The sequence below is a fragment of the Myzus persicae genome, unplaced genomic scaffold (genome assembly GCF_001856785.1).
Source record: "Myzus persicae strain clone G006 unplaced genomic scaffold, MPER_G0061.0, whole genome shotgun sequence".
NCBI classification, from domain to species: domain Eukaryota; kingdom Metazoa; phylum Arthropoda; class Insecta; order Hemiptera; family Aphididae; genus Myzus; species Myzus persicae.
Window position 1 is genome coordinate 458,308 of NW_019100515.1, and position 133,517 is coordinate 591,824.

A 133,517-nucleotide genomic window follows, 5' to 3' on the forward strand; every position below is an offset into this window, starting at 1 on the left:
TAAGTCATCATAATATTAATAACTATGTATAATATTAAACAATTTAAAACCACGGGATCGATTTTAAAGAGTCTTACAGCTTTTTAATTCAGTGGTGCCATATTAGTTTTTTTTTGTTAGGGGAGCAAAAGTTTAATCAGGCCAATTTTGTTCATTATCAGATCTCTTTCTCTTAATTATAGTAAATATTCTATGTTGTATGCATGGAGTTGAGGGGTAATATTTTAATGAATTCAAAAAATTGGAAAGTTGTAAGTTTGAAAAAGTATTGTCACACATACCAATGATACCTATACATAAATATAAACCTACAATAAAAATATATAACCTCGATATACACATAATATTATATTATACTCATAAGTATTTTCAATTTTCCATAGTATATCAATGTTTATGCTTATGCCAACGACGAGCTTCTAAATCTTATAGGAGGTTTATTTATACTCAAAACCCCCCTAAATATTTTTCTGGCTACGGTCTTGGTAGTGTGTAATTCATCAGAAGCTTGTTTTGTACAATTAATGTAGGAAGAAGGAGGTGCTTTATATAAAATAAACTGTACAATACCACCTATTTTTCCATTTAAATCTATATCTACAGAAATAAAGTGTTACGTCATTATACGTCGATAACTGAAACCCTAAAAAATATTATTAAATAGGTACATGAAACTAAAATAAAAGCAATTAAATAAAAACCCTAAACCAAAACATAATTTCTGAATGCTGTCTTGTAACAGTTGTAACCGACACATTGAACTCTTAAAAATCGTTTTAATTACAAGTCCTAAATTATGCGTACCTATACATAATACTTTCATAATAGTTAAAAGATATTTGTATATGAATAAAATATTATTTAGACATTTGCGCTTAATAATAAAATTGTGTGTTGTCGATTAATACAATTTGTATCTATACTTATACTGGATAGATATACCGCTCACTAAATGTATTATTTATATATTTATATATTATTAATCAGTTGCTAAAAAATTGTCTTGTCAAAACAATAATTCTGGGATTGAGGGTTTGGAAAAATGTTTCTACTATTTTATATCCATATTGTCATTTCAAATTTAAATATTTATTGGTGCATATAAAATTGGGAATACACGATACAATTATACATTTGTAGGTACCTAATATGTTGGCTGTCAACATTTTACTATATTTTCTTTATCTTTTATGTTGTTTTTTAAATTACTGTGTATTATCTAATACTTTTGGGTCACATCATTGGTAATATGAGAAATAAATACCTAGACAAATAGTTATTCTTTGTGAAGATGGTTATGCAATTATTATTTATGTCATGTATTTGATGATTATTATAAAATGGAAAATATTGGAACTCTTTACCTAAACTCATTCTTTATTAACAATAAAAATGATCTCATATTTGTTCATTATTTAACAGTGTTAAATTAACACTCATCGTACAAAATCAATACAATTGTATTGTCATTCAAATACTAAAATATTTTTGTTTCTTTTACATATCATAATCTATATTTACTAACTAACACTCTCTAAACTTGTCTGATATCTCTAACCAAAATTTGAATTTACCGCCAAAATCGGTCATTTAGTTTTGGAGTATCTAAGCTACAAACTTACATTAATTTTTATATACATAACTATGAAACATTATATAGATTACATAAAAGTTTCTGCTACTTTTGAGACCATTGTCAACTTTATATATAAGCAAATAATTATTCGATTCGTAAGCAAAAAGAAATTCATGTGTGACTGTGTGAGCCACCCTATGACAAGATAAGGGTTAAAAAACGTATCTATGAAAACTCTTCTAATCTCTAGAAATACGAATGTAAAATTTTGTGCCAATTGGTTTAATAGATTTCGAGTCTATAAGCCTCATAGAGATGTATATTAATAATTTATATATACAGAGATTAAGAGATAGGTGGAAGAAATTAACTCGGTTGAGGTATTTTTGTTAATAAGCAAAATTGAATTACGTAATACTATAGACAGTGAATAGCTAAATAAGATATAATAATGTGTAATGTTTCTGCTACAAATATTTGAAACTAATAAACACCATCACTGTGTAATACTAAGCAATAAGGTCTGACCATAAAGCCGTGCGTTTGGTGTTTGTTACCATTGGAGCTGTTTTTTTTATTGAAAAATCTTAACAAACAGCTACCAAAACGAACAATTTAAATGGGTTTCAATATAATTTTAATCATTCCCAATAATAATTTATGACGTAATCAGCTTTTATTGATGTACAACAATTTTTTTTGTCTACAGTTTAATATTACACAAACTTTGTACCACAACAAGTTATGCTTTTGAGAGAACATTCTCAAAACACGAAACTATACATTTTTTTTTGTCAGACCTAAAACTTGTTTTCAATAAACTATTAACAACAATTATTATACTTCAATGATTATGCGTAAGGGTGAACGCAGATTATAAATCACAAACATATGTGTTGTGAGTAAAAAGAACTCAAGTTCATAGATAGTTATTCAATTTAAAAACTTATACGAATAATAACTTTTAAAATGATTTAAATAGAGGATAGAACACTAATATAGGACAAGTTAGCTCAAAAGAAAATAATTTTATTTTTAAAATGAAGTCACTGAATAGGGTAATGTAATTAACAATTAATCAATGTGATTAATGAGTGATGGTCACCAGATCTAGCTCCACAATTTTCTTTTTCTGTTTAACCGACAGCAGAGGAGGCACTGTTATAACAAGCTCCACAGTTGGAGAAGGTAGGTCATAAATCGTAGGTGCACGAGAGATTGTGATTGAGCCTTTACTTACAGACGCAGCTCCATTACAAATTATAATCTATCCGCAATATGGATCATAATACGATTACAGGTCGGTACTCAAAACTTAGTATCATGCAGACATTCAAAACTTAACTACTGAACAAAATAAGCATGGACTGCTGGGATAGACTTTTATCAATGTTTATTGAGCAATAATTAAGAAAGTGCAAAATATTAATACAAATCGTGACTCATCTGCAACTTCCACGAGAAAGAAGGATGGAATTACAAAACTATGCACTATAATCAAATATTATGAATGTATTACGTGTTTCTTTTACAAAATAAACTTTTTCCTTTCTTGTACCAATATTTTTAATTGCATGGGACTTCACACTCTATACGTACTACGTAGGTACATATATACCTACATTGTATGTAGTATAAATGATTTTGGCTTCACATTCAAAATAAGCGTGAGTTTAAAAATATCTTGTTAAAAATATTAAATACAAATTATAAAAAAGGTAGACACATGGGTACCACTCTCCTAACCATTGCGCACGAAAAACGATTTTGAACGGAGACGTTTTTTCATCCTAGCATAATTGTTGAATAATCAAATTCAATCATTAAAAAAATGTATACAAATTAAATACTTTCCATCCTTAATGTGTATTAATAATGATATTCATAATATTCTATATATGTTTAGCCATAAATTATATTGGCATTTCTGAACAGATTTAGATTTAAGTTTTGAATCAACTCACAAAGACGAATAATACAGTTTTAATGAATGCGTATAGTTCATATAGAATATAATTTATGTGTTTGGTAACGTGCAGAGAAGATAATTAACTATATACAACTTCTGAGCATATGTAAAGCAGATGGATTACAATAAACAAAGGAGAATTTACAAAATCAGTTCAAAGTGAAACCTACATATTATTTAGTAGCTGCTACTATAATTTTCATAGCACAAATATAGTGTGATAATATTACCCATATAATTAATTAGCATTGCCATTTACAGTAGAATTGAAATTAAATTGCAACTGAAATACTTTTTATAAATGTTATAGATTATACATCTAGTTTAATTATTTCTGACAGATTAAAGTAAACTTATTTTTAAGATAATAAGTAGGTATCGTTTTACTATTCATTTATTAAAAACCAAAGAATATTATTGAAACCATTATTTATTTAAGACCGTGGTATTAAAAATATAAAAAAAGATGTTTTAATTATAATTTAGAACAATGATATTTTTTAAACTATGTAGTGCTGTTATTATAATCTATATAAAAACTTAAAAACATTGTAAACTGGTGATAATTATATCCATAGATAGGTACTCTGAAACTCCTGTATTGTGCACTGGCTTTTGAACTTAAGGGTCAGTAACCTGTCACTAGAAAATGAAAAACTTTAATTAGAACAAATTTATATCAACTCGTACATAACAGTAAGAATTTTTAACTTGGCAGTTTATTTACTGTGATGAATTTGGAGAAAAGTAATACAATTTTTATGAAAAAAATCAATACTTCATAAAAAAACTAAAAATATTGAAACATTCTTTTATAATTTGATTTCTGATAAGGTACACTTATTTTTTTTTATAATTTGGTCTTGTTTATACGTCATTCGCTTTTTTTTATATTCTGAGAAAATACTGAAGCTTGAATGTAGCTTATTTGTATTTATTTATTAATCAATTTCCTTTTTATACATAAATATAAATTGAAAATAATATAAAAAATTTAAAACCTTATTAATGGTTTGCTTGTTGGTTTATCAATATATTTAAAATTAGTAGAAATTATAAGAATTCAAATTATTTTAAATGAAAACTTGTTAATGTAATGTTTGTAATCTAAATTTCTGTATAAAAATTAAAATTGAATAATTTGGATGGATTATGTTGTCTGCCTGCATTAAAAGAAATGTCTATCAGTAAATAACTAATGATAGATACCAATTTAATTTTTTGTTGGTTAATATACCAAGTAGAAAATTTGCACACATGTACATTAAGTATTTATATTTGCTGATATTTGATTTTTGTAAATGTATATTTAGAAAATTACACCATTCGGAATAATTTTCGAGATTATTTTGTCGCACTTTAAATATGAAATGGTAACTACTTAATATCCACCATTTAAATAATGAATTATTGAAAATAAACTTAAAGTAAATATTAGGTATTAATAAATACCATATTATAGTGATTGTTTTGTTACGTGTTTTGGGAAAAAAATGGCTTGATAATAATTTTATATTTTGGTTTAATATGCTATAGCCTATACTTACACTTAATACTTATAACATTATAACTGTTTGGTTTAATAAGTTGTATATTAAAATGCTATTTAATTTACCAGGTATAAATGGTTTAAATGGAACCATAAAAGAAAAAAACAAAAGCCTCTATATCAAATTAAATATTTTGAGATGATGATCTCTGACGACGCACTTTGTAGTGTTCGCACTCGAAAAAATGTCTAAACGTATGTAATAAATAATAATACTAATTTACTTTTTGGTGGTTAATATTACAATGATCATAAGTATATTAAAAACGCATGTATGATTATAATAATGTATCGTTATATACGTAATAATAAATTATATCATACTATACTATATATTAATATAGTTAGAAATACCAGCTTCATCTATTCAACAAAATACCACACTTTTGTACAAACGCAACATACAGTTAAATGAATTCAGAAAAAGGCGATAGCTCTATAGTGTATGTTATCCATTATCATTAATCGTATATATTCCGATAGTCGTACCTATATAATTATTGAGTGAGTTAATCTGGCGAGAATAATGTTAACAGCAATAACGTAGTGCAGTGAACATTGTTGTTTTAAAATGTAGTAAATACCTACGTGTAACGGATCTGTGTCAAACAATTTCAGGTAGAGTTCTCCCGCACACATAAGATATATTCGAAAGAAAATAGCTGCTGGAAACTAAATCCCTTCTATCCGTGTTCAACTATTGCTATAATGAAAAAGCTGTAGTGTTTGGAGATAAGTAAGAACAAGCGTTCATCGTGTTTTGGTTTGTATTTTTCGAACGTCATTCACTATTACCTTATACCTATCTATAACCTATATCAAACAGAACGTGAACAACAACGAAATTGGCTTTGATTTCAGTAAGCTTGATACTTCACTACTCTTGCACCGATTATATTGGATAATATAATATAGACAAGAAATGGCAGGTTTTTTTCAAATTAATTTTTGTTATAATACCTGTATAGATAATCCTGTTGGCTGTTGTATATTTGTATTGTTCTATAAGATTTAATTATTAAATACTCGAATGAACAACTTATTAAAATACATTTGAAGATCTATAAAATAATAATTTAATTGAACAATCAGATGAACGTGTTCTTCTAAAAAAATGAACTTTCCGAACAGGTTGAAAAAGTAATTATAAGTAATAATAATGTAAGAAATAATAATGGTTGATAGAGTCTAGAGATTTCTACGGTTATTATGAAGTACTAAGATTAATTATTATTCATTTTAATAATTAGAATAATAAAGTAACTATTAAAATTTTTTTTAAAAAAATCAACCACCATGGAAATAAATCATGCACATCATATAATATAACAGGTATAGAATGGTAAACTCGAAAAACTATTTTAATTTATAATATTAGATTTTTGGTTTTTGAGATTATTGAAATCATCAAATAGTAAACTTCAGACATTGTACAGTCTTATACTCTTAAATGTACATATTTTAAAGAAATTATTGTTATATATAAACCGTATAAACGTTTACAGCGTTCATACATCAAAATTTGATATTATTTAAGAGCTATAAGTAAACATAGCGTAATAGCTGGTTGATGTATCTAAATTCAATGAATTATGGATTCATTTTCAGACCCAAATAGCTATTATTCATAGGCCTCACTATTAGAAGGAGTAGCTAAATCATTAGGTAACCAAATATTGTTTTGTAAATATGAATAAAACATCTTATTTTGAATTTTTGTTCAAAAAAAGTTATTTATTTAGTTTTTAAAAAATACAAACAACTTTACCACATGTACTTAGTGTTGTTTTTTTGTAGTTCGTAGCTGTATTTTTTTAAACACTTTATGCCTATAAATGTTTTTATTTGTGTTTGCAAATTAAATTTGTTTAGAAAATTTTTTTTTGTATTTTCTTGGAATAGTGAAATGAAAATATCTCTTAGATCTGAGTCTTTTAATAGCATTTTATTAGTTTTATAATAATGTGTTTATTGTTTATCCTTAAATACATTCTCGGGAAGACGCAAAGTGCTTTAAAGTACCAAAAGCTTCATACAGAACTACAGAAGCCCTTTTATCCTTATGGTCTTTAGATATTAGATTGGAAATTCAATACACATAGGTACCTATAGACAATTCAAATTTTTTTAGAATTCATAATTTATGTAAAAAAAAACTGTAAACACACCGTTACATTTTAATAATATCAGTAATTTTGTCGAAATGTATTAAACATAATAACCCTAATATAGTTATATTCAGTTTTGTGGCGATTGAATTGTTCTGATCACGTTTATTATTTTGAATTCAAAAGATATTTGTTTAATTTTAAGCTATTCGAATAGACAATTTTGAAAGCTATAAAATGTAAAAACTATTTTTCATAACTATTAAATTATTTAATTTTTGTCATAGGCATTTATAAAGTCCAATAAATGTATTTATTAATTTATTAGATCGCATTCAACTTGCAGTCGTTTTTTTTACTGTAATAATTTACCATTGCGTTATGGTTTTCAATTTATAATAATAAGATAACAATAAGTTGATATCAAACGATGAAAATTTGGAGTGAATAAGTTGTAACGTATACCTCGATCGCTTCCGACGTACACTAATAAACACATCCATTTAAAATATTACAACACTTTATGTCTGGTTTTTTCTGTTCTGACCACATCAAGAAATCAATGCTGATTAACGAACTTTTGTCCACTCCTGTCTCTTATATATATAATAGCTTAGTCGCCTTAGCCTAGTTTATATTTTGTCACATCTTGTTTTTAGTATATTAGAACTTTAAGTCAGATTTAATGCTAAATTTTGTTTGGTTATTTACTTATGTCTTATGGAGTATATGAATGTTTTCTTAGCTTAGTTAAAAGTTTTAATTGTAATAATGTTTATGTATTGCAACAGGTAACAACATATATATACCCTCGAGGTAGTCACTTACGTCCCCTTCTCTTTAATGTTTTTTACAACATCGTTTGCGTTAAAATCTACTAAATGTCGCATTTTACATTTTGCTGATGATGCTGAAATTGCTAATGCTATTTCATTTCTTGATGACCGTTTAATTCTCCAGAAAGCTTTAATTACATTTTTTAAATGGTATAATGTGGCGGGGCTAGCCGTGAATACTAATAAATGTAAATTAATGAAGTTCCATCGCACCAGAGAATTTTTCAAGTTTGATTATTGTTTTGACTTTTTCCTCTTCTAGGTTTCTTCTCTCCTCTGTAGGCTTCCTTTATGTTAACTTCTATGTTCTCTCACTCTATTTCCGGCCTCATATTGATTTTATTGTTTGCAAAGCTCTCAGTATACTAGGTTTTATAAGGTGGCATTCATCGAACTTCGATATCCCCTAATGTTTTTCAACACTTTACAGCTCGCTTGTAAGGACGTTATTAGAATATACGGGGCCGTAGTTTGGTACCATTATGTCTTAAGGGACATACGGGATCTTGATAAAGTTCAGAACCATTTTCTGAGTTTTGCTAGTTACCACCTCAATACTTCCCACCCTCCTCACGACTATGGTCATGTCAGCGATGTTTTTGGTTTTAAATCGTTATCCGAAGGTTGTAATATATTGACAGTCATCGTTTTATCAATGGTCTTATTGAAGGAAATATTGATGCACTTAGTTTATTTGAACGACTTGATAATCGTGTTCCTAGTAGCACCAGGTTTAAGGGGTTATTTCATTTGCCAGTTAACCATACTGATTTTGTTAATAATTCTCCACTGATCACTGATCAGAATGATGTCGATAGCCAATAGCAATGTGTAACTTGTTCGTACCCAGCTCCAATATCTCACATTATACTTTTAATTATAGATAATTCTCTGTAAACTCATCATAAAATTAGTTGTATATGTTAATATGTTATTAAAATTAATTTTATTACATCTTATACTTTTGACCATCATAAGATTGTTCATTTTTATTACCTTGTTTATGTTGTTCCAAAAGCGGTTTGGCGTTTATTCTAATAAATAAATAAACATACACCCTGACTGCATGTGCACATTAATATAATATTATATGGTGTGCTTGAATGCATGATACAACAGTTGGTTGTTAATATAATACGTCATATAGTATACATTACACTCGTATACCTATTACTACATTAATGCTATTTGCGAATTCCCAGTATACGTTCTTAAACTTTCTGAACTCAATATTTAACCATGTTGTGACGTCCAACTCAAATAAAAGGACATACGCATATAATAAATATATAACAAGCAGGTACGAGTAGTGAGTACATTGCGAGCGCGACGTTCGATTAGGCAACTTATCACTTGGCCCTCAGGTCTCCGTCGATCGATGACCACATCGGCTGCAAGACAGTTGCCCACACTATCCACTCTTTGTACCAGTGCCCCCATCCCTATGTTTGCGCTATAAGAGTATCGGCCAGTAATAATAATCATATAAAAACCACGTCAGCTCATATCTGCAGACATTTGGTCACATTTGTTTTTGTCCGACAAACGCCAAGACGATGAACAGTGAGTAGGCGCCGTTTTTCGTCGGTGCACCTTTTGGAACGGCACGCAACAATCGTTTTTTGTTGTTAATGTTTTTATATATTATATATTTTATTGCTCACTGTGGTCGATACTTTTAATTAATGTTTTTTTAAAATTATTATTATTTCGTCCACCGGTAACTGCCTCGTCGGAGCCGTGCTGTACGTTCCTATGTAACCAGTATTATTATTATTATTACTATTATTATATTATTAATCATGGGGCACCGAAAACCAAGTTGTCCCTCAATTATTTGAGTATAAATGTAATTTTTAATTTGTTACATTTTTCCTTTCTGATCGATTTATACTCCAGGATGGCTTTCTCGGCACCAATTAAAGATTACCATAAATAAAAAACCAAACTCATTATTCTCCCGAACCGAGATTTTTATTTATTACCAACTGCTTAATATTACTGTTCCACTATGTTTCAACCTATTATAATTATTAGTATAAAAAAAGTCCACGGTACTCCGGCTTTGGGTTCCGATCCTTGGTTGGCGACCGTATTTTCATGTGTTAGGCGACCACATGACTTTCGGTTCATGAGCAATAAGACCAAACTGTCACAATGTAAAAAGTATAGTGCTGTGATCAATTAATAAATATATTTATTGCCCCCCTCCCCCTCCCCACACGAACATGTTCAGTGGGGCCCAGTATCTCCTTGAAGAATAAATAAATAAAATATATAGATCACAGTTCAAGAATAAGGCTATTTTTGGATACTATAATATCTATACTATAATATCTAGAGTTAAGTAGCTACATATAAAGAATTGAGAGTGAAGTTTTTCATTATTAATCAGGTACCTAAATAGTACCTAAGAAGAGAAAACTATAGAGAGAGAATTGGAGAAGTATACTATATATCCATCAAAAGAATACTTTAAAGTCTTTAATCGAAATTATGAGACAATGAGACATGCTATATAGTTATAGTGGAAACAAATAATAACACTCATACTAGTTTGTATGACAGTTACTCGCTATTAAAATACATACGGTATTGCACATTATACTGTTATTATACCTATATGTATAAAAAAACATATTCAAATTATTTTGCGAAAATGCATTGAGTCGTAATAAAGCGAATAAATATTAATTAAGACTAAATTATAATATTAATAACTTAAGTTTAGAAACAAAATTAGCAGGAATTAATAACATTATGCGTTAACCATTAAATATTCATTAATGTAGAACATGAGAGCCATTAGACAAAAGTTTTTTATGACTAAACAATTCCAGAACTTTATATGATGACAAATCTGTCGTCTGTATTTTCAAGTAGGTAATCGAGAGATTACATTTAATATTTAACATCGAATTCTTTATTGAATCCACTGGTTGAGCCCCTCGGGTGTACCACGTTTCTATAAAAATAATTAATTTGTGAACAAAAAGAAATATATTTTTTTTATTATGGTCATGCGTCGTTGTAGACCCTCGGGACCGAAGACGCCTTGAAACAAATTCATCACCGTAAGTGTTTGCGTGTATCGTATAAAAACAGTAAACCGAACGACGGTTACGCATAAGCCATATACATTTTCAGGTGAACATTTATAAGGGATAAAAAAGCAAGTACCTATATAGCTATATAATTGACAAACCAATCCCGATGCATACAGTTTTATATATGGCTACACATAATAGTTACACATTTAGCTGTAAACAAGTGCAGTGTTTCCTGTCAATAATAGTTATAGAAATAATTGAATGGTTTATCCGTGACGCTTCGAAATCTTGCACTTTATATAATACACCAATCGACCGCTATCCTTCTCCCTAGTGAGATGAGTCGTCACCGATTTAATATGTGACAAGTGTATCTTTGAACCGTACACGGAAGGTAATTTGCACGTTGTGCGATAATGACCTGGCCGTAGTCAGTGGTGTTATTTCATATTTGAGAGGGTAGGGTAGAAGGTGGACATTTGCCATTTACCCCTTTCTGATTAACCATCCCAATTGGCTGGCCGTTGGTTAAAAAACGTAAACATTTTTTATGAATTTGAGGAAATATTATTATTATTATTGTATACGTATCGCTACTAGGAAATTATTTTCACTATGTAATCTATATCTAAATCTATATATTATGTTGTATACCATTTTAGACCTGTATTTTATATTTGGTAAAAACCACCCAAATTACAGTGTTAAACATATACCTATGTGTATACTTTACATTTATGATAATAGGGTAGATCCTCTGACATTATTTAATTTTTTACGGGCAACGCCATGCAGGGACCAGCAGACAGCAATATTTACACTTGTGGCCATGTGTATAATAGCCATGCGATGTGGTGTAACATATAGTCAGGGGTATTCAACCTGAGGGCTCAGTCTTTATTGCGAACACATTTTAAGCATTGCAAATTGTATTTTTAACCCAATTTCGTTATAATTTAATATTTGTTTTTATTACAAATGTATGTTTCATGAGTTTTTAAATTTAATAAGTGACCCCAAAAGGTTGAAGACCTCTGGTGTAAGTGGTATGTGATGCTGTGTGAAGTAATTTAATATGGCACCTAATATTACACCTTCGACCTTCCTATATTACGTATATTTAAGTAAGAGCTATTAATTATTATTGTTTGTTCTTCTTTTGTTGAACAAAAATAAGACGTGGATTATATAGGTACACATTTCTAAAGCTTTCTATGCGGACATGACGACAAAAATAATATTATATAATCCCATTCAAATTTATTTCTAAAAAAAAAAAAAACACTTAAATGTATCACTGACTCCCGTTATTTCTAAAAAAAACTTCCAATATACCTAGTATTTAATATTTTTGAACTTTTGAATTTTTCAGTTACTTGCTGTTTAGCAGTCGTATTATTTGTATTATAGTTTATTTTATTCAACCATACTGGAAATATCTGAAATGACTCCACTAAGGTAGGTGATTCCGTACTTATTATGGTTCCTCAAATCTTTTTCGCCTAGGAATTACATGATATTGCTGCCTATAATAGTGTAAAGAAAGTTACAAAAGATTGTAATTGTTCTGAGTTAAAAGTAATTTGTGAGCTACGCGATCTTTTTTTCAGTTATATATCTTGTGCTATTGGGCTGGTTAAAAACTTTTGCTGCTTCTATTAAAAACTGAGATGACGTCACAAGCCGTACTTGGTACCGCCTATGTAATATTATTTTATTGGGATTAGGTAGTTTATTTTCTTCGACGTATATAAAAACATTTTATTGCGTTGCTTAATTCTGTGCCACATTAACCGTAAACATTCGGATATATGTTAGCTCACAATAACCTTATTTTTCTCCATTTTATATTAATCTGAGCTTATATTGTATTGTGAATAAATCCGAATTCCAAGTAGGTATTATTGTTGTTCATATACGACTACTTATGTATAGTATATCATACAATTTGTACTATTACCACAGTTAGATTTTAAATACGGTCAACAACAAGTCCACGGCTGTTGAAATATTAAAATGTAACATATTATTGTCCTGTCCGGACGAAACTCATGTCAACATATTTTACCGGTATCGGTACATCAGCCGGAGTTGATGAAACGTGGGCACTTCGCACCATTGTCGGTGCTGCAATTAAACGGAAAACTGCAGCTTTGAGTACGACCGCTGGCCAAACAATTTTTAGACCCGGCGAAAAACTTCAAGTACTGACGATGCATGCCCGAATTCAGACGTATAAGGTCTATAACTGATTAACATAATGATTCGCCAAGTTTATTCAAATTCCATTTTTCGGCATTTTTAAATATACTTACTTAGACCATGTTGTTACACATTTTTTAAGATTTTTTCAGTTTTGAGTGTCTTATATACAATTTTTTTTTTCAGATAAGAACCTCATTTTTTTTTACTGTAAATTATTTAGTTTTCTGTATACATAATTCAAAACTTGAGCGAATATAGATTTTAAGTTATTAAAATATTTATAATTAGGATAATAGTTCTCAAAAATGATTTTACAAAAATATAAGATTAATTTAATAATAGATATTAATTATACTTGGACTATTTTAACAAATTATAAATGTTGGTAAATTAATATAGATTAATAAAATGTTCAAATCAGTTATTACCATAGGTATCCTTCATATCTTGTGAACCTATACATTATTATTTATGGACCTACTATCCTTAGTATGGGTAAAAAGTTAAATAACTTAAAACTTTTTGATCGAATTTTGATTTTGATACACTACATTTTTCAAGAAAATTTTCTGCAAAATAATCTACATTAGAAAAAAGGGTTCATATTTAAAAAAGTTAAAAGTTTGCATTGTTACGTGGTAAATTATTGTCTACAGGGCCCTCATTAAGTAATACAACAAATCTTAGGAATTCTTAAAACAAAGTCTTCAAAGTTAAAATAGGTATACGTAGGTATTTAAAAACCAAGCAGATCAAGAAGATCTTCAAGTTGACTCGATCTATTTATAATAACATTACACTACAAATCCATGACGGCGATTCGGCAACTATTAAGTGAAACCTGTTGTGATATAAGTATTGGGAAATAATTAAATAAGTAGAATATTAATACATTTTTTTAAATTGCTTATCTAAAAACGACAAATTCAAATACAGTAAGAAAAGGCTTAGCCTATATGTATTAAGTTTATTCAGGTAGAAGTGGGTATGTAAAAAAAAACATTTAAATATTATATTTAAAAAAAAAATTATAATTGTATTCTTTGTTTTTTTTATAGAAAGCTTTTACTCTGTGTGTCCAGAAGTGTTGAGTACATTTATAGCGACCTAGTGTAAAGGTGTGAAAATAGCTATATTGATCCGTTGTGTGGAAGGAGGAAACATAATCCAACTAGCTAAAATATGTGACAAAGTTACTAATAAACTATTTAATTTCTGTAAAAAATACCATTCTCATGAAAATATAACGTAAAAATAATATTACATCTGCGTTATTGTAGTAATCGATTTACGACTGTGCATAATGTATATTACCTGTTATTATATGGGTAGCTTGTAACAATTGTAATATTCTGTATTTGTATTTTGTAGTAATTGCTGCTGATATTGACTAGAAAAAAATCGATTAAAGTTGATAAAATAAAATAAAAGATGGTGTCATTGATATTTATAACAATATATCAACGATTTTTTTTTACTAAATATAAAAACTTGAAGGTGGGAAGAAGATTAACACCAAAAATATTATTATGTCTACTTAAAAATCTGAGTAAAAACAAAATTTCTACATTATTCAGCTTAAATATAAATCAATATTTAACATTTTAAATGTCAATAGGTAGTGTACAAGTGTGTAAAGATTGACATCAAAAGACATGTGAAATCAAAGATCAAAGATGATAACATCAGTCATCAATATATAAACTGAATGGTAGTATATGTCCAGTCAAACAGAGTAAGTTATATTTTTTATTTTAAATGTATCAAATTATACATAAAATAAAAACATATCAGAAAAAATAAATTATTAACTATATAAGTATGAAACAGGACTTTATTAATTTAATATTGAACAATAAAGTGTAACCACTCGGTTACAACTTTTTATTTCATGTGTTTAGTCTCAGCACATATTTTTATTGTAAATAAAGTTTTATAGATTGTATAAAAATAAAAAAGGGGGACGAGGTGACCGAGTGGTCTGACTCTTCCACTGCGACGCAGCCGGTCGCGGTTCAATCCTCGGCCACCGGGCAGCATTTTTCTCCGGACAAGTCGCGGTGACCGGAGAACAAGTGCTGCCATCCCCCAACCCAGGGGCATGGCAGAAACCTACGGGTGCCCCATTCGAAATTCTGCCAAAACAAACACACACGTGTTCCCCCTACCGTACCAAAAAAAAAAAACCTACAAACCATCAATACAAACCTACAATACCTACTAATAGCTAATGGCCACAGTTGCCGGGCTCAGGATCAAAAAAATAAAAATAAAAATAAAAAATAAATATTTAACAAGAACAAGTTGTACGTATTATTATAATAACTAGGTATGTTTAAATTTATTGAACAATACTTGAACAGACGATATGTTTCAAAATATACATCAGCGTGGTTTAAAAAAGTGTGGCTTTATAAATTGCATAGTTATATGTATTTAATAAATTATTTTCTTTAGCGTTCTGCAGAAGTGAACGTGGAGGCAAAATTTCATACCGTAAATTTCCACCAAACATTTATTTATATTGTCGATCGTACATGCGGTGATTGTATTCGAGACACTTCACGGAGATTATGACACCACATTTAAAATATCACAAATGACATATTACCGAGAAAAAAATGTTCAACTACACGAAGCCACTTAACCACTCTACTACCCAACACTACGTCACCGCCTATACACTAATACACAGCTCAAGTGTTGGTTGATATTCCTACACTTCTTCAATTTTGCATGTCTTTAATCCAATTTTGTTGCCAATTCGTAAACACTTTAGAGTTTAGATGTTTAAAATATCAATTAATATTAAAGCATAAACATAACCTATAGTTCAAATTTTGCTTATTAATACCTAATTATTAACACTTACATCGTTATAGATTTTGTAGAAAACTGTTTCTTAATCTCGATAGTAGCCGCATAAACTGTTTACCACATTTGAAATTGTTGTGTTGGTTTTTCGGATTCGTCTTGATGAACACCGTGAGATTTCTCACCCTCCAATAGCGTTTTGAACTTTGTGTTTCTAAGCGAAGAGCTGGTTTCCAGGGTTTCCTATTTATTGTTTTTGAAAAATAAATATGTATTCAACGAAAATTGACATTGCTGTATATTTAAATTGTTATTCCTGAGAAGTCACGGGAGTGCCACTTTTAACGGGTTTCGTGGACTCACCGATCTTTGTTAAGCCAAATAATATTTCTAAAATTATATGCTTTATTCCCCGAGACGTGATCTAGTTGATTGAATATCACACGGGCCAATTATCACAAGCTTTTTTTCTTTTCTATCGTTACCTATAAGAATACAAATATGTATTCAACAGAAAATGCCATTTCTGTACAAATATTTACAGCCAATAAAATGTATATAAGCCAATTCCACACGCAGCTGACGTCATTGTTACTTAACGGCGGCTACTGGCCTGCACAATGAGAGGGAAAGGGTGGGAAAGACCCTACTAAGTGTCTCACAGTTTATATAGATACATATAAAATTTCTTGGATTTCCTCTTTCCAAACCAACCATAGCTACAGTCCGTCACGATGCCATCCTAGAGATTTCGTTCTGCAGAGTGTCATCATCGTGAGCCGGCTTCATCCGCAGCTTTTGAATCACCGTTCCGACCTTTTTTCTAGCCAATTAAAACCCGCGTGTGGTGCCAATGGAGGGGAATATAAGGGGGGCATCATTGACGTATTGCTCTTACCATGCGATATTCCCATCTTCCTTCTTGAGCCGGTTCACTTACCACAGACTGTCGTTGTTGAAGATCCTTATTTGACTTGCACAACATATAAACAACCCGACGCAGTGGCGTTCAAAAAAAAGAACTATATCATAGTCTGTTGACCATTTGTTCATCCTCGTCAGGTTCCTAATATTATGCCACTTGTAAATAACAACACATTGTTACTGAATTTAATTATATATTATAGAGTAATTAATTTGAGTACATCTACATTTTTTTTTTTTATTTGAATACAATAACATTTTTATGCTTAACATTTGTATTGCTAATTTCTATGTGATTTGGTGACTGGAAATCACATGATACTTTTTACATCCAGGTGGTATTACCAGACCTTTCAAAGTTCATTAAACCATGAATTGAGCTGTATGCATACAACTGAACTAGGTATTTTAGTATTTAGTATTTATCTATAACATATATTATAACAAAAACAAAATGAATTTTCCATTTATAGCTAATCACTTATATTACGTACACCATATTATTCATGTAGGAATACACACACTTTAGAGCAAAATAAACTTTAAAATTTAAATTCAAACTTATTAAAATATGAATTTAATTCAAAATAAGTAAATATTTTAAACTAAATATGAACTTATTATTACAATTATTAACATAATATGGTTATCATTAGCATATATTAAGACTATACAAATATACAATACAATTGTTATTATACGCAGTAGCTCCACCTTCAGATATTCCAGTGTTTCTAATTTATATTATATTATTAATTAGTATATTAATTATGATTTATGCCTTATGGTGAGATTTCGATGCTTTTTGTTAATATTATTAATGTATATTGTTATTAATATACTCCCAATACCTAAAAGTTTCATTCGTCCACCATACTATCATATTTTTTTATTATTACACTCACGAAAATGATGTACCTACGGTAATACGAGAAGTACGAAACCCTCGTAAAGCTCGTAAAATATAATACCATATATTATCATATCAATATATCACATATTATTATGGTTTAACAAGATGGAGCTCAGAGAGAACTCAGAGGGTGCATTTTAGCGATTGTCAAGAAGCGTACTACTGGGTCGTTTCTACAGCTGTTTTTTACTGTGGATTCGGCGCCCAAATCGCGAGTAGAAGGGGTGTGTCTCATTGAAAAAAATATACATTTCAGCGGACTTTTTCCCATTCCCCTATAATGGGTACAGCAATCCGCGATAGTGACTCTCAGCCCGTTTGCGGGTCAGTTGCGTACGTATTTAATTCATCTAACTATTGTGTCCGTCATTATTTGTGATCATAGAGTTTACATAATATGTGCACCCTTTTTTCCAATCCAAGCGTTGTAATATAGACATGACCACATAACGCCATGCAAGTCCGAGAAACCGAGGCCAACAAGTGGCCACCGACCGATCGATACGCGTTCGCGAGCTGTAGTGGTGGTGGGTGGCTAGGGAAGCGGACGTTCATTGATAATGAACCGGACACCCACGCACACGAAAGTTGCGCCAGCGCTCTTGCGTATTCCGAGAGCAAGTAAGTGCCTATATGTATGTAGTATATACTCCATGTACATAAACCTATATAATGCGAGTGTAAAGGTGAAAAAGGCGGCAGTGGCGGAGAAAGGATTACTCATTATACATATACATCGTACATATTATATACATTATACATATATATATATAGGGGGCGGAGCGGTATATAAAAAGGTAACTGCGCGCATCGTCGCCCGGCCGATGGTAAGTCGCGACTGCGGGTCGCCGACGCGGAGTGGTGGAAGAAGAGGAGCGCTACGGTGGACGGGGTTGAGGGAACACGGGAGGGGGGGAGGACGAAAGCTCTGCCACCTACGGCGCGGACGAAAACAAAACATTACATCCAGTCGAACGTCGTCGGGTCGCGGACGTGCAACACATTTCACTGCGGTCCGTCGTGCCGGCACACAATGTAAATTACCCACATAATATTATTATTTTAGCGTGCGCGTCGTCGAACATTATGTACCAGGTGAGTGACTGCATAATATTATAACGGTGATAATAACAATAATTGGTTGTATATTTCCAACGATATATTATATATTATAATGATTATCGTGTGTCGCGTCGCCCGTATACATAATATTATAATAATACTATAACAGGACATCCGTGTTTTGAGTTGTATTTGTATTGATGTAGTTGCAAATAATAATAATAATAATAATAATAATAATAATAATGATAATCGTTCTCGTGCCCGAACTACAGTCGCATCGATAGTGCACGTAATATTATGTGTAATAGAGCAATACAACCGTAATATTATTATATTTGAGATCACGCGCACACCAACGTCGAGTTCAAATGGACATCCTATATATACATGTATAGTGTTCCTACCATATGGCAACGGCGGCGGTCTGAGAAGGGCTACGAAATCGATTCCGATTCCGATTTATGCCATTGACAATTAATTATGCTGCACCTACAACAAAACCCGATAGCCTTCAGCGTTTTATTAATATATATATATATATATATTAAATATTTTTTTTTATGATGATCTGGTTTATTGGTTGGATTGGTCGTAGTTACTAATACTTAGTTTATTAGATCATAAATATTGTAGATACCTAGTTGTAATTTTTCTCATTTTTTCGAACTTTGTATTACTCAAAGCCGATGTTATATTTTAGGTACCGTACGGTATTTTCATACGTGTAGCTATGTAGGTTCCTATATAATATATTACAGGCACCAGACACGATTGATTACAATAAATTGATTATGATTGTGTGTATTGGTAGCTCAACTGCGCAGGATTATTTTCTCGGGGGCTAAATAAATGATATAATTTGAAGGGGGCTCCCAACCTTTATACGCTATTGTGTTTTAAAATGTAAGCACTGCTACTATCTTTCGGTCACACCTGTAGGTGCCGGCTGGTTATTGGTCTCGCACAACAGCAATGATAATTATAATGCCTGATGTTAACCTCGTCACGAGTTCGTTTTGCTCGACAGTTTTTGGTATATAGCTGTTATCGGCTGAACTACTTCTACGATAGACGGACGCGCACCACGGTCCGTGTGTCTGAGCTCCAAACGCTACTTGCGCGCATCCGGTAGAGATAGCCTCAACGTGGTTGTCGACAATTTAACTATTTTTTACGATAACACACACGCCGATCGGCTTCGCTACATCATAAGTTTTCGAGGCTCATTTTGTAACAATATGATACCTACATTGATACGATTATGATATTTGTCTAGTAGCATTTCGGCTGACGTCGATTTTGCAACAGTAGTTTATTTATTATTATGTATTCACTATAGTATTCAACCCTATTATAATAATAAGTCCACAGTGTACTCAACAAATTCGTAACCACAACTTAATCTGAAAGGTTAACACCATGATCGCGGCGTTAACTGAAGTACGTCAACAACGACCAACTGTTGATGTTCAACAGTACTGCGCAGGATTGGTGGTGTATTTTTGCATTTTGAAAACAAAACGAAAAACAGCTTTTTTTAAATAGTTTTACTTTCAATCTCTTTGAACCCAGTATATTATCACGATTTCCGAAGTAATTCACTTTTTAGCAGTGTCGGCGATACCACAAGGGAAAAAGAACATATTATCACAAATTACAAATTGTATATAATAGTTATGTTTGATTGTATATTGAGTGTTTCCATTCAATGGGAGGACCAAAACAGAGTGTTTTAAATAGAATATGATTCAAATGAACTTCATACTGTCTTTAAAAGTTCACAAACTTTTAAAACTAATGTTTCAAATATACACATGTTTAAAATATAACAACCCTGAATTACTGTTGCTCTTGTGTACCTATAAATTATAATTTATAAAATATACGTTTGAAAAAAAAATGTATATATTTTGCAAAACTAAAAGATCAATTTGTAGTATAAAATGGTATCGGTGGATACGTTTGCGGACTTCCAATAGTAACAAAAATAATAGTAACAGTCATAATAATTCGATTAACAGACACATTTACATTAACTTTAATATGTACATACGTACCTACATCATAACATATTATATTTATGTGTACAATGTACATTGTACCTATCATTCAATTCATATTATACCTACATATAATATTTATATACCTATATATTTTTGAGACCCCACACGAAGAATAAAAAAAAAATGATATGTGTACAATGTACATAATACATATATTACATAGGTATGCATATTATAGTAAACTCATAATTTCAAAGAAAATATTCTATTTAATTATTTAAAATGTGTAAGTACCACCAAAATATTAGTTAGAAGAGCACATTATATTTTTATTGTTTACTCAAATCGTTCTTTTTTAAGAATTTCGTGTCTATGTAGATCGTTGGTTTAGTTCAATCTCACAAATGTTATGATTAACGGTTATACTCGTATTTTGTTATTTCACTTTTAGTGATAAATGCTTAATAACTTAACTTTATTGTAGGTAAGTACTGAAAGAATCATTTTTTATGAAAGTAGATATAGATTATATTATTATTATTTATTTCAAATAGTATATTAGTTAGATGTAAGTATATTATATACTATTATTCAAGACTTATTTGGGTTGAACTAATTAACAATTTAGTAAATGTTTAAACAATATATGCTGTTAAAATAACTTTCATTTGTTGAAGTTCGATGAAATCGGATTCAATCCACATTTATAAATGATTTATTTGTGAGGTTTAGTAAAATAATTTAAAATCTACAGTTGTGTCAATACATTAAACTGATTTTTTAAAAAAAACTTTTCTTTCAAAAGTTAACTTAAATAAATCATAATATATAGTAACATTGTCGAAAAAAAGTATTCACAAGCAATTTGTTCATCGGAAATTCATGTAACTACTGATGTTATACTATTTTTTAAAGACTGATTTATCCAAAATGGTGTATTCGTTGAATTTTTAATTTTTAATTTTATAATGCTTTTATTTTTGTATCCATAATCCGTAAACTCTATTATAAAGTCTATCTATTCCGCTTTATATATTTATGTGCATTGTTCGGTTTTATTATAGAATACCGTTAATTAAGTAATATTTCAAGAATAACGAATTATACGAGTATCTACACTAAAAAAAAAAGATATCAGAGGTATTAGTGAATAATGTATTGTAATTTTTGTTTAGTTAAATTTATTCTATAATCTTATTGCCTATAATGTATACCATTATTATTTAGTTATTCAAAAAATAATAATTTATTTTTTATTTATTAACTCCAATCGGCTGTTCTATAAGTAAATAACATAATTACATAATACATGACAGAATTAGACTTAAATAATAACAATTTAATAATAATAAATTTGGATTAGATATAAATCTTTAAGACAACGACAAATTTGAGGACTCATTATTAATTTATCAAAACTTACAGCGTAGAGGACGATTATTGCATCATATGATTATAATTATAATAATAATAAATACTAATATGTGAGGTTGAATAAAAGGTTCGATAAAAGTATTGTAGGATTTAAGATAGAGGTAAATTATGGGCGTTGAATAAATTAGCAGATGAAGTTATTTGAAAGTACATGATCAAAAAAAACTGAAGAAGGAGTAGGAGGATTTTGAGAATTAGTCATTAAGAAAATACATTTTGAAAACTTAATTCAAATGTCATTAAAAAGTAAAGTTAGCTATGAAAACTTATGCATTATGTAATATGTATACTATACAAGACCTAATTATAGATAATTGAACAAACTCTTATCAATCTATCTCTATACTAATGTGAAAAAAATTGAGTTCAAGTTTTTAAGTGAATTTAAAGTTTCATGATACCTTTAATAACTCAGCATGAGTTGTGTTGACGTATATATAAATATTAATAAAAATGAAACTTAACACGACCATCAAATTAGTATCTGTAAAGTTCAGTGACTTATAGGTACTGAGTTGTATACTATTATGCAATTTATTTAAGTTTAAAGTAGTTTTATTTAGTGGATACTAGATACTTTAATAACGAAAGCATGTATTTAAAGTATAAATTAAAATGTGCGATATATTATATACCTAAGTGTACATCATATATAAGTTTATTTTTAATATTTAAAGTATACCGTATGCTTCATATTATAATATAATATTTATAGTATATGTATAGGTACCTACTACATTCTCAAATACTATGTGAGGTATTAAACCGTAATCGCTAATTATTAAGAAAAATATTAACGTTTTAAATTTTTTTTTTTTTTTTACACATATTTTTGAATTAATATTCACAGTGAAACAAATTTTTGTTAATGATATTTTTCAGTATATACAATATATTATATTAATAGGTTTCTTTTAAATATTTGTACGTTTTTTAATGATAGCATAATTACATTTTTTATTTCATATTCAGAATACAAATAATTTTCATAGAATTTTGATGCTTAAAAATTTAATTTTAGATAAGTAGTTCATTATAGTTATTAAAGTTTAGATGAGCTCAAATAATGCACTACATATATCATTCGTTAAAGCTTATATGATATGACGATTTCCTTTAAAAAAATACTATCAAGAACTTATTTAGATCAAGATACTTTTGGAGAAAGTGAGTGTTTATACTTAATTATTAAAAAAATTGCCTGTTTATTCAGAAGGATAGAAAGCTGATATTGTTTGTTTCATTCGAGTACTAATGTACTTATGAACTATCTGATTCACATTTGTTTTTCAACCTTAACGAGTTCAACGGCATCAATATACAGTATCTGTTATTTCAGATTTCTTATCCGTCTCTATTCTCTCTGTCTTCTAGCAAACAATCAATCTGTATTGTATTCGTATTGTTCTCAAAAGTTAACATATACCCCTTTATATACTATATATATTTTATACATCACTTCAACAAAATCAATCAATATTGCGACACACACACACACATATATATGTATACACAAAGAATATTATTGTCCTCTTTTTCTCATAATTGGGAAAATATATTGTTCGAATTTCCAACTGCTCGAAGCCATATTTCAGCATCGCTACAAATGCATTACTAAAATCACGTTGTATAATTTTGTTTATCATTTTATGTGTCTGTCGAACAGAATAAAATCGATTTCCATATGTAAGTTTATTATATCCTCATTTATCCTGAATTGGTTTTATCCTGTAGAAAAACCCAAGGGTGCTCAAGCGGAGGGTTTCTAGAAAATGTACAAATATGCTGATATTTCTTGCTCAGCTTTGGCTGCATATTATCACAGGTTATAATTTAAAATACACACAACATTAAATGCGTTGTATTTTATACTGACGGTGACCTACAGAACGAGAGCCGTTAGTTATGATGGCAATTTGTGTATTCACAACATTATCGCTAATTCTTTTCATAATTGTATTTAACTTGACTGTTTATTAACACTTACATTTAGTAAAAAGACCTTTAAATTAAACTATATGCATATTTTGTAATTGTTTTTTTTAAATATGTGTATATTTTTGATTTAATCCACATTTTTAAATTGAATTCTGACTTTTTATATCGAAGTTATTTGTTTATTGTTGACAGTAGATTTTAGAGGCATATTTATTTTATCTGAAGTGAAGTTTTTACAATATGCATATTGAATATTGAAAATCAGATATTACGAAACTCGTAAATCGTAAATCGAAAAAATTCAAAAAATGCTCTATACCTACATATTAATATTTTATGTATTATTATATTATTATTTTATCTACATATTATTCTTGCGTTCAAATGGGTTTTAGAAATCTTACTCACATCAAACTCAATTCTCTTGAATATGATTTTTAAAAATATATACATACATAATATATTGAAATAAAGTTACAACAATTATTTAAAACCAAAAAAACTCAAAAATTCAAATTTAAAATTAGTTATAAAGATGCTTAGGTATGTAATGAAACACGTCTTTAGCTCGGAAAGCATCATCTATTTATGATGTTTAAAAAAAAATACAACAATCATCAACATCTGAGCCCTAATAATAATAACAAATTGAAAATGGTAATTTTGTCAAAAGTTGACACTATAAATTACCTTTTTAATATTTTTGTAAACTTTGTAACTTTGTACGATTTGAAGCGGTTTATTAATATTTTGTTCTTCAAAAACAGTTTTGTTATTCACTCGATTTCTCATAACTTAAATGAATACGTATCCACTCAACTGCCACACACAATTTTAAAGATCTCGTGTATATATATTTTGTTAAATAGTATCACCGCATATAATTTTGTGTAGAACATTAATATAAATAACGGCCATACATAATCCGTATATTATATTAAGAGGACATAAAGACAATATTAATATTTAAGCTTTAGTTATTGTTCATTTCAAAAGTTAAATCCACATAAAAAAAACTCTATAGGGAAGTCAGTTTGCCGGATAAAAGGATCTGAGTGCATATCTTGACATTGAGTAGGTCACTGTAATAAATCTGTTAAAATTGAATTCAATGATAAATATTTGCATGTGACATATCGACTCTAAACACCGAGTAGAAAAGATCTGGCATTCTGGCTGCCTACATTTTTAAGAATATTATTATTTGGTAATTAATAATTAAATTTTTTTTTAGTAATTTATTTACTATTAGTAATAGCATCTACACGTCCTACAGGCAACGTCAGACACATATGAAAAAATATATCATTGTAAAACAAGTACCAACTTTCATAATTCTACTCAGAAAATATAAAATAGTGGTATAATGAATGATTAATAAGTCTGTATAGATTTCTGTGGTAACTATGGTATATTTTACTAATAAGTTTGTATAATTTTCCTTCCTTCAAAACTAAGTTTCGCCTATCATATAGTACACTGTTTGCCCTTTGATTGCTTTCCAAACTAAATACTCTGTTAAATAAATATGAGGAATTTAGGTATATAATATATGATGAAATAAATATTCATTAGTATTTCTACCTACCCAAAAAGTTAAAACAAAACAAACATTACAGATGTATAAATACAGGTTTTACTATTAATATGTGAATAAGTTTTAGTGCGAACATTCTATAATCGAGTACATTTCTGAAAATTGTGAGATACTTTCATATTTTAGTTTTATACTAATTATTTATCATTTAAAACAGTTGTATAAATTATAAAATTTTATGAAACAAAACTTTGGGAAATTAATTATGATTGATTTTGAATACATTTTAACGAAGGTTATTATACATTTTCAAACTTGAATTTAATTTTTCTTCTTAAAGTAATGCATTGATCTGTTGAAGGTACCTACCAAAATAGTTTTCAAAAAACTAATATACAAGAAGTTAAAGTAAATTTAAAATAACTGACTGTCCAGTCACTCCAGTTTCCACTAAGGTTTTTATATTGTGTGGGTACTGGGTAGGTATAGTAACAAAACATAATTAGGTGGAAAAACTACTCTTCTACGATCGCGGGTTATTAATCAATCAATCAAAATTATATATCAACACTTGATGATTATGTTTAAACGAATAAGCTACTAAACCTCTATGAATTCAGCTTTTTTTAACTTGATGTTCAGTTCATGTGTATATACAATATGTTGATTTATATGTTTCAGAGCAATTCATTTATAGTTACTACCTAGCATAAAAAATATAGGGTATACAATATTATTGACAAAGTGTCCACGCATTATCATAATGGAACATTTGTGTAATTAAAATTACTGTAATTAATTGATAAGTGCGCTATGTGCCTATACTAAGGAGTTAATACCAGTGTCCAACAGTGAGAGTATATTATTAAATTGGACATTGCCATATAGGTACCTACTATAAGTGGTGTAGTCTGTATAATAAGTAATTACTAATATTAGTTTACAATCTCAAAAACGGTATTATGCACACAAAAACACACACATATTATACAGTTGGAAAGTATAATAGTAGTAGGAAATATGGCAAATGATTTATTATTTAATAAAGTTTTCCTGTCTTAGTCATCTAAACTTAGTAGTCAGTGTTACTGTAATTATTGTACTATACTAAAGATAATATATTTTTCAAAATAGAAATATATGGTAACAAATTAAACACGGGCTGTGATAATAATTACAAATAGTTATCTATTTTAAGTCAAGCTTTCCTTTAATTATTATTTTTACTTAAGTGTAATACTTAAAGTGTAATACTATAATAGAAATAAGTTATTTAAAGCTGGGATTTGTATGTAATTACATAATTTTACTAAAACATGATAAATTATTTATTGCAAATTATAAATTAGTTTCACATGATAAGATATATTTTATTTTACATGTTTTAACATATTTCGTCATAAATACATATTTTTATATTATTTATAAAATGCATGCTTTTTTTTTTTTTACATATTTCGTGAATTTCGACCACAAATTCAATATGTAAAATAACCTGTCAATTTACTAAATCAAAATTGGTGGTTTGGTAATGTTATACATTTATACGTCGATAAAAATACTCTTAAAAATTGTAATTGTATGTAGTTTAAGAGTGTACTTAAATTGAACACGTTTACATATTTTAAAATTTGTTTTATTACATATTTTTTTTACTTCATATTTTAGGCATTTGAATTAAAAATACACGAACTTATTTTTGGTTTTTTATTATATATAAATCCCAGCCCTAGAAGTAACTATTCACATTTGCGTAATTTTTCTCTTCATTATTTAATTGTTATATTTATATGGCCATGTTAAATTTTGTCAAAAAAGTTGTTTGATATAGAATTAATATAAAGTTAGATTGATGATGGATTGAAGTTGGTGCGAAGTTGGTGCGTCGTTTCTTACAAACCAAGTAGAATTTGAAATTATTCTCGATATTTTTGATCGGAATACTTTTATTTCAATTATATTAGTTTTGGCAAAAACACGTGCAGCATAATGTAGAGAACGGGAAATAATAAAGAACGAAAAATATATTCGTATGGGCATAAAGGCTACAAAGAGCATTTCCAGCTTAGAGAGGTTTACCGATTAATAAGGGTTAGAGAATAAAATATGTCATACGACTAAAGCCATGTTCCCAATACACACACACATACATGTATTGTACCTTGTTATGTATAATTGTTTGCATTAAAATTATGTTGGGCATTTATTTATTAATTTATGATAAAATCATACTATTATGTAATACCTACTTATGGAATTATATAAACAGTAATCATGTTGTATGTAGTATACTTAGAATAACTGTATTGCTAAAAATACAATATATATTTATGAGGATATTTTTTAAGCCATAATTTCAGTATAGAACAAATACAAAAAAATCATTAAGTTTTAATAGGATACTATGGTATAGGTAGTCGCACTAGTCTATAACAAACAACACGGATCTAAATAATAAACTACAACCGTACATTTCAAATACACTCGTACGTATAATATCACAATTTATTAATACCAATCATTTGTTTGATTCATCATCCAAAATGTACTGTTAAGTGTTTACCGTTTCTATAGTCTGATATAGGCATCTATTATTGTCTACAAGTAGCTTGTGTTGTTTTTATCACACTTCAATTAGTTAATAATTTAATGGCTTCTATCATTGCATATATGTTTTAATATATGTTTTCACATTACCGGGTACTCGCAATAAACTATTTTGTATAAAATGGTACAATTTATTGATCAAAAGTTTGGGATATAAGAAAAGAATTATAAATTAAAATTATATAAAAATAAAAATTAAATTAAAATTAAAATTAAAGAACTATAAATTAAAATTATCATTATTTGTATAATATACTTAAATTATTTCGGAATCAAACTGATTTAAGGCAATAATATAATATGCATTAATATAAAATGTAAATAGAGATGTAAGACTTGAGTAATTTCTTTTTGGAATTTTAGATTTAAATGTTTAGTTGTTAGGTTAGTAGCTCATAATAATAATCGTGAATCCTTATAAACCAAATATAAAAATGTCGTTTTAAGTAAAATCTCTAGCGAAAACACTAACGATGAGATTTTTAGGAAAATTCCACTAAGCTTTAAACTTAAAGCTTTCCAGAGAATTACTGCTTACACAAACTAAACGACTTCAGTAATTAAGTTAAGATAAATTATTGCTGTTGCGATGGTTAAGAAATCTAAGTGATTAATTTCGAACTAGATTTACTATAAATTTACAAGAGATTGTACTCGAAAGGACGATTATTTAATAATAGGATTCGAACAGATTTCATACCCCTTTTTATAATTTATAAAATCCAATCCATTTAAAATAATTCAACTTTTTTTATTCGTATAGAATCTATGAAAAATAGTTATAAATGTTAACGAACTTTCATTGAGATATGTATTTGAAGGTATAAAACAGTAACAATAAGTTCATTTTTTTTTTATAGTTTTTGATACAATCCATAAGTCATAACCAATAAAGTCAAACAGACACGATAAAAACTAGGTCATTGGATATTTCTATAATATCTCTAGTCATTTTTAAATAATAAGTTCAGTCGTTCAGGCAATTTTGACAGTTATGTTCCGTTTGGTAAACTTGCTTTATATGATCCCCAATATGTATCAAGAGAAAACCATAGTAATGTGGTTATAGGTAAAAAATGTATGAGTTTTTAGCGGTATTCTTTCTGACAACTACAGACATACATTATGCACGTGCACCTGTATAAACAATAAACAGGTACAAGCGTGCAAGCCACGCACGCTATCTCACCTGAGGAAAATAAAATAACGTCACGAATTGTGAAACACGAAATGTATTTCCTTTCGAAGTACTTATGTTAAAAAATAAATATGGGTTAAAGGTTATATTGATTTTAAAAGTTGAAACATTTTATGTATTTATAATATGGACAATGTATAAAATAATATGTGACTTCGACTTCGCCATATAGAATATTAACATGTATAATAATATTAATAATTACTGGTTACTATTGAAAGTATAACGATACACGCTTAATAATGAAATGTATAGATATTAATTTTAGTTTTATTAAGCAAATTTTGTTGCTGTAATCGTCTATATTCTGCAGTTGTATCTTTGAAAAACAATATAACATCCAACGACCATCGGTATAGACGCATAGTATTATGTAGTGTGCAATACATAACTTGGACCAGACTTGTTGATTATTTTTCAATCAAAAATATATCATCAAGACTGGCCAAATTATTTTAATTTTTTAAAAATAACGGTGTGTAGAAACTCAATAGAACTTATTTATATAATTTGTTTTTTAAAACAAAACATTATGACGCTGACGGTACTTAGTTGGCCATAAATGACCTATATTGACTAGTTTACGTCAAATACATCAATATAATTTTAAAATAAATATGTACAATTTATTGAAGATAAATGACTACATTATTTCTTTTATCAGATACCTATCTAATAGTTCAGTATTATTACTAACTAACTACATTTAATTTGTATCCATAAAATAAGTACCTATATACATTTTATCATTGTTAACTACCAAGTGCCATACATCATTTATACTATTTTCTATTTTATTTATAAATGTATAAATAGTACAATTTAATAATTTTTAACAAACGTTAAGCAATATTGAACATTTTTTTTTTTTAATTTGCTCTTAAAAAATAAATTTATGATACGATGTGTTTATGTTTAACTTTTTTCTCTTCTATTAATTAATCGTATGTCAAACTTAAGGAAATTAAATTTAAGAAATATTCTAATTTGTTCTAATATATTTTATTTCATTTTCTGTTATTTACATGTGTCAAAACTCTAAGCTATGTTGTATTTGTGGTTAAATAATATCTGATTTACATAACACATAAAGTCATTTTCAATTTAACTTGAATGTAAACATCTTAATAAAATATAGGTAACTGAAATGCATTTTTACATCTAAAATTGAAAAATCCTGTGAAAGTATATTAAAAAACATGACTGAAGTAACCATATAAAAAATAAATTATTTATTATATAATTTGATTTATGTTTTTATGTCATAATTTTACTTAACATATATTTATTGAACTTATATACCTATTGACTTGTCATGTACACTATACATATATAAAACCCCATACTGAGATTTAAATGTACAGGTTTTAGTATTTTAGATTTTTAATTATGCATATCATTAGAGAACATAAAAAGCTGGTAAATTAAAATGAGAAATAATAGAAATATATTCATAAGAAGTTAAGCCATGACATTTTTTGTTTTTTTTTTTCATGTTTTTTTACATACTATTTTATATTTGTCGTAACTATGAATTCACATAAAAAAAAATGCATATTACATACACTATATCACACACTCACACAGTTTAAAAGTAAAACGACCCAAAGTTAAAAACAAATATTAAATAAATTGTATAATATTTTATTGTTGAAAACGTTCTCTGTAGTTATGGTAATATATAATATACATAATTTTCTGCTTTTGTAGTTTTGAATAAACTTAGTTTTTTAAAACTAATTTTGGAATCACATGGTTTATTTTTTATTGTTTTTATTTTGCAAGAAAAGTTAAAAGTAATCTATTGTTTTAGTTAAGAAATATAAATAAAAATGTCTATAGGCTATTTAGCTTTGTTTAAAATTATTTTCATCTACGCAGCAGTCCTTCACCTTTAGAAGAACACATGCCAATATTATAGATAAAAATCAAAAAAAGCTAATTTTAATTTAATAACATATATTTCCTGATTTTTAAGGAAAATAAAATATATCTCTTGAACAGGCATTAATTTAGACAATGAAGTTGAAACAAGCCATAAAGTAAATTATGGAACTAATAAAACGAAGCAAATTCGTTCTATACTCTTATACAATTAGAGCATAAAATTGCAGAATTAGAGTTACATGACAAGTGGACAAAGCACGACGGACCAATTGAATAAATTGGAAAAACTGACATGGCTAAAGTGATTAATTTTTATGAAAGTTAATATAACTCAAAATAAATACAAAACATGGTTTAATTATTACACAAAAAGTCAAAAAGCGCCACAAATCTGAAATCAATAATAATTGAACATTTCAGTGTTATTCTTAACATCAGTGTACCTCTATTGCCTATACATTACGCCGTTCAACTACTTTGTATTGACAACCAAAAACCTAAAACTTAGTGGAAGTACACTATGATCACTAAGACAATAATCATCATAAGTGTTGAGACGTGACTTCGTTTAACAATATAATATCAATATAAATATATATATAATCAATATTATGTGATTTTATATTTTGTCAAATGAATTAGATCTATAAATATCTAACTTATACTTGGTGGACCACCTTTATTTCTCCGTTCTTTTCGTTTTGGAAATACTCTTTAACATAAATATATAAACGAATAAACAAGATATTCATATAGATATCACGTAAACGATAATGTGACGTTTGAAATGTTATAATATTGAATGGTTATCATATCACAATAAACTCAATAAACAAATTTAATAAAACTAAATTATACACAAAAAAGAAATATGTTGTAAGAATGATATACAAAATACATTTATTAGTAACTGGCAGAAAAATAACAAAAAAGGAAGCCATCTTATGGTAGAATCCTACTAACAGAAGTTATTAATTATTTAGATCAGTTTATTAGTGTTGAGATATCGCGGTCTCTTTAATTTCCGAACTGGGTATTATACAATAAACTGATGGTGCTATTATTGTAAGATTACAAATAAATATGTTTGGATTAGATTTTAATTTCTATGAAAATAAAATGCTATCTAACTATTTTGATACAAATAGAAATCTATAAATAGTACATTCATTACTTCGACACTACAATAGTATTTACTATTTACAATACATAATTATACATAATACAACAAAACAATCATAATGTTTATTTATTCAATTAATTGTTTACGCATGCTGCATTTTTTATCAAGTTCAAAATTTACAGTAAAAATAAATAAACATGAATAAACAAAAAAAACTTCTGTGATACTACTATCTGATTTTCTAGGAAATTTCTTTTGATAAGCTTGGTTGTAGACCAGGTATAGGTTTTTGTCGAATGGAGAGCTACTTCAGTTTTATTTAGATTATTTTTGAAGTTTTGTTTATATATATCCATTGTAATATGCAGTGAGATTCCCGTGCCATTGTGCAGTTGTTTGTTTGATATCAATCAAGGGGCGTTGAGTGCTATTCTCAGGAAATTCGTTTTCGAAAATTAGCAATTTTATTTTTATTTTTGTAGTGGAAAAGGCAGCCCTGTGGGCATACCACTGGGTATGCGTAAGTTATTAACGGTCTTAATATTGTCGTTAAATAACAGTGGGCGGGAATTCGTCCCCATAATTGAGGTGCGGTTGAACTGGGGATATTGAATTTTCATTCTTGTGAATCTTTAGTTTAGTGTTTTATTGATGTTAATTTTCCAAGTTCGTTTTTCATCCAGATATACCCCTAAGTATTTCGCGGAGTACTTGCTGTTCAGTTGGATTTCTTGGATGTTTATTTGTCCTAAGGCTGGATTTAAGTATTTTCTTAAAATAAATATCTTAGCTCTACTTTTGTCGGGATTTATAGCAAGTATCAATATCAATAACCACGAGGATAATTCATTAACCTAGTTTTGCAGAGCTTTTATTGTTTTATTGACAGCTCTAGGATTTAGTTTTGCGTTACAACTGCGGAGTCATGTTTTTTTCTCAATAAAAACAATAATTTGTACAAAACAAAACATATTTCAAATCAGTGTGGTTTTTGTAATGAAAAAATAACAGTTTAACGTGACTTTGAAGTTGATTAACTGATTAGAAACTGCATATCATGGAAATAAAATTAACTACTTACATATGTAACTAGACACTTCAACTTAACTTCAACTTTTTAACTCGTTTATTTCTAGCCTTACCTACATTATACTGTACATACTACACGGTATTATCATAATTCATAACCTATACACTCGTAATATTATATGCATTTTTAACTTGAACACGAAACAAATATGTAACATTAATATAACATGATGTGTGTACACGATCACCCGCATGTGTAGGGTGCACATTGTACACCTAAAATATATTACTTGGCGGCAGCTGATCCATGTAAATTAAAACAAAAAATTCGCATTGTACAATGAAACCTAATGAGTAATGGCAGCGTTATTATAATGTATACACAAGTATATATTATTTGATAATATAATACGTATATTGTCATATATATGTTACAGTTAAAACCCGAAAACCGTCGAAACTAGTTGTAACTAGTCAAAACTAGTTTTCACAAATCCCTTTAGTCACTTCTGGTTTTAACTAGTTAAAACTAGAATTAACCGTAGGTTTAAAAAGTCAGTAAAAACTAGAATACAAGTACGAAGTACCTATTCGAACTCGTACTACATAAAACGGACGCGACCACAGATGATCTATAAATATTGCTCGATAAATTCAACCGGCCAATTATCAAATCAATTAAGATAACTCTAACCAATAAGTAAAAACTAGTTTTGACGGCGATGGTCTTAGTTAATTCTAGTTTTAACTAGTTAAAACCAGAAGTGACTAAAGGGATTTGTGGAAACTAGTTTTGACTAGTTAAAACTAGTTTCGACGGATTTTGGGTTTTAACTGTAACATATATATTTATAACACAACACCGGCGTGTGAAAGACCTGATTGCTCGACGTGTTTACACTTTATATGACATAAAATATATCTATCGACCGATAATTATATACAGTGTGGTTTTTGTAACAGCAAATACTCGCCATTAGCTCGGAAGGTAGTAATGTTTTTTTATTACTTCTTTACATTTTTTGAATGACAGCTTTATATTTTCATACTACGAAGCAGAATGTATTTCTGAGAATTTCGATAAATACCTAAATATTGAATTTCGAATAAGCAGTTTGCATGCTGTATTTAAAGTTTTTATATGAGCGGAGTAGTGAATCAACATTTTGCAGAGTAGGTGATGACCTTGTGTCACCCTACTAAACACATCAAAACTTGAAACTTGTTACCAACTATTGTATTTTAGTAAAAAGTGTAATTTATATACTTTAAAATCCTCTGAAAACTCTTCCACTTCGGAATATAGTATAACACATATTGTATAAAGTTATTAAAAAAGTAAAAACTTAATGATTATAATGATAAAAATAACTAATTTACATAACATTTTGTTTTTCAAAAATGTTAATACATTTCCAAGATAATATGTTAAAAGAACCGCTTAGTTTCATAGTATAGTGTTTGTCGCTGTTCCAAATTGTTGTTCAAAGTGATTTAAGCTACATAATACCATGTGCGCTGTAGAAAATTAGTCCAGAGCGGGCAAACAACAATAATTACCTATACAACCTGTACGATCCCCGCAATGCTTAATTAGGTACCAGTTTATATCATCATAACAATGATTACTATCAAAACGATTAATTATTTGTTGTTTTTTTTTAAACTCGTCGTTATATGTATATAATACTGTATTATGTGACTAGATAGATTTTTATATCAATAGGAACTTATTATTTTTTTTTAATACGAAATTCAATTGGTGCTCAATTCATACGGAACTCTCCGAGGTTTTACAACCCCTTTGTCAACCAACTCAGGATCAATAAATCAAGATTCAGAGTAATATTCAAATGTATCAAAATATTCCACTATTCTCAGCATTCCCAGTAACGTAAATGAACTGAGGTACCTACACTTGGAGTCATGTGGAAGTCAATCGACTTCACTGAGACGTAATACACCAAATACGATATTATTGTAATTTCACTTATAATTGTTGACAACATTTCTCGGATATCAAACCTCTCACCACCGTTCCACAGTATCGTTGATATAATTTGGAAATATATTACATATCAATAAATTAATGTTCGTCCTTAAAAGTCTGTTACGGATAATGATGGGCTAACTTTCAGTACATAGTACCATTTCTGATTCAATTTATTATCTTACTTATGTATTTCTATACCTATCGTATTTTAATTTTTAAATAAACAATCTACACATGAGATGCACAATAAACTTATATGCTAATGGTGGGAGTTGACATAAAGAGGTTTTTTTCAGCAGTCACCCATCAACGAGGTTTTTTATGTTTATAATTTAATTTTGAAATCGATTATTAGGGTCTTAGGGATATGGGTTATATTTGTAGTAAGCCACTTTCTTTTTAACTTGAGGATTCCGCGGTACTGTCAGGATAGAGACATTTTTTACGGGGACGACGACTTTTGAGTCATTTTTTAAAGCGCATCTTACTTTATTTAATACTAAATACTAAACTTAAGTTTAAAATATTTGAAAAATACGAATAATTTAAACATAAAATAGAAAGACATTATTATTTCTTAACAACAATATAACATTAAGCGTATTTTGTTTTTAAATTTATTTAAACCCTTGATTATTCAGATTATTCTTTATAAGAGCCTATCAATAGAACCATTGTGTTATGAATAGTATAAGTACAAGGCACATTAAAAGTACAGCACTTATGGAAAAAAAAATTACATAGTATTTAAATATTCGCATACAATTGATTTAGTTACATGTAACATATTATTATAAATGATATACTTCATCGTACCACGATAAAATAATATTCAAGCGCTCGGTTTATTGTTGTAATATAATATATTTCGTACAAAAAGTGTGTATCACTATTTACAAAATAATATTATCTTAGCTATTCATTTATTTATTCGAGTTTCAAAAGGGCCAATTATATAAATTAGATAATAATAACAATCGTTCATAAATTATGAAATGAAAAATGAAATAATTGTAGCAATGATTTAGGTAACAGTAATATGAAGTTTCAATGTATTTTAAGTGAGTACAGAAGACTGGTGATATGTTCAAACTTCAAATCGATTTTTAGATCGTCTACAGGGTAAAAAAAATTTAGATGGTGTTCAACAAAACAGTTATGTAAATCAATTTATTGTAGCTACAAAATGAATTATTTCAATGTAACTTAAATAATTTATGTCGTTCCTATTTAAGCGTTCTGTCGAATTTACAAGAATGATTTTGTTGAAGAGTTATGTATGATGGACTTTATAACTCTGTTGCGGGGGTGTATTGCTTCTATAATCAGTTACGTATTTCTGGGTTCAGATAAAATTAATTTTTAGACCTAGTACCAATCACGTGTGAGAGTATTGAAATAAAAACGACTCGACAACTCGGCACAGTTAATATTCTTGGAGAAATGCTTAAACACAAAGTATATATTATACAAAAATATTAGCACAGAGGATTATAGTTTTTTTGTATAATTTATCTAAAAAATGCAGCATGATCGTGTGGCGTGATAGCCTTTAAAAATAAAATAAGCCCCCCCCCCCCCCGTAATTACGCTTCTGATACTGCACGATCCGCAGGACCGACAGCGGCGGGGGGTTTCCAATCCGGCGCAGGCACGAATTTCCGCTCGCCAAGAAAACGTATCAATCCCAATTTGTACGTATGCTACGATTATTTGTTTCGTGCCCACGGCGAGAGGGTCAAACGCTATACATTTATATTGTGTACAGCTCAATAGCTGCCATTTGCCAATAATAATATAGCTATACGGCAGCGCTGTATATTATGCACGCGAATTTGCTGCAGTGTTTATACACAGGTAGTAGGTTTTGCCATAACATTTGCAATAACTATTCGCAGCCGGGCCCGTTAATCCTGCAAGATTACAATTTATTCGCGGGTTTACGTTGTCACTGACTGATTACTGGTCGGTAAAACACCCGTCGATCCCTTTTTAATATTCATACATCGTATATATTATGTTATATAGGCGTCGTGTAGGTGCAGCGCAGTAGGAGGTACCCAGCAGTGGATAATATAATATATACCTATGTGTATATTGCCCTCGCCGGGCACGAAATCGTATGACTTGAATGGAAATTACATTTCAATCCGAAAAAGGGGTCGAAAATAATGTATGTATATGGGTATTTATTATGGTGTATATCCCGCATTATTATTATCATATTGAATTGCGAACGACCGTATACTAAATGCATTAATCGTCAGAGTTGAATCGCTTGTCATCGAGTTTCCATTTGTACACGCTTAAACGTATACGCATCAAATACGTCAAGGAATATACCTAAATATTTTTTATAGTGAGCAAATTATATAAGGAAAACGTAGAGAACTACTATGGAAAATCACTACATTACTTGCAGCTTAATAATTGAAACATATTGCTATAAAATAAATATTTACACATAAAGTATTACGCAGGTATAGCTTAGTACAAACATGAATAATTTTTAAACGTTGCAGTCATAAATAATACGCGAAACAACCGTATGTGGTGACAAAAAACCGATGCACCTTTAAATTACCTAACGAAAAAAAAACCAGATACTTACCTTTAATTTTTTTTAAATCGTTGCTACTCAACCCACATCAAACACGCGTTGTATAGTATACATACTACAAATATATATATATATATATCATAACTATCTACAGAACAACCTAGAGGTAAAGCGTACCTACACATTGGTCCCGATTTATGTACTCAGCTGGTTGATCGACTTTGAATCGCCCAGCCTGCAATAGTTTCATATTCGTTTCTCCGCAGTTCAGCTTGACACGTCGATGCTGCAATAACGGGAACACGTATACTTGTTAGTTGTTACGGTCGTCTGGTGCACCAATATGGCGTGTATGAAAATATTTTGAGGTACCTAACAATGTTGAGACTTTGTGACATTTTGATTTTTCGCAGACCTAGGTGGCTAGGTGCAACACTGTCTGTTTTTTGATTTCAAAAAAAAAAATCTTTTTTTCTATTATTTTGCAGTTCTGAACTTCTAAAATTAAAATACGGAGATAACTGGTGATGCATTATACCTATGTTTAGGTATAATATTATATATGTAATAGGTTTACCGTACGGTCATATTCTTTGTAATGCCAAGTTTCATGACGTATGATGGGTAAAAGTTAGGTTTTATTTTCTAATACGCAAATAAAACATTGAAACATCAATATCACAATGCGTATTACGATAAAAATAATTATTATATTTCGACGTTATACATTGCACTTAATAGTTCAAATTAAATTTTCAAAAAAAATAAAAATAAAGCAATTTTGGTAAACGTGCTTTATGACCAAAAACTACTGGTAACGATTTAATTAAAAAAACAAATCCACAAGCTTATCTCGTTTACCCAACCAACTTGTTTATGATGGCCTGTCACGTTGTTCAAACTTGGTGAATAAAAACACACGCATACACACATAGAACGAAGTTGTCTAAATTGTAGTGAAAAATCGAAAATGTTCGCATTTCCATTATTTCGTTTCAATGCGTTTAATAACGTAAATATAATGTGTATATATATATATTAATATTATATTCCAATATACATACAAACTATATTATAATCGATAAATATAAAAAAAATGATTGTTGAATAAATTACTAATAATATTTATTTTTTCAGCCATATAGATGCTGAACAATTAAACCAATCATGATTGGCCCTTTAATAAAAGCGGCTTTCATCACCACCGTTTTGATTTGTGGGGTACATTGCGAACGATACATAGGTAAGTAATGCAATAGGTACTTAATTTGTCTTAGGCGTTTTAATATTTTTTTATCAATCATTTACTTTGTATAAAAAAAAACAGTATTTTCTTCTTAATTACTCATTCTTATAAAAACTAAAAATAACAGTTCTACAGTTTTCTTTATTAAATTGTTTGTATAATATATTTTTGGAACTCAAACTAAGATCATTTTATGGTGTAACGCCATTCGAAAATTAACCTTTGAAATATTTACAAGACTTGCTCTGCGTGTGAGGGTAATTTTCAGGGAAACGACAAAATTAAACTAGATTTCTAAAACCGTCCACAACGTATAGGTACTAGGTTGGTTTTACTTGAAAATAAATAAGGAAGAAAAGGTACATAATTATGTAAACATTAACTTTAAAAAAAACTAAAATCCTGAATACAAGACATTATAATATTCTTCTACGTTTATTGTTTATATTATATATTTTGAGTAGACAATTAGGTAATTTAATTTTTTATAAAATAACATTTAACAACTATCAATAGTATTAAAAATTGCATCATTATATTAGAATCATTAAATGAAAATAAAAATTGCTAATTTCTTTTTCTTAAGACCAAATCCAATTGTAACATTATCAATGTATTCAGTTTGATTATATATTCTATTGTTTCCCTATGAAACAAATTTATCATGCTTAGTTCATCAAGCTCTTTATGACCTTATGTTTCAACTATGCGCAAAGTGCTGAATGACCTTTATATAGTGCAAGTTGATGGTGACAATGTAATGCATATTAACATATAAAATGTTTGACTTTAAGAAAAAATGCACACTCTTTTAATATTTTTATGTAATTTTATATCATATAATGTTATATCATCCATGTAAAGTTTTGTTTTTAATTGCCAGTAATTATACTAAATTAAACTATTCATTTTTTAATGTAGTATCTTAAATTAATTATCAATAACTCGAAGTATTATTATTTAGTAAAATTACTATCAAATTATTGTTTTATTTTGATACTGGTCAGTTAGCTGTGGTCATAAACACATAACATTGAAGTTTAAGACAATCAAAAAAAAAAAAAATGAAACAACTAACAATCTATTTTATACCACACACATTGTGTTTTACAAAATTATGTCGCCAAAATAAAAAGCATAATATTATAGAATTTTATTTTTAAAACAAAAATAAAAAAACAGGCATGCATTGGCCTCAATAATCAAGAATTGAAAAGCACATTGAGTATTGAACTTTTTTTGCATATTTTATTATTATCGAAGGTGGGACATGTCCCTCTCTTGCCCCCTTCCTATCAACAATGGGCACCCATGTGTGCGTGTCCTAAAATTATTTCATGTAAAATAGTTATTTTTGGTTCATCAATAAATAAATATAGGTATAGTTTTTCCAACTACGTAATATAAGACAATAAATTATGAATTAAGTTACTTCAATTTAAATTTAACTTGTTTAATTGTGTTATTTATTTTGTAAACTGTTGGTTAGTGGGTCGATTAATTTATAAGAACTATCTACAATAATAATAGCATGAATGCATTTGGCTACCTAATGTATAACATAAAAAAAATATATTACCAAATATATAGGTTATATAGGTTTTTATATATCTACATAAAAGTTATGTTAAAATTGTACTACATTGATTCGTACAACTAAGTACCTGCATAAGTATAGAATATAGATGATATATCATACATGTTCATAAATAGGCAACTATTTTGTTTTTATATTTTGCAATTAATAGATTTTTCATCAGATTGTTAAAAAGGAGTTTTGGATCAAAAATCATTAATATTTATTATTATGAATATTGTTAATTTTTTGCAAATAGTAATGTGTATAATAATGATTCATCATATTAGAAACACACATATTATATTTATTCATAAAATACATGATTGGATCGATCCTCAAGTTTCATCACATTTTAATGTATAATATTATTCGGATATATAAATTCATAAATTGACCTTAATAATGTGCATAAATATTTTCAATTTTCAGTATAATGTTTATATACACATTAATGTAAATACATCTTTCTTTTCAAAAACATTTTATAATATTATGTATACATTTTTGAGTGCCCGTAAGAAAGAAAAGGAAAGGAAAGATTAAATATGATAAATTTTTTTTATCCCGGCAGGTGCCATAATATATACGGTTTCATGATTTCCTTTTTTTATTGTAATTATTGTGATTTTTCATTTACTTTTAATGCAACCGTAAAACTGACAATTAGGACGGACGTTGGAGTGGAAGAAGAGAACAGGTAAATTTATTTAACAAATTTGGGGTGAACTTCATTTAAACTTTGGTTTAGTAATAATAATAATAATAATAATAATAATAATAATAATAATAGACTCCCAACAGTTTATAGAAGAAAATGACTTAAGAAGCATGTTAAACCTTTTTATTTTTTTCAATATTGGCATGGTTGTAATAATTTATATAATGTACCTAATATCAAAAATGTAGCTTTTAACAAAGCTGTTATATCTATTAGCTAAAAGTTCGCCTTTTTACCTTATTATTTAATATTCAAGCTTCATAAGATCATTTAATAATTTATTAATTAACTTATTGATCGTTTAAATTTTCGATGTGACTAGTACTAAAATGTAGAAATTATATTTCAATAACTAAATGAAAATTTAATATTTATGGTAATCAGAGGATAAGTTTACATCTACCGTTATATGAATCTTCTCTATGTATCTAATCTAAACATTTATGGACTTAGGATAGTTTAAAAAAAGTAATAACATCGAATCATTATTATTTGTTGAAATTATAAATGTAAATCAATAGATTTATTATATCTAATAAATATATCTAATATATATATTATATATTATATTATACTATATCTAATCTCTTTAATCACTTATACAAAAATGTATTAACGAATCGGTTATCTAGACTCTAGATGATTCTTTTTCACACTTATGTAATAATCTGAAAAAATAGTACAAAACAGAAAAAGTTTACATAAATTAAAATGAGTAAACTTAAAATTATATGTACACACTTTTACTCTTATACATAATAATATATATTGGTATACCTATTATCTATATACTATTATAATTATTTTTTTTTAGTTTTAACTTTTAATAGTGAATCAAAATTAAACTTACAAAATCTTATTTGTATTTGATTGCTATATAAAGTAAAATTAAGTGGGCGTATCATTAAGTTTTTACTCTTTAAATTTGTATTATTCCAACTACAAGAAAAAAAAGAAATGCAAATATATTTTTAATGAATAATATTTCGTACTTTCTACTTAAAAACTACATTAAATTCATCATTATTCATTTTAGTATTTTACTTTAATTTATTTCCTTTTTTATGAGAATTGAAATTATCAAGGATAGAAATAATTGTATCATTTTAAGTAATTTAGTAGGTACCTATGTCATTACTCATTGGGGTCTGTAAACTGGAACCATACAAGTACAACAGTGCTCAAAATAATATTTTAAGTACCTAATGCCCAGGTTAGCTACACGATTAATAGTTACTGTACCCGTATAATAGCTACATCCATAATAAGGTACAACTCGTGGTTTAAATACGACCTATATTTTAACATTATATGTAAGACCTATAATATTATAATAATCAGTGCTCTGACGGTAACACCAAATAGAACTGTAAAAAATAATAGGAATTGAACACAAATAAAATGTGAGAAATAAAATTTACGAGTATATAGTAAATATTTTTTACTTTGAAATATTATATTTTAACAGTAGGTAGCCGTTCTTTGCGGGGATGGCTGAATGTGTTTTTTGTTATTTTGAACACCACACAAATAACACTCAAAATAAAGCTCTCGTTGTGGCTGTTCCTTGGTATTTGTAGAGTCGCGAAAATTCAATTACTTTGGGAACTCAGCCAGGTATACGCAGTTACCAATTGTTTACAAAGGAAGCAAAAGGTGTGTGGGCCAAATAACAACAACAACAACAATATATAATTACGCTCTGCAGGACGATTGAGAGTTGTAATATTGTATTATAGTCACTGCGCACGTAGATATATGCATTATAGCTTTATTATAGGTATGTTATATATATTGTAGGTACATATATTTTATAATACAGAGTGATTCGCCATGCATGCTCACTCTGTTTTTCATTTAGTAATGCAGTTATTCAAAATCTAATTTTTAGAATTTGTAATATATATATACCTACTTAAGGATCATATTTTCGAATACTTGAGATACATTGGTTTGTTTTTTTTTTTTTCGAGTCGTAGATCAAGAGTCTTTTACAGGGAAATGTTTTTACCACTTAAGGAGTACTATATGAAGATACAAACTTCAATTTTTCCAATTGGAACCATCCTTTTTTACTTTAAATTACATGACAAATTTTTCAATTGATGTAAATAAGTCTTAGTATCAAAATCAAAATTCAGATAGTTTCTGAGGTATTGTACAATGTACATTATATACTAAAAATAATTGATACACATGCTTAAACCCGTAATATAAACTATATATTACCTATGTAATATTTATTTGTTTATATTCACGAAAAAAGTTGGATTGTCTGTTTTTTAATTGATTTACAAATTATATTTTAGATACACTATATTTATATTAACTTTTTACAATTTATTATAATTGTATGAATAATAACTAATAAGAACATTACTTATAACAAATATTAAATCTACATGTGTCTTATTTATATATTATACGACTGCCTTATTACTTATATCATGGCCCATTACCCTTGATAAATAAAGTTTAATAAGTCGAAAACTATTGGTTCGAATTTTGATTTAGATTGGACCATGGAAAAGTTCGAAAAATTAATATGTTGAATGATTTTAAACAAAAAATGGGTTCTCCCTTGAAAATCAGAAGTTTGCATCATCACACGAGTACCTACATTACACTCCTTAAAAGAATGAACAAAACTAGGGTGAGTATTTGAAAAATCGAAAATAATTATATGGTCTTTGAATTTGTTTAAAAATTCCAAAAATTCGATTTTGAATAACTTCATTTGAAGAAGACGAGCGAGTACTCGGCGAATCACCAGTATGGCTATACAGGCGTAGATGGTACACTGAACACGAGTGGTTTGCCCAAAATTCTACCTACATGAAATTCAAGTGTCCTCAGGTCCTCTCCATATCTGTATCGCGGTATTCGGTCTATGCGTATAGGTCTCATTATAAAGGTCACGAGGACGTACATGTTGAACATAATATAGTATGTCTCTTTGAAGTTTTCCGGAACTCAGCTTGTACCAATAATTTTTGTAAACACGCGCCGTAATTTGATATTATACACACGGCTGCCCGAGTAAAGTAGGGTCAATTTTATGGGGTGGCATGGGCGCTGGGCAGATCCGACGCAACGGATCATCGTTGTTTGGATTGAGCACGTCTTAAGGCTCACATTTTGTGAACAAAATTTAAATTATACACTGCAGAATTGGGTTGGGTACAAACATTTAATCACTGCAGGTAGATGATACCCATTTACACGAAGCAAAAAAAACAAATACGCTAAAAAACGGTGTCTTTACTTACAATAATTTGTGTTTGTGTAAGTACGAATGTGTCAAAAGAGTGGTATTTACATTATACATTTTATTAATTGATTTTCATCTTGTAGTGTTAATTATTATATAGGCAGACACGCAGTAGTTTGTTTTCTTTGGAAAAGCAATTTTCGAGGTATCTTATTAGAACGTTTCACGAAGCCCTACAACTGTTATTTGAAAATTGGACATTGGTACATTAAACCGACGGAAATAGCGAAAGAGTTTGATGGTATCAATAGTATAGTAAAGTTTCAAAAAATCGTAAAAGTGTCGAATTCTCACATTAATAGTTCACAATTGTGAGCGTTTGTAATGTATTGTATTCCAACAGGCTTACTCATTATACGTTTAATTATTTTTTATTATTAAGTACCTATCTATATTGGCTATATTATATGTCATCGTATTGAAAATGGTTATCATCGCGATTCTGTATTTATAATGATATGTGCAATGCGCGTATACGCGGTAATATATTGTGCATGACGGCTATTATACCATAATACCACACAGTGCTGCAGTGACACATTTACGCCGAAATAAATTATACGCTTTCAATCTTTTACAGTGTATAACATTCACATTTTGATCGAATGGTCTTCATCTGTATCGTCGTTTGGATATGTCTTTGCGTACACATAAATATATAATATATACACGTGTAGTGTGTGTGTGTGTGTGTGTGTGTGTGTGTGTGTGTGTGTGTGTGTGTGTGTGTGTGTGTGTGCGTGGATTTTATAGCGTCGTTTTCAATTTGAGGTCTTGGGGTGGAGGGTAAAAAAGCGGGTGCGTGGGAATCATATTCCGGCGGCGTGTCGACCGGGTGGAGCCACGTATAGAGTTACGTAAAACCTCCCTCGATCAATATGCCGTATACCACCACCCCCGTCGTCGCACCACCGCCTGGGCACCAGCATCATCACCACCCACGCTCTGTTCTCATCCGAATCGTTGGCGTTACGGCGTAGTTGTAGTCAGCCGGGTGCAGCAGGAGGGTAGTTGTCCGCTCGTCCTATATTTACGAAACGCGACCGTACCGGAGCGGGGGTTACTGACCATCGCTTTGCCCTCCTTTTCCACTACCATCATTTATGTCATGAACAAATGGGTACTTGTTATTCGTGCGAAAAAGAAATAAACTCATAATAATACGGGCACTAGCAGGGAGAAACAAAAAAAAAATACTTCTTAAGGACGCAGGTCGGACGATTTTTCGTGATCCAAAGACACCTGATAGCCTATACCTCTCAACGATAACATCTAATCTATCTCTCAGTCTCTCTGTCTCTCTGTCTCTCTCTCTGTCTCTCTCTCTCTCAATCTTTTTCTCTTTATATATTACGTACCTATATTGTTGTTTAACGTTCGCAGTTTTCAGAACCAAAATACTTATCTACACACGTTTTATTTTTAAACGTTAAATCCACTTTTCGCTGTTCTCGATTACGTATTAACTTTGCAAAAGCTCAAACGATTTCTATAAAAACGGGCTCATGTTCTATACCTAATGGCAATCACATTCTTATTTCCCGTTGGCCACAACATATAAAACATTTGTCTTAAATTTCAAAATTGTAGAGGCTATTTAGGCACCTATATACTGTTTCAGAATGGAGTTTAGAAAATAATTGTGGATGCATTTAAATCTGAATTTAACAAACCATGTCCGTTTAATATTTCCCATTAAAAAAACATTAATTTTACATTATATTCAAAAACGTTTAGGGTCTTATCCAGCCTTATACGCCCTATCCAGAATTCTATAAAAATGAAAAGACTCGTTTTGTTAAAAGTAACACGTCGTCTGTTTGATAAAAAAAATTCTTTGAAAAAAGTATATACATATAGGAATGAAATGTTAAAACATATATTTACATACAAACTCCATTTATAAACAAATTATAATTCTATTTCAATCCATATTTTTTTACATTGTTCCCAAGTTGGAAATTAGATTTTGTCAAGATATTAATGACCGCGATACGAGTCCCATGGTATATTTATATTCTAAGGAATTTTTCTCGAAAACTGAATATCTACATAATATTACTATGACTGTTATACTGTCTGTAAAAGAATATGAAAAAAAAACTAAAACTAAACTAATACTAAACTTAGTACATGTTCTTATATCTTGCACGGTACACGTTTATTGATAACGAAAGTTCGCTTTACTTCAGTTTTAAATTAGATTAAGTGTATCTGCATCGATATTAGGTAATAATTTACTACATTAATTAATATTACAAATATGAAAAATATATAGGTTCTTTATACATTTATACTAAATCGTATTTTTCTGACAATCGTTCATTCTAAGTTTTAAAAGGAGTAGAATCATATCAGAGTAGTATAATATCGAGAAAAAAAAAGGATACCGAAGTACAAAAGGTTTATCAATAGTGTTTTGCTTGCAAAACGTAAGTTCTTTTTTTAGTCGATAATTTTTTGTTATCTCTCGTACCGTGAAAAAAGCTATCATTGCCGCGCGTACACGTACAGCGTATTTCTTTCGACATGTCTTCTTTTTTCTGTACACTGAAACGTACTTTGGTGATATCTGATTGAATCCTAACTTTCTGCTTTTCTCAGCTGTAATCTAATATATTAAGTTGTTTTCTTTAAATTTGATACTGCACACACATAGTAGAGAAAAACACAAAGTTCTGCAACCTAATATATTATACATCATAAATACATCAACCATTAAACATACGTGTATTATATATAAGTACAATTATGCAGGTTTCAATGGAAATAACTGACAAATTGTATTGATTAACTATATTATATGTAATATCTTTTTTTTATAATATTTAAATGTATTTCAATACACAATTAACAATGGTTACAAAAACTAAATTAAAATTAAATTTTTTTAATTGATTACAATACAAGTTATTACATATTCAAGTTTTAAAATATCGTAATGATTAAGATTTTATCTCTTTATAATTATACAAATATGATTATTGTCCAAAATACAGAATTAGACTTAGGTACATATTTTATAACTTAAAACGTGGATCTTTTACACGCACTATCTACTTGATAAATAATTTTGTATTCATTCAAATTTAAATTAAATCACAATTTACCAGTGAAAAATAAAAATTATTGATGATTTCTTCATTCTGTGCAACTTCATTCAGTCTTTATAAAAATACTTATTTACTAAATCTACCCATCTATTTAAATTCACCTATATTATATACATACTCAGTCAGATTGCACCGTACTTTATTTATATTTTACAAACCACACTTTAAGTAGTTAGGTACCTACGATATATCAAGAAAATAATGAAAATATACCATTTTATATCAAAATTTACCTATATACGCCAAACTGAATATACCTATAAAAATTAATTTAATTTACAATATGTAAATATTATCATATTATAATAAAATTTTATTTAAAATTAAACGAATCGTGCCTAGTTCGTTAGCTAGTTATTATTCTAAACATTTGAATAAATTGTTATGCGCATATCAAACGTGATTTTCTGTTTAAAAGAAGTGGTCCGGAATAACAACACGGATAATATATTCCTTTATAAATTATTTTTTATCATTATTATTTTATTTTACAATTCATTATTTTAACATTTTTAAATACAATTTGAATTTAAAATACTGCACGGTTCAATTATTTTATCTTTATGAAAACTATAACAAGATATAATTCGAGTGACAAATATAAATACGTCCACGCTCAACAAAACGAGTATGGTATAAATAAGTTTACATGTGTATATTACTATACATAGTAATTTCAGTAATTGAAATATGCGCCTTAGCATCTTATTATTATTACCTCACAAATAAACTAGTATACACCAGTATACATAATTATACAAATGCCTATAGATTATATCAGGGGTCGATCTAGGGGGGAGGATCGCCCCCTCGACAAAAAACCTATATAAAGTTATTATTATATTGTTATTACTATGTGCAATTATTTTTTTGCTCTGTACGAGATTGGGGAAGGAACATATGGATATGTAGGTACCTAAAAAAATACTTTAAAAGACTACTAAGATTATATTGTAATATATTACTTTGAAATATTTATATTATTCTACGTTGACATCAGTTCATGTTTATTTTCGTTCGTTTTTAATTATTTCTAATATATTATTTAATAATGTTATAGTATGCATACTGTTTTATTACTATATTAATCAACGATGTTCTTTTTCTTAATTTTGAATTGTTAAATCCTTCGCTTTTTTTTGATTTATGTATTTCTTTCAAGGCACCATTAGTCGTAACTGTTTACATCAACTTGTCTATTGTATAATTTATCTTTTATAAATAATCATGCTTTTTTACAAATTTTAAATTATTTAATTTCATGAGTTTAATGTCTTAGTATAAATTATTAAAAAATGAGAATTTATACCTAACTTAGTAGCAATGAGTATATTAATATTTAATATTTAAATACAGTTAAGTGTAATTTGTAATACACGCCATATTTTATCCACCGCTCTATAAAGTTATTTAGAATCATTTTGACTACCTACTGGGTATTCACGAAAATTATTCTATTATTCAGATATAGTACTAGATAATTGATATAAATAAATAAAATATACCATAGTTTAACAGCAATAAAGAGTACAGTACATCTTACAATGATCATAATGACTAGGAATGTTGGTAAAAGTATTTTACATGTGTCTTAAAAATATTGACAATGGTCATAGGTGTATCTCCGCTCCATCGTTTTCTGTGTTCCCTGAATTAGATTTGTGAATCTTCATCGATTTTACCCTTGAGAAACACAAATTCTGAGAAACAAGGGATTTTAAGAAGAATTACATTTAGTCCATAGAGAGAAGAGAGAGTAAAAGAGATACAAAGAGAGACAGAGAGTACCTAACAAAACAATTATTTAAACTTTAATTTGAAATGAATAATTTGACATTTTATTGACGTGCGAATTTGGTGAATAAAAAAAATAATTTGTATGAGAGTTTTGACCTTATAGATTTTACAAAAATAGTTTGGCCTTGTTTAAAATCAATAAAAATTCTGTTTTTATTTTACTTTTCGTCGAATAATTTTGTCATTATTCTTATAGTCCTCAGTTCAATATAATATCTTTTTCTTCTTCGCATAGATACATTTTTTCCGAGTAATAAACCATCTGCTTAATTTAGAAGTTTAAGTAGTTTTACCATTAACATGAAAATACATATATTTTTTTTTTTTTTGAAGGATATCAACTGAAAAGTGTAGATGATAAAATGGGTAGAAAATACAAAGATGTTTTTTTTTAATACTTACTTTTGAGGTGTCTTTGGACAAAAGACTTTCATTTGGAAAAGTACTTTTTGAAAAGCCCAGCTGTAAGTTGTAGCCAAAATGGTAAATTATATCAGATAACGTTCGTAGAAATTGTCATAAAAGTTAATACGAGATCAAGAAGCTCTAGACTCGGAAGAAAGGAGAAGGATCATTTTTGTTCAATATTAATAATTAACTACTTTTCGTTTCAACATTTTTCTTATTAATTTGTGTTTGTTAAAACATATTAATGTCGTCAAACTGATGTAATGTACTAATTTGTATAAAGCATTCATTGGCGTTGATCATAATATTAAGTATATTAATATTGAAATTGAAATGCTATTGTATTCTTTACTGGCATGATTTACCTTTTTTCTATCTAATCGTATCTACACAAATAGGTAAAGTTGAGTAAAATCATTTAAGATTTCATATCTGAAATTCATTCACGTCTCATCAGGCGTCCCTCTATATCATCTCTATTATTCATACATTTCATACATCTTCAGGCCGGTATTTACACAAAACGCTGAACGATCCAACAATGTGCTTAAATATTTTAAATCATTACATACAGTCAATGTGTATTCTTAGAACTTAAAAGACCAGAGTTTGAGTCGATTAATTTTTAAAGAAAAACATAGAATTTGAACATTGTTTTAACGATTTATATGAACCATAACCAGAGCAGGAGCAATCAAATAAGACACCGGTATCAAGTCCGAGATCGAAACTTATGATTATTCGAACTGTAACCAAAACCGAAACATTTTTTTTTTTTAATGGTTAACCGATATTAAACGATCAATGGTTTTTATTAATAAATATAAATTGAATTCCATTTATGTTGTGTTTTATACTATATAGTACTATAGTATTATACTAAAGTATTATAGTATAGTTTTTCGTGGTTTGTGAACACTGTCTGTTATTCGGGCTTCCTTCTAGCCATAAGATGAATAATTAAGATTTTGTAGTATACGCTAGATAGGTACCTATAAATAGTGAAACGATAATCCATATGACGCTGGCAATATTATATAATGTCCGACATTGACCGGTCGAATCGGTAAAGCGTCTAAAAGAAATCACGTCGTCTGCAATTCCGTGTACAATTATATTATTGGATTATTGCATTTTCGTGTTCTCGCATAATATAGGCAATATGCATTACCGACTCTACCGTTATTACATTTTCTACACTTGAACGGCGGTGCGATTACAAAACGGCAGTGTTGAGGAGTTCGATTTACTCGTCCAGTAACACAAAAAACAATATAGTTATAAACATATCATAACATAGGTACTCGGATAATGTGTCATGTGTGTATCGTATTTCTTACGGCCGATTTAGGTGATCGCAGGCACAACACATGACGAATGTAAACACAGGCCAAATTGTCATAACACACTTAGTCACATCGATTCTTAAAATTCAAAATGTATATCATATTATTCTGACACCGACATAACATTGTGATTTCCTTCGTAGTATTGTACAGAGTAATTTTTCAAGCATGCTCACCCTAATTTTTTTTTTTATTTAAGAAGACGCTACCTATGCATCATAATGCCCTTAATTTGGAATAAATATTGTGTCAATATTTCTGTTAAACGAGTCGCAATTCTGCTGTCCATTCGCCTTGTTGTGGACCGTTAGTCTACACCACTAACCCCCCCCCCCCACCGATTATCCTCCAACCACCACTTGGCTCGCCAGGTCACTAATTCGGCCTACACATGATCCATCAAACAATTACCTTACCTGGCGTTACCTCCATGATAAAGTCTACCCTCAGCTCGCTACCAAAACCAAGTTTCCAGTTCTTCTCCAGCCCAGTGCAGTAGTGTACAGTCTCCTCCCCGACCCATCGAACCGACCTCGAAGCCAATCGCTTCATAGTCTCCACGGCTTATCGCTGACATTATTCCGCCAGTGAACAGCCGGCAGCAGCAGGAACCACCACTCCAAAGACGGGCAGACGCCATCTTCACATGTTTGCAGACATCGTGTGAGATGAATATGATCACCTGGTTCTACGGCAGCAACACATCGGCCGATAAAAAGGCGCTTCAGTTCGAGGTCAACGTCGACGCTGCTAAGGCATTCTGCTTCTGCTTGGAAAATGGGGTATCAATAACACGGATGACGAAGCAACATCATTCAGGGTGTTGCCGACAGACTACGCTTATCAAAAAGCATTAAATCGTACATGTCGCGAGTAACTTGAATTACAAACGAGTAGATCTGGATCGCTTTTGCATCAGTTGTTTGATTACAATGTGGAAAATAAGAGCATTATCGTGACGATTAACTAGGTTCGATATTCTGACCTGACTCCCAGAGTTGCCCAACCATTAATCATTATGGTAGGTATGTTACGTTTTTTGAAAATATAGAAGATATGATTTAGTCAACCAACCGAAAGTTGTATTTTTTCACCATATTTTTAGGTTACTCTACACAACTGCGATAATATTATACGCACGAATGACTGTGATTCAGTACGGATAGCAACATAAAATATTTCATGATACTGTTTTATACTTTATTAATTTGTTGATGAAGTATTCCGAGTACTATTACTCATAAGTCATAATTTCATAAGTATTCGAGTATTTATTTATTCCAAGTAATTTTTTTAAGTATTTTACCCAAGTCTGCCTACTTGAGCGTGAGGGCGAATCTGCAATTCTAAACGAGGGTGCTTGAGTTTCTGTTTATGTAAGAAGGTACCAATTTATTTTATTAATTTTTAACATACTCGAGTCAGAGTAGGTATACTACGGATAACATTAAAATGTTGAAATATAAAGTTAAAACAGTAATAATTTCGTAACCTAATATTTTCTGATTTGTATTTTGTAAATACTAAGTAGTAAATGCAGATGAAAGAATATAGCGGAAAAAAGAAAAAGTTTAACACAATATAGTAAAAATTGAAAGTGAACCAACAAAATCGAAATATTTATCTGTGTACTGCGTTTATAGTAAAATATTATATAGGTATTAAAATAATGCGAGTATATTCTAAATGTAAATTCTATCTGCAAAGTGGTAGTCTTAAACAGAATTTAAATATATATGTCATGGTTCATTATCAACATTCAACATAAATAATTTTGACAGTTTCTTAATGAGGTATATAAAATTCCAACATGAAAATGGGGTATGAATGCAACATAAATCGTTAAACGTGACTAGACAATCAATGTGGTGAACAATTGAAGAATAACCCTATAAAAAATGTTCTCATAATAAATAATATTATAACTATTCATTTCCAATATAGATGCATTGTTAAGTGTAGCAAAGATTTGTTTTAAAATCTATTAAGCCCTCTTATCTCCTGCAGGATCAATGTGTAATCAGATGTATTGTTGTAGAGTAATAATATGGTGAAAGATAAATGTATAAAAATAATTTTGATTTGTTTGAGAAAACCCTTTGAGGATAAAACAGAATATATGTTTAAGAAAATATCTGGGTGTGAAATTAATTCTATATAAACTTGTTGAACTAAAAGAAAATTATAATTAGTTTTCTGGTTACCGTGGTTTTATATAATAATAATATTCGATGATTATTATTTTATGTCTTTCAAAACAAATTTTCATAATACTATTATATGTCTTATGGAATTATGGAAATTATGTAAAGAATGAATATTAAAATATTGTAAACTCTAAATAGGAACTTAGTAATTCTGATAAGCTCAACGAACCAGCTGTGCTTAAATTTCAATCAGTACGGACTATATTATAATATATTAATACATATATATATAATGGATATAATATATATATAGTTGTATAAAAAGGCTTTGAAAATTTAAACTCAAATTATTTACTGACACGAAAAGTGTAATAACCCTCTTTTAATATTTAAAAGTTCAAAATGTTGCTTAGTGTTATACATTTATTTTAGTAGTAAAAATAATGATAAATATGTATTCAATAGATTATTGGTAAACATATTATTATTATTAATATGTTTTATTCCATGATCCATGCAATATGATGATGAATAATAATTAACATAAAATAAAATAAATACTATAATACTTATGCCAGTGATTTTTAGTAATATTGAATTTTTTTTTAATGACTTAATTAAATTAACAAAAAATCTTGTTTTAATTTGCAGGTTGCTTATTTAACCGTAATGTTTGTAATCAACGCGAATTGTGCTTTGATGGTAAGATGATTAATTACATGACTTTATCAAAAGTACTATGAACATTAGTAGTATAGGTAATTGAATTAAACTAATAATATTTTTTATTTTATCATAGATCATGCATTTGGCAAATGCATTTCAAATTATGATAATGGAGCTGAAGAATACACGTAAGATGATAAAATATTCGTATACTATAGATTTACTACCAAACCATAACTCTTAATACCCAACTCCACTGAAATAATTGGTTTCAGCTCATCACGCGTTAACATTATATAGTATTAATAATTGAAAAGTAGCCTCCACTCCCCCTAAAATATTTCCAAGTTACCTATCACATTAATCCAGCTGATTATATTAATGTGGAATAACACTTATATTAAATAAGAGTAATAATACATAATAACTTGATAACTTATAAGTAACCAAATATTTTAATTCTTTTGTTTTAGGTACAAATTAATAATGAATAACCTCATGATTCTGCGGGAAGATATGAAATTCCTCTACTACAATGGTTATAGTTGGCCGCATCCTTTTACACAATGCGTACTTCAACATCGATTGAAATTGATAAGATATAGCTTACCACCAGTAGACAATTCGATTTGTAATCAATATTTAAGAGCCGTTGACGGTAGACAAGTAAGTCCACTTTCATAACTACTGATTTAACGGATTTATTTTGTTGTATTTTAGATTCTGAGAGGAACGATTTTACAATAATGAGTGTTTTTTTTTTGTCTGTCATCACCTTTTGGGACAGTAAAAATGCTTCGATATCTTTAGATAGCAACTTTTCTGGTAGTAAAGATAATTTAGTTAGGTAGTACTTTGGGAGTTTCAAAAAAAAAGTCGAATACTTTTTAAAAGCGGCAGGAAAACAAAGAAAAAATTAAAGAAAAACTGGGATTTTTAATTTGCGAACTGAACCAGTTTACGAAAATATCAACTTAATATTTTAGTATTATAATGTTTTGAGTTTCTTATTTTCTTGTTATTCAAAAAAAACTATTTAGGTAGGAACATGATGTTTTCATCAACTGTTTATTTTATATTTTCCCATACATGAAACAATTTTCAAATATTTTGTAGTTAAAAAATTATGAACTGTTAAACTTTTATAGCTAAGGATTGTAGATGTAAAATAATGATTCTTATATGTCGTTCATACTGTAACCAACAAATCTAAAAAATAAATAAACACAATTATTTTTTATATACTTTTTAAGTTCAAACTTTGACGAAATTACATATTTAAGCCAAGAATCATGATTTTAGTTATTTCACTATTTGGTTGAAATTTAAAAAAATTATCCGTGGATATATGAAACTTATAGAGTTCATTATTATACTTTATACATACAATGATATTTTCAAATGTAATTTTTTTGGCCAAAATTAATGAATTTAACCTACTGTAGTACTAGTGCTTTATAGTAAAATTAACTACTTTAATCACAATAATTCGATCAAAATACCTTCTTAGTAATATTATATATTATAGACTGACTGCCGACAGTCTTCGCTCAAAAACATTTTGCGTATACAATGATTATTGAATTCAAATTTAACACATCCATTAGAGTGACTGTCTAGACACCTAATGTACAATAGAGCGTAACCCACTACCCGCTTTTTTTTTGTTCCAGAATGATGATGGAGATTTTGCGGACTACTACAAACAACCTGATGTGTATGTTGGTCCTGAAGATATTGGTCGAGGTCGTGAATACTATCCTGATATAGGTATTAAAGTTAAACATTATGATACATATTAGGTTAATGCTGGTGTTTGATTTAGATTATGACTATCGTCGAAATATTATCAACCGAAATAGACTTCAAGGAACTCCTTTGTATTTACCGTGGATGCCAGGCAATATATTATTAATGGGTACACTTGTGAAACAGGATTATTTAACTAAACACATTACTCTTATAGGTTCTAAACAACAACAGTACGAAGAAGATCCAAGTGCATTAGTATATGGTCAACCAAGATTCCGCCCGGATTACAATACGCCAGAAGGATTTAGAGCAGGCGAAGAAATGAAGGATAAGATGGACGATGAGTGGAAAAAATTGAGACAAATGGACATGCTATCAAAGGGTTTAGACAATTCGAATAAAGCTTACACGGAAGGTGGTTTAGTATTCTTGCCGAAAAAGGGTAAGCAAACGATAGTAAGCAAACAACTAAAACACAATTATAATTTAGGATGGATATTTATAGGAGCTAATGGTGAGGAGGATGAAGTAATGTTTAGTGATTTCATTAATAATTATGATTCGGAATCGGGTTGGGCTGGATTCAAAAGACCCGAACGATTGGACGTAAAAAAGCCAGGACCATTCTTTAAATTAAATAATTTTGTAGTAAGTTAATCAAACCTTGAACAGAAATTGTGGACTAAAGAAACTGTGGTATTAATAATTTCAGAAAAATGACGATGGGAGTGAACCAAAATCAACCGAGGATATAACGAAAACAGTTGGTACGTAATTTATAACGTAATTAAAGGTTTACAAAAATTATTTACTTTTTTGTTGTTGCAGATGCAACAACTTTGTTAGGAACAAACCGAAAAATGAATTCAGAGGATATTAAACCAACTGACCCCAAGACATCAACGAAACTAACTCAAGATGATTTTAAAACCATTTACGTGAGCAAAATAACACCAGAAGAAGAAAAATATGGACAGAAAAAAGAAAAGACTGAGGATAAAATGGATGACACGGATGATGATAATTATGAAGTGGTCGACACTTCTTATGTTTGCATCCGACTAAAAGACAAGTGAATTATTTTTTGTTATTCAATGTTTATTATATTATTATTATTAATCATTTTTTATAGGATAAGTAATCCGGATAGAGGAGACAAGTTACTTAAAACGCTTGCAAATCTTATTAACGTTGAATTTAAATCTATGGTGAATGCTCGGTTAGTAAACAATGCTTTTCTTAATATAATATAGTCGTCTCATACTTGTTATATACGAAAATATTTTCGTATTATAAAATATTAATGGTAAAAATAATTTAAATACAAATTTATAATATGCCATAGTATTAGGAAAGTGGCTTGGAGTGGCGCGTTGGCTGCTACTAGTCGCGAAATGCGACTAGGAGTAAGTAACGGCTACAGCTACTAGCTCCCGGATGGGTGACCATCCGGGTTCATAGTAATTAAAAACCTTGCCACACATACACGTGTTTGCTACCTACCGTAACAACCGTAACAACCATAACAATCGTAAAAAAAAAACCTACCATACCAAACTTACCTCTACCACAATTCATAACCCCTACAACAATAAATGGCCTTAGTCGCTGGGCTTAAGTTAAATAAAAAAAAAGTATTAGGAAAACCTATGTTTGTTATTTAATTATTTATTTATACTATCTGAAGATGACCAAAGACCAAAACTAGTAGTTACGTAGGATAAATGTATAATAGTTTTGACATTTGAGAATTTTTATTTAAATTTTAAATTATTTATAAAGACAGTTATTATGTTATTATATTTTTTCTACTGCGAAATTAATTTTTTTTTAGTTTTGACGAATCCGAGATTACATTCCAAATACTCCCAAGCGCTGGAATTAACGTAACAGAAATAGTGAAAAAAATAGAAGCAATGAAGAGCAAATTCGCAAAGAGAACGGGTTATACTATTGATTTTGTGAACATTGGAGACAAGGTAAATGTACCAATACGACAGCATTGTATTAAATGTAGAAACTTAAAATTAAACAATACAAATTTAGGCCAAGACACCATCGGTGATGATGAGTTCTACTTACGAAGACAGCAAAAATTTTGAATGGATTTTCATGTCCGTCGCAGCTGTGTGCGCGGTAGTAGCATCAGCTGCGGCGTTATTAATAATTAGAAGACATTCAAGATATAAAAACAAATTTGAAGGATTGATTGGTAGTGGTGCGGAAGTCAGCAAAGATTATCAGGTACATTTTATAGTGACTCTACTTAACTTAGGTAATACTTAACTTGTATAGTAAATGGTCACTGTAATATCTACATTTGCATGTATTTTTTTTTTTTACCAAGGAATTATGCCGAGCACGAATGTCGAATAAGAAAGAAGAACCGAATGCCGCGTCCCAGAGAATAGCAAGTTTGTCAAAAGATCCAGACAACAGTCCTTCTTCAAGGTCAAGCACGTCTTCGTGGTATTTTTTTGTCATAATTATAAGCACAATAATAAACGTAAGCTTAGGCGTGCGTGCGGGTGTAGCAGACGGGTTAAAATATCATATCCATATAATACATATATTTTCCTGTTTTTGTGCCTGGTTGACGGTTGATTGTCCGGACCACTATAGTATTATTACGATTTATAATGGTTGCATCCGTAAACAGTACACTGACAACTTCATAATTTCCTTCATATTTTTATTATTTCAATAAATATCAATAATGAATACTATGATTTACATTTTTAAGTAATTATAAATTCATTATGAAGTATACCCTACTAAATGTATGGGTTAATAATGCGGTTTTAACCTTACTAAGTATGCGGTTTTTGGACTCAACGATTACAATATTTGCATATAGGTAGGACAGGTAGGTCAGGTTAAGTACCTAATCAAATTAAAATGAATAAGTGGTGCGGAGAGGAATATTTTAATATAGTGGTTTCTAATGGGATCTCCTGTACTTACCTAATATTTTATTCAATGCGTATTTTTACTTGATTTTAAAATGTAAAATCCACATTTTTAAATACTTAATTCATAGGAGATTGAATACCTACACAAAAAAATAAAATTTATCCGTAACAAAATAAATCAGCCACTGACAACAAGTTAGACCGTTTATTTTTATACGCTGCATCTGCAATTGGTGACGAGATCCCACACGTCGCACGCCTAAATGTAAATGCACGCCGGCAAATTATTTCAACTCATGATGATTTTCACTTTTAAGGGGAGAGGAACCAGTCTTATCAAACATGGATATATCTACCGGACACATGGTTTTGGTAATAACTTTGAAACGTATTTGTGCTCCGGGACCGAAATACTACAATAATGCTGCGTTATGTGTTCTAGGCGTATATGGAAGATCATCTGAACAACAAGAACCGATTGGACAGCGAATGGGCAGCGTTATGCGCATACGAGGCGGAACCGTGCGCGGTGAACGTCGCAAGAAAGGTGAGTAAAAAAAAAAATCATAAATATTATATAATAGCAAATAAGCAAAGGTGTAACTATTTTATTTTTTTTGCGTCCTTGTCGTGATAGCCGGACAACGCGAAGAAGAATCGTTACATCAACGCACTGCCATACGATCATGCCAGAGTCGTGATCAACGAGTACGCCAACATGAACAACTCGGACTACATAAACGCATCCACAATAGTACGTCTGATCGGTGTATACCTACCATGGACCAACAAAAAAATGGACTGTTGCTTGGGACCGAGTAACCTATCCTCATAGTGGTGTCCATTATTTTTCAATCATATTATGTAGAATCGAATACTGGTAGACAACGTAAAAATATAATATTAGAGTTTACTGCAAAATAATATTTTATTCAAAAGTAAAAAATGAAATTATATTGAAAATTGAAATAATAAATAAAACTACAAAGAATATAATACAATTAAAATAATTAATGATAATAAATAATATTCAGATTATTTTTAACTAACAGAATTTAATTTGTTAAAACCAATAAAACCATAAATTATCTAAACTCCATACCGAATTATCGACTATATTCGATATACTCTATAGTATGTTACAATACAATAGTATAATACTGCAATAGTCCCTAACTCACGATTACAAACCTATGTTTATATTGCCAATATGCATTTACTATCTATATAAATTGTTAACAATATGGGCAATTGAATATTTGTTTTCCAATAATTGTGATTTTAATTTATATTATAAATTATTAGGAACCTATGTTGTATATTAAGATATAAAAAAATTCTATTGGGCCACCTGGGTCTTCACTTAAATCATGCCTTGACCATCAATAGGGATAGAGAAGCAACAACATTTTTAGAAAAATATAACTTACAAGTGTTATCGTATATGTATGTGCAGGTTATGCGCAAGGCCTATCATAGGCTATCTCTTAAACCATGTAACTTGCATAAAAGTCCAACGCACAGTCCATATATTAATTTATCAATGGTTTACACTGTATAATAAGTACTAATTTTTAATAATTCGTTGTATGGTGTATTGACCAGTGGCGTACACGGATATATACAATAGGGAGGGGATAGGCGTTATATTAAAATATGAATGTACATTGTATATTATGTTTCAAAAACCAAGGAGGAGGAATACCCTCCCCCTCCACCTGGTGTACGACACTGTACCTATAGGTACCCCCTACAACAACAGCTTTCGACAGATTTGTATGCGATTAATATTTTATTTTTACCGTTTGCGTTTTGTTCAGACCGACCATGATCCGCGTAACCCGGCATACATTGCGACACAAGGACCGTTAGCCGAGACCTCGGCGGACTTTTGGCAAATGGTGTGGGAACAAGGGTGCGTGGTGATCGTCATGTTGACTAGACTGGTCGAGAACGACGTGGTGCTGTGCCACCGTTATTGGCCGGAAGAAGGATCGGAACTCTATCACATATACGAGGTAAACTTTTAGACGACATAGGTATTAGGTATCTATAGTTATACCTACTAATATGTTATACGAAAGAATACAAAGCAATATCTAAGGGGGGTCCAATGGGTACCCCTCCCCCCCTCCCCAAATGTCATTAATATTTTACAAATGTTTAAAATAATTATTTATTTTTAATATCAACATAAATATTTTCAGTCAAAAATGACTAACATTCCAATTAAATTAACTATTGATCGTTTTGTATGGTATTGAAATATTACTGTGGCTGGGTGGGGCGCGGTCAAACGCTCAATCTGCCGAAACTCTCCGTCCTCCGAGCTTAAACGTACCGGCAGTCGTTGCTAGATCCCGGATGGATGACCACCTGAGATTTCTCGCAACAAAATCCCTGCCACATATATACATATGTGTTCCAACCAACCGTTCCCCTCTAAAAAACAAATAATAGCCATAGTTGCCGGGCTTTAGTTCGATAAAAAAAATTATTAGAGCGTCTAATAACAAAATAATAATATTATTGATTAACGACTTATTATAAACATATCCGATATGTAATATAATAATAATAAAACATCATAATAATTTTTTATATTGTTTAAATTGGAAATTTTTTTTTTCGACTTTCGTATATGTGGCCCGCATAATAAACAATTCAATATAATTGGCCCAGTTAGAAATTTGAGTATGGTTAGTGTAGGATGTGTTGCATACAAAGTAAGGAATGGACGACTGAATTATGGCTCGGTGCACAAGCTAGACGTATTTGAAATAAGCTTGTGTTCCGAAATTCCCTTATCGTAAAGATTATTACCTAGAAATACATAAATATTATTATAATTAATACAATAAACCTTGTACATTCATCTACTTCACACATTCGCCTGTTGTAGTCAGTTTGAAATAAAATCAACATGCATACCTACTTTATAAAAAAAAACAGTAAGTATTTGCCTAATATTAATGTCTGTTTTTTTCGCGTTTATTTTTCAGGTGCATTTGGTGAGCGAACACATATGGTGCGACGATTACTTGGTAAGGAGCTTTTATTTGAAGAATTTGAAAACCGGAGAGACCAGGACCGTTACTCAGTTCCACTTCTTGACATGGCCGGATGGAGGCGTACCAAACACCACCAAAGCTCTTCTGGAATTCCGCAGGTACTTTACTAGGGTAGTTAAATGGTAATGTATATGTGATATGTATGTGGTATGGGCTGCGTGCAGAAAGTGCATAAACGCCATTTAGACGGGGTGTTAGAACATCCAATGACAATTGTTTTGAGTACTGAAAGCCATAAAATTGAGATCAAATTGTATTACCTAGGTAGTAATTACTTGATAGTTTTTTAAAAAAACAATTAGTTCAAAAAGTTTTTTTAACGATTAAATTAAGTAAATCGATAGATAATAAAATGGACAGAACAAAATTAATACATTATTAATTAATTCTCCGACTGTTTACCAAGATTTCTGATGACTTAACTATATTTAAACTAAGTAGGTACCCATAACACTATAACAGACCGTCATGGTCAGTTTATGGCGGTGCTGAAAATGTAGGTGGCCATTATCACTATTATTAAGAATAGATAGTCAAAGTCTTTGCACACTATTTTTAATGGTGTGGGGAGGAGAGTTAAAATCTCGGTGCCTATGGGTGGGCAATTCTTCATTTAGGATAACGAATAGATAAATAAAAAAACGTGAAAACAGTTGAAATAAAACGAATACCACGACCGTTAAGTTACCTAACAAATTTATCACAGACGCCATGGTATTACATATGGTGTATCTAAGAGGCGGCGGGGGCTAAGCCCCCTAACTTTTATTTTAGCCCCATGTCATAATAATTCCTAAATTCCTATAAACAGTGGCTACATTTATACATTTTAATTTTAATAATAGTTTTTTTTTTTTAATAACATCTGGGAAAATTGTTTTTGTTATTGTCAAACTACTACACAGTATTATTAATACATGTGTATGACGTATCATGTCATGACATTTTTAGTTTTTACTACATACTTCCATAGATGTTGTCAATAAAGCAAACACTAATGAAGTCGTCACCCAGAGGAATACTACCGATTTTATTTTAGTAACATTAATGTGTAAATGGTGATAACGACTAACGAGTAACGATCATCGGATGACGATCGCTGAACACCTACCTGCCGACCACATATTGGTTACGCTCTTGTAAGACGGAGACGACACATGCGGGTACAGCGTCCTCTAAAGAATCATCAGGGAATTTCCCTGATAATCAATTTGAGTTTTGTTCAAAAATTGGTTTTCCAAATCTACATAAAATGCTACATTTATCACTTTCTGTTCAAACGAGTTCCGCCTTCCACATCTAGTGATAAAACATTTTCAGCCATGTGTCTAATAAATAGTTAGGGTCAACTATGTTACCAAATCGGTTATGTTTATAATATTGTGCACATATAACGTTTATTATGCCTATTGATATTGAAAGAGATTTATCAAATTTTTTAAATAGAGAAGACATTTAAAAAAAATTACAATTGAGCGGAGGCTTAACCCGTAGTTACTAGCGTTATATTGTAATTTATATAATGTTAAACACATAATTTCTTTAATTTTCACCTATATTTTAAGAAAAATAAATTTAAAACCTTGTTTGAATTTGTAACTAAAATAATACATTTTACTATTTTAGTAGGTAACTTAATATTTACCTTCTCTCTCCACTTTTCTATGATTCGTTTATACACAAACTATAGTTATATAATAAAATAAAATATTAATCGGATATTTATTGTTAATTAATGTAACGTGTTTGAGCCTTGGAGGAGAGCCCCACACTTAATTTACTTACTATAAAAATGATAGGACTGAAGCCACCACTAACTTTAAGGTCTAGTTATGCTTAAAGGTATAATAAACTTTTTTTCAGGAAAGTAAACAAGTCGTTCCGTGGCAGATCTTGTCCTATTGTCGTGCATTGCAGGTAAGTCATACCTACTTATATGGTTATATAACTTATATGTGGGTGAATATAAACGGAACAATATTGTATATTTGTACCAAACCTATTTTATCATAATGCGCAGCGATGGTGTTAGTCGTACTGGTTCGTATTGCCTATTGGACATGGTGCTAAATCGTATGGCAAAAGGAGCTAAGGAGATCGATATAGCTGCTACCCTGGAGCACATTCGGGATCAGCGTTCGGGTGCGGTGGCGACTAAGGCGCAATTCCAAATGGTTCTGGCCGCCGTGGCCGAAGAAGTGCAAGCCATATTGAAAGCTTTGCCCCAGCAACAGACACCTCAACCTTTACCTCCGCCTCCACCACCAGCCCAACATTGAATTTCTTTTATCCTGTTACACATACACGATATAAGCTCTACCCTTTGCTAGTATTTCCTAAACTATAGGCTCAAAAAATGTTTTTTTGATCTCATCAACTATCTTCTAGACCTCTTAATATCATAATAAAACATTTATTCGGATGCTTGAAATTCCAGCATAATATTATATAAACTTAACGCCTTTTGTTTTCCTATTCAAATGTTGATTTATGTTATAATATTATATATTTTACCGGTCAATTGTTACCAATACAAAAATAACCATAAAACAGGTTAATTATTATGTATTTTTTTATTATATAATTTTAAATGTTTTTTTATTTGTTTTTATGTTAAGTATGAATTTGTTAATTTCCTCTTCAAATCATGAACTATTAAGTTACATTTCTAATTTTATTTAATAACGACACAGACATTTTAATATTCGTATAATATTTAGTCATATAGAAATATAATCAAATTACCTATTATTACTTATTAGTTATTAGAGATCATATTATAATAGTTTTAAATTTTTGAAATTAAATTTATTATATTAACAGACATACATATAACATAATATACCTACATTATATAAAATTTTGTGTTAAAAAATATATAATATATACTTATAAATTATAATAAACAATTATTAATATTAATAGCCATAGAGAAGTATTTAAATTATATTTATGCAAAATATTATACCTGTCTAATGTGAAATCTAAATCATCCGAATAAAATCTGAACTGTTCCCTCATGATTAAGCAGTAGTTCAATTTATTTGTTCACTTATTCATCCCAAAATCGTTAAGCCTCAGCAATTTGTGTTTTCATTGATCACACACTATACATTTTACTCGCTAAATTAATAATTATTATTAATAGCCGAATAAATCTATAGTACTGTAAACAGTCAAAGGTTAGCACTCATCTAGTCATCATTGGCACTATGGATCTATTTAAATTTAGTTTAATGTAGTTACATAAGATTTGCATTAAATAATTTTAAATGATGTTAAAGTAAACGATATCCCAAATATAATGAGGAATGTGGAGTAAGTCAATCTATGAATTAAGATTTATTTATTTATTTGAAAAATTGGTATATATTATATTGTAATATGTTAGGTACCTTAGTCTATACTAAGGTATACTCTACATTATTATACTCTGACCAGCAAGAGAACATGCCAATTTTGCACATCCCTAGGTGAAACCAAGCCATAGACCGGTTCCACTAGGCAGGAGGTTGCATGGGGATACGCTAAAGAACCAAATTGTTGACAGGCAGGTGCGTGTTCTCCCGCAAGACAAAATATAGCTCGGTTAAAATGCAAAAAGAGATAAATTTAAAACGTATAACACACAATTATATGTAGGTACCTAATTTAGATTATTTAAAGGCCTAAATTTTATAATTTTACATGTTATCAAAATCAATAGATTTCCCTTCTGTCATTATTTTACAAAATTGTGTGATAATTAATAAGTCATTTGAAAGATATTGCGCATTTGATGTAAAACAAAAATAAAACCAATCCATTAATTTATTGATTTATTCATTCAAGTTCAAAAAGTTTTTCAGTTCTTAAAGTAAACATCAAACAATTCGAAGAACTGCAAGTGATAGATAACTTTTTTAAATTAAAACATATTATTAAAAAAAAATTATACAATTAAAAAATATGCACAACAATCTTATGGTATTATAATCATTTTAAGCAGTAGGTAGTCTTAATATTATAATATTGTTTACATCATTCAAACAAGATTTCAACAAAATATATTTTCTACAACTTACAACTAATAGTTTCTAATATCCATAATTATCAGGCACGTATGGAAGTGGGTTAGTTTTATAACTGCGCTGATTAACAATTAAATATGGCAAATTAATGTTATATTATTAACTATATTTTTGTGGTATTTATTTGGAAATATTTCATTGAAAAAATAAAAGGAACTTCAAAATGTATATTATTAATCTTTTATTTTTTATTTCAATTTTTTCATTTTAACCTTAAACATTATTTGCAAACTAGGAAAGTTATTATTTTATATAGTTTTGTCCTTTTCTATGATTTATGAATCATGATTGAATAAATCATTTTTGTTTAAGTTTGATTGGTGAACATTGTTTAACGAATGACAAGCTAAAAATAATGATTTATCTGATGTTAGATTGTTCTTCCAAGTTGAAACAAACCTCTGAATGCCAACTTTAAAATACTCTGGATCAATCATAAACTGTTCTTTTATTGTATTATGAACAGATTTAAATTCAGATAAAATGTTTTCGAATTCATTTTTTTCAGTATTTAGTTCTTCTTCTTCTTTTTCTTCTCCTTCTTCATCACAATTAGGTGTATTTAATACACAAGTATCATTATGTGCAGAATAGTTAAATATGATCTTTTCATCCAAACGTTCACTTAAAAATACTTGATGGATACACGGAGAACATACATTATTTATAGTGCAAGAACATAGTCCAATATCCATATCAACAAAAAATTTACCAACATTATCACTTTCTACTAAGTACATGGAATGATGGTCAGTCATACTACAGTAAGTATAGTTCTTATCTCTATACATTTCTTTGAAATTATTTAAAATTATTTGTTGGTTATTATTTGGACTATCTGTAGACAAATTGTTGTAGAATAAGTCAAATTCATCAATAACAAAATGAAATGTTTGTAATATTGAAAGTGATTTAGTATGATAATAAATAAGTTTCCGTTCAGAAATAGTAGAGCATGGATGAGAGGACATAGGTGAACAAAATAAAAAATTGTTTTTATCAATATTTTGCATAAATTGTTCGAAATTTGGATAATTTTCTATGAAAATAGCAAAGTTTGAATCTAAAAAATTGTCAGCAATAAAACTTTCAGAACATACAATTTTTTTTAATTCAACAAAGTAATTTAACTCTTCAATCAAATCATTTTCATTTGTGACACTAATAAGCCATTTCCATGCACTCAGTAAAAAATGAAATTTAGAAACACATACAGTGGCTTTAGGAAAAACTGTTTGGAATGTATGTACATACACTAAATCTACTACTACAGTTTTCATGGCACCCCCTAATTTTTTCCATGAACATAAGCCCGCTTTTAACAAACAATCTTTATCGTCAGAGGAAATAATTACTCCTACGGGAATCATTATTTTTCTATCATTTTTACTAAACATGAACCATGTTTTACAAGTATCGAAACTAGTTGAGCACACAAATACTATATCAGAATTAACTGTCCCCATTAGAGGGGTTCGAATAGCAATCACAATATTGTTTTTTATTAATTCAATAACAGCACTCTTCGTTCCTATACTGGCATTATAATATTTTATAGATTTAATTAATGAATCTACACGTTTAACTAAGGGTGATGAAAATCTAGACTTTCTTATGTGCCTGTAATACAACTCATAAACAAATTCTACATCTGGTTTGACTCCCAAATCCATTAATTTCAAATAATGATTTTTACCTTTATTTCTTATAGTTTTAATTGTATATTCATGCAGTGCACCAGCAGCTGATTTACCATTTTTTAATAAAAGTGTAATTTGATTATAAACATCATACATAGCATAGGATAATTTCATTGGTGTGAAACAATTCTTGGGATGACAATGACAATGTTTCATTAATATGACAGCTTTTGATTGACAAGGTCTGCAAACAATAATCTCACGTCTTAAAAATGTACTTATACTTTCCATTCTAGCCACATTTTTACTTACAATTTATTATTTAAAGGTTTAATCATAACTGTTAGACTCGCTTTACAACTAGTTGGGTTCTGCAGCATACTATTAGACTTAATATTCCAATAATCAATGTTTTTGCATTTATATACCATCTAAGATTAAAGAAATATTATAAATTTACTACAATTTGCATACTAATATGTTATGATTAATGTATTAGCTAACTTTACTTACTCGATGGATATTTTTTAAAGAAATAGATGGTATATTTTCAGTTATATACTTAACTTTTGTTTTATGGCATAAACTATTCAACCAATCCATAAATAATTCTTTGTCAATGTTAATAATATGAAATTTTGCTTTGAACTGTCCAAATGACAAATCTTTGAATGCCAATATTTTATAAGAATAATTAACTGGCAAGCAATCCTAAAGTAAATACACAATTATTTTTGCAAACAATTTTCAAATCAAAAAGCATCAATTATCATCATTATTATTATTATTAGGTTTAGAAGTTAAATTAATGTTTAAAAAATGTTGATACGTATCTAACAGAATATGTAATAGTGTTCAGTGGCGTACCCGTAAAATATTTTTGGCAATAGGGGAATTATTAAATAACTCACTTTAAATTTTAAGACCTTTTGAAAATTCAAAAGCAAACTACTCTTGGGTGGGGGTATTGTGGATGGGATGGCAAATGCCTTGTTGCCACCTCTTCAGGTACGCCAGTGATATATTTAAACGCACACGTTCGCTTACTTTTAATGATAAATAAGCATTGAGTTTTTGAGAAACTCTTTTATCAGATGGCCGTGAGGTATACTTGCTCAAATTTGGTATTGAAATATTGTGATTTAAATGTACATGTTTATTCAACAAACTTTTACTATTAAACTGTACGTGACATTGTGGACAGTTTAACAAACTTTTCGAATCGTCATTGCATATTGAAGAAACATTAGACTCATGAACAGTTTTAATATGTTCTAAAATTTGTTTTCTTAATGTAAAAGTCTGCGAACACAGACTGCATGGATATAAAATATCCATTATTGAAAAGATTGTACCTATTAAAAATAAAATAACACCTACTTCAAAACTATTTACAATGAAAATAAATTTATTTTAATAAAAAATAATATTATAAATACATAATACTATACAATGTACACATTAAAAATATACTTAAACTTAAAATAATACATAGAATTAATCTGAATTAATAAATACTTTAATTTTTAAAACAACAAACAAAATTATGTTTGTCAAAAAGTTTAGAAGTAAGTAGGTACATACTTAATAGACGATGGCTAATATTTAATAACTTAAATTATAATTATTAGAATATTTTCATGTTGATGAAGAATTTTCGAAAAAAAATTGGTAGGTGAGTAAAAGAACATCAGTCGGTTCTGTATTACTGTGTTATGTGTAATATTTACGAATTGCTGTAATTTTGAATTTTGTTAATAACATGGTTAGAACTTAATAACATGACAAAATGTAAAACTCATTTTCTGGTGGTGAAAATGTGAAATATGAATACAATATTAAAATAAATGGTCACTGATCGTTATTCGTAGACCGTACTACCACAGACTATATGAAATTATGAAAACAGATAGCTCACTCGGGATGTAAACAAAAACTATGAATATTATCACTGTGACCAAATCAGTGTAACCACAGTGAGGGCATAAAATTTCGTTTGGTCCATGACAAAAAAATGACACGATTGCTACCTGCCGCCAACATTGAAATTCAAACTAACTGCCCTTCTATTCTATAGACCTTTTACATCCCTTAGAAGTTAATCTTGGCCTCTAGTTGCTGTTTGTACGATTTCCATGTGACTTATTAGTTAGGGTTGCCATTTATACAAAAATACAAGTCGGGACACTATAATACCCCCCCCCCACAACACATTCTTTGGAATTTTTAATAATACCTTTTTTAGTCCAACGTTATTTAATATTTTTATTATATTATGATTTATAACAAATAAAAAAGTCAAAAATTAGAAATAGCACAAAATGTAATAATAGTATTATTATTATCTTATTCATAAATATAATTTTAAATTATCTAAAAAAATTAATTAGCTACACAATTTTTAATTTAAAACAGAGTGGTCTTACTTATTTAGTATTCACTAATATGTGTATTGTATAAATCTTGTTTTAAGAAACCGGTACTTATCCACGTCCCGGCCGGGAAATGAAAAATATCGGGACTCTGTAGTAAAAACCGGCAGTGTCCCGGCGAAATCGGGACGGATGGCAACCCTATATTAGTTGACCACTGATAAGTGTGTAAGTTACTTAATTTTCAGTACACAATTTAGTTGTACTTCTTAATTTTAAAATGGATAGTAAAAAAACTGGAATGCGTTGCTCCGTACAATTTTGCAAAAGTTAGGCAAGTACTAGGAAAATAAGTTTCTTCCAATATCCGAAAGACGATCGTCCAGCATTATGGACAAAAAATTGTGGTACAGATAATTTGACTGAACAACTATCAAAAAAAAAAATAGCTTTAAAGTATGTGGCTATCACTTTGTAGATTCAATGTTTTTGAACTCCACAACAAAGAACCGACTAGTTTTCAATGATATTCCAACAATATTTAATAGTAAGTAAATAATAAAATTATTAAAACATGTTAAAAAATTATACAAATAATTTGAAAAACTAATTTGGTTTTTAATAAAGTAATTTTTAGTTTAATAATTTAATTTTAATTTTAGTTACATTTTTTTGATTTTAATTTCTAGATGAAATAATGTTTGAAAGAACAAAATTGGCCAAATTACAGTCGACAACCGATGTAGATCCACAGTATTTTGATGATAATTCAAAAGACCAGAGTAGCTGTAGTAGTTCAATTCCAGGCACAGAAGGATTAAGAAGTCATTTTAGTGGATCCATGAATACTTCTGATGCTTCAAATGAATCTTGTAGCTCAATTCCCACTACTGATTCTTCAAATCAAACACTTGGATACTTATCGGCAAATACACCAAGGAAACAAAAACTAGTAACGGAGATTAAATTTGGAAAACAAGAAATAAAAAATTTAAAGAAGAATATAGTAAGTTTAAGTCAACAATTAGCTAACTATGATACAGTTGAACATTTTTTTAAATTAAGTGAAAAATATTTATCACCTGGATTATTTACTATTGTCAAATGCCAAATGAATTTAAAAAAAAACAAAAATAAGTTTATAGATATAATAATGAAATTATAAACAATTAGCATTAAATATTTATTAGTAATAATAGCTATATCAAGAGCCTTTTATTAAATTTTCACGCTTTTTGGCCCCACAAATAAAATTTAATCAACAATTATAGAAAAAAATTTAAAGTTGACAATGTCCGTATACAGGCTCAATGACGCAGCACATGACGAGCGTATTTTTTTAACCGAAAAACATGGTTTCGTAATTCAAATAATACGGCGTTGTGATGCGTTTTACAGTATAAATACATATTACGAAAATTGTAGAGGAGAATTTTTTCTATGTTTTGTTGGAAACCGATTCCTGAAAATAGTATTAACAAGCGAGCATTACGACATAGAAAAAGACCATTTTGTAAATACTGATTTGCTTATATTTTAGATAATTGTTGTGTACGTAATCTCAAAGGCTCCAAAAGCTGTAAGCTCTAGAGACAAATCAAACAAGCACCAAATTGAACTGTAGAATAACTTTTATTCAGCAGAAAGTATGGTAAGTGTGTAATAGCGTGTGCGCGTGTGACGAGAAGTTGCTCTGGTCTCCGTGGCTATGATACATCTGCCCAGGCTGTCCCACGGGCTCCCTTATAAGTGATGGCGGTTCTTTTGACGCAGCGGCACGTGCAGATTGTATGTGTGTGTGTTTTCGGTTGTTGTTGCCGATTCTTAGAATAGTGACTCGTGTCCATGATTTCTAGTCGTGTACCTGTCCAGTGATTTATTACATAGATAGGGGCAGATAGTACATAATATTCTATATTACATTGTTATAATATTATATTATATATGCGGAGATGCCAAGGCCCGCAACATAATTAATCACAATATCAAATATCTGATTCTAACAAAACATAGCAAAAACTACCACCTTTCAAACAATGTATTACTTATGAGTAGAGTCCGGATTTGTATGCATTTATATATTTGTAACGAGTGTATGTGTATGCATTTCGATGGGAGTAAGAAATGTGGACGATTTGTGTAACAGATAATGCATAGAAAAAAGTTTATTTTGCATATAAATGCATATTTTAGAGATGACTGCATATTTGAAAATTTTTGCATATTCAAGCATATTTTGTATAAAAGTTTATTAAGCCAATTATTTTGTTTCAATTTAATCGTTGAAATTATTAGTTCATTACGTATTTTTGGGAAATAAATGTTATTTTCCGTATGTTATCGCCAGTAAATTGTGCACTAGTGCCCATATATCATTTCGTAATTCGTGTTCCGTAAATTTATAAATTAAAATTTTCATTTCATTACAATTTACAAATTTTAAAATGCTGAAAAGTCGAAGCACTATTCCAACTTTAATAAAAACATGGATTACTCTTTATTAAATATTTACTGTTCTTTAATAAATGTTTAAAGTCAGTGTCTATAATTAAAAAATTAAGTTTATCTAATTTTGTCGAATTATAATTTATGGAAGAAATTTTAAGAAAAATTTTAAAATGCATATATTTTGGGTATAAGAGCATATTTTTCCATATTATTAAAAAAAAATAAGAGCATATCAAGTGCATATTTTGAAGTTTTTTGATGCATAAATGCATACTATTTTGGCCTTTTTGAGTGCATACAAATCCGGACTCTACTTATGAGTCTACGACTATTATTGATTTCGTAGCATTTGAAATACGAACGCACTATGTTCAATACAAAACGACTGGTGTTGCACACTCTTGTCTCTTAAGTTAAGATGTATAGAAAACGTTAATATAAACATTCAGTCAAAATGTTATGTATCTACGATCATTTGTTTTAGAGTTACACTAAAAACTAAAAAACCCACGTGAAAATTTCGGTTTTTCCTTAATTTTTAAATATAAATAAAAATATAAAATTTGAATGATGGTTGCCCCAGCTATCTTTGTCAGCTAGTAATAAAAAAAAATTAATCAGTTCTCTTGCGCATAAGATAAAATACCTAAATTATAATTATATAAGAATTATTATTAAAATGTATATAAGTATTACACACTGTATACAGTATACGTACTATATAATATGTATTAGGTATTCTACATAATAATTTTATTTAGGTGCCAGAGTTGGAAGATAGCACTACAAATCTGGAAAAGATCGATGATCAACAGACAACTTCAAAGTTTTTTCCTGTTTCACAGCCCCAACCCCAGAAACTAAACACCAATTTAAAAAATCGCACCGTGGATGAATTTATGATGGCATGTACTCAGGCACTGAGTAAAAATACGGAAATAGACGAATATGATGCAGTTGAAATTAATGTTACAAACAAGTTAAAAAAGATGGAAAATAAACAAAGTATTTATGCTGACCTTCTAATTAACAAGATTCTAGCTAAAGGTTTGTTGGGAACACCTGCCGCTGATATATATGAGCGGGTAGAAATTACCCAATAATACAATAATATTTTATATTTGTATGTACCGATTGTCTTTAGACATTTAGTAAGTTAATAGTCCCCTTTTTTAGACGTAAGCCATTTCGGGAGCGCTTGGAATGGACGCGCCTGGAGCGCGATTTTTGAAACGTTCTTCTCGCGTGAAGCGCCAAAAACGTTGTTTCCAACAACTAGCACACGCCAATCATGCGTGTTTTACCTATCCTTTTGCACCTAGGTACCAAGAGCGTCCGTGTAAAGGATAAAACTCTGTGTTTTCAGGCGCGATTGGAATTGCGCGTAGCGTATGTGTATTTCACACAATTTTCGCGGGATTTTCTTACCAAACCTCGTGTTTCTATTTGCAGTCACTGCTGTTATTTTCAGGTGTTCAGTTGTGAAGAACGTTTCATACTGTACTTACTTTCATTTCTAATTTTTATAGGTTATAAATTATAGCTATAGTAGTATAGTTATAATCATGTTAAAATTAAAGCAGAAACAAATTGTTATTTGTTATAGGTAAAGGTTTACAAGTATATTTGAATTCCTCAAACAAACAAAAAACGTTCCAAGTGAGTTAAAACCTGGATGTTTAACCGGGAAAAATACAGTGATATTGTTTTATTACGCGAGCTTCGTCAAAACGATCTTGACGATTTTAAAAACTACTTAAGATTGCACAGTGAAGGTTTTGATTAGGTACTTATTGAAGATAGTAGGTCCAACAATAAAAAAGCAAGACAAAGTTATGCGTGAACCTATTACTTCAGAACAACGGTTAGTTGCTACATTGCGGTTTTTAGCAACAGGGAGGTCATATAAAGACCTATATAAAGTTCAGTACGCGAATATCTGCTCCCAGTCTTTCGAGTACATATGTTAGCTTCAGACGCTTATTAAAAATGACTGGATTTGCGCTTGAACTTTTATTTTAATTTCAACTAACATCAACTCATTCTCATGAGTCAAGTATTTGGCCTTTCCACCCCTGAGGGATTTAGAGGCACTGGATGTTTCCCCCCTCGACTAAGACATTTCCAACCTAGGCCCTGAAATCAATATATATTTTTTATACACATAATAGATTGGAAAATAGGTTCTTTGGTTTTACTCAAAATATTTGTTTTTCCCGGCGATTTTGAAAACTACTGGGAATTTTGATCTCCTGAAGTCCTGAATGCACCAATTAGATTCACTTTCCCACCAGAAAAGATATTGAAGTTGAAAATTGAAGCATTATTTCAACTACTTATCGTGTAAACACACTAAAAAAAAATTTAAAAAAAAAAAAAACAAAATTGTAAAACCAAATACAGTCATCACTCTACTAAGAATCTAAAATTAAAATATTATTTTTTCTACATTTTTATACCATCGATTTACTTAGGTTTTCCAAAAGAAATCGGGGGGTGGCTATAGTGCAATAGTTTCATAAATAATTGTATAAATATTAATAAATACATTTTTGAAAATAGTTATATAGACACAATTAAATAATTCATAATACATATCATGATAAATTGATAAGCCTGTCAAGTATTATTTCTTTGTTAAACATATTTATAGCTTTTGATGTCATCCTATGAGTATGCTTTCAATTGTGTTTTTAAAAGTAATTTGAATCATTTCAGAGACAAAATTGTCACAAATCTTAACCATTGACCTAGGCATTCATTTTACCTCCACTATTAACTCTGATTACCATATAAAATTAAAATATTACAGTCATGTAAAAATCCTTGGCTACATCGCATGTATCACAGACATTCAGTTCCCTAGTCTGTCTTCGTACTCTTTATTTTGAGTTGGTTCACTCAACACGACAATACTGGAATATGGTGAGGTAGCTTGGCATCCTTATTTTGCTAAGGATAAATCAAGCTTTGAGTAGTTGTGCATGCACAAAATCAATTTTTTTACACTCAGATTGTGATCTCAAAATATTCCCTTACATTGTCACGAAGCTGACATCAGATTTTTTTCCTCACTTATTTATGGCTCCATGCCTCCATAAGCAAACCTGATTTCCTTGCCAGCATTAACTACTGTGTATAATGAAGATAATTTCACCTCAAAAGGTAATATAATCTATTTTCTTAGCAACATCTAAATATTTTACAAAAGTAATACTTATAGACTCAAAGAAAACAGTTTAAAATTCATACAAATTGAGGTAAAAATTTGGAAATAAATATAGCAGTTACAATATATTAATAATTGACACATGAATAAAATTTAAAAATCAGGTTTGGTGATAAGTCAGATTTTAATGATGTTGTCAAGTTCATTTTTGATAGCGATGACCCCTTCAATCAGTGGACTATGAGCAAAACGGCTATACAACATGTTTTGACAAATTACCAATAAATCTAATAAGTTCACAGCAATAGATCTCCTGAAAATGTTCAGTTATAAAAAATTAAGAAAACATTTTTTTTTATAAATTAAAATTGTATGACAGCTATTACCTTTGCATCCCCGATGGCCATAGATCAACATTCTGTAAATAATACCGAGCTAAACTCATGATAACTTCCAATACATGCAGCTCACTTGTCTTTTGCCATCGTGGATCATTGGTAGAATAAATCCTGCAAGACAAATAGATTAATTTAATGATTTTACTTAATTGATACAACTTGTAAAAGATATTACTTTTTATAAATTGCCACTAATGATTCAATTGGAGCCCCAATAGTTAACATAGTTGTGTATACAGATTCCAAATCTCCACCCAAGTTGCAATTCAAATATTCCAACATAGTTGTTACATACTCTACAAAACCGAAAAAAAAAATATTTGTACATTTTTGAAATTAGGAACCAACACTTGTGTTACATACCCAAATCAAATGTAGACGAATTGATTGGATGCGAACTAGCCAATGATTTTATTTTTTCCAGAGCAATGGTCATTTTATTGTGTTCATCAATATCTCCGCAATCTTCTACAACTAAAAACAAAAATACGTAAAAATCATTTATACAATCAACATAAAAAAGGAGTTCAACAAAAAAAAAAACGGTATACTTCACCGTTTTAGTAGAATTTCTATTATAAATCTAAAAAATTACACCTCCAGTGATACTCAGATCCATGATTTTAAAGGGTAGGAACACAATTTTAAAGGGTAGGAAAGTTTTATTTTTATTTTGATAAATACTCTTGCCATCAAATCAAAATAGTTAATACACTCATTATTTATCAACACACATGGTCTATAGGTCTAAGTTTTTAATATTAAAATAATGAAAACTAAGATTTTAATACAAGTTAGTAATTTTATTTTAGTACTTAAGTACTTACCCTTTAATAAAATATTTTCCCAAATCTGGTTCACTAGTTCACGATCATCATGATTGGAAAGCTGTAGTATTGCCAACTGAGCTTCCCATAGACTATATGGTTCAGCAAAATCACTGTAAAGCTAACACAATATGCATATTATTTTTTTGTATAAACATTATCTTCATTTTTTAAATACATACTTCACCTAATACAAACAGACAGCTATTAAGCTTATCAATGATATCAGCTTTTCCATCAATTTGACTAGACGACAATAAATCCAATATCTAGTTCAAAAATGTATGTATGAAAGAATTAACAAAGACAACAAATAAATAAATATTTAGGTCATAGAAACCAACCATTTTCTGTATTTCAGCTACTTGTATTAAATCTTCAACATCTCTGAGACTCGTAACATTCAAAGCTGGTATGCTTAACTTTTTACTGCGCAAGCAAGCCATTGCCCGCCCCAAATACATAAGTCGATCATTTAAAGTTAAGCCACTTCTGACAAACAAAACATTAAAATAACTTTAAAATATACAAAATAGTTAAAGTTTTTAGAGTAAAAACAATTATAATTACCCGGGTCTTTTAGCCAATGATGCCAGAACTTCAGCAGCCTCATAATAATTACCATTATACTCGTAATATCTACACAGTACATCTTTGATATAGTTATTGTTATTATCAGATCTGGACTGAGCCAACAAAAACTTTTCCAAACTATGATGTCCCATTTCAATTGTTTCTTTTATTAATTTCTTATCTATCATCCATCTATACACTACGGTGTGCATGATTTCATCATCACAAGATATACACAATTTTATCAATTCAGAAACCTGTTAACAGCAAGTACACCAATATTTTAAATTTGTTTATACATTTATTTATAAAATTAATACCAAATTGGAAGATTGTTCAGAAGTTAATGCAGAATTTTCTAGGATTCCAGGTATTAAATTTGGTCGAGTAGGTATAATTACAGATGGATTTTTTACCATGATTGAGTATAAGTAATCTAAACTTGCACTTATTTCTTTGTAAATATCTAATCTGAATTCATAAAAAAAATTAAATCAACGTGCTTACAAAAGTAATGTCTTTCAGCATTACTACTGCAATAATTAAAATAAAGATAACTTAAATAAAAGTATTACTTAAGTTAAATTACCTGAGCATGTAGGCACCATAACCTGGTCCATCTCCATCCAATACCGTATTGTTGGCAAAATAATGACCACCCAAGTTCTTTGGATCAAGTTTTTTAGCACACTCTCTACATATCTGATATAAGCCTTCCATATAAGCACAATTTGTGAATTGTAAACAAACTGATGTTAAATTAAACTTTGGTGCCACTTCTTTCAACACCTAATTCAACCAAATGAAAGATAAATAAAAAAAAATCATGAAAATTCAAGCAACTTATTAAATTAATAATTACCATAAGAGATTGGTAAAGAATTCTTTTACGCTCTTCTTCATTAACTGTAGATTGTGCCAATTTAATCATTTCTGAAGCCTAAAAGAATTGAATGGGAAAAATAATTTATTGTTTATAACAGTTACAATAAAGGTTTTGTTCATACTCTGTATTTTATTTAATATTTAATGTTCTATAATATTTTGTTTTTTAACTAAAACCCACACTCAACATAAATGAGACATAATCACGTGAATTTAATTCACCTATTACAAAAATGTTATATTTTATATATTTGAATATTAGACTTTCATAACAAAAAGAAAACGTATAAATTTTAAACAAATATTAAATTAATTTGAGGCAATATTTAGATAAATTGTTAAGTCATGCCCTTAAAAACATTACTCGCAATAATTTACTAAATTTTTCCACTACAATGTGACTCAACAACATAAAAATAAAATATTGCCTAAATTGCATGTGAGCCAGAGCGAAAAAATAAACTGGGTACTGACATCCTCTATTAACAAAAAATGACAAACCGCAAGTGTACATCAGCCATAATCCATTTTCTTGTTATTTTTAATGTTACAGTGAATTTACATATCAGATTTAAATATTATCTAGAACCATATACCCCTACGTTATTCATTTTGGATATTTTAATTTAAAAGCAAATTATGATCATTTTAAAATTAAGAAAATATTATAAACTTTAAATCTACTGATATGTCAGTTCATTCTAATATTAAAAATTACACATTAAAATAGATTATTTTGAATGTAAAATTTGGTATGTTATAAGATGGAGACAACACATTAAAGTACAATTTCTTACACTTTAATCAATTTTATTTTAGACTGTACAATATTAATATTAAAATATTACATACTTTTGCACAAGCAGCGTCTTCAGAATGGTATATGGAAGGACAGACTTGTCGTAATTTCAAACTGATTGATTCAACAGACGAACTTTCACTTAAATATCTAAAATTTAAAAATTTAAAATAACTTCTATATTCATAGTAACATTATAGAGAGACCATTTTTAAAAGTATCTAACTTTTTACAGTACAATCAGGCTATAAAATATTTTATACTATTATAAATCACAGAACAAAAGAAAATATTTTATTAGCAGTAATATTGCACACAGTAATCAATGATTATTAATTGAGAAAACATCTGCAATTTCGTAATCTTGTCCTGTCTATACTCACGTATCCAATAGTTTTTGTACCAAAGTTTGACACATTTCTTGATGCACAAGAATTAAATCTTTGAAAGTAACATTTTCCAATACACGTTGATCTTGCTAAAAATAATAAAAAAAAGTTTTTAATTATAACAATTAACTGAGTTATTTATAGTTTAGATTAAAAATGTTAATTATAAAATTATATAAGAAAAAGTATTTTTAAAAATGAGTAAACATTTCTAATTTTTACTTACGTCATTTAATTTATTTGCTATAATATAAAATTGATGTTCGCTGAGTAATTTCCACAAATTAAACACTTCAGCACTACGAATAACTAATTGTTTCAAACATTCTATAGATTTTGATTCAGATTGCTGTGCATCCTGTGTAATTGTACGCCTAGACACATCCAATGGTGTTTTGGTATAGTTCGCCGACATTTTTGAATAATTGTCCATGAAAGAGCGTAAAGTTTGCAAATGGTTTGCAACAAATGAACAATCATCTGGAGACACTGTATTGACGATCTACAAATGAAAATTTAACAAATGAATTGAATTTTTATTTATTACAATTGATTATTTATATATTACATAAGTTTTCCCATCAGTGGTCTCCATATTAACAGCTTTAATGTTCCAAAGGGGTCTCAGTAAACGACTCACAAACAAATATAATCCATTGTGTTTTGAAGAGTATTGAACACTAGTGGATTCAAATGGTAAGTTTGTGATATTTGTCTGATTTTTTATAAAAGTCGGTGTAGATGGTGACGTAAAATTATTTGGTCTGAAACCTAAGAATGTTCAATTACATATCTTATTCTTCAAGTAAACGATACATTATGTTCATGAATAATAAATATAAAAAAGTAGATATATCCTCAAACTCAACTTATAAAAATTATTTACATTAGGAAATGTCTAAATAAATTAACATTTGAAATTATAAGAATAAATAGATAAATTGAAATAAATACATTTGTAATAAGCTAATTCACGTATAAACAGTAAACATGTGTTTCTTACTATTATTCTGAGGAACTCTTGTAAATTCATGAAGTGATTCATGTAAATTTTCAGTTACTAATTTAGGCTCATTGCCATGAGCAAAAAATGCATGAGTTGCGTATTCTTTGATCTGATTACAAAAACATACATACATTTAACTAATTATTCAAGCTTTACATAAAAAAAAAATGGAACCACAAACCTTAATATTTTTTAATGATTGATCGCAAATAATTGTAAGACATGCCACACACGCTTGATCATCAGTGAAATTTTTAAAATATGTTTTGATAGCATCTGTTTCTGAACCTTGACTGTTGGCCAATAATTCACTGAGAGTGTCATAAGGTCGAAGCATTTCAAAAATTTCTAAACCCTATTATAAGAAGAAAATTTTGTATAAAAGTTAAAATACATTTTTCAAAAATACTTACTTGTGGAGCTAAAGTTATATATTCTTGGCGATTTTCAAACTGTTGACGAACAATTAGTGGTGGTTGAGGTGAACTTGGGTCATTGTATATCAACCAATTTGGTCCTATATTGTCCAGTGATAATGGACACACGTCCAAATCAGTAATAAAATATCTTTCACTAAAGTTAGAACTAAATGCATATTCATCCGGGGTTATACACCACAACATTGGCCTATAGTTAGTTATATCAGTGTTGCATGCCATTATAATAGTGCCTGTAAATAAAATACCTAGTAGAATAATAGTGGCTAATTATCTGAGCATGTGACCACGCACTGCTCACTTAAGAATAAAAACACAAATTCAAAAATTATTTTACCAATATTATTATTTATTAAAAGGACGTAACACTAGCATTTGTTGTCTACAACTTACAATTGCGTAACATAGCAAATTTACTAGAATTAGGCTCCTGTACGCTAGCATTGCGTAACATAGCAAATTTAAGCTCAGCAGATCACGTGTAGCTTCGTTAGTTTAAAAATGTTTTTAAGTGAGTTATGAGCATTTTTAATTTATGCTATATTATACACGCATAACTTGCTAAAAAACTTAACTATCATAATAAACATACATACAAACACAGATAATGTTCTAACCATCAAGTTTCACAATAGGTCGATTCACTCTAATTTTTAAACTAACGAAGCTACATGTAATCTGCTTAACGTAAATTTGGTATGTAATGCACTTGTAAAACAAAGACAACAAATGCCAGTGTTACGTCTTCTAAAAAATTTAAAAAAAAAAATGATAACAGAATTTTAGTCAATATTAATCGACATTTTATGTTACCATTACGATTTTACGGTGTATTTTACTGGCGAAACATGCCATAAGATGAGTGCTACCCATCGCTTAAGGGAAGTAGTGACTAGGCTAAGAACTCTTTTACTAACCACCCCAAGTTGCACTTCCCTTATGATTTATATTAATATTTCACTAAACCAATTAGAAGTAAATTTATAAATTAAAACATCAATTTTGTAAGTGTTTGATAGCACTTGTTATTAACAACTTAATGATGAGATAAAACTAAATAATATAATTCATGAACTCATGAATTTAAATAAATTAAATTTTTGTATTCCGAATTTTAGGAGATATTTAATTATAAATTACAACGCCACAATTACTTATTAATATAAGTTCCTAAAATTAATTAATCTCAAATTCATATAAATAAATAACAACCCTAATATGTTATTGATGATTAAATGTAGTCTATACCAACAATAATTTTAATGTTTGGATTTTCATACAATAAAATAAAATTATACCTCTGTTGTATAACACATGCTGAACACTACTTGGTTTCGATTCTCCAATAACCCTATTATATCCTGGTGGTAAACGTATGTGTACTAGTTGTAATGTGTAAGGTCTAGTATTTCTAGATGTTATTGCTCCAGTAGAAAAATATAATCTAAATCCAGACTTGGATACAACCAATAGATGAATGTCAGGTGATTCAGTTTCTTCTATGATTTTTATACTACTTAGTATAGTCATTTGAGCTATTTCTATAGTTCTGAAACCAAATTGATTATCATTTCTCAAGATTAATTTATTTTGAATCCACCACCACTTCATATAAAATATATTGCTTCAACACCAGGTGACCACGCATTGACAGTCTACATCAAAAACTTCGATTTACACTACCGATATTTATCTGTATTTAAATATTTTACATATTACACAAAGTTAATTTTTGTACATGATGTTTTTTTTAAAAACGGCAAATACTTCTTAAAATATTTGGAATTCTGTTTTTTTATTTTATTACAAAATGATGTCTGTTTTTGGTATGTAACTTTATTGAATACATGGTTTCAAGTGCCTATCATAGAAAATCTAAAAATTAATTTTGATGAGTTATTTATTTACTATAGTATTTAAAACCAGCATTAAATTTTCACAAAAAAACAAATATATATTGTGTATAATGGTCAAGTAAAGACAGTTTCATACTAAGAAAATTGTCTTATATTGTTTCTGTTATTCATGTATAATTATTAACCGTGCTACTCTGAATTGTAAACAATAAAATATAAATTATTATTACTTATCATTATTTGAAAAATCTTTTACAGAATACAAAAAAATATCTGAACTGGTTGGTCGGCCATTGGCAATACATTTTATACGACTAGGAGGAAGGTTGATAACAAACAAAAGCTTATTTTTTTTTTTTCATACTTACCTAAGTAATTTCGAAACTTGATGCTCAAGATTAGAATGCGACAAAGAAATAATTCGGCTTGTAGATTTACCATCAGATCCAAGATCATACAATTCAATTGAGCTATTTTCAGCTAGAGTGTAAAGTATATGCCGTGTATTATCAACAGCTATTTCAATAATTGCAGAAGGTTCGGTGATTGCATAAGTTAAAAATGATGGTAGTATATATGATAAGGTACCAGCTGAATGACAAACTTTCTTACAACGACTTCCATTTCTGATTGAAAACCATCCCAAATCTTTCTGTTTTGAAACAACACTACATATTAATATTTTAAAATCCTGAAAAAACTTATAGGTATTTAACATTTAAAAAATACTGTTCACAATAAATACCCAATAGTCAATTTCAAACAGGTTACCATCTTCACTTGCAAGAAAAATGCGTCCATTGTTAGTTCCAATAATTTTAGAAGTAATCATACCTTCAGCAGGAACTTCATAAATGGTATCTGTAGTAAGTTCCAATTGTTCTACAGTTTTACCTTAAAATACGAAAAAAATTTTAATTTAATTGTTAAGTATTATTGTCATAGCAAATTTCATTTGTTATTTATGAATTACAATTTTAAAAACAAAATATATAATGATATAATATAATTACCATCAGCACTGGTAACTTTTTTAAATGTTACCCCTAATATAGCAATATTTAATCCAGTAGCTAAGACTAACAAGTGTTTAATGTGAGGTTGAAATATATTTGGTTTTGGTTGTACCAGTGCTACTGCAAAAATAGTTGAGTTCATTCCATCAAAATAAGATAAATCCGTTCTAAAATATAAAATTATACAATGAAATATATATTTAGATCATAATTAATTGATATATTACCCTTCACTGTAGTCCCATAAAAAAAATTCCTGATCAATTGTGACCCAAACTCGATTGATCTCAGGAAATATTCCCAACTTGCGATGAAAGTTTTGTGAATCTAAATTAACAAAAATGTATTGAAATTAAGTGTAATTTAATATTTAAAAATCATTTTCTACAAATATTATAGAACAATGCATTTTGCATAAACACATAAAACACATAAGTTAACGCTTAAAAAAAGGATAGAAAATTAAATACAATACAAATTTAAAGATAATACCATTCCATTGTTCTAGTAATGCGCCCGGAAGTGGAACCTTGTGTCTTGATTTGAGGGGAGTAATTGAAGGCATACCTAATCCTTCTTTAGGATAATCATATTCTGTACAACCGCTAACACTTTGACCTAGGTAGCAGAAAAAAACACTAGTGTATTTTCTGATAAAAAAAAAATATTCCAAAAACATTTAATAACATTAAAAGGTACTGACTGCTTTTAGTTATCTGCATTTTCTCCACAAGTGTTGGAAATGAGTCATCTGCTGCAAAAAATCTATCCAACATTTTGCCAGATAAATCTAAACTATCTTTGACAGGTATTGATTGATTTTTGGTGGACATGGTATCCACAGACCTTGAAACGTTTAATGTAGAATCCATCTTTAATCAAGTGGACAAATACCTTTACCTACAAGGTACACAAATATTTGTATTAAACAGCTTATTAGAAATATCCTTATACTGCATTGTATAAAAACTGATTGATTTATAGTTCACTAAAATTGAATGGGCCACTACATGATGTTAAAGGAAAAAATGGTAGGTAATTATTTATGTAACCCGTCAATAAGTTTACAAATTAAGATTACTTACTAAGTGTAATTAAAATCACTTGTTCAACTAGGAAGATAAGTATTTTTTTAAGTATCACTAAACATGTTTAAGCTGAATTGTAAATCATTTAAAAATTAAATAAACTAGCAGTTCTCAAATAAAATGATGAAGTACCTAAAGCTCTTTCTAATAAAATAACTGTTATAACTTATTTGTCACAATAAGTAAATTTTTGCCATGTTAAAGAATAGTAAAGGAACAATTTAAGATTAGCATTTAGCGGGAAAACAAGATAAGCGCAGAAAAATCCAGCATAACTGAAGACAGTGAAAACCAGGGTTACGGCCAGTCGCCAGATACTGTCGTCTGCGGTCTGCCCATAGAAAACGCCGACCTAAACTAAGATAAAAATTGAATCTTAAATCTTAAAAAATACTAAAAGATATCCGTTAAACACTAACCTCAAAAAAAAAGTAAAAAATATATTTATTACAATATCGTAATTTATAAATTTCTTACTTTAATATTCTTATTTTATACATTTTAGAAGCTACAATAATTAAGCCTGAGCGACTGAATAAGCAGAAACATAAAACATTAACCCCAGCTTTCAGCACTTTTTTTACATTCAAAAAAATGCATGAAATGCACCAGACCGCCAAATCCTTGGTACCAACCTTACAAAAATATAAATAGCATAATTAACTAGACCATGATGTAGAAAAGATAAGGTGATATCACTTCGGACACTTCGTGAAAAAAGTGGCACAATTTGACGACTGAAGCCGGCGACGAATTCGTGAATTATTGTAACAAATGAAATATTTACAATTTTAATATTCAAACTCAAAACAAATATATTATACGTAAAACTACAAAATTACATCAAACATTTTTTGACAAAATTTTTTGTATGAACTATTTTAGGATATTCAACTGATAAATATTTGGGAAAGGAAGATTCAACGCAAAGATAAAAAACCTTTTCTCTCTACATCGTGTCATCGTGAGCATAAAGTTAACTAGATCGTTAACTAGACTTTTAACCCCAAGGGTGCGTTCAGAAACTTTTTCCATGTGGGATTAAAAATTAAAACGATATTAAAATATTAACTAGATATTCAATCACTTCCTAGTCGCTACCTCGATTAAAGATAATCCTTAATCGGGGTGGGTCACTACTAATTATTAGCTTATCGCCTAATCCCAATGGCAATATAATATATATATACCCAAAGGCCGAATCACAGCTTTAATACTTAAAATATTTTACTGGAAATTTTTTTATTTTTTTGTCGTGGTCAAAACTCAAGATGTAGAGAAGTTATGGGTATCCGATATCGCTACATCGTGGTGGTAGTGGCTCTTACCCAGAATAGAATAGATGCAATTATGGTTCTTACTACTTTTTATTATTTAATGGACCTTTAACTACTATCACCAAATTCACTGGATAGATGTTAGTAACAGGTTTCATCGAAATTCTTATCAAATAAATTGATAATATAATATAATAAATAATAATGTAGACAAAGCCATGTGACCATGCGGCTCACTAGTCGCTACTCACTATAAAATATGAAAATAAGTCTTAATTTTTTATTTTCATGATCCATTGAGTGATTTAAGTTTAAAATATTTTTACTCATTTATATTAATCCCATAGTCCATCATCGATATTTTATCATGCAACAATAAAACCACATACTTCAGATTATATATTAGATACCTTACAACCTTATAAAGTGCACTACCTATAATGCGTACTACAAAAGTTGCTTACAAATTAAACTTATAATTTATTTATAATATCTTGTGTTGTAAACACAGTAAAGTATATTTTGTGGCTTGTGTTCAAACAAAATATGGAATCCAAGAATCGGTAAAATCGAACAATATATTTATACTAAACCGTTTTTGTCATTATGCACATTTGTCATTTTATTTTTCACAGATTGGGCTATTGCGAGGTGTGCAGTAATGACTCGGCTAAATACTGCTGCCCGAGGTGTGAAGTGAAGACTTGTAGTTTATCATGTGTTAACATTCATAAGAAAGAATTGGATTGCGATGGCAAGAAATACAAAACTGGTTTTAAAAAATTAGAAAAATTTAATGACGCCGAAATGAGTCAAGGTATTAAGTGTTTGTATTTTTAAAAAAAAACATTATTAATTAGCTTTGTATTTTTACGAATAGATTATAGACTAATGAATGAGTTTATTGAAGCTGTTGGAGAGTTTAAAATGAAAACCCAACGCATATCCAATTTATCTGCTGTGAGTATAATTTGTATTTCAGTAATCCTGGAAATTATTTTTGTTAGATTTCAATTTCAATAAATTAATATATATGTATTAAATTATTAACTGACTTAAAAATATTCTTATAAGTAACATTTCAAAATATTTGAATTTTTAAATTATAAATTCCTTGTGGTATTGATTATATCTATATAATGATGCATGGTTTTTATTTTTATTTTTTTTTTGTATTTAATGACTTCATAGTTGAAAAATGCTTTGATTTTCAACTAAGAGTGGTTTTAGTAGCAAATTGGATCTAAAATTGTACATGTGGAGAGTTAAAAGTATTAATAAAATAGGTACACTTTTTTATGTTAAGTTTTAAAAATTAGTTAAATTTTTAGTTTAAATTAGTGAATTTTAAACAATTAAAGCATTAGGTAATAGTTATTAATTAACAATATTTTATCCATATTAGTTATTATAGAACTGAACTGAAAAAAAAGACATTTATCTATATAAATATATTTTATTCATGATTTTTGATCAAATTACCTGTTTTTCTAAGTTTTTTATCATGTTTAGGTTTTTCGAAGATTACGTTATCAAGCATACCAACGACATATACGTTTACAAATTTTACCCAAATCTACTTTGAACAAAAACAATACCTCTTTTTTTAATCCTAAAGTAAATAAAATCTTTTGGCGTATAGATTGGACATTTCATGGCACAGATGTGAAATACACAAACCATAAGTATTACAAATAATTAATTATACTTATGTATTTATTCTAAATAATGTTAATATAAATTATTTAGAGTCCCAGAGTATCAAAAACTGAATAGTATTGCTAGAGACTATTTCACTACAGAGTTTCATGATGATGAAGTAAAAGAAAAAATGCAGTTTTATGTTTCAGCTGGAATTAGAGGTGTAATATTGCTAATGAAAACACCATATGGAAAGTTTGTATAGTATATAAATGCATAATAATTAACATGTATCCTTTATTTTTTTTGACTAATAACTGCAGATATGCTAAACTGAAGTCATTGCTGTTCCACAAAATATATGTACCTAATAACTATTGTTTTTTAAAAATATTGTTACAGATATTATGAACTTGATGCTGAAGATACAATATCGTACAGCCTAAGGTATAAAACAATATTGGAATATCCAGAAATATTAGTTGTTTTGTCTATTCATAAAGATGCATTTAGTGATCTCCTTTATGTTGAGAATTCAACATTTAATAACAATAAATCAACAATTATGTAACAATAAATAAATGTATTGTTTTTTTGTAACAACTTGTCATATTTTAATTTAGTAAAAATATTTTCATCTTTAAACTTAAATTATGATGAAGCCCTGCAATAAATAAAAGTGCTATGTAATGAATGAACTAAATGACGTCTTGGATAAACAGAAATAACAAATAATTTTGAAATATCCTCTTAAACCAAATGAATTGGAATGAGTTTAAACTATGTACTTATTTATTCATTAATCAACTTGAAATGTGAACTCATATTTTTAAGTAACATAAAATTAATCAAAATATGTCTTTCGTCAAAATATTAAATAACATTTTACAAATTATTTTTTTTATTACATTCAAGGAAGTACTATTAATATTTTTTTGTCTAATAAAAAATTTGTATAAACTATTTTATTGAAGAATCTTTTTTGATGTCCACTAAATTATTGAATTGTATTATATTTTTGATATTTGTATAACATTATTATTGAAATTTAATATTATACTTACAAAAACAATTATTTTGGGTTCATATTTTATGCAAGATATAATGTGTTATGTACCTATAAAGTAATAAAACAAAATTGTGTTTATTTGTCTTTATTTTTGATATTTTTTAATTGCTATAAGAAACACTTAGAAACCTTGTATTAAATTTTTAAGTTTTATTCAAAAATAAAAGTTGAAATAGGTACATGTTAACTATAATCGCCTAAAAAAGGCTATAATTTTGCATGTCAAGAAACTGCTAGTAAAATTAGTATTTGGTGAAAATGTCAAGTCCACTGTTACAATATATCTAAATAACTAACAGTTATTGCCTATAGATATTTCTTTTAGGTATCCATTGGCTATTTAACTGAAACACTGAAGTGAGCCATAAATCATGTTATAATTTATAATAATATTGATTACTAATGTGAGATGATCCTGTGTAGGTACACGGAGGTGGACTGGCTAGGGCTTTTGTGGGAATAACTTTTTTTTGGTAACTAAATTACATTACTAATTCCTTATTAAAAAGTTACTACATTTTTTATTAGGTCAAGTTACATTACTTTTGAGTTTAAAAAGTAACCGAGTTTATTTATGTCAATTACAATTGAACTTACTTTTTTTTCAAAAATATCACTGGAGCTTAATAACAATGTTGTGAATACGACATCATATACATGAACTAAATAATGGTCAACAATATGGCAATACAAATTATAAACAGATGCTCATTTTGCCACACATTTATCTTTATTTTAAACAGTGCAGTTAAGAATTCTATTCCAAAATAACACTTTCGTTAAATAGCTAATAGCTATAATCCAAATATAGAGTTCAGAAAATTTTATTTATAAATGATAATGCTTGTATGGGATATAATAATATTCACGCACATTATCAACTAATACTGAAAATGTATTAAAATAAAAAAGAGTATCCGGTTATTCATTTAGTAATTTTACTACTAAAAAGTAATATAAATTAAGTGACTCCCCATCATTGGTTGGGAAGTTTTATTTCCCTGGGCCGGTCCAGAGATGTTGAAAATGTCTTTAATTTGGTACCTACTCAGAAAAATCTTATATGAATCATATTACCTAAATTGTAAAAATAGTTAGTTGTTACATATTAATATTTAATAGTAAATATACGTATTCAAACCAAATGTCCTTTAGTTAGCCTTAGGTTAAATGCGAAAAAAACTTCAGTTAAAAATCAATAGAAGTAGATTGTATTCATCGATAGGGAATGAGAAGTTAGAGACATTTATGTAAATGAATGTGGACTGTGGAGAAAGAGCTGTAAGGGGAAGTACATCTACAAAAAATATTAGAATATATTTTGAAGCAAAGCTCCCCATTAGTATTAGGTACTATTACAATTATTTAGTTGACGAAAGAGGTGATAGAAAAAAAAAACATACAATTTTTTTTTTTGATTACATACCTATTATGTATAAACTAATAGTGTTTTCTGTATTTTAACATTTAATAAGCCGTATGACAGGTGGTACATCACTGATAGTTCTACGTGGAACAGAAAAATATTTTATCAAAATTATTTACATAGGTAGTAATATTTTTTTTTTTTACAAAAACGGTTACATTTTAGACGCGTCTACATTTGAAGGTATAACCTGTGCCCTGTTTAACCATTCAACTCAAGTACTTGTTTAAACTCATTTAAATGCTAGTGAAGTAAAGCTAGTAAGTCATCTTGTTTAAATGTTTAATATTATCTTTGTCATAACAAGCTTTACATTTTAAATTATAAGATTTAACAAGTACCTACTTACTAGGTAAGTATACACTATACCTACACTAAAGTACTAAACACCATCTATAAATAGGTAGACAGGACCTAAAATGTAGTTTCACAAATTATCTGGACATACATTTGATGCAATTTAGGTAGCTGTCTAAGATGCCATATTTATATTATAAGTACATTTTATACTAGTTTTTAAGTTTTGCAATTTTTAAAAAACAAATATTAGGTAGTTAGTTATCACTTAGGTATCACCAATTAGTAACTTAAATTTTTTTTTCTATAAATGTCAATAAACTTTTATTTGTTGGGTCAACACGTCTACTTATACCAAGCATCATTAAAATATGTTAGTTATTTTTTATTACCAATATAATGCGGTGTTAATGGTGTTGTTAATTTTTCGTAATAAACATCTGGTAATTATAAGAAAAAACAAAATGTCCAAAAATCCAACAAATCCAAAAAATACATGTATATCCCTTGTTATATATAGGTATAGGTACCTAAGGTACATTCCTACTTTTTTTAAACACACACTAAAATATAATTTTTATTCATAATTTATACCAGCTGAATACTAAAAATCTGGATATACCTACCTAGTACCTACTTAAATGAAGGATACTCCTAATAACTTGTAAGTACCTATTTAAAGTTTCGATGAGTTTTTGGCACAGGGGTCCTCGTAAAATATTGGTCCATTACAGTGATGACTGATGAGCACAGCTATTTTCAATGGAGGGGTTTGTATATTTAACTATATTAGGTACATACATATTATACATAATTATTATATACCTATATCAATAGTTATACATCAAAATGTTAAGTGTACAAAGATTTATTTACATCATAGAATAATTTATATATTTAATTTCCTGGCCTCCTGGGTTTTTGTCCCAACTGGTCAAAAATTGTTCGTGCCTATTAAAGTAATGAATAGATATTGGCTAATGCCTTTGTTTAAGCTGTTGGTGAAAATAAAAATATTTATACAACACTTAAGGTATGTTTAAATATTTTATTAAATATATACGGGTATGTATGGGTGTACAATTCAATAAAATGTATTAAGATAAATTAATTTTTACCATATTATTAACCATTTTTGATAGTTTGATTATATTAAATATTTACCTGGTTCCTCATCTGAATCAATTGTATCACCAATTATTGTTCATTCCTCTCTGGTATTGGAAATTGAAATAGCAAAAGAATTTTATATTTTATAATATTTTCGTTAAAAATTATTCATTCTTATTATTTCAGAAAATTCTACAGTTAGTACTAAGTATACAATTAATATAATTCTTTAAACGTATCAGGAATCGGAACATCAAATGATATAGCATTATAACTGTTCAAAACCAATAGCTTGATAGTTGAAAAGTATAGCCGAGGGTATTATAGCGATAGGCGATAGCCATATATATGATGGTGTTTATTTGGCGTAAGTACATTTAATGTTCACAATTGCGTACGATTTTTATCTGCAACTCTGAAGCACTGTTGCCATTTGCTTTGAGCTATTTTGGATTACCATTTTTATCTTTTCAAGATATTCAAAATGCATTTGGTGAACTTATATCAATTTGTCCCGATTTAAATATTGGATGTTTGTTTTCTGACTAAATTTTAAATACATACGCGGAAAATGGATGTTTATTTCCACCGGAAATTTGGGCACAAGAGCCACCCAAGAACACCCAAACCCCATACCTAATTAAATAACACGGTAGGTATACATTGAAAAATCGATTTTGGTGTATTAAAATTATCAGAAACATACTCGCAAACCTATTTACCTACTATGTACATTATTGTATTATAAAATAAGCTTAAAATAATAGCCTCAAGCTTCCCGCAAACCAATTAGGAGAAATGTAGGTTAGTACGTGGTAGGAACGATTCTCAATCAAATGTGTTCAGTACTTAGGTAATTGGGTATCATTAACCAATTACCTACATTCAAATGACTAAACTTTTAAAATTACTTCCGGGAGAAAAAATCTGATTTCGCTTACAAAATCAGTATAAAAAAATTCAAACATATAACCACGTACTCATTGTATATTTATAGGTTTATTATATAGCTTCCATAAACGATCGTTAAAAATATTCTATGCAGTGCACAAAAAAAAACAAATATACAAAAAAAAATTATAAAATCCATTCTATATAATATTCATTGAGTAATTATAAATCATAATAATAATAAAAAAAAACCGTAATGCAACACCCGAAGAAAATCAATAATGCATTATTTATATTATTCTTCACAATTGAATGCAATCAAATATAATTAATTTTGAAGCACTTTAAATATATAGGTATTCACACATATTCAGATGACTTACAATATAGTTATAATATGTATACAAATTACAAAATTACTGTAATTTTTTAATACCTATTAAAAATTTAAAAATATAAGTCGGTACTATTACTAGACAGTAGACATAGATACTTGTAATCAAACACAAATACATAGAAAAATAGAACATTTTGCTTATGTTTTGATGTTCACTAAAAAAAGGCTAATACTTATAATGTTAATATAAAAATTAAAATAAATGAATCGATATGTACAATAATAACAAAACTACATTTGATGAGCCCCTTCAACAGGGCAATGGCCTAGGTATGAGCTGCAGGCTCTGAATAATGATGAAAATAGGTTTATTTATCATCTTATTAAAAAATAATCTTATGTAGGCATATTATTTTTAAATATCTTGATTGAAAAATACAATTTTGCAAATTGATTCAATTTAAATTTGAATTTGTAGATGAACTAAAAATTTTAACAACCAAAAGTTTTTCATTTACTTAATAACCTAACTATAACACATAAGGTACACCGTATACTTACACGGTTATACTGTTACAGAAACAGTTAAGCCACAACTGTTGACAGATAATTATATGATATTAACTTCTCAGTTTTTAAGGTAAGTAGGTATAATTGTATAAATATACATACAGCCATATACCTATAATTAATGTATTATTTTAGTAGGTACCTACATAGTATATACTACAGACGTAGATAGATACTTCATCACAATTTTAACTCTACAGGAAACAATATTGGACTCTGTTAAAACTGTTCTTTTAGTTAATGAGATACGAAAATTAATTAGTGAAAAACAATGATAAAATATAAATCAGCTGGAAACTCTTACAGTAAGAATTTTTCTGTTTAAACACAAGTTAATATTTTTAAGTATTGAACACAACTTATACAACTATATATAGGTATTTAGGAAGTTAATGACTGCTGTCTAATATATCTATAGGTACGCGCGTCCAGAAGGTACCTACATTCAACCTATCTATGTAATGATGCAAACGATGCAATGCGAAAACATGAGACTTCAAATTATTGTTCGTCCGGGGTCATTATAACAACAGCTTTTATGAATAAACAAACATCCAATGAATGACAAAGTAGAGTAATCAAACCCTTGTCTAATTCTATTGCCAATTAATGAACTTAATTAAGACTTAATAAATATTAAAAATAATCATATTTTGCGGGGGAGTCATTTGCGGGATGCAAATGTGTGTATTTGCATAATTGCATCATATAAACCATAGAATGTGGATATTTTTTATGTCTTACAGATTTGTTATTGAAATTAACTCTTATTATGTTACTCGAATAACAATATTTGGACTTTTTTAATGACGAGAGTGATGATTTTTTTAAAATGTTCATATTTAGCTATGCAGATAACAGATATATTTATTGAACAATTTAATAGTCGCTAGGTACTTCGGTTTCAACTATTTTAAACCATCTTCTGAATTTTCTTTTAAATTTCCTTCACTTTTACTAGTTTTACTTGATTCAAAAAAATATTAATAGTTTTTTTACATTGTGCCTGTACTTATTCGCTCCCATTGGTAGGTATATGCACCTATTAAATAAAATATGATCAATTGTTAAAATGTGATGACGTTTAAAAATAGTTTTTAAATCTAGGAACCATTGTTTTACATACTAGAGAGTGGGCTCATTGTAAATTAATTTGCATTCCACACAAAAATTCTGAAATGACACCCCGACCCCGAACACATTGCCGGTTATATTAAACGCGTCGGCCAACATAATTTAGTCATCTCTGTATACGAATGTCGAATTGATATTATATTTCACTTCAATAGCGTGAGATTTATAAGTATGTAATTGCGTTAACAAGAAGCGATTTATAGTTAGTGGTTAGACCATCTTTTAATAAATAAGTGCATCGCAAGTCCCCGATGGATAGGTACTTTAACCAGATAACATCATTCTCATAAAAATTCTAACATTCATTCCTAAGGGATCTTATTTATACACGTCCGATGACTCGTATTTTACCGCCCTTCGAAAAGGAAACTTCACGTTTTTTCGATAGGTACCTTACACAAATATATTATATACGAGTTGATATAATATATAATACACTGTATCTCTTTATACGTGTACCTATTCAAGGTGTAATATGTGCAAAACAAACTCTAACGATTTGATAAAAAAAAAAAAAAAACTAAGTAATTGCCACTTAAATATTTACTTCCAGCGGTTATCCCGGACGAGCTAATTTTAATCTATACAAAGTATATAAAGTACAGATTATGACGCAAATCTTTTAATGGCTCATTGTGCAAAATATTACACAGAAGTAAAATTAAAAATAATAATACGTAATACGTAATACGTTTAAATAATATTTTATACCTATAAACAAGAATGATTGTCATTGAAATTACCTATACACATATTAGCTATTAATTCAGCAGGCCTGTGAATTTAATTCACTCAAAAAATGTTAAAAATGCAAAAATATGCAAAATAAATTTTAGTACATGCACTGTATATTATACTTACAGCAGTATAATGTAAATCCAAATTGGTCTGAAATTATTAATTCCTCCCCAACAAAGTAACAAAAAGAAACACGCGAATGCATTACATTCACAGCCCTGGTTTAATTTATTATATTATAATATTATGTGTGTATACTTACTTCGTTTTAAATTGTTACGAGTTACATTTATATTAAATTGAATATTCAATATCTTGTTGTTATACTATTGTTATCGTATATAAATTCTTATGCAGATGGTAAAAAAATAAAATTTCATAGCTTACGAATAAAATAATTTATAATACATAGGTATATGTATTAAAATGGGTATGGTATAAACAATATATAATACATGTACACGTCTGATTCTATTTATATAGGTAGGTACCTACTTGTAAAATTATAATTTATACGGAACAAACCATTAATATTATTATAGGTAGATAGGTATACTTATGGTATTTTAAGAAGATAAATCACTGAATTAAAATGCTTACATTTTTTCATTCTGTTAATTTGTAGGTATATAGCAATTTAAACTATAGCCTATACAATATTATATGTGACTATGATGTCGCATACAATTGTTATTTTAAATAGTCCACACTTCACTCAAATAATCATCTGATTAGTTATAAATGATTATAGGCTTAAAAAATATTAGCTCAAAGTTACACGTAAATATTAATAGTAAAGATTAACTTAATAGTTAATACATGTTTATTGTATACATTATTTAAATAAATTCTAGAATGATAAAATATAATATTATAATAATACATTAATATCTAACTATGGTAACAATAAATAATAATAATATATCCAACTTAAAAGATAAAATAAAATATATCTACGTAGATCAAAAAAACATACAATAATTAGGTAGGTACAAATTATTAACCATACGTAAATAACAAAAAACTGCAGAAAGTTTAATTAAATAACTAACTAAAAATAAATAAACTAACATGAATTAATGTGAATTTGTGTGAATTTAGAATTATATTAAATTACATTGATTACCCGGATTATTTTTATATACAATACACATGTAAAATATTGAGTATTTAGTGTGATATTATTATGGAAATAAACGTGTTTTATTTAATTACTTAATTATTTCATTTATATGATCAACTTTATAATTTTTTATAATTTTATTAGGATAGGTCGTAAGATATTATATGTGTACAAGTTGAAAATGTATAATGCTATAATAATTATTATTATAATATTGTATTGAGCAATTTTTTTCTAATCATCATAATGATTAATGAAGTTATGAAATAATTCTTAAACCACGTATAAACTAAAATAAAACTGATTTGTTTTAAAATAAAATATTAATTAATTATTTAGATTGTATAATATGATGATTAAAAAATACATTGACCCATACTTTCATGCGTTGTGACTACAGAGAAGTTTGATTGGATAATCTATGGATGATGTGAAGAGTAGGTATTATGTTATATTATATTTAGTTCAAAAGTAGATTGGTTGTGGGGATAAAAGGCTTTTCTCTGTATGTGGATACATCTGTCTGAACGAGTCTGTAATAAAAAAGAAAAAAAAAGAAAACATATGGATACAAAAAAAAGTTTTGGCATAATGATATATAATATATATAAAGGTACTGGGTATGTATTTCATCTGTAAATTTATATTGCCAACACCAAACATTATATTGTGAAAAAAATGTATAAACGAAATTATATTGTAACTTTTAAGACGAAAAATGTGTGATCTTTCGTGTGAACATTTTTAATTTTCGTTAAAAAGTGTAAATTAAAACTTAAGTAATGTAAAACTTACCCATTAAAATGTGGTGAAAATGTGACCATGTCTTTGACGTGTACTTGCGCAGTTCTAGCTCTAGCCAGAATTGCCATTACTGTTCTCTTTGATGGAGTCATTGATACTTTGGCACATTCTCCAGACAGCAAGGGACGTTTCCTTCCTGGAGTTTCCGTTAACCCGTTTGAATTGTTCGGAGTCACGTGTTTTTCTATATCCAGGAGATAAATGTATACTGAGACTGACTACTTATTTGTGACTATTGTTACTATTATTATTATTATTTTAAATATAACAATAAGAACAAAAAGTCAAACTATTACTTCCGAAAAGATAAATCGTTAAAATATATTATATTTAGTGTTCTTTATTTTTCTTGCCCGTATTTAATTTAATTTTGTTCTAAAATCAACTTTAGGGTGTAAAATACACTGCGTAAGCATAAAACAGTGCAGCTAAAACTTTTTGAATAATTAAGTTAATTATAATTTTTAATTAAATGCATTTATTTTCGATATTTTTTTAATTACAGTATGTATATAATATATTATAACTTATAGGTAAGTTCTTATAACTATGGAACATTGATACTTGTTTAAAATTCAAGGTGCTAAAATGTTTGAATTAATCGATACACTAAAAGGTGAATTATGTAAAATGTATTTCAAATTGTGAGACGCCCTTTCGGCTTTCATAAGACCTCAGACGGCTTAAAACGGAAAACCACTTTTTGCTCAATGCTCAAAGTCCCACTTATTAAGTTAGGTAAACAGTGAGCCCCAATAAATCTGTCTAAACACGGCGCGTTAAGCTATACAAATGTTATAATACACTGTACACATATAGGTGACACAAGAAATACTATTTGTGTAAACTTTCGTCATTAACCAATCGATTTTAGACAAACTATTCAAATAGGTAGGTCTACACAGCAGTATATGAGTAGCAAACGCAATCATAGGACGTGAATGAGAGAGTGCTGAAAACGGAATCTTTGCACAACTAGTAAAATGTAATGAATGCGGAGAAGTTCTGGCAACATTATATCCACAACTATAATACTAGTCAATCGTCGTAACCTTTAAGTTATATAAAATGTATAGTATTGTTCATATACGGCTACTATTCATATAATATATATTATACATTAAATGCAAAATACTAGACGATCCGATATTGAATATCTATGTGCCTATATATATCGTACCTGATACGTTAATTATCGTTTGATTGGTGCTGATATTGCTGTGTTTGGTATGCACCGGCGAACACTCTCCGGCTGAATGAACGGCGCTGTAATTTTGGCGATTATCGTCCACGGAATGAGACGAAGATCCGCTCTCGCCGGTTTCCGAATCGGTCGCGTCCCCCGATCCCTTCTGCAATATTTGCATTTCCCACATTTGCTCTTGTCGTATTTCATCGTTATAATCCTGTAATCGGATGAGCGGTATGTTCAGCAGTTACAAATCCAAATTTAATAATATCCGTAAACTATAAATTTCAGCGCAGACGGAAGTATTAATTAACAATTTACGAATGAGTTATTTAAGTTTTAAAACTCTCTCTCATCGCACCACCCAGTATTATAGTATACTTTAAAATTTAAATGATTATGTAGAACATTCGTTGAACAAATAATGACGAATAAAATGTCGTTTTGAGTTGTTAACAGTCGAGATGGTATAACGGCAAGTCAATGGCAGGGTAAACGTAATTAAAAATGTAATGGTTTTTTAAACAACAAATGCTATGTTAATAAAATGATCCTATGGTCTGGATTTTTTCTCTCTCTTGTATTAAAGCGGTGAACTATCTTAAACGAGTCAACTGGAATACATTTTTGTAACCCAGTCCCACTCAATGGTACAAATAATGAAAGCACCGATGTGTTGATTTAATTTGGTTTCCTTAAAAAGTTCAAACGTGCGTAGTATGGTATTAACTATACTTAATTATACTAAAATAAAGGTACCTATGTGTATTGTATATTGCACATAAACTGACTCTGCAGAGAATAGACTGGTGTCTTAAACATCTTAACTGTTAAACAACTGTATAGTATAAAAGCTGTATCTAAGTACGAAGCAAGTACAATATAGTATCATGTTACAGTCAAAGTGAATAATAATTCGGGCATTGTGCATAATGCTCGTCATATTCGGGAAAAGTTGATTATGTTTTGGTTACATTGTTTGGGTATTATGTAGTATCCAGTTTTTAGTAGGCAATGTACATATTAGGTTCGGAGCGTAGCAATGTATGTATTTTATTTACAATGATGCGTGTTTTTTATTTTTTTTTCTGTCATCAACATTTGAGGTAGTTAAGGTATTTCGATTTTCGATATCAGCATATTTTCTGATAGAAAAGTGAATCTAGTTGATGCATTCGGGATGTTAACATTTCCAGTAGTTTTTGAAAGCGCCGGAAAAAAAATGAAGGAATATTGAACATTTTTACTCAAAACCAATTTTTGAAAAAAATTGAGATACATGAGATAAATAAGCATGATTATTTTTTTACATGCATTTAAAGTTCAAATTTCAACAAAATTCATCAAAATCCTGAAAATTTAAAAATTATTTTTCAGCTAGAAATTCATATTATAAGTTTAAAATAATAGCTAACATAAGAAATTTTAATAAAAGAGCCTCGATAAGTTTTTCTACGTGTATCAAAAAAAAAAAAAGTGCAGTATAAAAGTAGTATCATTAATTTTTTACGAGTGTTGGCTTTTAAATTTTTTACGATATTTAACTGTAGGACGATAACGATTATCGATTACATTCACTCACACTGGTATCCAAGTATAGTGACTGTTTTTCAATAGCCATACCGTGTTTAATTAGGTCTTTGCCCTATATATATATAGTATAGAATTTTAGATCAGTTGAAATTACTCAATTCACAAATCGACTGTATTTTTATATACGATTTTTTTATTTTGAATTTTGTTAAAATAATTATTTTACGTGGGTAATATTTTAAATGAATGTTTTAACATTTTATAAACAATTTAATATTCTTTTCAATGAAAAATTCAAATGTGTGTTTACGTGTGTTAAAATGTAAGGAAATATCACAAGAAGTCTAACGGTTAAAAATTGGAACAAAGTTAAAACTAAATTGCTATAAATCATTGAAGCCCTATGATGTAAAAAAAATGACTTGGTTATTTAAAAAAGTTAACTGTACCGGTAACTGAATCAAATACTATTAAATATTAGGTATGTTTACAACGAAGAGTTATATAAATTAATTTGTGGCGTGCATTTAAAAATTGGTCACGGAGGTATAATCCTAATGAAACATGAACTGAATTCCAAATATAAAAAACATTACTAACTAGGTAGTAGATAAGAAATGTTTAATGATATATTTAAATCTATGTGAATTATGTCAGAGAAAAGGCAAGACTGTGAAAAAAAGATTAGCTGTTACACCGTTGATAATTTCTTCTGAAATAAATTCCCGTTGGCAAATAAATTTGATTAGGATATAGTTTTGGAGGATACCTATGTAAGTTAAACTCGACGGAAACTTTCGGTTTGCTTTAATTTATCGAAATCTTTTAACGGAGTATGTTTTACTTAAACCATTAACAAAAAAACATGCAAAATAAGTTGCCTATATATTACTATATATTAATTAATATTTTTACTACATTTTAAGCTTCGTGTATGGTGTGATCTTGCAGAGATCAGTGAAAATGGTAGAGGATTTGTTAATACGATTATTGAAGATTTGTGCAGTTTATGAGATGAACTGAAAATTGTACATTAGAAGCCACGACAATACGATATTCAGAAAATCAGGGTTTGTGGAATAGGCCTAACTAGGGCGAAGAAAATATGCTTGCCACCTATAGGTTAACAGATAAATGATAATAACACTAATACACGGAGTAAGAGCAACAAATTTGTTTATAGTTTATAAAAAACGGTAGCTTACAATTTTACATCATGGAATTAAGTGCTCTTCTTGTGAGGCTATATGTTTGCCAGACATGGTGGTTATGGTGGTTGGACAATTTTCTTAATTAATATTAATTTACTAACATTTATAATTTGTATAAATGGTTTAAGTAATAAAGTATAACAAATACTAGATCCAAAATTATATCTATTTTGTATTTTTGTAAAATCATTTGGCATATTTTTTAAAGACTATTATCCTTAGTACAAACATTTTAATAACCAAGGTCTGAGAAGTAGCACCTTCAAATTTTTATTTAGGAACAAATTTAAAAAAAAATGATTTACTTAACATTTTACAGTTATAGGGGGAGAAGTGGGTTCTCATTTAAAAAAACATAAGTTTGTATCTCCACAAGATACCCCATAGTACGAACAATTTCAATAATTTAAAAACAAGATCTTTAATACATATAAAAATTCCAAAAATCAGAAATTGAATAATTTCATATTTTCATTTATAAAGGAAAACTTGGTGGGGGGGGGGGGTGAATAACCCCGTATATCATTTTATTTTTTTTTAACATTCATACTAAATAAANGGTTCTCATTTAAAAAAACATAAGTTTGTATCTCCACAAGATACCCCATAGTACGAACAATTTCAATAATTTAAAAACAAGATCTTTAATATATAATATACTTGAATTACTCAGATTTATAAACACATAAATTCATTATTAAAGCGGAAAAACTTGGGGGGGTGCATGCTTGGTGAATAACCCCGTATATCATTTTATTTTTTTTTAACATTCATACTAAATAAAGTAAATAATTGTACATTATTAATTGCACAAAAACGTTTTATACATTTTTCATTACAATTGCCCACTGTGTTTTGGTCATTCTGTACAATGTCCGGGCAAAGAGTATAATTTTCCACATTGTCCATTGAAATTGTGCATTGTATTTGTATACATTGCTCAGGCATTGTAATATTGTATTACAACGTTCGACTATACACTTTGACCATAATATACATAGAAACATATTATTAAATTATAAATTAAGCTTAATATGATCAAAAACTTATTTAATATTGTAATTTTATATGGATTGAAGTTTAATCAGAACTAACTATAGTGTATTCCTCATTATGGTTTTTATTTAGTGTACTGAGAAGATAATAGTACATATTAATTTCTAAATTATAATACATACCACCACATACTTTCAACAATTAATTAAATTGTACCTATGTACATGATTTCGTGAATTTAATATTTCATTGATAACGTTATTTATAATAAATATATTTTTTAGAACTTACCGGTACTAAAAATCTTCGGACTTCTGTTAATGCATATGCAATACGGGCATGTGCTTCTGCTGGAGGAGCAAAGGCTGTTATTTCAACATGAAGGTCATCTTTAAGATGGGAAAATTTTGGATCTCCTGAATTTCTTAACTTTTCTTCCTAAAAACAAAATATATAGGTACATACAATATTAATTAAATACTATTAACAATAAATTAAAAAGTCAACTTGTATACAGCATCATGTTACAGGTTGTTATAGTATTTATCTATTAAGTACAAAGATAATTCAATAATATGCATTCAACTCAATTTGTAAATTCAGTTGATTGGTGACATTTATAAATACTTACACTGAGTATCGTTGTGTTTGGTTAAGTTACTCAAACACTGAAACTCGCATACTCTTTCACTCACCCCCTAACGACCTAGCCACATCCTATAGATACTTTAAAAATTAAAACTAGCATTTGATTATTTAAATAAACTTAAGGGAAATTAATAAATCAGTTTTTAAACTACACGTTTATATAAATTAGGATTTTTAGTAAAAGATGAAAACTAAAATTTTACTATTGATTTATATACTGACGCAAACTTGGCGAGACGACTCCATGTCCATGTTAGTATATTCTTTGTAATAGATTGAATTTCATGCAATTTGCTAAAATTTACTATTGATAACTGATGTTAGTTTTAGTTTATTAAAAAGTGAACAAAAATATTAATTTTGTTTGTAATAAAAATACATTTAAAATGTGTATGTGCGGATGAACAATAGTTTTATGAAAAAAATATATCATCACTATAAAGGATTAGGAACTGTTTTATTATTTCTATAAGTCATGAGTTATTGCTTATTTCTACCAATAATATATAAAGAAAATAAAACTTTTAGTACAAAACAAATTGTTCTAAAAGATAATCACGATGATAGCTAAGAAATATTGTAGAAAATTGTGACTCCTGATAGAAATAGTGAAGGAATCTATACTACATAATGATATATAATATTATATACAAGACTATAATATAGTAAGTTTTAAGTCCTACATCAAAAGCCTCCTATTTCCTTACACGAATAAACTTTTATGTATCTACCATTACTTCATCGTAGTTATATTGTTCATAATATTTAAACTTATTATGAAGTCACTTTTACACTTAAGTCCTTATAGTTATATCATGCTTGTTAAACTTCAATAGTTCATTTTGAATAATAGAATAGAAATAGCATATTCTTCTCTTACTAACTGGCATATTTCAACATTCAATATGACAATATATATTATCAATAATTAACTAGGTACCTCGAACATTTTTTTTATCACACTCGGCTACAATCCAGTAGAAATTATAACGTTAACACACAGGTACACAACGAAAATACTCCAATAATTACATATATATTATTAAACATTTAAGATATTATCTTAATGTTTATACTTTACTTACCCTGATTACACAATTAAAAGTAGGTACAGTCGTGAACACGGAGACACTATATGTAATGCTATATACATACCTATCGGTTCTCTATATAATGTATCATGTAATATAATTTAATTGATCGTATACATGTATAAATATACAATTTTAATATTCAGTATTTGTGTTATCAGGCCCTATTCAGGATAGAGTGACAAGGCGTACAGTGGTCAGGGATGAAATAGTGCAATACCCAAGGGCCAAACATTTTACGATTCATTTTGATACTAAAATATTATTACTAACAGCACTATAACAATATATGCAATTTATTTTAATTTATTCGTCACTTTGAAACCAAGTAATTAATGATTAGGTACTCATTTTTATTCAAATTATCGTTGCTGTATCAAAACGTGTAGCTACCCAAATTGTATTTTAAAATCATGTATATGATCCAAATTTATATGTATATTTCCATTATACGTAGTGTAATGGAAATTGTGTTTTAGAGAATCCTAATTATTTTAATGATACTTTTAATATGCATTTTTTGACAAATTTCTGTTGCTAAGGCTTTCAACTTTTTACAACATTTTTCATAATTTATTTTTGAAGCAAACGTAAATGTTGTAGTAAAAAATGTATAGTTGTAATAAAAACCAGCATATTGGTGGAGATACAAAGTGGTCTGTAAAACGTGTAGAAGATAATATACAATACTCATCACCCACCGTTTTCATATCTAAAGTTGATAAAATAAATGATGACAATTAACAATACTTCTATTTTAGTGTGTTCTAAAAAATATTTCACTTTTGTTCTGCACGTTTCCGTTAAAACGTTAATTTTTAAATGTGTTCTTATACTGCATAAATATACTGGATTTATAAGACTTGTAAGACGTTTTTATATTTTTATAGGGCATTCAATTCTCAACCATATTAATTATTAATTAGTTCTTGTTGGTAATAATAATTTATAGTTGTCAAAAATAATTATTAGTTTAGGTACCATAAATTATAATCAAAATATTATTGTAATACCCGTCACCTATGCAATTTTACAACCACTTTATATATACTTGTAATAATTTTTCCGAGTAGCTGACGCCTGACAATAATATATTAAATTATATACGAATACGGTATATACACCTAGGTACAATATATAGGTATCCTGTATTTCTTTATAAGTAAGATAAGTGAATCACTTGGGAGGGTGCTTTATGTTTGAAACTTTGAAAGCAATGATAAATCAATGCATTCGAGAAACATGTTTGTTCGAAGCTTTACGTTTACCCGAAAATGATCAACATTTTTTGGAGTATTCTCTGAGTATTTTTTAAAAAAATACCTCTTGGCTCTTCAAAATAAAAATTTTAAAAAAATACAAATATTCCAACATGTATTGTATATATAATCTATGTTCAATTTTCTAATTTTTGAAGCAAATATCATGTCTAAAAAAAAATTATGAGTACCCACACAAAAAATAAATATTAATTGTAATTAAGTATAGTAAAAAAAGGTATTACGTCGTTTATGTAATTACAGTGATTATAATTACGTTTTTATGCTATAAAATCTAATACAATTGACTCAATTAGAATTTCCAACGTTTTTACCGGATAATATTTTTATTTTTATTAATTGCCGTATTAATTATATTTCATTTTATTTTATTTCTTGTAGACGTATGATTTATATACTAGAGATACATATGTATTTTAAAGTTATTACTTAAAAGATAATTTTGGTTACCTCGTTTTATTTTTTTTCATATAGAATGCATGAGGGCGTCGTAAGTAGGAACCTACGTTAGCGATTAGCCAGAGGGGCACATTTGCACAATGCAACATTTAGGTACTCTAAATACGATTGTTTGTCATAATAAAATTATTATTTATAACTTATAAGGTATAAAATGTAAATTACCAATGCATTTGTATATTTATATTTTATAACAATTAGGTAATAAAATAACAATTACTAAACATTAAAAAATCAAATCTGAGTACCTACCTATCTGATACGTCACACATAGTTTAAATTTTAAACACTATTTATTACCTATATAATGTATAATTAGAATATATGAATATATTAAGTAAATTATTAAAGCTATGTACATAATATGTGAAATGTATAGTACCAAGCCATTTAGCCTTATAGCTCCAATACCAAATTAATATATTATGTATGAATGTGTAATAAATCCATTTATTATGAAATTGTAAAAGAAACATAATATTATCAATAATGTCCACTGTTTGTCAACAACAAACGTGTACATACGGTTATTAAAATTTTTAATAAATAACGTTAAGTCCGATGTATAACGTATAAATGCCGATACGAGTTTTGATTAAAATTTAAAACACATACCTATTGTGTACCAGCTAATACCCATACACCTATATAATGGTGCTATATACGTAGGTATATATGTATATATTATAGTTAACAGAGTACAAAGCAATATGTTATAAATAAAATAATTTTAAAGAAAGGACCGAGATTATTTGTTACGATATTATTCATTTATATACCATTTACTGAATGTGATTTTATGTACGCCCCAGAGGAATTACTGCAGTTTTCCGTATATATAGTTCTATAGTAAGTATTATGTATACTTTTACATCATATTATTGGTTATTATAATAATCGACCGGCACATCGTAGAGGGGATGGAGTTTGGTGATAAAAATGGAACGGAAGAAATAGCGCAATAGTGTATGGTGGTAAATACGAGCATATACGAATATAATATTACCTATATAGCATTGTATATTATACTATGTATAAATGTTATATATGCGAATACGTGTAGTAATTCATACGTGAAAATCTGATTCACCACGTGCATGTGAAATCAACCGTGTATATCGTTTAACTACAAAAAACCGTACCTGGAAAAATAGCTTTTGGTCTCGGGTTAAATATTGTCCCAGAGAATCGTGCACTTATACCTATGTCGTCTTACAGCTTCAGTTATTTTCAATTCCACCACAAGACATTTGGGCTTGTATAAATACTACACAAGACTCCGGCGGCAAATTAAAACGTGTGTCAGAAAAACGTTTGTCCCGCCGTCGACACGCCTATATACACAGTAGTTAATTTAATTTCCCCATCTTATTCCCTCAGGTAATCAAGCGTATTCGTCTTCCTCAACTGAAGCGTACACGTGATCAGCACACAATATTATGTATATATTATGTTTATTTAATCTATGTATGTGTTTGACGCACCCGATTTTAAGCATATTATATATTTATACATCAGCTGATGATAACTGAACTTTCGAGGTCTAGCATAGAACAGAATATTATGTAGGACGTAGGTACATATAAATTCCTTATAATAATATTAATTGTCTAATATAAGAAATACCCAATAAATGATAATACTAAGGTCTTAAGGACAATAATGCGATTACCTTGTTCCGATCACGCATAGATCCACGTCCAAGTATGGCCATTTTCGTTATGGTGTCTTCTTGTAATCTCTTCAATGAGTTGCCTTTTGGTCCCAATAATTTCCCCACGAAATTAAACTAGAAATATAAAAAATATGAAAGATGTAAAATGCTTTTTGACTATTCTTTGTATCAATTTCAAAACATAATTACATAAAAACTACTTTATAGTATCATTCGTACTTATGAATATAGAAATTAATTTGTAAAAAAACACAAACTTAAAATAGGTACGTAAGAATATAACATAATATTTATACCATAAGAAAATTAGAAAAATAAAAATTAGAATCAATATATCAAATTATTTAATTTTGGGATGGTCGCTGGTTCACAAAAATATTGTTATAAGCAACATATAAATGTTTGTAATGCATTATAGCTTTGATTCGATATAAGAACATATTATGTAAAAATTCCGAACCTAAAACAACATCAAAATATGCAGAAAAAAAAAAAAAAATAAATTTGAACATGTAAACACAATTAATTTTAAAAACGAAATATTTCGTTTTGTTTAATTTTACAACCAACTATATTTTCAGAACTTATAACGATATTACGATATACTTTTATTTTATATACAGGCACACAATTTTCTTAAACAATAACTTGAAATTTTGGAGTTCTTTTTTACCCACTTGGTTACTTATTATTACTATTGAAAAACGCCTAAAACAATTTATTGCATATTGACAGTTTAATAAAATTGTGCATAGATAGCTAAATACCAAAATGTAATACAACAATTAATAGGTTATAAAAGTGCCTATACTATTATCAGCTAATCTACGCGATGTAAGTATTTCATATTATCAGACATTTGATAGGTATAAAAACTAGTAAGTACCTATTACTTTTAACATATTACCTTTTTTGCATATACTTTAAACAAACTAATATAAGTAACCATACTGGATTGGAAACTGAGTTAACTTCCATTGATTCTTTCATAATATGGGATGTAAATAATTTAATAGCACTTTAACAGTATGTTATAATTTTACTGAAAATGTAATTTATTTAAAGTTGACATTTTTACTAAAGATAATAGTCCTTAAAAATAGTTTTTTAAAAATATAAAGTAGATATAATATTGGATCTAGTATTTATTATATTTGGGCCATTTTATAAATTATAGGTATTGATAGATCAATATAAATTACGTACTACAATTTTCAAATTACCGGCTTATTTTAGCTAACCTCATTTTCATTATAAACCTATTAGTTAAATTACTCAAAAACTACTCATTCGAATTTTGTTTCTAATATAGATGTCAACATTTTCAGAAAAAATATCCACTACCTAAATAATTTGCTGTTTATGAAGGGAGGTTCTCATTTTAAAAACAGATGGTTGTATTTCCACGGGGGACACTGAGACAGGTACAGTTCTTAAGCAGTATCTACACAAAAAATCTCCAAAATTTGAAAATATGATATTAAGCAAGACAATTTAAAAATTCCAAAAATAATAATTTGCGTAACTGAATTTTTGAAGAATAAAAACTGGGTGACCATGCCTAGTGAATCACTGTGTATGTAGTAAATATAACTACTATTGGTTTGCGCTAATAAGCTTGCATTAAATCTTATTATAATATGTGAATAAATAAAAAGTGATAACTGATAAAAAATAACGTAGCAAAATGTAATACATTCATATATATTTATATTTTATAGTTTATACTTAAGATAAATTAAATACCTACCTACACATAATTTTTGTACGGAATAATACATTTTATACCTACCGTTGGCATAAATATTAGCCCTGTAAGACTACGTTACTGCATAACGAGCACAGATGTTATAATGAGCGTAGTATCTTTTATGAATATAAAATTTGGAGGGGGCTAATGTAACGGACGCGGACGCACTACACGATGATTATCTTATACGATATTCTGTTTACGCGCTAAGTAGCCTAAGTATATAATATATATATTATATACTTTGCTGATATGTGAAGTACTTAAGACTAAACTGATGTGTGTTTAAGTGAGGGGACACACGTTCTATAGTTGATTAAGTTGTCTACCGACTACAGCTGTGTGTAATCAGCAATTAATAATCTAAAAGTAGTTTAACTTTTTTTAAATAACAATTCATCATTGATACTGCATTACTGCAACACTATTTAATACAATATAGTTTATCAATTAATTATATAGTAGGTATGTAAGTACCTATGTATTATTACTTTAAAAATAATTATTGATCATCAATAAAACGTATACTTGTCAGTGTTTTTTTTTTATAAACATATAAATACACGTCCTCGATGGAAAATCTAGATGTCAATGAAATGTGGGAATATTAATACATTTCAACACTACCGATAGGGTGCAGTCATAAAATAATGTTATGCCCTATCGTCTATGGGTTTTGGATTCATATATTCATCTAATCATTATATTCTAATGGATATCAATATCGTACAATGCATAGGTACAAATATGGTAATAAGTATACATTTTACATTTAACAGTGGTTGAAATATAGGTATAAAATATTACGTTGTTCCTAATCATGAGCTGCCTATTTTCCATAATACTATTCTTGATATCTAGACAAACGTTAAATATTACCTACACAAACCTAAAAAATAATATGAATTATCATTCACGTCCATCGTTTAATGATGTGGTTACGATGTATCGTGTAAATAATACGTATGTATACAATGTTTGGGTCTGAAACATCTAATTTATATTAATATCTAAAAACTGTCATCGGTATTGATGCATCATAGTTATAAATATAACTTAAATACTAGTTATATAGCTATATAACTAGTCATAGTGTATATAGTTCAAGGATACAAATTATTAATTATAATCTAAAACATGTATAATAATTAATAAGTATTTCCTTCATCTAATTGTAAATTATGTATCCCTAGTGCATACCTTTGGATGATCTCTTACAGGCACAGCTACCCTGATGGAAACTTTAATTGGTTTGTCACGGGTTATGTCCACCATTCGACGAATACCCTCCGATTTTCCTCCGTTCCTAGCTTCTAAAATTATAAGAATACTTTTTTTAATTACTGTTGTTATTAAGCTTTGATAGACTAAGGATTTGTTACATTTTTAAGGCGGAAAATGCATAACAATGTAGATTCTAAGTGAACAAGGAAGCTTTAGGTATTACTAAGAGATTATAATTAGGTACCTATATAATACATATATTATATTTTACATGGTTTTTAAAAGTAATTGAAAAGTTTTATCTAGCCCTGTTAATCGGTTGAAAATTTAATAAATATAAATAGTAGTAGTAAACTTAGTATTTAGAAATCAAATTAGATCATTTTTAATGACTTATTTTTTTAAATTTAAATGTGTAATTAAAGAGCAACATAAATATACTAAATAAATGTGGTGCTAAAAAACAGTAAAATGTATGTCTCTCATTCAAACCTACAATTTTAAACAATTTCGGATAAACTGAAAAATGATCATAAACCTTTTTTGAATTGAATGACGTATTATCGTTTTATTTAATTTCAAATGATAATACAATAATCTCAGGTTTACACCAAGGCAAGCGAAGTAGAATGAGTTATGAGTAGGTAACGACCTATACGAGTGCCCACCATACTCCGACACTTTATTCTGTCTTCGTCTATTTTTTAACTGTGATTTTTATCAATTTAACATTTACACACCTGAATAATGACGAGTTAACATTTAAAAGTTTTAAATTAAATTTGTCACTTGTAGGTGCGATCAGTTTTTATCGTTCAACACCGTGCTGGCGAATACCCAAAACGTAATACTGTGCCAGGTACAGAACGTTAGTTTACGATTACGACTATAGTAAATTTGACTTTAGCACGCTAACCCGGCGCTACAATAACTACTTAATGCTAGAAAAATGAGACAAAATCGTTATTTTTACTCAATACATACGATGTCTAAGACACGATAATAATTGAATGCGATTACCTATGTATGTACCTAATTGTTATACCATGTTTATACATTTATATTAAAAATCATAATTATTTTTATTTTTATTTTTATTTAGTTACCTATTTTTTTCTTTTTGTTATTGTAAACAAATCATTAAATATTTTCATATAATTTAATATCAAAACCAAAGATTAACAAAGAAATACAGTTGCTTAAGTTAGAAGTCAAATAAATCGCATAATTTATAATTTCATAAAATTACCTGATTGAGAACTTAATTTAAGATTTTCATTTTTATTGCCGTGGAATTGGTTCTCGTCGTCAACTTCTACAATATCCATATCTGACATAATAGCGATAAATCATCCGTTTGAAATTTTATTTTACGTAAATGTTTCAGTGACTTAATAACAATAATCCCTTAAGACCTGAAATATCGAAAGCTTAAAGTTTAATTTCATAAACAATTTTCTATCTATTTCATATCCTTGTGCTTCGTAGTATGAAAAACAGGTTAGTGAATATTTATTTTTAAATAGTTATAAATTATAATAATACATATAAAATATTTACGATTTAGATTCCTACATGACTTTATAATAGCACATATACCTACTTTTAAAAGTTCTTAATACGAATTAACAAGTTACACTGCTGAATTAAAAATAATTTTAGGTCCTGGCAATTATGGTTTCATCATTAATTGGCCTTACCATGTACCTAATACATCAGGTAAAAAATGAAATAAAAAATTGCATCAATGAGTTGACAGGTGTGATGGTACTGCGGTAGGTTATTTGGAGTCTGAGATAATTATCGACCTTGATATTTAAACGTAATACTTATACTCTTAGATTCTAGACTCTACTACTTTATAAGATAATCCCGCTAACTACTAACACATATTGCATGAATATTTAAAAAATATATTAGGTATAATACTATAATATGTATGATAGAATCTGCTGGTACATCAGCTTGTACATAATACACGAAACTTATTTTAGGTTCTTTAATTGCATGATTCTCTAGTAGTAAACGTATGAAGATGGAATTATTATTACGGCAGTATTATCATATTACTCATATAGTATAGTATATGAAATTAAGTGTACCTGAGTATCTTTTATTATTTACCAGTCCGTCAAAAACTAATTTTTGTACAGGAAGATATTTATTAATAATATAATACAATTTTTTATTATAGGTGCATATTTTCATTTTATAAAATTTTGAATTTTTGAAAATCGAATACTATGCTTATGTACTATAATACATATTTTCATTCTTATTATGGAAACAAATTTAAAAATCTAATTAAGTGTCTATTCAACCATAACACAAGAACTATAAATGTAAAAACTTTACTGTGTATTAATTATACTCTGTTTAATTTAATCTAATTATTATTAAAAATGTATTATATTTTAAAGATTTTAAATTGTAGTAATAAAAATAATACTTTGGTTGTTAATTATTATTCATGTTTAGCTTATTTGCATAACAAATTAGAATAGGTAACAATAAAATAATATTGCTATAAAAAATATAATGCTATAATACGAATGTATTTTTTACATGATTAATACTGACTTACCAAATAATACGACAAATAATATAATATCCTCGGGAGTATGTTTCAAGTGATATAATTCTGTTGAAAAGTTAAACCTATACTAAACTTTATGAAAGGGGCTGCTTTACGTTTACCCTCGCCGTTGCGACGATATCAACGCTATCTAGTGTTATAATAATAATGTATACAATATAAATTATATTATTATATCATGTCGTTATAAAATGTATAAATGCAATTTAATCATTGATATAATTAGGACACAAAGGATTATATAAAGCACTTCACAACTTTCAGTGACACAGCTTATGAACATTCCATATAATACCTAATTTGAAAACCCAAGGTATTATAAAATATACTAAATGAGATTAAATATAGTTAAATTTGTAAAGTTGACGCTTTTGATAAACCTAATGTGGTTATTCATTCAAAAATATTAAACTGAATTAAATTTAGACAGGTATTTAAACAAAAAGAAATCGTATGCGTCTAAGTATGTATGTAGGACAATTGTAGGTACCTATACAAATATAAAACAATTTAATAAAATTGATACAAATTAATTATTATACAATAAATTAATAAATGACGTTCGATCAACAGTAGTAATTTATCTCGTGAATAAAAATTATTTTATTTAAAATAAAAACGAAATATATGATGATATTATATTTAGTGTTCACATACAGGTACATAGGATCGCAGCTCAGAATATGTTAAAGAATATAAAGTAAATAGGTACCTACCGACAGTCCTGAAAATTACAGAAACCACAGCTACCTAATAATAAATAAACTAAAAATAGTATAAATTACTAATTACATTTGTAAATGTTCCTATTATATAGTTGTATAATTGAAAGAAGGTTTTTAATAATAAATCGTTGTATTAATCGTCGTTTAATTTTAAATCTTTTTTAAAAAAGTTAAAAAAAATGTCATTGAACTTTATGAATAGGTAACTTTTTAAAGTTTCGAAATTATATTTTTTCATTTTACATACAAATTAGCAAGAAACCCAATGAATTAAAAATTGACATTATAATACTTAACAATAAACATTTATATATATAATTATGCCTTATTTTCAGAGTGATAGAAATTTGTATTATAAAGATTGTGGGGATAACATAAACGATATTATGAACTTCTCACCATTTTAATTCTAAATCGATTCCATAAAAACAGTCATTAGATAGGTACATAAGGGAAATGAGAAGTAATCCATCCATATAAAAATTACTTTAATTTTAAGCACCGTATTTTCTTTTTCGTGATACTACTGTTTTTCCATTACTATCTATCTAAAAGACTATCAAAAGAATAATTACAATAAAATTACTTTTTTAAATTCTGTACAAAACGGTAAACGAATTTACTATTTACTGTTGATTATATATTTTTAAATTTTATTTCTGTCAACAAAATTATAGTCGATTGGTGTATTGTTTGAAAATAGAGTCGTGTTGCAACTTCTATTTTTACTGTATAATAACTGTGTTTCGTAGCGTAATGAATAACTACTACCAATCGCGGTAAAAAAATGTTGACGAAACGTCAGCAAGCACAATTCAAACCAAGCTCGGTACAGAATTGGTTTTTCTATAATACGATAATTTATCATTGCTTTTAAATTTAATATCTCAACACGTCTCTATCCTCTATTGAAGTGAGCGAAGCGTGACGAATGCCTAACACCCAGTCTTTGTATCCTGCCCAGCTTTTTTTAAGTATCATTTATTACATCTGATTTCTAAAACTCCAAAAAATACTCCGCTATACTTTAGGGCACTCCTAATATCGATACCGACAAACATTACCTATCGGCTATCATTGACTTGATAAATTAATATATGGCAAACATTATTGTACAAGAAACAGCTTACTCACTCCACATTTAACAGTCAGGAGTCAGGACCTAATGTATCAACAATTTACACAAATTTTAATTATTAATACAATAGTTAAGGGACCTTTATGATTTTATCGATTTGGGTTTCCAAAAATACAAAATTTCTGTTATACTATATTTCCGGTTAATGCTAGTGATAACCCTCTCTATGAGACTTGAGTTTGGCAGTTTTCCTTTTTATTTAATATTTAAAAATTTAGTACTGAATTACAAATATATTGTAATTTTGTTATGAACCTAAATTGACAACTAATTGTAGTTGTGCTTTTCAGAATTTAGGTTAATATGTAATATCGTTAATATAATCACTAAAACTATGTAAACTATACTATTATATTCACGTGAATTTATTATGAATGTTTCACTTTATCGTAAAATTCTAAACAGTGTAAGAATTAAAAAAATAACCTATTTTAATAATTTATAATAATTTAACCAATAGAAAAACATACAAAAAATACATAAGTACTAAGTAGGTATATTATATAGTGGCAAGATAAACAATATTATGAGTAAATAACTTTAGTACAAGCCATAAGGATTAAGATACAAAATGCATAAATAATTAATAATTTTTTTTTTTTATTGGTCATTACAGCTTCGGCAGCATAGGCCATTAGCTTATGAGTTTTATACAATTATATACTTATAAATATATGCTTAGAATAGGAGAGATAAAAAAAGAACAGTTCATACAAAATTAGTAACTTATTCTATTTGATTATTATATGTTTTTTTCTAATTTTAATGCCTTAAGGAATGATATAATGTAATTAATAATTGTATAACTTATTAACTATAAATACGTAGGTACATGTTATAATATCAATGTATTATATTTGTAAAAAGTATATAATGTATATAATATTACTTATTAGTAGTGACTTACTCTTGAAGAATTTTTTTAAAGATTTTTATCAACTAATCATAGTTCGAGCTAAGAAATAATATACATTTTAACCCCAAAAATGGTTTGGATTTCTAAGAAAAATGTCAGTTTCATGTCTGGATTCGGTCCTACAATTATTAAATGGAATAGGTCTTAAAACCGGTATTTTTCAGTTAAGTTTCTGTCCTTACGTTAAGGGACATGTATATTGGGATTAAAATTTATAAATAAACTATAAATCACAAGTAAATAAAATAAAATGTTTATTATTATTAAATACTTACTACAAACATGTAAAGTACATTATATAAAAAATTTAAATAATAAAGGTATCTGGTACAAACGATGGAATAGTTAATACAAATTGTGATAATAATCAACTTTTACTAGATATTATGATCCTTAGGGTTTTAAGATTTTAAATCATATATTTTATAAATAGTATTTGTAAGCATTTGAATAATTTAATATCAAAAAATAATAATACAGTATCAAAGACGTCAGCTTTTTTTTAAATTTGTATTCTTTGGTATAAGAGTTTAGTTGTGCTTGATGTAAACTTTAAAATGGTCTTAATATAAAATCATTTAAAGTTTGTTAGTATATTTTTTTTTTATTGAAGCTCTGTTTAAAAACCATTAAATAAAAGCCTACACAACACTAGAAGCAAACGAGTTGTGAATTGTTTTTATGTGTTCTCTTTTTTTATTGTACCTATTGTTCTTTCTTTGTGTCTTAAAAAATAAGTCACCAAGAGCTATGTCATCAAATATATATTCTTTGTACTTTTTTTGAGTCTCTGGGCAGTTTTAAGAATAACTCCTCTATTTAAAAAGAAACTCATTAAAAACATTTTAAAAATAATATTATTTGTTCACATACGTATAGAAATGTTTGATAAGGAGTGATGAAATTTAAAATCAAATTCCAGAGTCAAAATTAAACTTTATTTAGAGGATAAAATTATAAATAAGACCATTATTGATCGATTTATTTGTGTACATAAAAAATACTAATTAACTCTTATTAATATAGTGATTTGCTTTTATTCAATACAGAGGAGTTATTTAGTTCAACATTTTAATTTTTAGTATTTTTCAAATGGAATGTATAATTATTGATTTCTTAAGGTCAATATTATTTTTACGACAACCATTATACTGTAGATGCATTTAATAAAAAACAGGGTTTATTCTTGCATGTATTTTGCATAATGATTTTTTATTGTTCGTATTGTATACACCTATAACATTCATCTTTGAGCTTTCACAACCTCACCCTTTGTTTACACATCATCTTTAAATAATTATAAGTATACAAATATTACATTCAAAAAGGGGGATTTTTCTAATTGTACATAATAATAAAATCTTTTGTCCTTAAAATAATTGACTAAAGGTTGTTTATTATTAATTTTCCTATTCAAATAACACAACACACTATGTTGTATGTGCAAATTTTATATTACTATTTACTTGCATATTTACCCCTTTAAATTATTGGATATTATTTCGATTTCTTGTTTATATAGCTAGGTATCGAGAATTGGGTAAAAGCGTCCTGTGTTGAATTCTACAAAAATAATATCAACGAATATAACTTAATACATTAATAGTATTTAGTACTAATAATTAGTATTTGATATACATTCACGAGCCATATAAATACACATACAAGATACAAAATTGGGTATAAATTCGGAAGTCTAATCTGTTATAATTGTTAAATGTCATAAGTCATAACTCATATTTAAGCTATAAGTTATATTCTAGACATTATATATGTAATGTTTAGTAAAGAATATTTTTTTTTGAGAAATATTACCTGTCAAACTTATAGCGATGTATAAAGATGTGCAACGTCATGAGGGGTTGTCGTGGTTACTTGAATAATAATATTTATACTTAAAGTATTTATAATAAGCATATTAAAATCAGTTATTATTTAAGTGCTTAGTTACTATTATAATTTTATATTTTTATAAATGGTACTCAGAGTAGGAGTCAAGAAGAAGAAGGAATAATCTTCCATTACCTTCCTATTTAAAAGTTAATTGTGTGTAATGTATAATAAATACGATATTAAAATATACAATAGATACATACATCCCTATATGTACAGGGAAATAATTATAGCATTGTAAATCGACATACCTCTTATACTCTGTGGTCTATAGGTACCTGCTTTCAGCCATACCTATATAGGGCTACATATAGGTAAAAGTCATATTGTAGAATAACGTAAAGGAAATAATCAAAATATTATTTATTTATTTGTCTTGAGAATATATAATTACTAGTTGACTCCGTACACTCCGGTGTCCGGAAAAATGTTCACCACTTATATGATTCAATCTTTGTTCAATTTATTATTTAATATTCGGTGAAAAGGTGTTCAAAACTTAAAAAAAAAAATATTTAATTTTAAATTCCGTAGATAAGTAGTAAATAACTTTTTTTTTCTTACGGGTAATCAATTAGTAGCAGAAATAAAAAAATATAAAGAGATGAATGATGATTTGAAAACTATAATGCTTACTAATTTAATCTATTATATAAACCTTTTTATACAGTGGGCCATATATTATTTTCTATTGACCTAAACCTTCCTTAATTCGTCAAAATCATTCAGCTATTTTTTGATTCTATAAGACCCAGCCATTTTATTATATTATTGTATTTATTGTTATATCTTTGGTAGGTAAATATTTAAAATTAGGGAAAAAATAAAATATACAATAATGTAATATAATTTATTAACCGCATTAATTGTTTTAACCCTACATTTGTTTATTTCTACTAGAGATTGGTTACCACCAGACTTTTGAAACAAAATCATCTGCACTATTCAACAATCCGGTCTCCCCAAACATGACCCAACATGAATTATTATTTATTTTATAAACAATAATAAATTGTATTTTTTTTTTTATTGATTGTTAGAATATTGATTGTGCTTTATTTATTTAATTTACTACGATGTTTAATACGTTTTAACATCAAATAATTAACTGAATACCTTAAAATCATTTTTTTAGGAAACTATTTTATTTGAGATAGTGATGCGGGTAAAAATGTATGAACCAAATATCAAATACCGGTTAAAATAATTATATCCAATCATAATAACAATTTTATTTTATGTAACCAATGGTAACCAAATGTATTAATTGTGTTTAAAAATACTAATTTCTACTATTTTCTACTATTACAAATATAATCTATAACCAATAGAAACATTTCACAAACAACAAAATTCTCGATTTCCATCAACCATGTGAATCGAACATGGTGAATCTCAAAAACATTGTATGAGAATTTTTTTAAAAAGCGAATTTCGGAAAATCCTACCTTAGTTCACCCCTTTACTATACAAAGGTATCAAGAAAATGTCAAGTCTCTAGCTATCATAATGTAGGCTCTACGTTGAGGACTACTGTTGTCTGTCAGGACAAGTTAGATTGTATGTGTATATAATACCAAGCATAATAGTACAAAACATTATTGTACATTTATTTATAAAAGCTATTTTGATTAAAACCAGCTCTTTGAGTTTTTTAAAAAAAGATCATAAATACCATTTTTAATATATCCAATTTGCAAATTAATTTTTGTTTAAGTTTCAAAGTTTTTAAAGTTTAAGTATAAATACTTAGTTACAGTTTTAAACTTTTACAAATAAAATTGTTTTATTCTTGAGGAAAATACTCAAGAATAGGACTATAAGTATACGGCGAGGAAAGTGGAGAGGGTTTCCGTTCTATTTCTCGCATCATTTATTATAATATGTCAACCTCCCCATTTCTATTCAAAAAAATGAAAAAGGTCCAGAGTTAGCGCCGTCATGATCGACTTTTATTTTTGCATAATTTAAAATTTAAAATAATAACAATTTTAACAATATAATTTAATTTTAACATAACCTATCCGAACCATAAAATAAACAATCAACATCCCCTAGACCTATAAATTAATCATTAACCAGTTGACGGTAATATATAAAATATAAATACATATATATAACTACTGTTAAGCCGTAACCTTAAAAAATATTACACGCATGGCCATAGCAGTACATTAATATATAGTGATATACGCTCCTAGAGGTCTCAGTCGTAGACCGTAGTTATTATAATAACTTAATAATATAACCTAATAAGTTATTATTTGTATGCATAATATCACCAACATTACAAAAATATATTGTATTATGGTTTTGTTATGACCAGTCTCTGAAATATCGATAAGACAGACTAATACTTCAGTACTCCACTGTTGGATCCCCTTTTTATATTGAAATAGAGTAGATGTTCGAGTTTAAACTTGCCAATGGTAGAGGTGAGCTTTAATAAGATGTGTAAGATGTGTTATTATATATTTTGTTAATGAGGACTTACGACACCTAGTTCATATTCCGATACTCGATGAACTTTTATAGAAGTTGTCTGTTTTTTTTCAACTGAAGGAAGGTATTAGATACTTTGTTATTTCAGTGGCTGATTACTATTTGAGAATATTTAGCTTAGTGGTGTCTTAACTATTATTAAATTACTATTGTTATAGATTGGTGTATTAATAATAGTGAAGCGCGTATAGTAACGCATCGTATGCCACTAAAACAGTTACTAATAATGTACTGCAATTGTGACTTGTGAACTCGGTGCTTATAATCTTTTTGAGTTTTATTATAACTATTAAATAAATAGAGCAAGTTCGAAGCGCAAACACATCAAACTGCAGGGCTTGATGTCAGCCGCCATCCACACCTATATTATAGAGTGATATTTACACATCAGATTTGAGTCTTCGGTATCCCGCGCGATAATCCGTTAAGCAACGATAGTAGCTGTCCACATTACTTATAGCAATATAGCGCATGTCGAGGCCTCAAGCCCCATTTTTTAGTGTGCATATGAATTATGCCATAATATAGTGAGTCTTATACAAATTCAAATGTGTGACGAAAATTTACAAAATGTGTAAATTATATTGAAAAAGCATTCCAATAAAAAAAAAATGTTTTTAACTTTAAACCTTAGGTCCACACTTTATAGGCTTGACTAATTAGCAGAAAAAATGTGCAATACCGTTGATTTTAAAATATTATTTATATTATGAAATCAATGGCAGTACGCCAATACGATATTATTATTTAGGGGCTACAGAAGAGCGCGTTAATGAGTACCGATTATATCTAATAGGCAGGTTTATCCAGGACAAATTTTAACATAAATACTAAATCTGACTTGGATTCTGAATTCGAAATATTTCACTTCAATTTGTCAATAGAAGTACTTCAAAACTAAAAATTTTACTCTTCAGTCTTCATACTATTGATTTATGTATAGGCATATGTAAAATAGCCTAATAAATATCACGTCAAGTGTTCCTGATGGGTAGCTACACCCCCTCCCCCACGTTTTCACAGCCACCTTGTAATCCAGCTCACATGCTTATTGTAACCACTTTTACAGATTATATATTGCCTAATAAATGTTTAAGAAAATGTATAGGTATAGTAACTACTCTACAGTCTACATTGTATGTTAGCGGGTTTTCTTCGTTCCGCATACAGTTAACAAACTTTTAAAAATGTTCTCTCGCTCTAAGTATACAACTATACATAATACAACTTTTTTTTATTTAATTTAAGATTTATTTATATACCCAAATTGTATATTAATTCAAGAAAATAAATTTCATTAAATTTTAAAAAGCAACATTTATAATACGTAAAAATCATCATTCATCAGTAGTCCAACCTAACCTAACCTTGTGTGCTCGAATTGTTTCTATTTGTATACGAATGACTATTATCGAATGTTTAGATTAGATGAGTACGTAGTATAATACAATTTTCTAATTTTTTACACTGTCTCTATACATTATGTTAAGCTGTTATAATGGTTGGAAGACTGTATTATAATTTATAGTATGGTCGTCAATATTTTGTTAATCTATTTTGCTTCTTATTATTTATGATTGTATGTGTTTATATACTATACCTACGTTCTTACAAGTTCCCTAATACAGAAATACACTAAATAATATCTATGAAATTCACTAGATGAATTACGAAATGTTACATCTACTTGTGTTTAGATATAGGTATCTTAGTGTCTATCATGTATAAATATATTATGCACCAGGAGGTCGTATTTTCGTTTCTGCAAATAAAGCTAATTGGTAATAATATCTATAATATATAAGGTTTACTATATATACGGTTAAAATAAAATATTTATGCATCCTCCTATATAATTTACGGTGAGTTTCATGTAATTCAAAAATAAAATAGCCACATACTAGAGTCTAGAACTAGAGAACTAATCCATTCATAAGGCAGATGAATTTTTAATAAATTATAACTAATAACATATAGGAGAACGATATTATAATTTTGTTATAATGTTTATCTGTATACATAAATATATATTGTATCAACATTGGGTACGTGATACTGTACAGCAGGCATCAGCAACTTGCAGCCCGTGTAGCGATTTTATGCGGCCTGCGATTATAATTTATAATTGGTATAAAAATATGAAATATCACATTATGTTAGTTGATAATAAATAGTATTTATTATTTTATTTAATCTTACATTTTATCTACACGTTATCTACGTTTTGACTATACCCAACGAAATAAAGGGAAGAAGTAAAAGTAAAATTTTTGAATATCATTGAAAATTTACAAAATTAATTTTCTACCAGATTTTCAAATTTTTATTCAATTGACTTCAAAATAAAATTATTTCAAAACCCATTTGTAGTTGATATTGATTGCGTTGAAAGCTGTTAACAAACGGAAATTATTGAGTTGCAAAGTGACGAAGTCTTAAAACTGCTTTTCATGATGGCCACAATTTAGTTCAGTTTTAATCAAGTCTCTATGAAATAAAATTTAGTAAACTAAAATATTTTGCTAGACAAATGTTATCCGTATTTGCCGTTTGTTAGCGCGTAAATTTGAGAGCAAACTTTCTCACTCCTGAAATATCGAAACAATTAATATGCTTTCCAATTAACCGATCGTCGCTTGAATGATGTATTGAGAATTTCTACATCAAAAATCAAACCTACAATCAATAAACTTGTCATTGCTATTCGAAATCAAAAATCACATTATAGTTTTTATTTTTTTTTTGTCTTATTATTAAAACATTGATAATATATACCACGTTGTGGTACATATACAGTGAACAATACTATATTGTAGTGTAGCCGCCTATACTGCCTTCGCTAATCACTACTCGCTAGTACCTACGTGTTTACTAATTTTCTGCAGTCGGATATAGTATTATGTTTTCGACGAAGAACGATTATTAGGGACCTATGCTATAAATTAAAATTCATAAAATAAAATAAATATGTTTCTCAATTTAAATAAATAAAATTTTTATTTTTTCGGGCTTTGAATTATCTTTCTTGGAATATTTCTAAAATTATTCTTCTAAAACAGTCAGGGGTGTATTGGAGCGTGTACGGGAGCGTATACTCATAACAATATTTATAAAGAAATACGTGAAAAAAATATTAATTTTTAAATTTTAAGTATATACAGTGGGTTAGTGCATACTATACAATACTATACAGTGAATAGGGTTGCTGGGTAGGCAATGAGTATATTATTTTATTGTATGTTTTAATTTGTATTTTTCTTTTAAATGCTATGGTTAACCATGACCCGAAAACCAAACAATGTAATCATAAATGTAGCTGATGTGTAAATATATAACCTGCTGAGAATACTTATATAGTTATATTGAGCAAAAATTGATTTATATTATCTATAGGTATAGGTACTAGTTAATATGTTATAAATGAATCTAGGAAAAAAAATCCCCGGAATAAAAACCCCCGGATAAAAATTCCCCGGAAAAAAAATATAGCTAATTTGAATATTATTATTTTTTTCATTTTTATCAATGACAAAATCTTTGAGGACTATGGAGTAAGCAACAAAATATACATGTTTTTCAACTGAGATTCATTTTAGGAAAATATAACATTATTTACCATTAACATCCCTGAGACAGTGAGACTCTGATTAACACTAAAGGGGTTAGTAAAAAAAAGTTGAAAGCAAAAAATTCAACAAAAAAGCACTTCTTGACATTACACACATTGAACATCATAATATTATATTATTTTATATTATTATCATTAATTTTTTTTTAATTTAAATTAATAACGAAAGATTTATATACTTCTATATTTATTATATATTACGCGTTCCTTTTGTATAATCATCACAAAATCAAAAACTGTAAGTCTTATCTTCCAGTGATAATACCTGAGATTTAAATATTGAACCATTTAATATTTCAAATATAATAAGATTATTTTAAAAATCGTATTACCTAATAATGTGTTATTAGGCAGATATATACTATATATACACCGGTATCTGTGACTTACGTTTATGCAATAATTACACGTCATGAATAAGTTTATAGTTTTTAAACAAAAATTATATCAATTTTACACAACAAAAAATTAAACACGAACATTTTGTTTTTGTTTTGGAAGAGAAAAGCATATTTAGCTCCCTCCACCACAAACACTGAAACGCCATAAGGTGTTTTCGTTCATTAGATTTATTAAACACCACCTGGCACTTATTTATTCGACAACTACGTAAACTGCAAAGTGTAGACATAAATTATATTGAATTGATAAACATAATTATAGTTACATCGTTACCCGGGTAATGTTTATATAAGTGTATTGTTATTGTTTTATTCGGCGGGGATTCGATAATATTGAAATTTGAAAGTTAATCTTTGGATGTTTGTGCGCCTTTTCGAACAACATGGATTTATTGAATTATTATAATATTATAATAATGTTGCTGATACCTAATCATGAGCATTTATAGGTACCGACCTACCATTTACCAAACTATGTGGCCAGAAAACACGACATCGGACGTTGTTTGCATTGACGATATATTGTTTTGCATATAATTTATTAATATCGTTAAGTACAAATATGTTATGTTATGTCACTCATCGACATATTATTTATAATTACGATTAAACGATAAATGATAATGTCCGCAACATTAAAGATTATAACAACACGATCAAATACTATAAAATAGGTATTATACCAGTTGCCATTATGGATAATGGATATTACCTGCTATGTGTATTATATATTAGAAACTTTAAGGTTAATAACTAATAAATGATATAGGTACCTAACGATGATTAACGAATTCACATATACGATATACCACTTACTGGGTAGTAAAAATTGGCACGGACAACTACGGTGAATAACCAGCAAATTCTACATGTCGGTTGCCACAGCTTCACAATACATACCTTCATGTTTAATACTTTGATGTAGTGCATGTAGTGATGACTATTGTCGAAATTATTAATGTTCAATAAATTGTTAAAGCATAAAAAAATTCAATATCTTTAATTCTATCGACCTTAATGTAATCATTATATTGCCAGTCCCACGTATGGAAAATGATAAGGAAAATATTGATTAAAAAAAAATAGACGTTATTTACGTATAAATTTAAAACATTTAGGCCGAAATGTATACAAAAAATTTATAATGGGGCGCAATTTACAGTGACTTTATGGAATTGACAAAATCACCCATTTTTTCTAAAAATCGTTAAGAGGGCGTTATACCCGCATGTGTTGTCTCCGTCTTACAAGTGAGTAACCTAGCAAATTTTACGCTCAGCAGATCACGTTTAGCTTCATTATAATTTAAAAACTAGAGTGAATAAAATATAAAATCTTATACAATTTTAAGGTAAGATTATTATCTAGCCAATGTTATAGGATTTTGATTATACTTTATTTTTAAAGTGAGTTGAGTATTTTAAAATTGTAAATTGTTCGTACATCTTAAAATACTCACATCTCGCATATAAAAAAAAACTTCCCGCTAAATTAAAACAATTTATACTTAATACTAACATTTTACGTGATGGAACATTTAACATAGCAATATTGAAAGTTTAAAAAGTGGCCGCTAAAAGTATCCGCTACGTTAGGGTAAGCCTTAACAAGACATTGTAATAACGGCCCTAAACAATATACAATAATGTACCAACATATCATGTGTAAGTTAAAATTAGTAATTATAAAATAGTTGGTAAAAATGTATAGATAATTTCCGCACCTTTTTTTTATTTTTTGTATCTATATCTATATTTCTTTTTCCGTATTTTTTTTTTTACTTTTTGTTCCCTGGCTTCTCAAGCTGATATACTTTTCCGACTGGAAATAAACAGAATATCCCTGGACGCAATTTACGTACCTACGATTCAAAAATACCCGGGTCGCAATTTAAGTTGTATACGACTGTGACCTTTTTTGGGGAACGCAATTTACCGACTCCACTTCCACTAGCCTTTTTTTAGTAAGGGAAAAGGTAGGTATCGATTCCTATCCACGTCTCGTTTGATCTAGCTGGTGTTCCAGATGTGTATAAGAAAACTTTAAGCGGTGAACAATTTTTATTTGCGATATAGTTTTGAAGAAAATTGTGATAACACACGGGTCTTATTGTTTTCAACGTTGACAAGCACAAGAGGTATTATAAAATGTAAATATTGGTTTGCCGGTGCCAGGTTCTTATGCACTCAAAAATTGTTTTGTAAACTTTACGCGGCTCACGGTATTATACAATTAATTGTTATAGATACAAATGTGGTGCCAAATTAGTTTACGTTCTCTTGTCCGGTATATACCACAGAATACATAGGTATCAGGAGGCAGGAATGTTTGTAGCATTAAATTCGATTAATCCTAATCTTATACCAAAACTTTTCATGTTAGATTTTGGAGACTCCGCCCTTAATGCTGTGATACATGTTTACCCAGACTTACATTCTACAAGTAACGATACATGTATGTAAACTATTGGCATTATAATTTATAAGTCCCTGAAAATCAAACTACCGATTGTTTCGAATCAATAGGTACTTACGGATAAGGAGTTTTACGAAAATATCAAAATTATTCAACTGAACTCGTAGATGTTTTTGAAAACACATAATATACCTATATAATGTATTGATAAATAAAATACAAGAGGCAATAAGACAGAACCTCATTATTTCATATTTGGAATTATTGTGAATTAATTCATACAAACATTGCCCGCAGAATAAAGGCTTAAATTCGATTTTTATCTATCCATTTATATATAGTCTTCTATTGACGCATTAAAAAAAGAGATAATTTAGAATATTTAGATTAATACAAAATTGAACGAGCAATTTTCCCTTCAAAAAGAAATTCGAAAGTTTGTTTGCTCAATCCAATTCAAGAATAAATCTATTCCAGGATATTTAAAGGGAATGCTGCACATTTTCATCTTTAAATACAATATTATTATTATTTTACTTGCCATATAATTTTTTTATAAAATAATATAGTATATAAAATTATATTTTATTTGTTTTACTAGGTAATCATTCATGATATTTTTAAATTTAATAATAGTATGAAATAACTTTTGTTTTGATTATAGATTTTATAATAATTATTTTATTTTATTGTATTTTATATTAATTACTCCGTAGACCGCACTCTTATAATCCCCTCTTTGGTAGCTTACGCGATTAAATTGCTGGTGAGTGGCTATAAAATCACATCGCTCTTAAGACGCGCGCTCATTATATAATATATACTCGAACAAATGACGTGGAACCCTAAACACAGCTCTGTGTTGCTGAAAATGTAAAAAAACGACTATATACATATCATTTTAGGGTAAATATTTTTAATTCGTCCGAGTATTGTGTTCCGGTTTTTTAATTATTTTTATTCAGAGACTTATGTTAGAAAAAAATGGTTCAGAAAATCGTACTCGTTTTAGTATATATTTATTTTTATATGAATACCTAAAACCATAATTTAATTTTTTTGTGAATGAATAAAAAATATTTCTGAAAATGTGTAATTCAACAATTTCTTTAAATATCTTAAAATGTCAAAAATATTTTGAAAACTATATTTTGTCTAGAATATGACAATCAAATATATAATATATTACCTTTATATTGTTAATATTTCGAGTAGTTGTATCTAAGGCTACTTCTTTTTGATTTATAACAAAAAAACAATGGTGTTGAATACTGATTTTTGATCCTCCTAAATACAAATTATATCCAAATTCCAAATGTGAAATCATTATAAAATATCCGGGACTACCATAAGTAAAATTCCCTACTTATAATTACGATACTATACCATAGTATACGGTTGGAGCTTGACCTTCGAAGTCCAAACTTTTTAATTTTAAATTCAAGAGTATAGTGCCATCGGATGAAAATGTATACATTACAAATTTATATTGGTTTTACAATGATGTGTTTTTTTATCTTTGTGTACGTCATACGATGTATACGATGCTTTTAAAAATTAGTTCTAGAAGCTGAATACCGAACTACTAAATAGAAAAATAAATTACTTAAAATAATATGATAATATATTATAAATTTAAGTTTTAACACATCCGTTAAAGTGGGACAAAAAAGTCAAATTGATAAAGTACAAAACAAGTTAAATTGCCGAGATACATTCAAAATTTACTATACAGCAGAGTGACCTCCAGCTTTTAGATTTAAAATAACTACCAAATTTACTACACACAAGAATTTTAAGTATTATAAAAAAAATTGACCCCTCTGTAAAGAAGTTTTGTAACCACTTGTATACTATTCTCTTAACTGTGCAAACTTACCCATAATTTACGTCAAACATACTTATTTCTAAACTGCAATGACCCCATTTTCTGGTATGTGGTTGAGATTTAACTAAGTAGCGTAATATACAAATAATAAGCTTCGGGTAACATAAATAGTTTCAAAGTTTTTAAACTACCTATTTGGGAGCATAAAATTGAATTTAAAATTGAATTTTCTCAAAACTGTGTTTTTGAGTTGTGGCTGCTTGCAACAATGGTGTAACTACGACTGACGCGTTGCAAATTTAATGTGTATAAAGTGCGTATTTAATCATTTCAAAAATATCAAATAGCTATGTTTAGTAGGTTCCTAAGTGCTTAGTATCCAACTATTTCAACTGATTGAATTGTTACGATCTTACATTATTTAAATATTTAGGTAGGTACAGCAGATGTACGGTATACGATACACGAGTATATTTATATAGTATAGGTATATAGAACACGCTGCGGCGGAAAATTTGCTTAAAATTTTGGGAAATTACCATGGCCCAACCTGCAATATATTATAATAATCATTTTCCATTAAAAAATATAAATTAATAATAAATTAAAAATTAAAATTAATAAATAAATTATTGAAGGAACTTATGAGGAGTCTTGTATTATTTTTCAAACTTTTGGATCCAGCGAACATTTTGTATTGATATTTATAAAAAAACACTAACAAAAATTGAAAATGTCTATATATAGGTAAAAAATCGAAATATTTTGAATGTTATCCTGTATAAAAAATGATAAAATAAACATTTGGTAAACATTTCAATTGTCATTCGTTTTTTAACAGGATTAAAGAAAAATTTTAGATGATAAATCGATAGTTCACTGGTATCTAATATCGTAACAATTATATTGAACTTCAAACATTCATTCAAAAATAATTTGATTTTTCAGGTAAATTGTTTTCTGTTATTAGTTTAGAAATAAATTTGATGAATCTTGTATTCGATTGTCTAATCTTAGATATGAAAAGAAAAATGTTTAAGAATTTCGAACTATAAAATAGGAAATGGCAGACTCAAAAAAACAACACATTATTAAATCAACAAAGTCATTGCTCAGATTGCTCAGAATATGAAATATTAAAACAAATTTTATAAAAATGTTGATAGTTTAAAATCAAATACAAATTAACTCATGTTTCACTACATAGTGCAGTCAATTAATGACAGAAAAAATCATGATACTTAAAATAGTTTACTATTATAAATAATAAATTTGTTATCCAAGTAGGCCAAGAGTTTTAATACGATAGAATCGGCCCACTGGGAATTTTACTGGTACCCCGGGGAGCCAATCCACCTCTGAGTATATGCTATTAATACAATGGAAGCCGCTTATCAGGAAAATTTTTGGACCAAGGTGAAGTGTGTGAATTAACCGATTGAGTGTTTGTCTTCGTGAGTTATTGCAACCTTTGTGTCACATTCAATTTAAGAGGGTGGGGAGATCAAAACTTTTCCGTCTTTACCTATGGCGTCGAAACTATACTAAATACGTTTATACGTATATTGGTAATTGGTAAACAAAATATATATTAATATATTTAATATTAATGTAATTATTGTCCATGTGGGTTGGGTGGGAAACGAAGTGACTAGAGTGAATATAGGTAGCTGTAGTAATTTTTACCGCACGAGATGCGCATTTGCGTACCTATTTAAAATTCTATATAGTATAGCATTTTAGTCTGCACTGCAGATAACCAAAAACAACACACAAGGGAATATGTGAAAAAAAACAAAAATATAAACAGGTGTGTAAATTATATTTTACAATTTTACTAGTACCTAATTTGTCCTAATATTATACTATTCTGCATTTCCTCGTGCGTAAGTAGTGAGTACGCGACGGTAGTGACGGTCGCGAGGTGGCGAAAAAAGAAGGAAATTGACGAAACAATATCGGCACACCATGCGTGTACGATAGTGGAAACACGTAGGTGTTATATTAAAAATATGTCATTTATTGTACAAGAACTTTTGCAACGAACTCACCAGATGCAGGTCCGTGGAGAGAAAAGCTCGGAGCCGAGGAAAGGGGGTGGCATAGGGGCCCAAAAGTTTTGCAATGATCCACGATCGTAAACTTACACCAACGTGGTTTTACTTACACAATTCTATAATAATATGGTTTGCAACTCGTCGGTCGTCGGGTATAGCAAATCAGAAGAAAATTATTAATTACTCTCATACACGACAAAAACGTGTGTTCTTAATAATATATTACAGTAGATTGTAGAAGTAGGGATTAGGTTACTGTATAGGTCACAATAACAGAAGGAGCTCCTATAGGGCCAACCATCAGCAGTTTCGCTGGATTATTACCTTCCATTCTTATTTTGTCATTAGATTTATTCGTCAATATTACATTATTAAATGTTGGAATAATTTACACCAAAAATTAAAAAATCAAATTAAGAAGTTAACTAAACATTTTTTTGATTTTAGTTGATTCAAAAATCCGGTCGTACATTTTGAAAAATCTGGGCCCAAGGCCCTCCGACAGTCTTACCCATTCATATCAATAAATAAATGTGTTTTGTTTCGTTATCAAAATATCAACAGGCGCGCGTCGGTGGCGACGGCTTAACCGCTTAACATTATAATAACATGCACACGGTGATAACGATGAATGATCATGACATCTAAACTATGTATAATCTAGACAATATTGAATAATAACGCGTAATGCAAATTACAAATTACTTTTCAGTACCACAGCAGTATATTTTACATTTTAATTCTACAACGCAAAAGTTTGTATGTAAATTTCTATGAAATAACGCACTATATAACGAGTTATTTTCCATGTTATTAAAATAATAATTTTGAATGTATTACTAAAACAAGCCGATAGGATGTTCTAGAAAAATTAAAAATTAATTTTATTTATTTTCGATTCCGATAATAGTTAACAATATCATTAAACATACTAGGAAGTAGGAATTAATGTTATTACATTATTAGCAGAAAGAAAAGAGTTCGGTTTAAAAATAAAATAAATTTTAATTAACCCTTTCAGTCCCCATGTACATTACAATGTACACACATTTTTATATTTAATAATTAAAGAATGATAAGAGCTACATGCTTGTTTGAGATGTCTATGAATTGGTAATCATGTGTAGAATCACAATAAAAATATAATACTTACTACAGTGTTACCAATAATTCGAGGGAAAATAATAAAAGGCAAAAGGTTATGACAATCACATAATGATTATTTTTCCAGATGTTTTTGTCTGGTCACGATGTTTATGATAACGTAAAAATATTTAAATTTTATTTTTAAATTACTGACATGCTTGTTGAGGTTTTGCCGCCACTTTTGTTATCTTACATACAATAGAACAGGGTTTATAGGCGGTATAACATATGTACATTATAATGTACATTGGGACTCGCCGGTTCACCACGAGCGCGCGAGACGCGAACGGCCGACGACACAAAAATAGACTATTACCATTGAATAAAAAATAAAAATATACAAATATAATGAATGCTAATACGGAATGATTATCATCAGTCGTTCAGATGTTCAGAACTCATCGCTGTATTCCGACATTTTATTATTTTAATTATTTTATCTTTGCACGATTGCTACATAAATATTACTGTTTTTATTTTAGTATTATTTTCTAAAATGAGTAAACTTACTCAATTAGAACTTATAGAATTATTAGATGGAAATATATCCGAGTTAAGTGATTATGAAAGTGAGAGTGATGAAGGGATTGACGAGCTATTAGCTAATTTTGATGAAAATGAAAACTTTGAATTGCCCGATTGCCCCGATTATGAGTTTGAAAATATAAATGATGTTCCGGAAGTTGATGTCCCCGGATGGTTTACAATTGATAAAAAAAATATGAAATGGCTACAAAAACCGTTTAGACCTCCTAAGGTAAGTTTAGACGATACAGAACCATTTGACTGTCCAGACGAAATTCAAAACCCTATATATTATTTTTCCAAATATTTCAACGATTCTGATTTTGAAAGCATGTCATTTCTTACAAATTTGTACGCTGTTCAAAAAAATACTAATAATTTTAAGTCTACAAATATCCAAGAAATGAAGGAATTCATTGGTATGCATTTAGTGATGGGTGCTTTGAAGTTTCCGCGTATTCGTATGTATTGGGAGTACAATACGCGAATAAATATGATTGCAGATACGATGAATAGAAATCGTTTTTTTAGCCTAAGATCACATTTTCATGTAATTAATAATATGGATATTCCAAAAAATAATAATAACAAATTTATAAAAGTTCGACCTCTCTTTGACAGAATTAAAAAAACATGTTTAGAACTACCTGTAGAGAAAAATTTATCGGTAGACGAACAAATCGTTCCATTTAAAGGCCAACTATCTGTAAAACAATACATTAGAGGAAAACCAAATCCGTGGGGAATAAAACTTTTTTTATTATGTGGTCAAAGCGGCATTGAGTACAATTTACTTATGTATCAAGGTAATATGCCTGAAGTATCAGAAGAATCACGGAAAATATTTGGGTTAGGTGGGTCAGTAGTTTTGTTTCTTTCTGAACCCTTAAAAAGTAACCGTCACTATCTTACTATGGACAATTTTTTTACATCAATAAATTTATTTTACACACTGCA

At 28.5% G+C, this 133,517-nt stretch overlaps 5 protein-coding genes and 1 pseudogene across 8 annotated transcripts; 3 read left to right on the forward strand and 3 right to left on the reverse strand.

The window, feature by feature from the left end:
- The first annotated feature begins 18,912 nt into the window (after positions 1-18,912).
- Positions 18,913-65,022, forward strand: LOC111029489 (receptor-type tyrosine-protein phosphatase N2). 2 transcript variants are annotated; one of them, XM_022308505.1, is made up of 23 exons: positions 18,913-19,039; positions 39,456-39,561; positions 41,811-41,840; positions 54,595-54,645; positions 54,743-54,797; positions 55,083-55,275; positions 56,283-56,379; positions 56,435-56,509; positions 56,576-56,803; positions 56,852-57,009; positions 57,074-57,128; positions 57,190-57,433; positions 57,494-57,580; positions 58,196-58,340; positions 58,408-58,605; positions 58,709-58,830; positions 59,591-59,645; positions 59,716-59,820; positions 59,911-60,027; positions 61,094-61,291; positions 62,276-62,442; positions 64,208-64,261; positions 64,365-65,022. In XM_022308505.1, the coding sequence occupies exons 2-23, from the start codon at positions 39,486-39,488 to the stop codon at positions 64,621-64,623; spliced, it is 2,769 nt and encodes a 922-aa protein (XP_022164197.1). In that variant the 5' UTR covers positions 18,913-19,039; positions 39,456-39,485; the 3' UTR covers positions 64,624-65,022. The 2 variants fall into 2 exon arrangements, with proteins under 2 accessions (XP_022164197.1, XP_022164204.1); XM_022308512.1 differs by having other exon boundaries at positions 58,709-58,812.
- A 284-nt stretch (positions 65,023-65,306) lies between these two features.
- LOC111029884 lies at positions 65,307-69,984 on the reverse strand. Its single transcript, XM_022309121.1, has 5 exons — positions 69,639-69,984; positions 69,102-69,409; positions 68,568-68,765; positions 68,367-68,485; positions 65,307-68,298 (listed from the first exon to the last, which is right to left on the reverse strand). Exons 2-5 carry the CDS (start codon positions 69,390-69,392, stop codon positions 66,690-66,692), a joined length of 2,217 nt encoding a protein of 738 aa, XP_022164813.1. The 5' UTR covers positions 69,393-69,409; positions 69,639-69,984; the 3' UTR covers positions 65,307-66,689.
- Positions 69,985-70,706: 722 nt separating this feature from the next.
- LOC111029446 lies at positions 70,707-73,977 on the forward strand (annotated as a pseudogene).
- A 2,172-nt stretch (positions 73,978-76,149) lies between these two features.
- LOC111029560 (nuclear pore complex protein Nup155-like) lies at positions 76,150-85,904 on the reverse strand. Of its 3 annotated transcripts, none has more exons than XM_022308612.1 (26): positions 85,795-85,904; positions 84,933-85,129; positions 84,722-84,847; positions 84,457-84,556; positions 84,227-84,396; positions 83,959-84,107; positions 83,582-83,865; positions 82,656-82,906; positions 81,334-81,590; positions 81,102-81,275; positions 80,918-81,029; positions 80,483-80,685; positions 80,141-80,416; positions 79,909-80,003; positions 79,579-79,675; positions 78,704-78,781; positions 78,431-78,630; positions 78,162-78,312; positions 77,839-78,098; positions 77,613-77,760; positions 77,451-77,537; positions 77,269-77,389; positions 76,805-76,915; positions 76,617-76,737; positions 76,430-76,552; positions 76,150-76,356 (listed from the first exon to the last, which is right to left on the reverse strand). In XM_022308612.1, exons 2-26 carry the CDS (start codon positions 85,099-85,101, stop codon positions 76,221-76,223), a joined length of 3,999 nt encoding a protein of 1,332 aa, XP_022164304.1. In that variant the 5' UTR covers positions 85,102-85,129; positions 85,795-85,904; the 3' UTR covers positions 76,150-76,220. The 3 variants fall into 3 exon arrangements, with proteins under 3 accessions (XP_022164304.1, XP_022164313.1, XP_022164295.1); XM_022308621.1 differs by lacking the exon at positions 85,795-85,904 and adding an exon at positions 85,315-85,693 and having other exon boundaries at positions 77,613-77,757; XM_022308603.1 differs by lacking the exon at positions 85,795-85,904 and adding an exon at positions 85,315-85,693.
- Positions 85,905-86,791: 887 nt separating this feature from the next.
- Positions 86,792-89,392, forward strand: LOC111029578 (box C/D snoRNA protein 1). Its single transcript, XM_022308630.1, has 6 exons — positions 86,792-87,157; positions 87,230-87,411; positions 87,475-87,554; positions 88,107-88,279; positions 88,344-88,490; positions 88,638-89,392. The coding sequence occupies exons 1-6, from the start codon at positions 87,141-87,143 to the stop codon at positions 88,804-88,806; spliced, it is 768 nt and encodes a 255-aa protein (XP_022164322.1). The 5' UTR covers positions 86,792-87,140; the 3' UTR covers positions 88,807-89,392.
- A 7,815-nt stretch (positions 89,393-97,207) lies between these two features.
- On the reverse strand, positions 97,208-113,454 carry LOC111029988 (KH domain-containing, RNA-binding, signal transduction-associated protein 2-like). Its single transcript, XM_022309270.1, has 8 exons — positions 113,375-113,454; positions 112,040-112,205; positions 110,767-110,879; positions 107,814-107,930; positions 102,955-103,101; positions 98,915-99,140; positions 97,726-97,918; positions 97,208-97,463 (listed from the first exon to the last, which is right to left on the reverse strand). The coding sequence occupies exons 2-8, from the start codon at positions 112,125-112,127 to the stop codon at positions 97,391-97,393; spliced, it is 957 nt and encodes a 318-aa protein (XP_022164962.1). The 5' UTR covers positions 112,128-112,205; positions 113,375-113,454; the 3' UTR covers positions 97,208-97,390.
- Positions 113,455-133,517: the final 20,063 nt, after the last annotated feature.

Bases quoted from the DNA above. Each gene is read 5' to 3' on its own strand.
- LOC111029884 (XM_022309121.1), bottom strand. From the start codon at position 69,392: ATGGATATTTTATATCCATGCAGTCTGTGTTCGCAGACTTTTACATTA. The intron at 68,766-69,101 runs GTAAGCGAACGT...TATTTACTTTAG, and splicing joins ATGCTTATTTATCATTAAAA to GATTGCTTGCCAGTTAATTA. The intron at 68,486-68,567 runs GTAAGTAAAGTT...CTTTAATCTTAG, and splicing joins CTTTAAAAAATATCCATCGA to ATGGTATATAAATGCAAAAA.
- LOC111029560 (XM_022308612.1), bottom strand. From the start codon at position 85,101: ATGGATTCTACATTAAACGTTTCAAGGTCTGTGGATACCATGTCCACC. The intron at 82,907-83,581 runs GTAAGTATGAAA...ATTTGGTTTCAG, and splicing joins CAAGTTTCGAAATTACTTAG to AACTATAGAAATAGCTCAAA. The intron at 76,916-77,268 runs GTAAGTACTTAA...TTTTGTTTTTAG, and splicing joins GGAAAATATTTTATTAAAGG to TTGTAGAAGATTGCGGAGAT.
- LOC111029578 (XM_022308630.1), top strand. The intron at 87,555-88,106 runs GTGAGTATAATT...TATCATGTTTAG, and splicing joins GCATATCCAATTTATCTGCT to GTTTTTCGAAGATTACGTTA. The intron at 88,280-88,343 runs GTATTACAAATA...TAAATTATTTAG, and splicing joins GTGAAATACACAAACCATAA to AGTCCCAGAGTATCAAAAAC.
- LOC111029489 (XM_022308505.1), top strand. From the start codon at position 39,486: ATGATTGGCCCTTTAATAAAAGCGGCTTTCATCACCACCGTTTTGATT. The intron at 57,129-57,189 runs GTACGTAATTTA...TTGTTGTTGCAG, and splicing joins GGATATAACGAAAACAGTTG to ATGCAACAACTTTGTTAGGA. The intron at 57,581-58,195 runs GTTAGTAAACAA...ATTTTTTTTTAG, and splicing joins AAATCTATGGTGAATGCTCG to TTTTGACGAATCCGAGATTA.
- LOC111029988 (XM_022309270.1), bottom strand. From the start codon at position 112,127: ATGTCAGATATGGATATTGTAGAAGTTGACGACGAGAACCAATTCCAC. The intron at 107,931-110,766 runs GTATGCACTAGG...TTATATTTCTAG, and splicing joins CTGTAAGAGATCATCCAAAG to TTTAATTTCGTGGGGAAATT. The intron at 97,464-97,725 runs GTAAGTTTTACA...TTTTTATTACAG, and splicing joins TTTTCACCACATTTTAATGG to ACTCGTTCAGACAGATGTAT.